Raw genomic sequence first — 144179 nt, 5'->3', positions numbered from 1 at the left:
ATCCTCATTCATGGGGAAAATGACCAAGCAATATAATGCAAGTGCAAAGTGATCTCTTCTTCTTTTTGATGGAGTATGCTCATAAATCAAACTCTTCAGTTGAGGCCAAGAGATTCCCTCATCACGAATATACTCTTCGACCTATTCCTTGGTCTTCCCGGTCAGCGTGATCATCTTGGTAGTAAATCCCTTAGGTCAGATCGCATTGGTATAAATAGAATGTCTTCTGATATTCGAGATATTCAGTAAAGCCGTATACTCCTCCAAGGTAGGGTCATATCTACTTTACCGAACGTGAAACACCTGTAAGCTAGATTCTAACACTCGGCCAGGGCTCGAACAACCACTGCGTCTATTGGAACTCTGAGCAGCTCTACTAGGTCGTCGTATATTTCTCTGAATAATGTCTTCTCATTATCATCCCAATTGGCCCAAATTCTTGATAACTCAGCCCAATGCGTCTGTCTGACTTGGATAATTACCTTCTCCAGCAAAACTGATTCTTCATTAGTAACAAGGCTATCCCCGAATCGCGTTTTTCCATATTCGGACCAGGTTTGAACATTTATTGTATTCTCAGTCCCATCGAAAAACATTGCTGGCTTAAGCTCTTTTTATAATAACTAGATAATCTAGGAATCAATATCGTTTATGAAATGATGAGATATGATAATGATACATGCAATCAAGAAACAAAGCACCAAGTTAGTACATTAGAATAATCGAAAAATAAAGGAATAATTAGCGAAAATTTAAATTATAAAAAGCGAAATAATCAAAGAAAACTGAAAATCCTAACATCATGCGATTTAGTTCTCTTAAGTTAAACCACATGGCTTTAAAGGGGTTGGTTTACTAAATTCTCTATATGTGGGAGGGTTCTAGCAAGGGTTCCCGAGTAATTTCACAACTTGCTAAGGTTGACCCTGATTCTGGCCCATTACAGACTTGCGAATCGGGTTTCACTCAGGGGATCACACCACTAAAAGCATACCTCGGAACTGATATCTGGATAGGTAACTTAGGGTGCTTTCCAGAGATATTTTGTCAGACCCACACAAGGAAGCCCGATGCTCCTCATGAGGTGTGACATTTCTCCCTACTTAGAAAAATCGGGATTGAGCTCGGGTTTAGAGCTATGCTATGCAACAATCCTAAATATTTCATATAAGTGTAAGCATTAACCAGAGAGAAATATGTTTTTTTAATAACATAATGAACAGTAAATTAAATAAGATCGAACTCGTAATTTCCAAAATAGTAAATATAGGGTAAACAAATTGTGGCTCGACTATCAATTTGTTTTAAAAAAACAAATTTTCCCAGCGGATTCGCCAAGCTGTCGACACCGTTTTTCGCCCGGGCGGGGAAAGACCGATACCGACAAGCGCCCAAAAATTGGTACCTAGTTGATTATCCTATATTTAAAATTGAAACTTTTGAGTTCGATCTTTATTTAATTTGAAAATCATTACAGATGCAAAGTTTGGAAAGGATATTCGTTTATTGAGACCGATAGCTAGGGGTGTTCATTCGGTTAATTCGGTGGCCGAACCGACCGAACTACCATTTTCGAATTAACCAAACTTTTTTTTCTTTAACCGTTAACCAAACCGAACTTTTTTTTCGAAAATATTAACCGAACTGAATAAATTTCGGTTAATTCGGTTAATTTTTGAATTAATCAAAATTTTTAGAAATTTAGAATTTAATATTTTTTAATTAAAAAAATAATTTACAATTAATTTAAATAATATCTAATTATAAATAATATCTAATTAATTTGATTCAAACATTTTGCATTTAGTTTTGATAGTATTTTAATTAATTAATATTGATTTGGGTTTAAATGGATTTTAAATGGATTGGGCCTCTTAATATAATTATATTTAAAGGTTAATTCGGTAAATTAACTGATTTCGAACCGAATTAACCGTTAACCAAATTCCAAAAAAATCCTTAACTGTTCCCCGACCGAATTAATTCGGTGGCTGACCGAATTAACCGAACTAATTCGGTTTGGTCGGTTAATTCGGTTAAAATCAAATTTTGAACACCCCTACCGATAATATTCGCCCCCGAGTGTAAATACGGGAGATCAACTATTGCGTCTAATAACCGAACATTGCCTCTTTTTTAGAAAAATATGATGTGGTTTTGAAAAGGATGTCAACTTAATTAGGGAATTACCAGTAGTCACCCCCTGAGCACGATCGCGGGGGATATACTATTAACTCCTTAATAAGTGAACAGTGCCTTAAGTTTTAAAAACAATGCAATCAAATAAAATTTTATTTAATCCTAATTATACTAAAAATAAATTAGGGTTTTTTCTAGCCTACGGTGTCAAATTATGAAAATTAAAGAACCTAGGTGCTCAAACCTAAAAATAAAGGCTCTAATATTAATCCTATTTGATTTTAATTAATTATTGAATCGAATAACCGAGATGGTCCCTCGAGCGCTTACGTGAGGGCCAACTCGAATTATCCCCTAGATTTAAAGACTAATTTGAAATCTAAGCTAAAATGGAGGCTCTATTTAACCTATTTGATTATATTAATATAAAATTAAGATCAAAGTTTGGGGACGAAAATGTCAAGATCTCAAAGTTTGGATTTCTAAAAGATCTAAAAGGCTAAGGTCCTAAATTAATAATTTCTAAAGTTAGGGGGCTAATTAAAATATAATTATTACCTAAATTGTTATATAAAAATTTTTAGAACCTTTTAATTATTAATTAATTTTTAATTAAAAAATCGATTCGAGCAATCGGCCGTATAATGCTAAAACTCAATTCGAATTGCTCCCTAATTAAACTAGAGTGTCATCCTAATTTCTAATTTTGATTTGAATATTAATCCAAATTAAGAAATAAAATTACAAAAATAAATAAATAAATACTAAAATTGAATAAAAATAAAATTACAAATAATAAAAGAAATTAACATATTCAAGTATCTAAATATAACAAACTTTAAATGTAAGGACTAAATCACAAAAGAATCAAAAGAAAGTAATTAAATAAACCCAAGAAACATAGGCGTTAAGATCATAATAAACCCAAGAAACCTATATTAGACTAAAAGGAAAGCCATCAAAATGTTATGCTAAATATGTAAAGTAACGAAAACATAAAATAACATAGTCTAGGATTAAAATGTAACACGCTCAAAATTTAATGGCAAAAACTGAAACTTTTAAAAAAAATCATGAAACATGGGCTAAAATGCATTAACAGAAAAAATAAAAGGATTTACTTCGTAGATAACCCTCTCAGGCGCTGAAACGAGCATTCCCCTCCTGATGAAACGACGCCGTTTTAAAAATCTTATATGTTTAATTTTAGGCTAAAAATTTTATCCCTTAGTCATTTGTAACATCCCTTGCTGCGTTTCTCCCTGTTTTATTCAACCCTCATCTCCCTGTTTTATTCAACCCTCATCTCCCTGCTGCCTCTCCCCTCTATACTCACAGCCGAAACCCTTACCAGAACCCAAAAAGGACGAAGCTCGAAGGCTCTCCACTCCGATGGCTTCAACTCCGACGGTCGACTTCTCGGCTAGGAAATTTCTAGACTCTTTTCTATTTATTTCTTCGTTATTTGCTGGTTAGTTGGACTGAGTAGATTCGAAATAGATACTTATTTATTTTCATTCATTGTTTCGAATGCATATTAGCGTTACCATACTTGAAAAAAGAAGAAGACAAAAACAAGTTATTTTTACCCTATTCAACCATGCAAAGCTTCATTTTTTTAGAGATTATTCCAGTATTTCTTTGGAAGAAACAGCAATGTATAATATGCCTTATATTCGAACAACAAAATATAATTTGCATCCGGGTTAGAAATGAACAAATCAAAGAAAAAGCATTCGAATAAATGATAAAATAAAAAAGTAAGTGATTGATACCGTTTGAAGTATGTTATTGCTTGTAAATAGAATCTGCAGTATATTTTTTTCTGCAAGGATTTGCAGCCCCCTTCATTGTACACTGATTTGGGTTTTATAACCCCTTACATATGTAAAAATTAATTAAAAATGCTATTGGTGCTGTGCTGGAGCAGGGTATGGGCGAATGTTATGGGGTTGCTCAGTGGTCTGCGCAAGTATGGGCACCAGATAGATTAAACATGGCAGCATGTATGGTGCTTTAATTAAAATATGGAAGTACATGGCAGCCTCACGCAATTTGGTCATCTTTGAAGACTAGGAGCTGGATATAATACTAATAAACAAGTCATCATGAATTAGATTTCCAATGCTGCAATCCAGCTCATGGCCCTGTTATAATATTGTTCCCATAATGTTGTTGCCACTAATGATGGCACCACTTGGTGCTCCTTTGTCTAGTCAAGTAAATGGCCTTCCACAGCTTCTTACACTGGCCCTCACCGACCATAAATCCTGGAACTGCACCAGATAATAGAGATGGGTTTTAATTTAAAATATGGTGCTCACAGCTGCCCCTCTTTACTTATTGCTTGTGAAACGAGAATGAAGCAAAAAACATAGCGCCATTTTTGAGTCAATCTCTTCTCTTCAAGTTGCGGGTTCTTCTGGAAATATAGATCTAAGGTTGAACAAGTTCTTATCATTATGAACTTCTTCTCCCTCGTTGAACGAGTTCTTCTCATTATGAACCCTCTGATCTAAGGTTGAACAAATTCTTCTCATTATGAACTTTTTCTCCCCTGTTGGATGAGTTCTTCTCATTATTACCTCTCCGCTGGAAATGCTGAGTCAAGGTTGAACAAGCTCTTCTCATTATGAACTTCTTCTCCCCTGTTGGATGAGTCCTTCTCATTATGAACTCTCCGCTGAAAATGCTGAGCCGAGGTTGAACAAGTTCTTCTCATTATGTACTTCTTCTCCCTCGTTGGATGAGTTCTTCTCATTATGAACTCTCCGCTGGAAATCTTGAGCTAAGGTTGAACAAGTTCTTCTCATTATGAACTTCTTCTCCCTTGTTGGATGAGTTCTTCTTATTATGAACTCTTCACTGGAAATGTTGATCAGCTTATCTTCTCTTTGAAGATTTAATCCTACAAAAATTTATCATGTGTCAGTGAATTGGTGTTTGAAGCACCTGAAAGCAATGACCTCCCAGTCTTTGAAATTGCTTCAATCCATGTAAGATATTGACTGATCCTTTGCGAAAGTTGCGAAATGAATCTTTCATAGACTATTTAAGTCCCTGTCATGTTTTCAAAACTTGATGTAAATGCATGCGTATGCTCTTATTTGATGAATGCATGAGTGTGTATGGTGAGTTTTTGGGGTTTTAGGGTTTTACAAACCCTTTTTCTCTTTATCCTCGTCGAGTCTTCATTTTTGCTGACTTCGTGTCTGATTCGTAATCTTTCTGTAATTTCTTATCTCGCCCTCTCATCAATCACTCGCTTCAACTAGTGCAAATATCGACCGGATGGACGACCTTGGATTTCCAATATCTTCATAGGTTAATCGCAAAGTAATACCAAAAAACCATTTGTTTAGAATTCATATACTTTTTATGGCGCACGAAAATGAATGTTTTGAAAATCAAAATGATAATCAGGAAATTTATTGACAAATGTAAGTTTTACATAAAGTCATGGTAATAAAAAGAATTGAACAAGGATTCTGTAAGCAAAAGAATATGTCATAACAAATTCTAGCACAAGTGTTCCTGAATCAGTTAATTTAACGTCTCGAGTCAATCCTTTGTCTGGGAGATCTCAAGGTGGCAAAGCTGTTTACAAAAGTGAAGTCATTCACGACCAACTAGTCTTTAGAGGATGTTACTTGTCGGATACCTCCATATCAAAAATGCACTTGAGCCGCCCTTTCGGGTTTTCAACTCAAATCCTTCATTGGTTTCAAGACGCCCTTTACGGGTTTTCACCTTGAACCTCTCCTTTTTTTAGGCATAATATTTCTTGACAGATTCTGAATTTTTTGGATTTTTAGTACTTTTCCGTCCATCTCTGCCAAAATGAAAGCCTCCCCGGAGAAGGCCTTTTTAACAGAGTAGGGCCCCTCCCAATTGGGCATCCATTTTCCTCGAAAGTCCTTATGGATTGGCAAAATCTTTTTAAGAACTATATCCCCTACTCGGAACTCTCTTGGGCGTACTTTCCTATCATGGGCTCTCATCATCCTTTTTTGGTACATCTGCCCACGACATATAGCATTCAACCTTTTCTATTCAATAAGATTCAGTTGATCGAGGCGAGACTGAATCTATTCTGCTTCATCCAATTCTACTTCCTTCAAGACTCGAAGTGATGGAATTTCAACCTCAATAGGTACGACTTCCTCTGTTCCTTATACCAGAGAGAAATGCGTTACCCCTGTCGATGTTCGTACAGTCGTTCTATAACCATAAAGAGCGAAAGGTAATTTCTCATGCTAATCCCTGTAAGTTTCTGTAGCCTTCGTAATGATCCTATTGATGTTCTTGCTTGCCGCCTCTACTGCCCCATTCATTTTAGGGCGATAGGTAACAGAGTTGGCATGCTTTATCTTAAACAACACACAAAGTTCTTCCATCATCTTGTTGTTTAGATTAGTAGCATTGTCGGTGATGATTCTTTCTGGCAACCCATATCGACATATTATTTCCATCTTTATGTACTTGCAAACTTGGATCTCGTGATACTAGAATAGGAAGTAGCCTCTACCCATTTTGTGAAGTAATCGATTGCTACTAAGATGAATCGGTGCCCATTTGAAGCTTTCGGTGTGATTGCCCAAATGACGTCCATGCCCCACATAGAGAATGGCCAGGGTGAGCTAATGGCATGCAAAAGAGAAGGTGGTGCTTGAATTTTATCCGTATATCTGGCATTTATGACATCTTCTCACGTAATTGATGCAATCTGTATGCATCGTGGCCCAATAGTATCCATATCTCATAATTTTTTGGCCATGGACAAACCATTTGTATGTGTTCCGCACGTTCCGCCATTCACTTCTTCCATACCATTTTTTGCTTCTTTGGAAGTTACACATCTCAGTAAAACTTGGTCATTACCCCTTTGTATAGGATTTCCCCATCAAGGAAGTATATGACTATATTCTTCTGATGGTTCTCTTGTCAACTTCAGATGCGCTGGGAGGATACGTCTGGTATCTTATGTACTGTAAGATATCATAGTACCATGGATGGCCATCTATTTCTTCTTCTATGTGATAGCAGTGGGCTGGGGTCTCGTATACTTGCATCGTTATGGGCATCATGTGTGTTCTCTTATTAGCTTTAAACATCGCTGCTAGGGTAGCTAAAGCATCTGCCATCTGATTGTCCTCTCGAGGGAGTTACTTGAACGTGAAATCCTCAAATTCTTTCAGTAGTTCAAGGACCAAATTTCTATATTCCACTAGCTTTGAATCTTTCGTCTCCCATTCTCCCTTTAGTTGGTACACTACTAATGAGGAATCTCCGTATACTTTGAGTGCCTTGACCTTTCTTTCAATGGCTGCTTTTAACCCCATAATACAAGCTTCGTATTCGCCATGTTGTTGGTACAAAAGAATTCTAATCTGCTTGTGACAGGATAGTACATTTCCTCAGGGGAAATCAACACTGCCCCAATTCCATTTCCTAAAACGTTAGAGGCTCCATCAAAGTACAAGGTCCAAGATTTTTTTACCCCCAGAGCTCTCTTCATCGGTAGAGATTCACATCAAATCCTCATCTGGGAAATTAAAGTTCAAACCTTCGTAGTCTTCTGAGGCACGACTTGCAAGAAAGTCGGCTACGGCGTTTCCTTTTATTGCCTTTTGGCTCACATAGACAATATCAAACTCAGGTAACAATATCTGCCATCTAGCTAGTCTGCCAGTCAGAGCAGGGGACTCCATCAAAAATTTCAGTGGATCCAATCTTGATATCAACCATGTGGTATGGTATAACATGTACTGCCTGAGTCTTCGGGTAGCCCAAACTAAGGCACAACACAACTTTTGAATTGATGAGTATCGAGTCTCACAGTCAGTAAACTTCTTACTCAAGTAATAGATGGCTCTTTCTTTTCTTCCTGATTCGTCAAGTTGCCCTAGTACACAAACCATTGAATTTTTGAAAACTTTTAGGTAGAGAATTAGTGGTCTGCCTGGTACTGGTGCTACCAATATGGGGGCATTTGACAGATATTTCTTGATTTCTAGAGTATACTGGCATTCCTTATTCCATACCTCCGGATTATTCTTTTTGAGCAATTTGAACACTGGATCGCACTTATCGGTCAGTTGAGAAATGAGTCGCGATATATAATTTAGTCTTTCCAAGAACCCACGAACCTCTTTCTGCGTGTGAGGTACAGAAAGGTCTTGAATTGCCTTGACCTTATCTGGATCGATCTCGATTCCTTCCTGGCTTACCACAAAGCCCAATAGTTTCCATGATTTTACTCCGAACGTGCATTTGGTTAGATTGAGCTTTAGTTGGTACTTCCTTAATCTTTGAAACAATTTTCTCAAATTTTGCACATGCTCCTTTTCCATTCGGGACTTGGCAATCATGTCATCTACGTACACTTCTATTTCCTTATGCATCATGTCATAGAAGAGAGTCACCATGGTTGTCTGATAGGTTGCCCCAATATTTTTCAACCTGAATGGCATCATTTTGTAACAGAAAGTTCCCCACGCGGTTATAAAGGTTATTTTCTCCATATCCTTAGGGTTCATTTTGATCTAGTTATACCCTGAGAAGCTATCCATAAAGGAAAACCAAGAATGCCCCGCAGTATTGTCTACCAAAGTATCTATATGAGGTAAGGGAAAATTTTCTTTCTAGCTAGCCCTGTTAAGGTCTCTATAATCCACACACATGCGGACCTTCCCATCCTTCTTAGGTACTGAAACTATATTGGCTACCTATTCGGGGTATTTCGCCTCATGAAGGAAACCTGCATCGATCTGTTTGGTGACCTCATCTTTAATCTTTAATAACATCTACAATTTCATTCTTCTGAGTTTTTGTTGAACTGGATTGCATTCTGGTCTAATGGGCAACGTGTGGACAACTATATCAGTGCTCAGCCCCGGCATATCTTGATATGACCAAGCGAAAATGTCTTTAAACTCTTGGAGCAAGCTTATCAAATCTAGCCTTATTTCTGCGGATAGAGTAGTGCCAATTTTTATTTCCCTTGCATTTCCATTGTCCCCAAATTCATGAGTTCTATTTCTTCTTTGTGGGGTAGAATCTGTTTTTCATCTCTTTCCACTAATCTCAATAGCTCATTAGGGACTTCACAGATTTCTTTATCTTCGCACTCATTAACTTCTTCCCGACACAATGGTTATTCGAGATCTATCTTATAACTGGCCTCAGGAATAATTATGCTAGCATCATTCTGACATCTGCATGAAATTTGGTTCGAATATATTGGAATGTAAAGAAAAAAGAATATGATGTAATGCAAAAATATGAAGAATGAAAGTGATTATCATTTGAGGGAAAAATATCTTTCATTAATTGACTGAATAATCGTTGAGTTTAACAAAAGGTTGAATATATACTTTGAAGATGCTAATAAAAATTATTTCCGAGCATTACTTTGGATTGACCCTAAAACTAGGGAAAGATCTTCGGTTGTCGAGCTTTTCACGGGGAAACAAGGACGGATTCCAGATAGAAACTTTCCGGTTGGTTGCCTCCAGTAACCATATTGATAGACAGTCTCTTCAGGGTCTGCCATCCACTCTTGTTCTTTTGCTAGCCTTTCGATCTCGACAGCGCTGGCCAATTCTTGCTCTACGTCATACACTCCTCCAAATTTGAAAGAGCTCTTCAAATGAGGGAAGAACATACGTTCTCCGGGGACATCCGTCCTCTCAATCTGGCTTTCCTTGCCTCGACCCTCTTTTTCAGTTCTTGGCCACGCTATTGGAATATGGGCTTAAACCCGAGCCCAAAACGGTCTCTCTTCTATTCAAGAGTTATGGGTCGTACCAGCCCCTGCAGATTTTTCCCAGTCCTTTGTCGGTTCACGGTCCTCTTCTCAGGGTTTGCCTTACTGTCATCTTAGTGCAATCTGAGAGTGTGGGACAAGGAATCCTACTTCCTTCAGCCATATAGGTTGCGTTGATAAATTCTATCACCCTGAAGGAATATTCTAAGGCGTCTTCATTGGCTTCGATGTATGGGGTATCTATCGTCACAGAAGCTATGATTTCTTGTTCAGCTCCGATACTGACCAACCTTCCATCAATTACGAATTTCAACTTCTGATGTAAGGACGAAGGAACTGCCCCTGCAGCGTGGATCCAAGGTCTCCCCAGTAAGCAATTGTATGTAGGGTGGATGTCCATTATTACAAAGTCAATGTTGTAAATAGCAGGTCCGATAATCAAGGGTATTTCCATCTTTCCCATCACGTCCTTCTGGGTTCCGTCAAATGCTCTGGCGAAGTTATTATAAGCTCTCATGTGTTAGCTATCAATGGGCATTCTTTGTAGCTTAGCCAAAGGCATTACATTTAGTGCAGACCCGTTATCTATCAGAACTCCCGGTAAGACATGGTCGTGGCAGTGTACCGTGATATTTAAAGCCTTGATGGACCCCATCCCTCCTTCCAAGATCTCATCATCAGTGAAGGTGATGTAGTTGTCAACAGCTATGTGTCCTACGATTCGATCCAATTTATGCGTTGAGATATCATCAGGGACAAAAGTTTGTGAAGATGCTCCACTACGCTATATTCACTATGCTTTAGGAATCTTAGGAATTCACGACCCTGAGCTTCGGTCACGGGCTCGTTAATAACTGGTGGAGGTTCTTCATTGAAATTTTTGGCATTACCACTATCTTGGCTTTGGCCTTTGCTTTATCTGCTTCGGTGGATGTCTCAGTGAGTAGCATCTTCTGCTTCTCGTGAAGTGGCCTACCTCACCTATTTCTTCTGGGATTAACTTGCTTTCTTCTTTCATCCTTTCAGCAGTTTTTGGTCCCTCTGGTATGGACACACTAGCTGCGTAATTCCAAGGAACCTGTCGGGTGTCCTTAAACGGGAAGGGGAACGGAGTTGTGATCACCATTTCGGAGTCATTGACGATGAGCTCTCATGTCTTGGTCTAACGGTGATGACCACCGGTTTTCTCGCTCCAGCATCCTGTCAGAGCCATCCGTCATGCAGAGGACCATTTCTCGGGGTCTTTCTTCAAAAAATTCCACTTCCCCGCTGTCCATCATTCTCTGATGTAATCCTCGAAAATCGTGGCAACTCTGTATGTTGTGGTCCTCCTCTTGGTGATATTCGCAATACGTTTTACGTCCCCAAGGCATTGGCGTGAGACTATATTTAATCATCCCCGACATGCACAACTGTCCAAACACCTTGCTGAGAAGAGATCAGATTTCTGATACATTTCTCTTCGTCGTTCGTATCTCTCTTTCATCTATCATATTGATTCTTTGCCCTCCGTGATTAGGAAGGGGTTAGCATTTGCAGCTGGTATTTTGAATTCCAGATCTCCAGCATTGATGAAGCTTTGTACAACTGTCTTGAAAGCTGAGCAGTTCTCGATATCATACCCAACGATCCCTGCGTGATAATCACAGTGAGCGTTGGCATTATACCAATACGGTAAAGTGGCTGCAGCGGCGTTAACTTGTAAGGACGCACTAGATCTGCCTTCAAAAGCGAGGCATAAATTTCTGAGTACGGTACTGGTACTGGTACTGGTGAGAAAGTTTGCCTCGTATTCTCTCTCCTTGGCCCCCTATTCTCATAAGTGTTTGCCTTCTCTACCTAGGCTGGGTGATTGTAACACTGGCAGCGCAATTCTTATGTGAGTGTTCGTATGGTTCACCTTGCTTTCTCTTTTCTTAAAATAGGGCTTCTTTGACCCTTCACCTCCTTCAAACTTTCCATTTCTAATGGCATTCTCGATTATCTCACCAGAAATGACCAAGTCAGCAAAATTCTTGGTAGCATTTCCTAAGAGATGCCCTAAATACGGAGCTTTTAGAGTATTCACAAAAATGACTGTAGCCTCTTTTTCCAACAATGGGGGTTACACTTGGGATGCCACATCACGCCACCTTTGGGCGTATTGCCTAAAGGTTTCACTTTGTCGTTTCTCCATATTTTGCAGCATCCACCGGTCAGGTACCAGGTCAGTGACGTGACAATACGCTCTAAAAATGCTCGGGCCAAATCCCTCCATGATTTAATATGAGACTTGGTCAATTGGTTGTACCATTTGTTCGCTGATCCAGTCAAACCTGGAATCAATGTATCAGAAGCTTCTCGTTCTCAGTATATCCAGCCATCCTCCTACAGAACATGGTAAGATGGACAGATGGGCAAATGGTCCCGTCGTACTTTTCGAAATCTGGCGTTTTGAACTTCGGGGGCAATATGAGATCAGGAACAAGCTTAGCTCCCTCGCGTCCATTCCTTAGAATGGCTCCACCTCTATCGACCTTACCCTTTCCTCCAGATTTTTCAGTTGTTGGGTTATTCCGCTGTCAACCTTTCCTTTTGCTGATATTTCCTGAAATCATGAGGTAACTCTTCCATGCCTGACTCAACAGATCTTACCCTGGCAGCCGATGGGTAATTAGCTTGATATACGGGCTCAGTATGATTATGGGCTGGCGATTTAACAGAAATGTGTATTGGGGTAAAACCGGGAGGATGTGAAGGTCTTGGTGTAAACCCCGGTGGATGTTGGGGATCAGATGTAAACACAGCAGGATATGATGCTTCTGGTTCAAACCTTGGAGGATGCAGGGGATCTTCTTCGGATAACGCTCGCTGGTCAACCTTCGTCTTTCCATTCGTAGCATGTTTCTTAAACATTTCTTCGATCTTTTGCAAGATACGACTGTGAGTTCTCTATCTCTGCTTCTATTTTATTTAGTCTCTCTCTCATTTCTTCTTGAGCTTGTTTTTGGTCTTGTTCGAGTTGCTGCATTCTTGCCTCCATTTTCTTGGCATTCTACGAGTACCGTAAGGGTGTGAGGCGAGTGCCAGGATAACTACAATTGGTTGGAAATTATATTTTATTATTTGGTGAATTTTAATAAATGAATGAATTGTTATAATATAATCATTTAGTCTTTTAAATATGATAAAAGCATGTGAAAATCCAAATACAAATGCAACCCGATATTGATTCTGAAATAACTTAGTTTATATAAAAAAGGTACTCAACAACACACAATGTCTAAGCACTTAGGCAAAGAGAGTACATCAGTCATGGAAACTAAACATAAAATCTTGCCGTATCCCCTAATCTTTCGAGCTCTATCATCAATCCGATGATGCGTCATTCTTCTATTGACTCGGGACCACAAAAACTTTCAGGTCATCACTTCTTCAGATAATTCGAATAGTTGGCGAGCAACACTACGGGCCTAACTCATGGCTCTCCCCATTGCTTCATGTTGACTCTGAATGGTATCCTGCCGTAGCACGGTTCCAAGCTCTGAATTAGTCAATGGTCAACTTTCTTCTAATTGTTGGATTCGCTGATGACCTTTTTGTACTGCAACTTCTAGCTCAGTAATCTTGACTTTTAAGGCCTCATTCTCCTGCCTGGTTATATCATGTGCGGATGAGTGTATCAACCTTGCTTCTTCTAACTCTGCTACCCTTTTCTTTAACCTCTCATTTTCTTTTTGAAGACGGGACCCATTGTTACTATACGAGTTCTGAAAAATCTCATCCATACTAAGCAGCTGTGCTTCGAGCCGTTCAATCTGTTCCCGCCTCTGTGTCAATTATTGTTAACCTCATCTCTTTGCTCTCTTAGTCTTTGTGCATGCTGCAGGGCTTGTTTCTTTTCTTCTTGATATCTTCTTGCACTTCTTTCTACCCTATCGAGTTTTATGTTTAGGGTCTTGGCTGTATGATGTAGACCTTGGGCTCTCATGTTCTTCTCTAAGGCCCGAAAATCTTGATTTAGCGCATCAAAACTTCCTTGAACCTTCTCTTTATCTTTGGACAATTATTTTGTCACTCCATGCTTCTTAATCAGCTCGATCTCCCACATTGTCTTCTCATATGAGAACTTTCTATTTTCTTTTTCTCTCTCCAGATTTATCAGTCGCATTTCCTCTCTTAACAATTCAACCTCTGTCGGGAGCCTCTTCAATCGCTCCTCCATAGTCAACTCATCGTCTAAATTTGGCTTCGCGTGTTTTATTAATCCTTTGCAACCTCCAACCCTCATAGGTCGGTGTGAATACAGGCTCAATCATCTTGAATCTCATGTAGTGAGGTTTCTGCCAAGCTGTATAAATCTTTGAAATCCACTCTCGGTAACCTGGAGTGGAGAAAGAAAACTCTGCCTCCTTCAAGCTGTGGGTAGCGGGTACGAACTGTCGGGTACTGAACTGTCTGAGTGCAATTAGCGGAGTATACCCGATCGCTCCCCAGAACCCATGTAGCATTACAAAACTATCATTGCCGCATCTAAAAGTATGTCTGCTTTGGGTAACCAGTAAGCCTTCCATACTATCTCGTATCTTTTATGTTATGGAGAGCTTCAACCCATTCCTTCCTATTGCGATGCTCTGGTATTTGACACTTACTGAGGAAATCCACTAGAGGCGAAAAATTCGATTGATGTCTCCGAGCCCAACCTTTCTCGATTATCCAGGAGTGGCTCCACCACCAAACTAGTAACAATGAGGCACATCCGGTGAACTGATCTCCCCCCAATCGTCTACACTGGTTCAATGACAAGAATGTTTCCGCAAGGATAGCTGGTGCGGGATTCTTTCTAGCAATAGATTCGACAAAATCAATTAAAGCGATGTCGAAGTGATCCTTATTCCTGGGGAAAATGACCAAGCCATATAATGCAAGTGCAAAGTGATATCTTCTTCTTTTTGATGGAGTCTGCTCATAAATCAAACTCTTCAGTTGAGGCAAGAGATTCCCTTATCACGAATATACTCTTCGACCCATTCCATGGTCTTCCCGGTCAGCGTGATCATCTTGGTAATGAATCCCTTAGGTCAGATCGCCTTGGTGTAAATAGAATGTCTTCTTATATTCGGGATATTTAGTAAAGCCATATACTCCTCCAAGGTAGGGGTCATATCTACTTTACCGAACGTGAAACACCTGTAAGCTGGATTCCAACACTCGGCCAGCGCTCGAACAACCACTGTGTCTATTGGAACTCTGAGCATCTCTACTAGGTCGCCGTATATTTCTCTGAACAATGTCTTCTCATTATCATCCCAAGTGGCCCAAATTCTTGATAACTCAGTCCAATGAGTCTGTCTGACTTGGATAATTACCTTCTCCGGTAAAACTGATTCTTCATTAGTAACAAGGCTATCCCCGAATCGCTTTTATCCGTATTCAGACCAGGTTTGAACATTTATTGTATTCTCAGTCCCATCGGAAAACATTGTTGCCTTAAGCTCTTTTTATAATAACTAGATAATCTGGGAATCAATATCGTTTATGAAATGATGCGATATGATAATGATACATGCAATCAAGAAATAAAGCAACAAGTTAGTACATCATAATAATCGAAAAATAAAGGAATAATTGGTGAAAATTTAAATTATCGAAAGTGAAATAATCAAAGAAAATTGAAAATCCTAACATCATGCGATTTAGTTCTCTTAAGTTAAACCAAATGGCTTTAAAGGGGTTGGTTTACTAAATTCTCTATATGTGGGAGGGTTCTAGCAAGGGTTCCCGAGTAATTTCACAACCTGCTAAGGTTGACCCTGATTCTGGCCCATTACAAACTTGCGAATCGGGTTTCACTCAGGGGATCACACCACTAAAAGCGTACCTCGGAACTGATATCCGGATAAGCAATTTAGGGTGCTTTCCAGAGATACTTTGTCAGACCCACACAAGGAAGCCCGATGCTCCTCATGAGGTGTGATGTTTCTTCCTACTTTGATAAATCAGGATTGAGCTCGGGTTTAGAGCTATGCTATGCAACAATCCTAAATATTTCATAGAAGTGTAAGCATTAACCAGAGAGAAATCTATTTTTTTAAATAACATAATGAACAGTCAATTAAATAAGATCGAACTCGTAATTTCCAAAATAGTAAATATAGGGTAACCAAATTGTGGCTCGACTCTCAATTTGTTTTAAAAAACAAAATTCCCCAGCGGAGTCGCCAAGCTGTCGACACCGTTTTTCGCCCGGGCGGGGAAAGACCGATACCGATTCGGGGATTTTCACTTTTAGAATCGTTTCGAAATGTGAGGAGTCGCCACTAATATTTAAGGTGAGATTGGAACACTGTAAAAATCTGGTGATTTTAATAAAACAATTTATTTTAATAAAACACCGAGTTTTAGGGTCTACAAAAATCCAGAAATCAGGTTCGGGAGTTAGTTACGCGTGAGGAATGATTAGTACCCCCACAAGCACCCAAAAATTGGTACCTAGTTGATTACCCTATATTTAAAATTGAAAATTTTGAGTTCGATCTGCCCCTCGTTGGATGAGTTCTTCTCATTATGAACTCTCCGCTGGAAATCTTGAGCTAAGGTTGAACAAGTTCTTCTCATTATGAACTTCTTCTCCCTTGTTGGATGAGTTCTTCTCATTATGAACTCTCCACTGGAAATGTTGATCAGCTTATCTTCTCTTTAAAGATTTAATCCTGCAAATATTTATCATGTGTCAGTGAATTGGTGTTTGAAGCACCTGAAAGCAATGACCTCCCAGTCTTTGAAATTGCTTCAATCCATGTAAGATATTGACTGATCCTTTGCGGAAACTGCGAAATGAATCTTTCATAGACTCTTTGAGTTCCTGTAATATTTTCAAAACTTTATGTAAATGCATGTGTATGCTCTTATTTGATGAATGCATGAGTGTGTATGGTGAGTTTTTGAGTTTTTAGGGTTTTACAGACCCATTTTATCTTTATCCTCGTCGAGTCTTCATTTTTGCTGACTTCGTGTCTGATTCGTAATCTTTCTGTAATTTCTTGTCTCGCCCTCTCATCAATCACTCGCTTCAACTAGTGCAAATATCGATCGGATGGACGACCTTGGATTTCCAATATCTTCATGGGTTAATCGCAAAGTAATACCAAAAAACCATTTGTTTAGAATTCAGATACTTTTTATGGCTCACGAAAATGATTGTTTTGAAAATCAAAATGATAATCAGGAAATTTATTGACAAATGTAAGTTTTACACAAAGTCATGGTAATCAAAAGAATTGAACAAGGATTCTGGAATCAAAAGAATATGTCATAACGAATTCTAGCACAAGTGTTCCTAAATCAGTTAATTTAACGTCACGAGCCAATCCTTTGTCTGGGAGATCTCAAGGTGGCAAAGTTGTTTGCAAAAGTGAAGTCATTCACGACCAACTAGTCTTTAGAGGATGTTACTTGTCGGATGCCTCCATATAAAAAATGCACTTGAGCCGCCCTTTCGGGTTTTCAACTCAAATCCTTCATTTGTTTCAAGATGCCGTTTACGGGTTTTCACCTTGAACCTCTCCTTTTTTTTAGGCATAATATTTCTTGATAGATTCTGAATTTGTTGGATTTTTGAGTACTTTTCCGTCCATCTCTGCCAAAATCAAAGCCCCTCGGAGAAGGCCTTTTTAACAATGTAGGGGCCCTCCCAATTGGGCATCCATTTTCCACAGAAGTCCTTCGGGATTGGCAAAATCGTTTTAAGAATTATATCCCCTTCTCGGAACTCTCTTGGGCGTACTTTCCTATCATGGGCTCTCATCATCCTTTTTTGGTACATCTGCCCACGACATATAGCATTCAACCTTTTCTCTTCAATAAGATGCAGTTGATCAAAGCGAGACTGAATCCATTCTGCTTCATCCAATTCTACTTCCTTCAAGACTCAAATTGATGGAATTTCAACCTCAATAGGTACAACTTCCTCTGTTCCATATACCAGAGATAAATGCGTTGCCCCTGTCGATGTTCGTACAGTCGTTCTATAACCATAAAGAGCGAAAGGTAATTTCTCATGCCAATCCCTGTAAGTTTCTGTAGCCTTTGTAATGATCCTTTTGATGTTCTTGTTTGCTGTCTCTACTGCCCCATTCATTTTAAGGTGATAGGTAACATAGTTGGCATGCTTTATATTGAACTGCACACAAAGTTCTTCCATCATCTTGTTGTTTAGATTAGTAGCATTGTCCGTGATGATTCTTTCTGGTAACCCATATCGACATATTATTTCCATCTTTATGAACCTGCAAACTGTGGATCTCGTGATACTGGAATAGGAAGCATCCTCTACCCATTTTGTGAAGTAATCGATTGCTACTAAGATGAATCGGTGCCCATTTAAAGCTTCCGGTGTGATTGCCCCAATGATGTCTATGCCCCACATAGAGAATGGCTAGGGTGAGCTCATGACATGCAAAGGAGAAGGTGGTGCTTGAATTTTATCCGTATATATCTGGCATTTATGACATCTTCTCATGTAATTGACACAATATGTATGCATCGTGGCCCAATAGTATCCATATCTCATCATTTTTCTGGCCATGGACAAACCATTTGCATGTGTTCCAGACGTTCCGCCATGCACTTCTTCCATACCATTTTTTGCTTCTTTGGCAGTTACACATCTCAGTAAAACTTGGTCACTACCCCTTCTGTATAGGATTTCCCCGTCAATGAAGTATCTGACTGCCATTCTTCTGATGGTTCTCTTGTCAACTTCAAATGCGTTAGGAGGATACGTCTGGTATCTCATGTACTGTAAGATATCACAGTACCATGGATGGCCATCTATTTCTTCTTCTATGTGATAGCAGTGGGCTGGGGTCTCGTATACTTGCATCATTATGGGCATCATATCAATTCTCTTATTAGCTTTAAACATCGCTACTAGGGTAGCTAAAGCATCTGCCATCTGATTGTCCTCTCGAGGGAGGTACTTGAACTTGACATCCTCAAATTCATTCAGTAGTTCAAGGACCAAATTTCGATATTCCACTAGCTTTGAATCTTTCGTCTCCCATTCTCCCTTTAGTTGGTACACTACTAATGAGGAATCTCTGTACACTTTCAGTGCCTTGACCTTTCTTTCAATGGCTGCTTTTAACCCCATAATACAAGCTTCGTATTCGGCCATGTTGTTGGTACAAAAGAATTCTAATCTACTTGTGAAAGGATAGTACATTTCCTCAGGGGAAATCAACACTGCCCCAATTCCATTTCCTAAAGCGTTAGAGGCTCCATCAAAGTACAAGGTCCAAGATTTTTTACCCCTAGAGCTCTCTTCATCGGTAGAGATGCACATCAAATCCTCATCTGGGAAATTAAAGTTCAAACCTTCGTAGTCTTCTGAGGCACGACTTGCAAGAAAGTCGGCTACGACGCTTCCTTTTATTACCTTTTGGCTCACATAGACAATATCAAACTCAGGTAACAACATCTGCTATCTAGCCAGTCTGCCAGTCAGAGCAGGGGACTCCATCAAAAATTTCAGTGGATCCAATCTTGATATCAACCATGTGGTATGGTATAACATGTATTGCCTGAGTCTTCGGGTAGCCCAAACTAAGGCACAACACAGCTTTTGAATTGGTGAGTATCGAGTCTCACAGTCGGTAAACTTCTTACTCAAGTAATAGATGGCTATTTTCTTTCTTCCTTATTCATCATGTTTCCCTAGTACACAACCCATTGAATTCTCGAAAATTGTTAGGTAGAGAATTAGTGGTCTGCCTGGTACTGGTGTTACCAATATGGGGGCATTTGACAGATATTTCTTGATTTCTAGAGTCTACTGGCATTCGTTATTCCATACCTCTGGATTATTCTTTTTGAGCAATTTGAACACTGGATCGCACTTATCGGTCAAATGAGAAATAAATCACGATATATAATTTAGTCTTCCCAAGAACCCTTGAACCTCTTTCTGTGTGTGAGGTACAGAAAGGTCTTGAATTGCCTTGACCTTATCTGGATCGATCTCGATTCCTTCCTAGCTTACCACAAAGCCCAATAGTTTCCATGATTTTACTCCGAACGTGCATTTGGTTAGATTGAGCTTTAGTTGGTACTTCCTTAATCTTTGGAACAATTTTCTCAAATTTTGCACATGCTCCTCTTCCATTCGAGACTTGGCAGTCATGTCATCTACGTACACTTCTATTTCCTTATGCATCATGTTATTGAAGAGAGTCACATGGTTCTCTGATAGGTTGCCCCGTCATTTTTCAACCCGAATGGCATCACTTTGTAATAGAAAGTTCCCCACGCGGTTATAAACGTTATTTTCTCCATATCCTTAGGGTTCATTTTGATCTAGTTATACCCTGAGAAGCTATCCATGAAGGAAAACCAAGAATGCCCTGCAGTATTGTCTACCAGAGTGTCTATATGAGGTAAGGGAAAATTGTCTTTCGGGATAGCCCTGTTAAGGTCTCGATAATCCATACACATGCGGTCTTTCCCCACCTGGGCGAAAAACGGTGTCGACAGCTTGGCAACTCCGCTGGGGATTTTTGTTTTTAAAAAAAAAACAAATTGAGAGTCGAGCCACGAGTTTGTTACCCTTTATTTACTATTTTGGAAATTACGAGTTTGATTTTATTTAAAATACGGTTCATTATATTATTTCAAAAAAAAGAAAAAAATAGATTTCTTTTTGGTTAATGCTTACACTTTTGTGGAATTATTTAATATAGTTGCATATCACAGCTCTGAACCTGAGCTCCAACCCGATTTACCTAAGTAGAGAGAAACGTCACACCTCACGAGGAGCATTGGGCTTCCTTATGTGGGTCTTATAAAGTATGTCTGGAAAGCATCCTAAGTTGCCTATCTGGATATCGGATCCGAGGTACGCTTTTAGTGGTGTGATCTCCTGAGCCGAACTCAATTCGTAAGTCTGTAATGGACCAGAATCGGGGGCAACCTTAGTAGGTTGTAAAAATGGTTTGGGAACCTTTTGCTAAAACCCAACCTTATATAGAGAATTTAGTAAGCCTACCCCACTAGAGCCATGTGGATAGCCTAGGAGAACTAGAACGCATGCGGTTAGGAATATTACTTTTCTTTGTATGCCTTTTTTCAATCTCAACTTTGAGTCATATTTATTTATTTTTGCTAAGACTATATTTTTGGACTAATCTTTTCAACTAACTTGATTCTTGTGGTCTTGTTTCTACTAACATTGGTTTCCTTTTGTCTGCTCTTATTGTATTTTTGCATGAACATAACATATCATTCAAAGGTATTGATCCCTAAATGATTGTTCATGTAGAAGGTTCTTGAAAAACAATACCACATCAATGTCTTTCTCTGGGATCGATAGGATTTCGAAGATGCTCCACGTAGATCGAGAAGCGTCAAGAGGGAGTCTACCTACCAAGGAGATGAGCCAGACACATGCCTGCTAAGATAGCAAGATTGGACTTGAGACGATTCGATGCTGAAGCTAACAGTTGAAGATCACTAACCAACTCGGAAAATTTCTGGAAATAAGAAATGAAGTAGGAGCTAGATGGAGTCCACCTACCAATGAGACAAGCCATACATTTGCCTGCTGAGGTAACAAGTTGGAATCGATAAAATTCAATGCTGAAGCCAACATTTGAAGATTGCAAACCAGTTCGAAAGATTTCTGAAGGTAGAAGATGCAGTGAAGAAGAAGATTTGAAGATGCTTTGTACCCATGATGCTCCCAGATGCTCACAGAGCTAGGAAACTTACAGATGGACCAGATTTTCATCCCAGTGTACCGAGACATTGTCAGTTTTTCGAGAATTATTCTAGGAACAGTTATTTTGGGATCAATTTCTTTTGTATACATTCATTTTGCATAACGCTTGCATCCATTAATACATTTTCTAATCATGCATTGAAACATTCATTCATTAAAACAATGATAATAAGTTAAGGTTTCTGATCACATTGATTCGGGTTCACATTGGTAGCAAGAGTGCTTATCCTTATTGATGAAAGAAAATGCCTACAGAAATAGAGGATAAGTTAGACAAAATTGAGAGAGAACATAAAGATATGCAAGAAGAAATTAAGAACAAGTTAGTACAACTTGAGGCTAAAATCGCAAACTCTCAGCTAGATCTGTTGAATAAGGTGGAAGAAATGTTTAGGAGACATTTGACCACTGGAAAGACCACTATGGGAGACCCCCACACATCCTTCGGGTTTCACATCTGTTCACATTCCTAAGCACGTCTCTGCGCATCAAGGAATCCAATCACCAGTCTGCTTCACTATCCCGAACCAACAATATAATGCTGGAGCTTCATTCCCCATTGATTGTCCTGCTGCTTCTAGGCTGAAGCCAGGTGAATGTTGTGCTAATATTGAGGTCCCTGACCTAAATGAATTAGATAAAAATGAAAGCTAAAAATGAAGAGATTATTCAAAGAATGAAGGATTTAGAGGATGTGGTAAAATCTAAGGAGACGTTCGAGTCATTCTACGGGTGCGACGCCAAAGAGTTAAGTTTGGTTCCCGATCTGGTCCTCCCACCAAAGTTCAAAACTCTAGATTTTGAAAAACACAATGGGACCACTTACTCATCGGCCCACATCACCATGTTCTACAGGAGAATGACAGGTTATACTGAAAATGAGAAGCTTCTAATACATTGCTTCCAGGATAGTCTGACTAGATCGGTGGTCAAATGGTACAATCAGTTGACCAGATCCCAGATCAAATCATGGAGGGACTAGGCACGAGCATTTTTAGAACAGTATCATCACATCACTGACCTGGTACCTGACAGGTGGACGTTGCAAAACATGGAAAAGTGATACAGTGAAACCTTCAGGCAGTACACCCAAAGATGGCGCGATGTGGCATCACAAGTACAACCCCCATAGCTGGAGAATGAGGCTACAATTATCTTTTGTGAATACCTTGAAGGCTCCATATCTGGAGCATCTGGTAGGAAATGCTACCAAGAACTTTGCTGACCTAGTTATTTCTGGGGAATTAATCAAGAACGCCATTAGGAATAGTAAGATAGGAGGTTCTGATAATACCAACGTTAAGAAATGAGTCGATGTCAATACAGTGAGTTCTTATTCAGCTAATCGTGGGGCGAAACCTTATAAAATGACCCGAGAGAAGACCTCTATTAGTGAAATTCCAGTGACATATGAAGAGCTGCTCCCAGTACTAGTTGAAAAGAATCTCGTGACTCCAGTTAGGTCTAAACCGAAAGAGCCTCCATTTCCTGAGGGGCATGATGCTAATGCAGTATGTAGCTACCACATGGGAAGCTCGGGGCATACTACTGAGAATTGTGGGGCATTAAAGCGCAAGGTTTAACACTTAATCGATTCAGGGGTATGGACGTTTGAAGGATGATAGGGCATTCTGATGCAAACTGAGAAAAAATCATTGCAGCCATTACGAACTTTTGATGCACTTGCATGTTGTCTTGTTTGAATTTTTTTCTTTATCTTTTCATTAAAAAGTTGGTAAGTCACTTAACAATCGAACATTTTAAGTAAAATGCTACATTCTGAGGTTATGAGCAAAGAATAATTTTCAAACTTGAAATTATTTAAATATCCACTGGATTAAAAGCTCTTCTAAGAATCAGAGTTATAGATCTTTGATAAAATGACAATTTTGAAAACTGATAAAACAAAGACCCTTGACCTTACCACAGATGATACACTCGAACTCCATACCCTTCTCTTGCAGGGATCACTATAGCCTTCTCCTTTCATGAGGAAACAACTAAAGGCTTGACATTCAGGTATGAATAGGAGCAGACAACATGGGGCATCTCTTGTGTATGACATTGCAAAACTGCCTAGACTACACTTCTGTTGAAGACGTTCAGTGATGATCATAATCTTCACAAATGGAATGGTGGAGTGGATGAATTTAGTTTAGGTCAATTGTTTGGGAACTGAGCTCTAAATATGGAATTTCCTGACTATCAAAGACACCTAAACTATAACAAGTTCTGCTCGATGAGCTTAAGAAATTCTAAATCTAAATGCTCGAAAGGCTAATAAATTATTACTATAGAGCTGAGCTATTCCACTAAAGTAATTGGTTATAGAGGCAACTCAAAAGCCATGGCTTTATGAATAGATTACATTCAAACCATGACATTGATCGGATACTTGGCAGTTCGGTGTTTGCTCTACTGTGATTGTCAGGTCAAAGAATTTATGACGACATGAATCCTTCAGCTAGCCCAATGAGGGCGATTATAAGGTATATACAATAAAGCTGAATTTAGCTAGCCGATAATGGCAAATTAAATCAAATTGATCTAATAATGAGTTTCGATGAAAATGGACTAAGTGAATCGAGGAACACTTGTTATAGTTAACCTCATACAAGCACGCATGAATTTCATGTTTAGACTGATGTCCCTGCACTACCTTTGTTAAAGAAAGTCTATGAAGCTTGAACAAATGAAAGATTTCAGAGAACTAAAACAGAAGTATTCTAGAAAGTCTAGTGATTGATTATGCTAGTTGCATCATTTTGTCCACATCCGATTAAAATGCCAAGCCAAAGAAGAAGGGCATGTCGCAAGGTTCACAAGGACCGAAGAAGAGATAACATTTCGATGTCTAAAACCTTAGAAACTTAAGGGAGCTAACTTGAAACCAACCTATAAATTTTGACACTTGTCAAAGAGGCATAACTTTGAAAGATTAAAAGAGATGTTGATCCTCTTGATATTTACTGAACTCATGTTCTGAGATTTGCTTCAATTGTGAGCCTAAAAGAATGACATTTTCTTAAACGAAATTTCCATATTTTGAAAATAAAAAGAACGAAAACATTTTCAAACAGGACAATCTCTCTAGAGAGTATAGCCTGGAAATTAACAGAGGTCCCTCAGACCTAGAAGCTCAGAATCAGAAATCGGGGAAAAGAATTTGAATGTTATGGAGCAATGAAAGCAGATGATTGCAAAGAAATACGATGGTACACCTTGGTGTAGAAGAAGAATAAAGACAAACAGATCAAGAAGAGAACCAAGATTGCTTGAGCACCTTTTCACTGAAGAACATGCATTATACATACATGAATTTGCATATTTGCATCAAACATCCATCATCAGGATAGTTACATCCAGATACATTTTACAGATCTTTCAGGAGAATAGGAGATTAAAAGATAACAAGACGTCCTCAACAAGAGGGAACAATCATCTTCAGATTCAACATTTCCAATATAAATTTTATCTCGCTTGTGATAACCTCATTTAATACAGAGGATTTATCTTTCTTCACTTGAGATAGTTTTTACTCGAAACAAGAAGATTTATTTCACTCAAATTGTTTTCTTAAACAGATTTCTCGCTTGAGACAATTTTACCGAAAGAAGACATTTCATTTTACTCAAGATTGTTTTACAGAAGATTTGTGTCTCGCTTGAGATAGTTTCCCTTGAAACAGAAGATTTATCTCGCTTGAGGTAGTTTCCCTTGAAACAAAAGATTTTATCTCGCTTGAGGTAGTTTCCCTTTAAACATAAGATTTTATCTCGCTTGAGGTAGTTTTCCTCGAAACAAAAGATTTTACCTCGCTTGAGATAGTTTTCCTCGAAACAAGATTTTATCTCGCTTGAGATAGTTTCCCTTGAAATAAATTTTCTCTCTTGAGACATTTCCCTTGAAACAAATTTTGCCTCTCTTGAGACAGTTTCCCTTGAAACAAATTTTATCTCCCTTGGATAGTTTCTTGAAACACAAAACTTTGAGAACGTTCCCCTTGAAATGAATTTTGTTTCCCTTGAGACAGATTCTCTTGAAACAGTTTCTGAGACAATTTCCCTGAAACAAAATTTTGTCTCCCTTGAGACAGTTTCTCTTGAAACATAAACTTTGAAAATGTTTTTCCCTTGAGACACAAAATCTTTGAGATTGTTTCCCTTGAAACATGTTTTCTCTCTTGAAACAGTTATCTTGAAACACTAACCTTTGAGACAGTTTCTCTTGAAACACTAACCTTTGAGATTGTTTCCCTTGAAACAAGAAATTTATCTCACTCGAGAGAATTTTTCTTAAAACATATTCTTATTCATTTCATCTAGATGTTGATATTTGACAGGGATTCCAAAGTTAGCATAGGTTTCATTGCACAATTGAGAGTTCAATGAGAAGAAACATCCAAAAGGGAGAAGAAGTTCATAATGAGAAGAACTTGTTCAACCTTAGCTCAGCATTTCCAACAGAGAGTTCATAATGAGAAGAACTTGTTCAACCTTGGTTCAAGATTTCCCAGTGGCGCGTTCATAATGAGAAGAACTCATCCAACGAGGGAGAATAAGTCATAATGAGAAGAACTTCTTCAACCTTAGATCATCATTTCCAGTGGAAAGACCAGGATAAAAAGAACCCGTGACTTGAAGAAAACGAAGATGAAAACTCAACGAGAGAACGAAGAAAGATGACTCATTTGTAGCAAAGACTCGACGATTTCACAGAAGGAGGAGTATTGATATTCCCAGTGAAGAGTTCGCAACGTAACAAGAAGAGACCAAGATAAAAAAATGGCGCTCTTTTATCTTTGCTTCATTCCCGTTTCACAATAATGAGAAAAGAGGAGCAACTGTGAGCACCATATTTTAAGCCCCATACCCACACCATGTTGCCCACGTGAAGACCCCATGCCATGCTTCCCACGTGAAGCGCCCCAACTGAGTAGCAGCTCCTGCACAACACAACGCCTGAGCACCAGCTCGTACTTGTCGGCCACCCACGAGAAGACCCATGCGGCTGCCCATGCTAGTGCCTGTTTAACTCATCCACTAACAACATTGTATTTATTTTTTATGGTTATATAAGAACCCAAAATGAGTGTAATAAAGGGGGTTGTCGATGAAAAAAGAGGGGGATTGGAGAGAAAATTTGTAAAGGGCACGACCCCTTTCAGAAAGCAATAGAAATCAAAAGCATTTGAAGGTATTCTGATCTTATTTTTATTTCAAGCAACTAATTTCTAATTTTCAAAGCATACAAAAAATAGAGAAAGAGAGTGAGAATTTACTAACGTTACCATCGTTCCGGTCTTGTAAATCGCCGTTGAGAATGTAACTTCTCGCTTTGGGCTTGCATGTAGCTTGTTTTTCTTAAATATTCGTTTACGGTTAAAAAGAGAGAGAGAATGATATGGGTTTGGTTTGGGAAGAAGATGAATGGGTTTAACTTTCTTATGGTTTTAATAAAAAATCAAATATTGAGGAGGGTAGTGATGAAATATAAATGGATTCATTTTTTGGGTTTAATATGGAAATAGATTTTGCTTTAAAGATTGAAATGTAAGAGAAGAAAATGGAAAGAAATGGAGAGAAGAAAGGAGGAGCACGATTGAAAAATAACACATAAGGGGAGAATGAGATTTCGTGTGAACAATAATATTTGTGCTTTGGATTTTTTTTGGTCAAATCAGCATATGAATCCTTGAAGTTTAATGTATGTCTTCTATGATTCCTTGTTTTGCTTTCTTCCAATTGGTCATCCGATTGTCTTTCTTTTAGCTTAATTCGAAATACATGTCTTTGTGTTGTTATTTTACATTTTTATTTTCATTAAGTAGTTAGGAATAATTTTTATGAGTTTTTAGTTTAAGCCCTCTATATTTGCCGTGTTTTTCTGTTTTGGTCATTGGACCTTTGTTTTTGTTTTTATTTTAATATGTTTTTTATGTTACTCCATTTTAATCACTATTATTTTTGTTTTTTAACTGAATATGTTTTTTTTATATTTCATAAATAGAGATTGTTTGTTATTTTATACTTTTTTAATTTCTTGTAATTTATAATTTAGTGCTTTATTCTTTAATTTAGTCCCTATTAAATATATTTAGATTTAGGTTTAATCTTTAAACTTAGTTTTTTTTAGAGTTAGTCCTAGATTTAGTTCTATTATTTTAGTCCCGAATTTCTTTAATTTCAATTAGAGTTTTAATATGACATAATTAAATAGGTTAAATAGAGCCTCCATTTTAGCTGGATTTCAAACTAGTCTTTTAATCTAGGGATATTCGAGTTGACCTCGGTAGTAAGCGCGCGAGGGACCAACTCGTTATTCGATTCAATAAATTAAATTAAATTAAATTAAATATGATTAATATTAGAATCTACGTTCTTAGGTTTGAGCCCATAGGTTCTTTAATTTCATAATTTGACACCGTAGTTATAAAAAGCCTTAATTATTTTTAGTATAATTAGGATTAAATAAAATTTTGTTTGATTGCATTGTTTTTTTAAAAATTAAGGCACTGTTCACTTATTTAGGAGTTAATAGTATATCCTCCGATTGCGCGCAGGGGGTGACTGTTGGTAATTCCCTAAATAAGTCGACTCCTTTCAAAACCACATCATATTTTCTAAAAACGAGGCAAGTTCGGTTATTAGACACAATAGTTGATCTCCCGTATTTACGCTCGGGGGCGAATGCTATCGGTCTCAATAAACGAAAACCCTTTTAAACTTTGCATCCTTAATGATTTTTAAATTAAATAAAGATCGAACTCAAAATTTCTGATTTTAAATATAGGGTAATCAACTAGGTACCAATTTTTGGGCGCTTGTGGGGGTGCTAATCCTTCCCCACGCGTAACTGACTCCGACCTGATTTCTGGATTTTCGTAGACCTACAACTCAGTATTTATTAAAATAAATATTTTATTAAAATCACCCAGTTTTTACGGTGTTCCAATCTCACCTTAAATGATTGGTGGCGACTCCTCACATTTCAAAACGATTTTCAATAGAAAACCTCCGAGCGGTATCGGTCTTTCCCCGCCTGGGCGAAAAACGGTTGTCGACAATATTTTTCAAACTCTTTAATTGATATTTTCATACTTTTGAAAATAAAAGAAGAAAAACATTTTTCAAACAAGACAATCTCTCTGGAGTGGATCTTGATAGTTGACATGTGGCTCTCAGACACAAAGCTCATGCTTAGAATCAGTGCTGAAGCAAGAAACATTGAATGTTAGGGCATATTTAGAGATTCAACATCGAATATTGGAGGCATAACTTGGAATTCAATGAAGATTTTTCTGAAGTTCAAGATCGAACTAGGGCAAGAGAAGCCAAATTTTGGGGTAGATTTTGATGGGGCAAAGAAATAATATGTCTCAGGTTGAGGTTTACAAGAGTACATCATAGTAGAAATGCAGACAAACTGAATCATGATAGAGTAAAGACTGCTCTCGCAACCATCTTCTTTCAGATCGAGAATACATACATACATATAATACATGTATATTACATATATAAATATATATATATATACATACATACATACATACATACATACATACATACATACATACATACATACATACATACATACATACATACAGACATACATACATACATACATCATACATGCATACATACATACATAATACACATACATACATGCATACATACTACATACATACATACATACATATATACATACATACAGAATATACATACATACATACATACATACATACATACATACATACATACATACATACATACATACATACATACATACATACATACATACATACATACATACATACATACATACATACATACTACATACATACATACATACACACATACATACATACACATATATATACATACATATACATACTACTATATACATACATACATACATACCTACAATATACATACATACATACATACATACATACATACATACACATACATATATACATATATACATACATAATACATACATATATATACATACATACATACATACTACATACATACATACATATATACATACATATATACATACATATATACATACATACATATGTACATACATACATACATACATACATACATACATACATACATACATACATACATACATACATACATACATACATACATACATACATACATACATACATACATATATACATACATACATACATACATATATTTTTATTAGAGACCAACCCCATTACAACAAGTCCCAGCAGCCCAGATATAGGGCCCAATCCCGAAGCCTAGATCACTCAAACCCAATCTCGGTTACAACCCAAGCCCAAATTGATGGGAACCCAACTATCATCTGACCCGGATATGGACTGATCCGACCCGATTAACCTAGGGTTTCATCAAACCCTATATGATTCTACTACGTTGCCTACTGTTACGGTTCCTGACGCCACCGTCGTCCTCCCTACACCAACAGTGACGTAAAAATACATCAACAGTGACAGAGAGACAGAAATCAATCACAAAATCTATTCAAATTCAGAAAATCCCAATAAATATAAGAGAAAATCAAGTCCAAAATCCCGAGGGACTTATCAAATCCATCAGCATGCATAAAAGAAAAGCAATGAGGAGATATCAGGGGACATTCGGTGGAGGGCAAAAGAAAAAAACAGAGAAAATACAGGGAACCATTCGGGAAAAAGCTTCAAACAGAGAAAAAAACAACAAAAATACACACAAGAGAGAGAAATAGTGGGGAGAAGACTTTACCTTCGTTGGAAGCGTCGGTAAACCCACGAGTCGTCGGAGCTTGGTTTTTTTCGAAAGGTAATAGCTTAGATCTACAGTCCTAGAGGTGTTTTTTGGCTAATCTAGGTTGGGAAATAGATTAAGGGTAAAAGGAGGAACGTTTTGAGGGAGGTTGGTACCTCCGGCCACGTGCGCGCTGTGCCGGCCGCGTGGAGCCTCCGACCACCGTGTCAAACTCTCTTCAGAGGAGAGAGTTGAGAGAATTCTGATTCTCTCTCTCTCCTCTTTCGTTTTGAAGAGAACAAATGAAAGATGATGGCCATTTTGGCCTTTACATTATAGATATATATATTAAGTGCAGAACGATGTCGTTCTAGGAATACCTTATGCATGTTTTCAGAGTGTAAGTTAACTACTCAATAGGTCCCTTAATACTTTGTAATCGCATATTTCAGTCATATAATGAAGTTTTGATTACTTGATTTCGAGCATTAAGTTTTCAGAAATTATAATTTAGTACTGTTATTGTTTTATGTTATTTCTGTTAATATTGACATTGGCACTATATTTGTAAATATATTTTACTCATTGTCTTGTGTATGGTTTAATTACTACATAGTCAAGTATGTTTAAGGTGTAATTTATTTAATCCCGTGTATACTAGTGTATAAAGTTATGAATTTTATGCTTTGGTCCTTATGTTTAGTATCAGTACTTATGTTAGTCACTCTTTGATTTGAAATTTAATATTTATGGTTTATTCCCCATTAAATTCTTGTTGCTTCGTCCTTTTAGTTTTTTTTGGCCCTGAATGTATTGATATGATTTCTTGATGTTTTATTTTCATTAGTATAATAAATATATGTTATGTATTGTTATTTATTTATTAAATTCTCCTTTAATTCTAAGTCAAGATGTTTGCTATGTAAAAAGTTTTCCACACGTTTTGAACAAATAAATATATGTTAGGTATTGTTTCGTTCAAGAAATTTGACAAAAGTAGAATCCAATGCCATAGGATTCCAACAAATAAATATATGTTAGGTATTGTTTCGTTCAAGATATTTATTTCATATATTTTATTTATATTTATTTATATTGTATTTCTATTATTCGATATTTTCAAGACAAACGATTTGTAGAATGGGCGTGGAAAACATTGCTTGATCGAAGTGGTGTAATCCGATACGACATTTGAACATATGTGAACTTGAAATAAAATTGATTTCATTGTGCTAATTAATTCTTTTATTTTAAATTAAAAAATGATGCATGTTACCAAAGGTAATTTATTATGCAAATGTTAATCTTCTATTTATTTCGATTTGTGTTTTATTAAAGAGGGAATATTTTTTAAGGATAATAAATAGTCGAAATAGCTTTCCCGACGAAGGAATGCAAAACTTGAGATTTCTTTTCGAGTTAAAGAATTTTCTCTAATTAATTAATTTGAAGAAAATTAATTACACTTTAATAAATGGATCATAATTCAACTTTATATTCGATTCATGATTTCCACCCTTATGACAACGTGTAAGCGATCGAGTACCAATTTTGGGCGCTGTGGGGGTGCTTACCCTTCCCCACACGTAACCGACTCCCGAACCCGTTTTAATCAAATCTTTGTAAACGTGAACCAATTTTTTTAAAAAAAATATTTTTTCTTAAAATTATTTTTAAAAAGACGTTTTTAGGTATTCGACCTACCTAACCCAAAGGTCGATGGCGACTCTATCCAATTTATTCTAAATCAATCCAAAATCGACCAATTTTCCAAAATAAAAGTCATAATCGTTTTTTAAAATAATACTTTATTGTTTTATAAAAAAATGGTTATGACAGCTTGGCGACTCTGTTGGGGACTTTTTTTAGAGAGTCAAGTTGTAGGTCGCTTACACATTGTCGTTTTGGTGGAAATTATGAGTTCGAGTCTTTAGTTAACTTATGATTTGTTTATTGAAGTTTAAACATTTGAATTTTTGTTTTCAGATCGGTCTAAGTTTTTGTCGAGTTATATATCTTTTTCGTTTTGAGTCAAAGGTAGGTATGCTCCTCCTCACACACATCACATACATTTGCATAACATAAGCTCTAGACACGAGCTTCGATCCAAATTAATTAAGGTGATTGCTTTACTCTCGTAAGAATTTATTCTTCGTATGAGTTTTAGCAATTAACCCATGGGATATATACCTTATACCTTCATAGGGATTTATTCCTCGTATGGGTATAAGGTAGTGAATCCCCTCGAATTGAACTCGTTCCGTTCGAAACCTTTAATGGGTGAGGATCGAGGGTCTGGTAGCCAAAGGGGGCACCGACATTAAGGACAATTTGAGTCCCATTTTCCTGTTAGAGCCTAAACCATGCATATAGTGAACCGTAGAACGGTTACCCTAGGTATAAATATACCAAACCTCTGTCCGTCAGTAGGTACCCAAATTAGGTATACACAAAGGAGGATTGTTTCTGAACCTTTCCTTTTTGCTTTAAATTTTGTTAAATAATTGCATGCGAACTAGATACCATGCAGTTAGTATTAATTTCTCGAAAAAATCATTTTGGGTAGATAGCATGTTCGGGCAAAAATGTTATTTAATTAAAGCATGTTCCGGGTATATACCATGACGTGGTAGGTGTTATATTTATCTGTAGATATCATCTTTTAACTCTATCGATTATCATTTGTACTAACTCGTTTTTCTCTGGTGTTTGTGTTACTAACTCATTTTTTCTCATTTGTTTATGACATTTGTCATCATTTTTTGCATTGCATTGACATGACATAATGCAAAAATGTTGATCCGCAAGGGGATAGTCAAGAGAAAATTTTCACAAGAAGATGTGAAAGTTTTCAATTAAGCAGACTCGTATACAGACATGCACTAAGGGTTAAAAGAAGTTCAGAACACAAAAATGAGATTTGCTCGAAGATCATCCATAATTCGAGACTGAAATGACGATCCATTGATACCAGGAGTAATCTAGCAGTAGATTCTTATCTACAATCATGTCATCGCTACACATCAAAGAGAAACGCACTGGCTTCAATACTGCCGAGGCATTAACGGAGTTAGTTTATAGAGCATTGAGGGGCATCAGTTTCAAATACGAAGATCCAAGACGAAGTAGTGATCTCGAAGATCGTGCAATATTCGATACTGAAATGATGATCCATTGATTTGAGGAAGAATCCTGTAGTAAATTCTCTTTTACGATCATTCCAACACTAATCATCGAAGAATGGCGTACTGACTTCAGTACCACCGGGCATTAACAGAGTTAGGTTACGAAACTCTTAAGGGGCATCCTTTTCAATGACAAAGATCCAAGACGAAGAAACGACCCATTTCAGATTCAACATCTAAGCGAAGTCAAGTCTGTAAAGTGGACTGTCTTATAATGTGAAAACTTGTAACTCTGGTGAAAATTATTCTAAAATATTCATCGTTGGGATCAATATTTCTGCATATGCATTTTCATCATTGGATTTTGCACAACATTCATTTAAGCATTTTTACATGCATTAATCATACCTGGGGAAACTTTGATGAAACACTTCTAACTGTGATACTGCATTCACATAGTACTGAGAATGGATGCAAAATTTGAGCAACTGAAGAAAGAATTTGAAGAGAGTTTGCAAAAGATGCAAGCAGAATGGGAAGCCAAAATGGAACAAGAGCAAAAAGCCACCATGGATCATATCTTGCAAAACCAAAAAGATCTAGTTAACCAAATGATAGTAAAATTGATTGGGCTCAACCAAGAAAGATGCAAAGAGAAGATTTCCTCGACCAAAGAAGCCTCTGAATGTGTGATGGCACACGCTAATCCACAACTACTCATTTCGTCCCCCAAGCTTCCAAGTCAACAAATGAAAAGAGCCAACAATGAGATCCCTGAGAACTTAAAAAAGTGTGCAAAGAGACATTCAAGGGAACGAGATGAATAGCTCTCACAATGAAATGGATGCAACAGAACTAGTCTTAGTTCCTGACTTGTGTTCCTGTTTAAATTTAAGATGCCGATTTGGAGAAGTACAATGGAACCAGTTGCCCAATGCACATCTCACGATGTTATTCGAATGATGACTGGGATACACCATCATAATCAGATGTTGATCCACTGCTTCTAAGACAGTTGATTGGACCTGCTTCTAAGTGGTATAATCAACTGAGTCATACTTAAGTCCACTCCTGGAAGGATTTGGCTAGTGCTTTTTGGGCCAATATAAACATGAGTGATATGGCCCCGATCAAACAATGTTACAGAATATGGATGAAGAATAGCGAGAGCTTCCGAATATACGCACAACGATAGAGGGACGTTGCATCTCAATTGCATCCACCAATGACTGAAGAGATTTCATCACCCTATTCATCGACATATTAAAATCTCCATATATTAATTACATGGTTGGAGCTACCATGAAGAGTTTCTCTGACATTGTCTGTGTGGAGAAATGATCGAAAGAGCAGTCAAGAATGACCAGATATGAGGCACTAACCATATCGACAATGAGGAAAGAGCTGATATTAAGATTGAAGGATCTTATCTAGCTTAGTCTGGGGACCAAACCTCATAAGGTGTTCTGTGAAAAGACTCACATCAATACAATTCCAATGATATATGAGAAGTTGCTCCCAACGCTAGTTGAGATGAATCTGGTGACTCCAGTTCATTCCAAACCAAGAGGGCTCTATATCCTGAAGGCCATGATATTAACGCCATATGCGACTATCATATTAGGAGATTAGGGCACAACAGTGAGAACTGTGGGCATTGAAGCGCAAGGTCAAAAATTTGATCGATTCAGGGGCACTGACTTTCAATGAATGATGGGACATTCTGATCAGGAGTTGGCTGGGACATCAGTTAGAAGTTTTGTTGCATTCTCATGCATATCATTTTGTTTGAACTTGTTTTTCTATCCATGTTTAAATGTTTGTAAATCACTTGACTTTCGAACATTTTCAATAAAATGTTTCATTCTTAGGAAATGAACATTGAACAAATTTTAATCTTTAGTTCTTTGAATATCGAATGAATTACATATTCTCTTAATTTTTCAAGAATTATAGATTTTTGACATATGACAAGATTATACATTTCTTATCATTTCCAACCCTAAAATAAAATCTCTCAATTCTTTACCCAAAATAATTCATGGACACTGCCAAAGAACCAAATTTTGACATTCATTTTCTTTGAGACTTTTAAACATTGCCTTTATCTTTTTTTTCGACACATAAAAAGTCATACCCTTATATTTCATTGAGCCAATAAAGTCACACCATCGTCTTCTTAGACGTCAAACCAACATTTTTATACCAATAAAACCTAAAGACATTGAGTACAAGATGTTCACTTGAGCATGAACATTTCTATCAGAATACACAACTTGGGGCATCTCGCACCAACATTTCTATCAGAATACACAACTTGGGGCATCTCGCACCAATTTCCTGAAGTTGAGCTTGTACAATTGAGACATGTTGGGAGCAAAAAGTAGAAAAAAGGAGAATTAATTTAAAATAATTTTATCATGCATTGATTACATTTTTTTTCATTTGAATAAAAAAATTCCTGACTATTTATCCCCCTCAGGATACCTCTTCTGTAAAGATTTCTGTGTATGAAATGATGAATGACATTCTTTCTTTATCCCTTCACAACAGGAGAAAATATATATCCTTTGTGTCCCTACTTGAGCCTGAATGATATTTTCTTCTCATTCAACCCTAACCAAGAATCACCCTCCACACATGGGGGCTAGTTAGAGGAAATCTGCTTGCATGAGTGAAGACATTGATTCATATGAGATATCAAAAAGTGAACCAAATACATAGTGCAAAGATCATATCAAAGCGAAGAGAACACAAAATAAAAAAAAAGAGCAAAAAAAAAGACAAAAAGACAAAACAAGAAAGAGAAAGAACAAAAAGATGATAAAGAGCACAGACAATGAGTCCCTCAAGCTCAAATGACGCATCGACTTTAAACTGTGAGGTTGATCAAGCACAATCACTCCAGAATCACTTCACTCGAAGATCATGGAACATCAATAGAAAATAAAAAAACTCATACGCATATTCAAATTGAGCAAGACAAGATGAAGGCATCACAACGAATTGATCCTTGGTTTACTACCTTAAACACTTGTTTGAGCTATTTATCAATTTCTTTCATAACCATGAACCATGGCCTACATTACGTTCCTTAAAAGTCTATTCTAATCATACAAGGATTTCAACAAGAGACTATCTTCAGATTTCATATCGCCCATCAGGATATCTTTTTATTTAAAAAGAGGTTTTCTAAAAATCTTTAATGCATGATATAGAGAAAATAACAAAGGGGGTTCAAGACGTAAATTCTGAATAACATCTTGAAACCAAAAGAGGATTTGAGTTGAAAACCTGAAAAGGCGGCTCGAATACGAAGATGGTGCACTATTGCTTAGAAGGTGATCACATAAATCTCTTTATAAGTCATCACACAACCTGAATGAGAACATGAGAACTGGGAGTTGGAGAACCCTTCCAATAAATGAGTACATAAGTTACTCTATCAGATCAGTGAACAAAAATAATGAGAACACCATACCTTTGACTAAAATAATAACCTGAGACATTTTATCCTTTTCTTACTTAACCATACATTGAAGATATTAATCTTGACACTTGTCAATAGTTATAATTTATTGAAAGATTAACAGTGTAATTAATTCTTTGATACCTAGTGAACTCTTGTTTTATATTTGTCAAATGTGAAACCTCGAAAGGGGAAATATTTTGATTAAATATTTTTTCAAAACTCTTTTAATTGATATTTTCATACTTTTGAAAATACTTGTGAAATGGCCATCCATCTCAGTGGTAGAGCACAAGGTTCTTAACTTGAGGTCGTGGGATCGAGTCCACGGAGGGAATTTCATAATTCGGAGGTCTCTTACGGAAGCTGCTCTCAACCTGGTGTTGGGGGTAGCCTACTATTTACCTCCCTCTTACCCCATACATATGGGAAAAAGGGACAACCATTTTTGAAAATAAAGAAGAAAACATTTTTCAAACAAGACAATCTCTGGAGTGAATCTTGATAGTTGACATGTGGCTCTCAGACACGAAGCTCATGCTTAGAATCAGTGCTGAAGCAAGAACATTGAATGTTAGGGCATATTTGGAGATTTAACATCGAATATTAGAGGCATATCTTGGAATTCAATGAAGATTTCTTCGATTTCAAGATCGAAGCTGGGGCAAGATAAGCCTAATTTTTGGGGTAGAATTTGATGGGCAAGAAAACAAATTGTCTCAGGTTAAGGTTTACAATAGTACATCATAGTAGAAATGCAGACAAACTGAATCATGATAGAGTGAGACTGCTCTCGCAACCATTCTCCTTTCAGATCGAGAATACACACACACACACACACACCACACACACACACACACACACACACACACACACACATACATATGATATGCATACATGTATACATCCATGCATGCATACATGCATACATACGTACATGCATATATGCGTACATGCGTACATGCATACATGCATGCATGCGTACATGCATACATGCATTAACATTTATCATCATGGATATTAACATTTTTCTCCTCTCTTGAGGATGAATTCAATAACATCAAATAAATTTTATCTTGACATCCTCATAACATCCAAGATAGTCAGTAAAAAATACACCATTTTGGTCTCTCAGGAAATCAAAGCTCGGGAATGATCAGATATCTCTAACTTGAAGAAGCAATGATTTGACTTCCTGAAGTCAACATGAACATTTCCTCAACATGTAGGAACAAGCACACTTTCTATCGCCTTTGAGGATTTTTTTCTTTCTTGAAACAAAATTTTGTCTCGCTTGAGACATTTTTCCAAAATTTTGAGAATTTTAAAACAAATTTTGTCTCGCTTGAGACAATTTCTATCAAAGCAAATTCGTCTCTTGAGACATTTATTTCTCTAAGATACAAATTTAAATTTGTTGTACTTGAAACAAAATTCTTTCTCGCTTGAGATAGTTCCCATAAATTTTGAGAATTTTTTCGTCTTGCTGGAGACATTTTTTTCCTTTGATATACAAATTCGAATTTGATTTACTTGATAAAAAATTAATCTCACTTGAGATTGTTATTTCTTTCAAAATAAATTTCGTCTCGTTTGAAGAAATTTTTTCCTTTGAGAATACAACTTTCGATTTTTTTTCACATTAAACAAAGTTGATCTCACTTGAGATCTTTTTCTCAAAACCAAACTTTGTCTCGCTTGAGACAATTTCTCTAAAAACAATTTTTGTCTTGTTAGAGATAATTTCTCTAAAAACAAATGTGTGTCTCACTGAGATAATTTTCCAAATTATGAATTTGTTTCACTGGAAACAAACATCATCTTTGAGTCATTTCTTTTGAAACAAAGGATTTGAGTTTGTTTCACTTGAAACAAAATGAAAAAAAATCTTTGAGTATGTTTCTTTGATAACAAAATTTTATCTCTTTTGAGACAGTTTCTTTTAAGAAAAATCTTTTGAGTCTATTTCTTTGGAAAGAAATTTACCATCTTTGAGTTGTTTCCTTGAAACAAAACAAACAAATCTTTGAGTATGTTTTCTTGAAACAAAAACATCTTTGAGTTGTTTCTCTCGAAACACCGATCTTTGAGACGTTTCCCTTAAAAACAAATTTTGTCTCGCTTGAGACAGTTTCTTTTAAACGTCATCTTTGAGTCGTTTCTCTTTAAACTAATTTTGTCTCTTTCGAGACAGTTGATTTAAAACACATTATCATTGAGCCTATTTCTTTTAAACAATCTTTGAGTTGGTTTCTCTGAAACCATAATCTCTAAAAATGGCAGCCATCCTCATCACATAAGAACCGTGTCATCCACTGACCAGACCTCTTCATCACGTATGAGCCGTGTCCCCTAGATAACCAGCCATCCTCATCGCGTAGGAACCGTGTTATCACCCTTCCTAAAGATGACCAAGAACTCTTCATCATGTATGAGCAGTGTCATCCCCGACCATACCTCCTCATCATGTAGGAGCCGTGTCCCCCTAGATCCGTCCTCATCACGTAGGAACCGTGTTATCACCCTTCCTAAAGATGGCCAAAAACTCTTTATCACGTATGTGTAGTGTCATCCCCGATCAGATATCCTTATCATGTAAGATCCGTGTCACCCTTAGACGACCAGACCTCTTCATCACGTATGAGCAGTGTCATCATCCCCTCCAGCAGACATATCCAATTTATAGGTAAAAGAAAGAGAACCAGACAAAAACTTGTTATCTTATTGTTTTTGCTCTATTCTTGTTAACACAAGAATGTGCAAAGAGGGGTAGCTGTAGACACCCGTTTTTGTCCGAGTCTTTTTTATTATTATTTATTTTAATTATTATTATTATTATAATTATTACTACTATTATTTTTATTATTATTATTGATATACAAATTACATTTTTTTAGGCTTTACCCGAAGCCCATATTAGATACCAACCCTATTACAATAAGTCCCAACAGCCTAGATATAGGGCCCAATCCCGAAGCCCGGATCACTCAAACCCAATTCTGGTTACAACCCAAGCCCAAACTGATAGGAACCCAACTTATTCATCCGACCCGGATATAGACCGATCCGACCCGATTAACCTAGGGTTTCATCATAACCCTATGTGATTTTATGGATGCTGCCTACTGTTGTGGTTCCTAACATCATCGATGTCCTTCACTGCACCAACAGTGACCATAAATCTACAAAAACAGTGACAGAGAGACAGAAATCAATCACAAAATCTATTCAAAGTCAGAAAATCCCAATAAAATATAAGAGCAAATCAAGTCCAAAATCCCGAGGGACTTATCAAATCCATCAAGCATGCAATAAAAGAAAAGCAATGAGGAGATATCAGGGGACATTCGGTGGAGGGCAAAAGAAAAAATAGAGAAAATAAAGGGAACCATTCGGGAAAAAGCTTCAAACAGAGAAAAAAAAAAACAAAATACATAACAGAGAGAGAAGTAGTGGGAGAAGCCTTTATCTTCGTTGGAGGAGCGTCGGTAAGCCCACGAGTCGTCGAAGATCGGTTTTTTTTCGAAAGGTAACGACTTAGATTTACATTCCTAGAGGTGTTTTTAGGCTAAGCTAGGTTGGGAAATAGGTTGAGGGTAAAAGGAGGAATATTTTGAGGGAGGTTGGGTACCTCCAGCCACCGTGCGCCGCCGTGCGGCCGCCGTGGAGCCTCTGACCATCATGTCAAACTCTCTTCAGAGGAGAGAGTTGAGAGAATTCTGATTCTCTCTCTCTCCTCTCTCGTTTTAAAGAGAATAAATGAAAGAGGATGGCCATTTTGGCCTTTAAATTATAGATATATATATTAAGTGCAGAACGACGTCGATGTAGTGTGAGTTAACTACTAAATGGGTCCCTTATACTTTGTAATCACATATTTCAGTCGTATAATGAAGTTTTGATTACTTTGATTTCGAGCATTAAGTTTTCAGAAATTATAATTTAGTATTGTTATTGTTTGTTATGTTATTTCTGTTAATATTTGACATTGGCCACTATATTTGTAAATATATTATTTTACTCATTGTCTTGTGTATGGTTTAATTACTACTTACCAGTATGTTTTAAGGTGTAATTTATTTTAATCCCGTGTGTATACTAGTGCATAAAGTTATGAATTTTATGCTTTGGTCCTTATGTTTAGTATAGTACTTATGTTAGTCACTCTTTGATTTGAAATTTAATATTTATGGTTTATTCCCCATTTAATCCTTGTTGCTTCGTCCTTTCAGTTTTTTTTGTCCCTGAATGTATTGATATGATTTCTTGATGTTTTATTTTCATTAGTATAATAAATATATGTTATGTATTGTTATTTATTTATTAAATTCTCCTGTATGCATTTTTTACGTTTTGAGCAAACATTTGCAGTTAAGTTTGCATGTATGTACTTTATTATATGTATGCAAGTGCATTATTATTGTTAGGAATGTGATTTTAATTCTAAGTCAAGATGTTTTCTATGTAAAAAGTTTTCCACACGTTTTGAACAAATAAATTTATGTTAGGTATTGTTTCGTTCAAGAAATTTGACAAAAGTAGAATCCAATGCTATAGGATTCCAACAAATAAATATATGTTAGGTATTGTTTCGTTCAAGATATTTTATTTCATATATTTTATTTATATTGTATTTCTTTATTTATTCGAATATTTTCAAGAACAACGATTTATAGAATAGGCGTGGAAAACATTGTTTGATCGAAGTGGTGTAATCCGATACGACATTTGAACATATGTGAACTTGAAATAAAATTGATTTCATTGTGCCAATTAATTCTTTTTTATTTTAAATTAAACAATGCGATGCATGTTACCAAATGGCAATTTATATTATGCAAATGTCGATCTTCTATTTATTTTCGATTTGTGTTTTATCAAAAACGGAATATTTTTTTATGGATAAGAAATAGTCGAAATAGCTTTACCGACGAAGGATTGCAAAACTTGAGATTTCTTTTCGAGTTAAAGAATTTTCTCTAATTAATTAATTCGAAGCAAATTAATTAAACTTTAATAAATTGATCATAATTCAACTTTATATTCGATTCATGATTTCCACCCTTATGACAACGTGTAAGCGATCGAGTACCAATTTTGGGCGCTGTGGGGGTGCTTACCCTTCCCCAAGCGTAACCGACTCCCTAACCCGTTTTAATCGAATCTTTGTAAACGCATACCAATTTTTTTTTAAAAAAACAAATTTTCTTAAAATTGTTTTTAAAAAGACGTTTTTAGGTATTCGACCTACCTAACCCAAAGGTCGATGGCGACTCTATCCAATTTATTCCAAATCAATCCAAAATCGACCAATTTTCTAAAATAAAAGTCATAATCGTTTTTTAAAATAATATTTTATTGTTTATAAAAAATGGTTATGACAGGTATAATTTAGCTGAGAAAAACATGTTGAAGATAATGAAGGAGAAGGGAGCTGTGTTTTGGGAACCCAATACTCAGGCCAGCATTGAGAGCAGAAGCTAGGAAGTAGATTGGGGACACTGGCAGAGATGGATCGAGAGGGTGTTGGGGGAGGTCGTACCCTTGAAAATTTTAAATATCTTATAATATAAATATTTTCTTTTTATTTTCTATTGATAATCCAATCTCGTACATCTAGAATTTTATATTTCGCACCCTTAATATTTATAAACTTATATTTCGATCTAAATTAAAGATTTAGACTACATTGATAATGACTGAGAAGGGAGCAATGTTTTGGGAACCCAACACTCAGGCTAGTGTCACACTGGTTTGTTGGATCATCTGTTAAAGCACATGGCTTAAAAGGTGGCTCCTGGAGGTGAAGAAAGATGTTGAAATGTCAAAGCTTGGAAAATTGGTTCAAGTTAGGCACCTAATATTGCAATGTCAAAATTAGGTGCAACAATGTCAAAATTAAGTGCAATAATGTTTGAAAATTAAATGGGTAAATTATAAACTTTAGTCACTAAACTTTAGGGTATTTATAAGATTAGTCCTTAAGTTTCAACTATAAATACCCTAGCTCATTTAGCTTCAAAACCATCCCAAAGCATTCTAGCTTTCTTCCAATACTAGAGAGAATTTAGAGAGTTTCTTGAGAGTTGTTTTCTCCTTTTTATCTAGAGAGAATTATCATTGTTTTCTCATTGGTAGATCGAGAGAGGTTGTAATTTCTATTTTCTCATAGTGAAATTCTTCTACCGTTGCCCGTGGTTTTTACCCTATATTATTCAAGGGTTTTCCACGTAAATTTTATGTCTCTTTTATCTTCATTTTTATTTTCTCAAATTATTAGTTGCGATTTTTCTCTATCCAATAGCCGTCTTCCACAACAATTGGTATCAGAGCTAGATTAGAGTGTGTAATATCTGCTTATTGTCTTTGTGGTTGCCACCAAAAGGAGGATCCTCCAACATAAGAAAGTAAGAAGTTATTACCCATTCTTTGAAGGTTCCAGAGAACTATTCACGATAGTGAAATAGTGGGAGCTACCCGTAAACGAAGCAATGGCAACGAAATTTGATATTGAAAAGTTCAATGGGAGAAATTTCTTATTGTGTAAATTGAAGATGAAGGCCATCCTAAGGAAAGACGGTTGTCTAGCAGCTATCAGCGAAAGGCCAGTAGATTTCACAGACGACAACAAATGGATCGAAATGGACGGAAATGCTATGGCAAACTTTCATCTAGCATTAGCATATGAAGTATTGTCAAGTATCGAGGAGAAGAAGACAGCTAAGGAGATATGGGATCATCTCACCAAACTGTACGAGGCCACATCGTTGCACAATAAAATTTTCCTTAAGAGAAAATTGTACACTCTCCGTATGCCAGAATCTACTTCAGTGACGAAGCACTTAAATACACTGAACACTTTATTTTCTCAGCTTACATCCTTAAGCTGTAAAATAGGAGAACAAAAACGTGTTGAACTTCTACTTCAAAGTCTACCGGATTCATATGATCAACTCATCATCAACTTGACAAACAGTAATGTCACCAGTCTAGTCTTCGATGACGTTGCAGTTGCTGTTCTACAAGAAGAAAATCGGCGCAAGAACAAGGAAGACAGACAAGTAAATCTGCAACAAGCAGAAGCGTTGACAACGATGACAACGATGAGAGGGAGATCAACAGAACGTGGCCAAAGCAGCAGTCCAAACATGGTAGATCGAAGTCGAGAAGCAAGAAGAATTTAAAGTGTTACAACTGTGGAAAGAAGGGTCACTTGAAGAAGGATTGTTGGAGTCTAAATAAAAACTCCAATCCACAAGGCAATACCGCAAACACTTCAGATGATGGAGATGCTCTATGTTGTGAAGCGTCAACCACCTTGGAAGGAAGAAAACGATTTGCATATATATGGCTCATTGATTCGGGAGCAACATATCACATGACCTCAAGAAGAGAATGGTTCCATCATTATGAACCTGTCTCAGGAGGATCTGTGTATAATTGCAATGATCATGCCTTAGAGATCGTTGGCGTGGGAACCATCAAATTAAAGATGTATGATGGAACAATTAAAGTGATTCGAGATGTGCGGCACGTGAAAGGTCTGAAGAAAAATTTATTATCCTACGGATTGTTGGATAATAATGCTAGCAAGATTGAAACACGGAAAGGAATCATGAAGGTGTTCCGTGGAGCGCTTGTGGTGCTAAAAGGCGAAAAGATAGCAGCAAACTTGTACATGCTGAAGGGAGAGACTTTGCTAGAAGCATAAGCCTCTCTTGCCTCATGTAGTTCAGATTCGGCAATGCTATGGCATCAGAAACTTGGACACATGTCAGAACAAGGAATGAAAGTCCTTGTGGAGCAAAAGCTACTTCCAGGCTTAACAAAGGTATCACTTTCTTTGTGTGAGCATTGCATAACAAGTAAGCAGCACCGGTTGAAATTCAACACATCAAATTCTAGAGGCAAAAGTGTTCTAGAATTGGTTCACTCTGAGGTATGGCAAGCACCAGTAACGTCCCTAGGTGGAGCAAAATACTTTGTCTCATTTATTGATGACTACTCCAGGAGATGTTGGGTGCACCCTATTAAGAAGAAGTCAGATGTGTTTTCAACTTTCAAAAACTTCAAAGCGCGGGTGGAACTTGATTCTGGAAATAAGATCTAGTGTTTCAGAACAGATAATGAAGGAGAATACACAAGCGAAGAATTTGATGACTTTTGCAGGAAAGAAGGCATCAAAAGATAGTTCACAGTAGTGAACACTCCTCAACAAAATGAGTGGCAGAGCGGATGAACAGAACCTTGTTAGAAAGAACAAGAGCAATGTTGAGGGACGCAGGCCTAGAAAAATCATTCTGTGCAGAAGCAGTCAATACCGCCTGTTATTTGGTGAATCGAGCTCCATCAACTGCAATAGAGCTGAAGACACCAATGGAGATGTGGACTGGTAAACCAGTTGATTATTCAAACCTCCATGTATTTGGAAGTATTGTGTACATGATGTACAACGCCCAAGAAATTTCAAAGCTGGATCCAAAATCCAGAAAATGCAAATTCTTGGGGTATGCTGATGGAGTAAAGGGGTATCGCTTGTGGGATCACACTGCCCGCAAAGTGATCATTAGCAGGGATGTTATCTTTGTAGAAGATAAGCTACAAAGAAAAGAAGACAATGACAGCGCTGAAAAAGTTAGAGACTACACAGATACATGTAGAAAATGAGTTTGAACAAGGAGATTCTTCTGAAGCAGAACCAGCACATGATAAACAAGAACCAGAGAATTCTGAAGCTCCAACAACTCGTCAATCAGATCGTGTGAGAAGACGTCCCAATTGGCACTCAGATTATGTTATAGAAGGTAATATTGCATACTGCCTTTTAACAGAGGACGATGAGCCATCAACATACCAAGAGGCAATAAACAGCTCAGATGCTTCACTGTGGATTATGGCGATGCAAGAAGAAATTGAAGCCCTTCATAAAAATAATACATGGGACCTTGTGCCACTACCACAAGGAAAGAAGCCAATTGGTAACAAATGGGTTTTCAAAATCAAGCGAAATGGTGACGATCAAGTTGAGAGGTATCGTGTAAGACTGGTGGTCAAAGGATATGCTCAAAAAGAAGGTATTGATTTCAATGAAATATTTTCTCTGTGGTTCGACTGACAACAGTTCGTGTAGTTTTGGCAATGTGTGCTACATTGAACTTACATCTAGAGCAGCTAGATGTTAAAACAGCTTTTCTTCATGGAAATCTTGAAGAAGAAATGTATATGCTCCAGCCTAAGGTTTTGAAGAAAAAGAAAGAAGAACTTGGTTTGCATGTTGAACAAATCTCTGTACGGTCTAAAGCAGGCGCTGAGGTGTTGGTAAGAGATTTGATTCTTTCATTATGTGCCTTGGATACAACAGACTTAATGCAGACCCTTGTGCTTATTTCAAAAGGTCTAGTGATAACGATTTTGTTATTTTGCTGTTGTATGTGGATGACATGTTGGTTGCAGGACCCAACAAAGATCATATTGAAGAATTGAAGGCACAACTGGCTAGGGAATTTGAAATGAAGGACTTGGGATCAGCAAACAAGATTCTAGGGATGCAAATTCACCGAGACAGAAGTAATAGGAAGATTTGGCTTTCACAAAAGAATTACTTGAAGCAGATCTTGTCACGATTCAACATGCAAGATTGTAAGCCAATTTCTACCCCTCTTCTTATTAACTTCAAATTATCCTCCAGTATGAGTCCTAGCAGTGAAAAAGAGAGGATGGAGATGTCTCGAGTACCGTATGCATCAGCAGTGGGAAGTTTGATGTTCGCTATGATATGCACAAGACCAGACATTGCACAAGCAGTGGCAATGGTTAGTCGGTACAAGGCGAATCCAGGCAAAGAGCATTGGAATACAGTAAAGAGGATCCTAAGATACATCAAAGGGACCTCAAATATTGCATTATGTTACGGAGGATCAAACTTACTAATTAATGGGTATGTAGATTCTGACTATGCAGGGGATTTGGATAAAAGCAAATCTACTACAGGATATGTGTTCAAAGTTGCTGGTGGAGCTGTAAGCTGGGTTTCAAATTTGTAGTCAGTTGTGGCTACGTCCACAACAGAGGCAGAATATGTAGCAGCTACACAAGCCAGTAAAGAAGCAATTTGGTTGAAGATGCTATTGGAGGAGCTTGGGCACAATCAAGAGTATGTCTCTCTGTTTTGTGACAGTCAAAGCGCCTTGCATCTGGCAAGGAATCCAGCATTTCATTCAAGGACTAAGCACATACGAGTTCAGTACCATTTCATTCGTGCAAAGGTGGAATAAGGAACGGTAGATATACAGAAGATCCATACCAAAGACAACATAGCAGATTTCATGACGAAGGCGATCAACGCTGATAAATTTTCCTGGTGTCTATCCTCTTGTGGCCTGTCAGAGATGTAAGCAACATGATGGTACAAGATAGAAAGAATGGTGTGAAGATATGATTGTTCCAATCAAATCTTCAAGTGGGAGATTGTTGAAATGTCAAAGCTTGGAAAATTGGTTCAAGTTAGGCACCTAATATTGCAATGTCAAAATTAGGTGCAACAATGTCAAAATTAGGTGCAATAATATTTGAAAATTAATGGGTAAATTAAACTTTAGTCACTAACTTTAGGGTATTTAAAGATTAGTCCTTAAGTTTCAACTATAAATACCCTAGCTCATTTAGCTTCAAAACCATCCCAAAGCATTCTAGCTTTCTTCCAATACTAGAGAGAATTTAGAGAGTTTCTTGAGAGTTGTTTTCTCCTTTTTATCTAGAGAGAATTATCATTGTTTTCTCCTTGGTAGATCGAGAGAGGTTGTAATTCCTATTTTCTCATAGTGAAATTCTTCTACCGTTGCCCGTGGTTTTTACCCTATATTATTCAGGGGTTTTCACGTAAATTTTGTGTCTCTTTTATCTTCATTTTTATTTTCTCAAATTATCAGTTGCGATTTTGCTCTATCCGATAGTCGTCTTCCGCAACAAAAGATTCATTAGGCGCCATAATGTTGAAGGGGCAATAGAGTATTGGTTGGAGAGTGCTGATTTGATGGACATTAGGAAGGAAGCTCGGGTGCAAGACCCTTATTGGACCCCACCTCCTGGTTGGAAGCTTGATGATAACCACACCCAGGATCCAGTTAGTGCTAGTCTGCTAGAGGCTCAAAGAGCTTAGGGAAGAGACAGCCAAGCTGAAAAGTATGGACCCTTTTTTTCTTTTAACTATTTTGTCATTCACCTCAGTTGCACACATGTACTTTCCCCCCTTACAAGCAGTCTTTAATTGCTTATACTGACCTTTATATGTGCTATTAAAAGGGGCATGATGGAGAACAAAAAAAATTAAGAAAATTTAGCTCTTTTCATCACCCCAAATTCTTGTCCTGTAATCCAAAACGTGATTCATATAGCTACCATGTTACTTCCATTGAAGATAGATTGTACTTATCTTGATTACCTTTCATTTGCTCTTTTCATAGTAATTTCTTTTAACATTGTTGCTCAGGAAAAGCACATGGGTTTGATGAAATTGAAGGATAAACTTGAGGGACAGCTGGGTGAAATTGCAAAATCTTTGTATGGAGTGGAAGTATTCAATACTCGGTCCCCCTGATAGAAGTTTATGTATCTGATGAAGAATTGTAAAAACTTGAACTGTTCATATATGCAGGAAGAAATGGGGAAGCTGAAGTTTAAAGTGGAAGCTGTAAATGCACTACTCATAATGGGATCAACAACTAGACCGACACATGATTTTAAGTTAGGGAATAAACTTAAACTTATAAAATATAAAAGCGAAAACAAAATTTCAATATGATATAAATAGAAAAAATATAAAATATATAATAATTTTAGATTTTTATAGAGGGAGACCGTCCCCACCCGCTCTCCTAAGTTCATCTCTGTCAACAACACCGCCATTAAACACTGAAAATGACAAAACTGTACTGATAATATCGGATGGAGAAAAGACCCCAGTAGTTGCTTGAAAAAGAAGCCTGGTTGTAACAACAGAGGATAAAGCAACAAAAATTACAAGGCCGAAGAATGGGTTCAGGATATGCAAACCACAAAGGACCTTATGGCAAACATGGCCTTATCCTGCCATATTGTTGCCTCAAGTGATGAGCTAGTTTCCATCCCAACTCCCCCCCTCCGTCGACTCTTCCACCGTCAAACCGCTGGCCGAGATGTGAGGTACAAGTGTAGCTGTCAAATACTTACCCACCCTACCGGAGGCCACAGCCACCACCACTACCAAAAGTACTCTCGTCAACCTCAATGAGGTCCCTGGCAACCTGCAAGACCATGGATATTGTTACAGCTCACCTTGTCCACTCACCTACCATATAAGACATCATTCGACACCCTCTACGTCCATGCCACGTGTATATTTATATGTTCCCGATATACCCTTTTCATCAAATTGTTCACTTGACAGTAACACATTGAAAACTGGCATGATTGTAATTTCATTCTGATTTTACGTTCACTTGACAGTAACACATTGAAAACTGGCATGATTGTAATTTCATTCTGATTTTACAGATGATACATGCTGAGAAAGAGAAGGAGATGAGCCAATGGAATCCGCAGCAGCAAAGGGAATACTCGTCACCAAGCTCCTCTCAGAGAACTTGGTTGGCTCTTTCTACTCATACATGTTCAATCAATCCTAGACGAGTCTAGAACAAACCTACTATTAATTATTATATCATTTAAATTATCAATTTATATTGGAATTTTTTCATAACACATACACATACACACACTTTCGTCATTGGAATTTAGGAAGGCTTAGAACTAGGGTAGCGAAGTAGTGTTGCCTTAGTTTAGGTTTTAACCCATTTGACTTTATACCTTCTCGTAGTTTGCTATCGTTGACTTCTGTATATCCTTCTCTTCAGGTTTCCTCTTTTTAAATTTATCCGAGTCTTATGTTTCTATCTATATGCATAGATTTTTACGCAATGATTTATTTATAGAGATTACTTCCCAGTACATACGCGCATATGAAGACTGCATATAAAGATTGTTCAACGATGTATTTATTTATTTATACATGCATTACATTTTATCTTTATTTTTAATTTCCTGACTGCCGGAGGTCTCCCGCGAAAGCTACTCTCAACCTCACGTTGGGACAGCCTACTACACTACCTCTCTTTACCCCATTACATATGTGAATAGGATCTTGTTGTTGTTATATACCTGCACTGGAATTTTGGGAACACTACTGTTATGCACATTATTACACTTTCTCGGGAAAATACCTATATTTAAATAACTTTACAGTCCTTCACAAATCACAATATTGTTGGCTTTTATTATGTTTTCACTCAATTTCCCCACTTATACAACAAGAAAATGAAGAGTCGGAACTGAAATTGAAATCCGTGTAACACTTGAATATGGGCTTTTCAATTATCATTCGTATATGAAAATGCCAGCTTAAACCGTTCAAAAAAATCGAGATATTTAATAAAAAATAAATGATAAATACGCCGACTCTGAAACTCGAATTTAGTTTGCCCAAATTTCGTATTCTTCTGTGTTCTCTCCCGCTCTTGGACGAACGAAACACAAACCCTGCTTGGCTACTTGGATTACAATGGATTCTATCCACGCTAACTTAGACGATCCCCAATCCTATTCTGCTCAAACCCTAAATTCGTGCGACCAACACCCTCATCCACCACCGCCTTCAGAAACCCTAGGATCTGCTCCTGACGATGATGGATTTGTCAAAAACAGTAGCCAGGTTAATTACGAAGACGGATCTGACGCTATCAACGACGCTTCTTTATCCAAACCTGGGATTCATAAGCCCTTGCTATCGGAAATTGGGTTAACTAACACGCAGAGTGGCACCACAGACAAGGATTGTTCAGGTGGAGAAGAGGAAACCACTGGCCAAAGGAGGAGGAGGAGGAGTCGTTGGGATCCTCCTTCGGATTCGAACGAAAAACAGAACGGGAATGGTGAGACGGGCAGTGGGAACAAGAAGAGGAAGTCCCGATGGGCAGATGATGAACCTAAGCCTGTGATTCAGCTCCCTGATTTCATGAAAGATTTCACTGGAGGTATCCAATTTGACCCTGAGATTCAGGCTTTGAATAGTAGGTTGCTAGAGATTAGTAGAATGTTGCAGTCTGGATTACCTTTGGATGATAGGCCTGAGGGTGCTAGGTCACCTTCTCCTGAACCTATATATGATAATATGGGAATTAGGATTAATACCAGAGAATATAGGGCTAGAGAGAGATTGAACAGAGAGAGACAGGAAATTATATCTCAGATTCTTAAGAAGAATCCAGCATTCAAGCCGCCGGCAGACTATAGGCCACCTAAGCTTCAGAAGAAGCTTTATATACCGATGAAAGAATACCCAGGTTACAATTTTATCGGGTTGATTATTGGTCCAAGAGGGAATACCCAAAAGCGGATGGAGAAGGAAACAGGTGCAAAGATTGTAATTCGGGGCAAAGGTTCAATGAAGGAAGGTAGGTTTCAGCAGAAGGGGAATATGAAACCTGATCCTTCTGAGAATGAGGACTTGCATGTTTTGGTTGAGGCTGAAACACAAGAATCACTTGATGCTGCTGCAGCAATGTTGGAAAAGCTCTTGCATCCTGTTGATGAAGTTTTGAACGAGCATAAGAGGCAACAGTTGAGGGAATTAGCTGCTTTGAATGGAACGATAAGAGATGAAGAGTATTGTAGATTGTGCGGTGAGGCGGGTCATCGTCAGTATGCATGTCCTTCACGCACTTCTACTTTTAAGAGTGATGTTTTATGTAAGATTTGTGGTGATGGCGGACATCCAACAATTGATTGTCCAATGAAAGGAACAACAGGGAAGAAAATGGATGATGAATACCAGAATTTCTTGGCTGAGTTAGGAGGTACGGTTCCTGATTCTGTGAGTAAGGAAAACTCATCTGTTACTTCTGGAAGCAATCCTCCTTGGGCTAGCAACTGTGGAAATGCACATCCTGGCTTAGGGTTCAACGCTGTTAAGCCCCCCCAAGGAATTTGATGATAGTAATTTGTACATTGGATACTTGCCTCCCTATCTCGATGACGATGGTTTGATCAGTTTGTTCTCACCTTATGGTGATATTGTGATGGCAAAGGTAATTAAGGACCGGGTTACTGGACTGAGTAAGGGCTATGGTTTTGTGAAGTATGCCAATGTTGACATGGCAAACAATGCTATTAAGGGAATGAATGGTTATAATCTAGAAGGAAGAACCATTGCTGTGAGAGTTGCTGGCAAGCCAGCTCAACCTACTGTGCCTCCTGGTCCTCCTCCACCATCAGTTGCCACTGGCCTTGTTTCTAGTCAGCCGGTTGGTGCTTATCCATCGCAGCAATTTTCAACTGGAGGTCCGCTTACTAATACTGCTCCTGCTAGTTATGCCAGGAATTCAGTTCCATGGGGACCACCAGTTCCTCCTCCCTATGCACCCTATGCTCCTCCTCCACCTCCCCCTGGATCAACCATGTATCCTCCTGTTGCAGGTCAGCCTATGCCACCTTATGGCTTGCAATATCCCTCACATATACAGACTGTGCCCCCAGGTTATGGCTTGCAATATCCTCCCGTGACTTGTACTGAAATCCCACAAACTTCCCCACCTGGAGTGCAATCTGAAAACAATGTCTCTGCCCCTGCTGTTGCTACAAATGTATATGGGAACTCAATTACTGCAATACCGACTAATTCACAAACAGCATACCCAACATCTTCGTCAGGTTACTCTTCTTATTACAATGCAGTTCCTCTTCCTCCCCTTCCTCCAGCACCTACATCTTTGTCAGACCATACAAAGAGCATTGGTAATGTGCCTTGGGCACCAATCCCTCCTTTGCCTCCAACAGTCTCATCTGCAGAGAAAGCAACCTATGGTGCAGATGCCGAGTATGAGAAGTTCATGGCGGAGAAGAAGTGACGCAGATACTCCATTTAAAATTCTACGTAAAGGTAATCAGTTAAACATGTTTGTTTCTTCTAGTTATATGCTGTTCTTCTAGTTTTTGGTTTCACTTTTGATAAACATCACTTAACCATCTGAAGATCCTTAGCGGTGCTGCATATTGGTTCTGGTAATGACCATATAATCCAACACTTTCTATAAATGAAGCTTTTTTTTCTTCATTGCCGCCTGTTAGATTTTGGTTACTAATAAAAAAGAAACAGACACAATGTCATTTCTACTCCTTAATGTGAAAGCATACAAATGCTCGTATATGGTATAGTGTCAAGACCTTGAAAAGGGTAGGAAATTCAAGTTATGATTGAGAGAACATTTTTTAATTATTAAGATTATAATTATGTAACATTATAGTGTGGTAATGGATTTGATGATGCTTGGATCTCATGGTATTTTTTTTCCTATGAGAAAATCCCCTTTCTGTTTTTGGGTTTCTCATATGATTTGTTGTTTTTGTTTTATGTTTACATTTCCTAACCGTTTTCCCTTGTTATCATTGTAAAATTTTACAGGACTGATGTTTCTTGGAGCTGTTGTGAACTTGATTTCTTACCTCTTGACATAACCTTGTTGGAAGTTTTGGAACTCACATCTTTAACCTTCCTGTACTGTTATGAACTTTGCAGACACTTGGCTAAAATTGATGAAGTCACATTCTGAAAAAGGCTGTTCAAATTTTTTTAGCATTAAATATTCTGTGCACTGTCAGAATAAATACTGTTGTCAATGAATGCTTATTGGTTTTGTTTATGTCTGATAACTAATGTTCTACTTGGTTCCTGACAATTTTTGCTATTTCATTTTATGTCTCAGTGGGTATTGGTTAACAGCGTTGTTAATGTTTCTGGATATAATGCCTGCTTTATTTGTAAGGATAGTAAGCCTTGCCACAAGCTTCCCTGTCATCCGTTTGTTGTTTCCATTGGTTGAAGGTAATTAATTCCTTTGATGTGGCGATGCCACGGGGGTATGCGGACTGCCTCTAAAGTATACATCCTTTTAGACGTTTCAAGTGATTTCCCTTGTCTTAATGTTATGCTAATACATTTTCCCAGTTCAGTTTGGCAGGTGAAACATGCATCCGCCAGGTTTTGTATGTTTATCTGATTCATGAATTTAGAAAACATCTCCCATGATTGCTCTGCAGTTATACCAGAACCGAATACGATGTGTGGTTGATTGATCAGTTAAGGTTGCTGCCAAGTTTGTTTGTTGTTTTTCATCAGTTTATGCAGTGCATCCATGGCAAATTAGCAACAAGCGTATAACGAAGTGCATGTGCATGGCAAATTGCCAAGTTTGTTGTTTTGATATTTTCTGTCCAATGACATTTATCTCTCTGCAATCTGTGCTTGCTGGCTTTTCCTATCAGATTGATTTGCAGGCTGTATGCCCCTTCCAATCAATGAATTTTGAGTAGATAATGCTACCCGAAATAACAACTGAAAATGATCTATACCCGAAAGAACTCTAAAAGTTAACAAACACTGATTTTTTAAATCGTCACTCACATCATTCTTTTTTGATCATCATCCTATTATATAATTGATGTTATAAATATATTCCTATAATATTTTATAATTTATATTATAATTAAGGGTAAGTTATATAAATAGTTTTTGAACTTTTAGGACGTTTGCATTTTGGTCATTCAACCTTTGAAACTTATAATACAATCATTGAACTTTTTGTTTGTTTTCATTTTGGTCTCTAACTTTACCTCTCATTAGTTTTTCTTGATGTGACATTTGACCCCGTTAACTTTATGACATAGTAGCTTCTTCTTCATTCTTTTTAAAATTTCTTTTTTCCAAACACTGTTTAAAAGAGATTTCACTCCTACACTCAAATCCATGAAAGAGTAAAGATTTATGCATTTACCTTAAAAATATAGTAACAAAAATGAATGTCCTTTTATCTTTGCAGCCAAAGAAACGCAAGAATAGCAATTAGCCTCAAAACCCATGGATTGCCTTGCTGCAAAAGTTCAAATCCAGTCGATTAAAATGTTCCAAAATAAGACAGTAAAATCCATTTAACCATGAACTATTTACAAGGATATCTTGTCTGGAAATGAACCGATCTATGTAAGTAACATCTAAGTAAGGAGTGCAAGGATCATGGTTGCAAGAATATAGAGTCTTATAACATCCCAAAAACCAGGTTAGTGACTAAAATAGAAGTTTTTGAAATTTGGTGATCAAATTATGAAAATTTGAAAGTTTAAGGACTTAGTTGAAAATTTTATTTAAGAGGATTGATTAGCATATATGAAAAGATTGAAGGGCAAAATGGTCATTTGATCACCAATATAAATTTTTTTAGATGGGATATAGATGTTACACGTGGGGTGAGGAAAAAGAGAAAAGAAGAGTTCCAGAATTCTCTTCATCTTCTTCTTTCTTCCAAGCGTGGAACCAAACTTGATAAGGTGAGTTCTTGTGTTAGTTAATTATGCATTGAATTTAAGTTGGGTTTTTGATTCTTAAGTGCTAATTAAGCCTAAAGAAGGCTTAAGTTAGCTTTAAAACAAAGAATGAAAGAGTTAGGAAAGATTAAAGTTAAAGAGTTTTTAAATGAAATCTTGAAAGAAGATAAGTTAAATTGAAGGCTAAATTTGACTTGTCAATGGTTAAATTAAGAGATATAAAGTGATAGAATTAAATTTAGAATAAGTAGAAAATTTTGATATGATTCTTGAATTTCATGTAGAGGATAGGATTTTGATGTTAGAGATGTGATAAAGGAGTATTAATGAGTTTAAGCATGTGTATGTAAGTTAAGTATATGAAAGGGGATGATATATGAAGCATTTGAGCTGAAATGAAGTGATTTTCGGGCTTAAAAAGTGATTTCTGGGCAAGGGGTATCGGTATCCATTCAACAGATACTGATACTTCAAGAGTAAAAATAGGGAAGATCTTCAAATGGTATCGATACTTGGTGTATGTGGCATCGGTACCCTAGTATAGGGGTATTAATACCAGTTTAAGGGTATCGATGCCATCAAATTTTAAACCTAATTTAGGTATCGATACCTAGGAAGGGTATCAGTACCCTATAGTAGAGGTATTGGTACTATGCTTGTAGTACTGATACCCCTGAAGTTGAAAAGGTTAATATTAGCTTTTTAGTTAGTTCAAGTTAGTATGAATCATTGCTGAGCATTTCAATTTCGATATTTATTAGATTATATTCTTGTAGATACTGAGCACAAACAAGTTCCGAAACGGTTACGGAGTCAGGATCGATCCAAAGAGAATGAGTTATAAATGCATTTGGGATTAAGCAAGATTAAGGTGAGTGCATATTAGTGATGTATGATGAATGGAAATAAGAATCGCGATGAGTCTATTTCATATAGTAATATATATGAATCATGAATATGAGCATGTGATTGATATGAGGATATGTGATTATATATTTTACATGATTGTGTGAAAATATGTTAATGTATGAAATCTATATGACATGATAAATGACAATAGGGACATAAGGAATTGTATAAATGGAATTATGATATAAAATATGTAGGGTTCTTATGTAATATAAAGTATAATACAAAGGATATAAGAAATCATATGAGATAGGAATTGAGCAATACAAAAGAAGTTATAAGAATAAGTGGAAAAGTAAGATAAGAAAAATGACATAGCCAAAAATTATATTATGAATCAGTGATATAATAATATGATATAAATTATGTCATAAGAACTTATGTGTTATATGATAGGAGATAATATATATATAGTTATATAAGACATGATATACGATATTATATGACTATGCGAATGTTAATGGGAATCATATGAAAATGCTCTATATGGAAATGAACCATATGTCTCTATGAGTATGTGGAAATAAGTGATATGATTATATGAGTACAAAATATAAAGCATGTTAAAAGAGACATGTGGTTACATAAAAGTATGATATGAGTTATGTGATGTGAATAGATGAATATGTGAATATGTGAAATGATAAAAGATAATGCCCATGATATGAGTCATGAGAGCTAGAGGTATAGTTGGCATGCCAAGAGTCGAGGGTTACCTATGTCCTTCGGGACATATAGACAGTATTACCTATGTCATTTGGGATATATGGACAGTTACCTATGTTCTTCGGAACATATGGATAGGTCCTTCGGGACATAGATTTCACATGCCACTTGTGAACTTTATACGAGCTGTGGTGACAACATATGTGTGCACAACCTCAAAGTACTCGTATACATTGAGTTCTTGGGAAATGTACATGGGCTTATAAAAATATAAAGAGTATGTGCATGATTATATGCTAACATGTTATTATTGTTTATATTGATTTATATTTGTATATAACATTGTGGATTTATGATAAGCATAATTGACATTAGATAGTTGATTCAGTACAACAAAATTGTTCTGTAGCGACGTTTTTAGCGGCGTTTGGAGAGTAAACACCACAAAATTTGGGGATATAGCGGCGTTTACAATCCGTCACCAAATGATACTTTAGCAGCATTTTTCCAAAAAACACCGTAATAAAGTGGTAATTTAGCAGCGTTTGTAGCACAAATGCCGGAATAAAGTTCTTTATAGTGGCATTTTTTCAACAAACATCGCAAAAGAGTAGTAATTTAGCGGCGTTTTTAATGCAAACGTCATAAAAGGGTTGTTTATTGTGGCGTTTGTCCAACAAACAACGCTATAGAGTAGTAATGTAGCGGCGTTTGTCCTACAAATGCCGCAATATGGTTGTTTATAGTGGTGTTTTTAGAAAAAATGCTATAACAGGGTTTATCAATAGTGGCGTTTTATTATAAAAACGTCGTAAAAACATGTACTATAATGGCAGTTTTTTAAAAAAATGCCAAAAAACGCCGTCAAATGGTAAATATATGCTCCAACCTTCACTTGCTGAAGATGGTATGTACTATCATTTTCCTCCATTTTTTGAAGCTCTAATTTGCATTGTTTATGGATTATGCTTTTTGGGTTTCTTGCTTTTGTTTGAGAATTACATGCTACTTTTGGGACTTTCTAATTTTTCTTTTATTTTGGTGCTCTCTGCATGTGTTTGCTAATGAGGATTGTTGAGGTGTTGTCGCGGAGAAGAAGGCAAAGGCTTAGTCTAGGTCAAGGAAAGGATTTGGGCTTGGGGTTTAATTTGGGTATTTAAATTTTTGGGTTGTTAAAGCAATGGACCGTTTATAATTTGGATTTGATGTTGTTTTTTGGTGTATGGATCTTGGATTTTAAATTAGATTAAGAATCCAATAAAAAAATGTGGTCAACTTGTTACCGTTTATAAGTTAGAAGCATATGTTGTTACCTTAAAATGTATGATGGAAAAATGGGTCATCAAGTATAATTATTATATTTTAGGATAAATTGTGCGAATTTTAAAAAAATTCACGACCGTGACACCCACAGTGACCGCGATTGCATCCGTTATGTCCGCAATCGCGATATAAACGCGACGCGACCGAAAACGTGACCGCAAACGCTATTTAAATCCCTGGAGCCTACCAAGGTTTGTGTCGACAACAAGTCAGCCATTGCCTTAGCAAAGAATCCAGTATTACATGATCGAAGTAAGCACTTCGATATTCGCAACCACTATATAAGGGAGTGCGTTGCAAGAAAGGATGTGGAAGTTGAATACGTAAAGTTACAAGATCAAGTTGCTGATATTTTTACCAAGCCACTGACAAGCGAAGACTTCATAAGATTAAGAAACTTACTAGGGGTCACAAGATCAAGTTTAAGGGGGTGTTGGATCATAAACTTGATCCATTATGGGAGCCTAAACCCAAACCTAAATTAAATTGATGTCACTGCTTACATCAATTTAGTTAGGTGAGAGTTAGGTATTTGTATATTTTAATGGTTTAAGTTATTTTATTTGTGTGGTGTAGGATTGTTCTTGAGTAGTATAAATACCCCTCCCCATTTTAGTTTAAGCATCAAGAAAAATTAAGAGCTTCTAGGTGAGTGAAGAAGCAAAGTCTTATAATAGTGAGTTGTAGTTCTTATTTTTGAGTGAGAGTGCTCTTGTAATATTTGTTTGAGTTTCAATAAAAGTTGTTTGTATGAGTGTTTTATTTCTAACAATAATGTTGTGAAGAAGCTTATGGGATTTCCATGAAGTTCTCGTTTTGGAGTTTTGGAAACGTTAGAAGAGAATGACCGGAGCATGGAGAATCTAAGTACAAGGGCTGGTGAGATGTCAGAACAGGTTGTTCTCCAGAAGCAGGTGAACGTGAATGCTGCAAACCAGAAGGGTAAAGGTGTGGAATTGGTTGAGAAAGCATCGGTAGGGACAGTTAAACAACGTGGTATTAAAAAAAGGTGCCGAATTGGTCATTAATGAACCATGCTTGGGAGTATCAAGAGAAGCCTTGAAGGAAGTTACAGTGAATACTCTTAACACCAAGCGCAATGAGGCAGCTGCCAATTCTTTCACTGTTGCTACCTCGAAGGAAAATCAGGATGTTCAAATTAAAGTTCATATTCCAACAATTCCTACAGGGAACCACACATCTGTCTCGATTGTTGAATCAAACAGGAGCAAATAATCCAATGATCGTGGTCAGAAAGAGATTGGTAAGGTCGGACAATGGAAGGGTGGTAAGGAAGATACCCTTAAAGGGTTACGAGTTAAAAAACAAGTAAACCATAAAACACCAAGTCGCCCTCTATTATCTGAATGGGTTCAATCTGCGGCTACAAGAATTGAATCTCCTTTACGTTGAAAGAGTGACATGCAAGACATAAGGGTGTTGAATATTAATAGTGACGTTCAGGATGGAGTTCGTATGGGGAACTGATTTTCGAGTTCTGGGAAAAAACGGGGCCGAAGATGGCCAATTCTCAAGCGACATTATTAATGGTTGATTATTTGTTTTGGAATAGTCAAGGCGTCGCTAGCTCATCGTATCTCCGTCATCTTAAAGAGGTAATTAGAAAGTTTAATCCGGGTTTTATTGCTTTGCATGAAACAAGAGTGAGTGGAACAAAAGCAGATGAGGTTATTCGTCGGTAGGGGTTCTTAGTTGAGGGTTTTATTGTTTTGGTAATTTAGTTTTTAACAATGCGTTGATAGCGATGCATTTTCAAGGACCAGAATTTACGTGGGCGTGTAGATCTCTGTATCAACGTCTTGACAGATTTCTAATGAACAAAGGTTGGTCGAATATGTTTCCTGACTTGATGGTCTTTCATCTCGACCGTTTGGGTTCAGACCACTGCCCAATTTTGCTTCGAACAGTGAAACCAATTACACCAAAGTTAGAGAGACCACTCCATATTGTTTTTTCCCTGGCAATCACATGCTGATTTTGCTAGTATTTTATAGGCCAATTGGGTGGATAATGAGGACATTGGGACCAATTTGAAAACTTTACAGGGTGCGTTAAAAGATTGGAATAACTCAACTTTTGGTTCAATTGAACAGCGCAAAAATAAGCTTTTAGCTCGTTTAAGAGGTATTGAGAAGGCGCTGTCAACTAGACATTCAAATTCTCTATCAGAGTTGTAATCTCGTTTAAAAGATGAATTGGAGATCGTTTTGAGCCAAGAGGAAAGTTTATGGATGCTAAAGTCTACGTGTAGTTTGTTTATTTCTGGGGACAAAAAATCGAAGTTTTTTCATGCTAGTGGCAGGCAGCGTCGTAGTCAGAATACGATTGATATGCTTCGATTGGAGGGATGGGCTTTGGCATATGGACCAAGATGCTCTTATGAGGGAAGAGCCTATAATCTCGCATTTATTTTTTACAGATGACTTGGTTTTGTTTGCGGAGGCCAATATGTCGCAACTTGAAGTTATTTAGAGGATTCTCTCGGATTTCTGTAAGAGTTCGGGGCAGAAGGTGAGTCTGATGAAGACCAATATTTTCTTTTCCAAGAATGTTGTTGAGAATGATAGGTGCGTATCAGTTTGGGTTTTCAATTTTCACCCGTTGATGATCTGGGCAAGTATCTCGGTGTCCCCCTTCTCCATAGTCAGGGTCTCCTATGGCACGTATAGTTATTTGGTACAGAAAGTTAGTGATCGGCTGACCTTTTGGCGTGCTAAATCCTTGTCCCTTGCAGGGAGAATTGTCATGGCCAACTCGGTGTTGGCTGCACTACCCACTAATGCGATACAAAGTTGCTATTTGCCGAAGAAGATTTACGAGTATATCGAACAGCTGATTCGTAATTTCATATGGGGACATACTGAAAATCGTCGGGGGATAAATTTAGTTAGATGGGAGGAAGTGTGCCAACCTATAGATGACGGTGGTCTTGGTATTCGAACGATGCATGATCAGAGTGCCGCCTTCCTTATGAAATTGGGTTTCAAGCTTATAGCCAACCACAACCATTTGTGGCGCAAGGTTTTAAGATCGAAATATAAAATGTTTGAACTAGTGCCAAGATTGATTAAGAAGCTTGGTCTCGGCTGTGGGGTGGATTATCTATGGTTTGGCCTGACGTGTGCAATGGTAAATCTATTGATTTTTGGCATAACTCTTGGCTTGGAAATCTTGGTCCCCTAAAAGATATTTGGAGCCTGTTAACATCTATCATCTATGGTATCACAACAAGGAGATTGGAAATGGGAGGAGCTTTACTCGTCATTACCAAGTACTGCAATCTTGCACCTGATGGCAGTCAAAGCTCCATTGGAGCATAGTGGGGACGACACACCTAGCTGGCTATGGGAACGTAACAGATTATTCTCGATAACTAGTGCTTATAATAGCAGGAGGCCAACTTTCAACTCTCCTGGCAGTTCGATTTGAAAATCGATTCAGAAGTTACAAAGAGTACCGAGAGTACAGCTCCTCAGTTGGTTGATTTGTAAAGGTCGACTTTTGACCAATGAAGAAAGATTGCAGAGACATATGACAGATGACGAGAGTTACTCCTTGTGCGGAGCGGCGAAAGAATCATTATCCCATGTTTTTCGAGTGTGTTCGGAAGCGAGGATGACGTGGAATCAGCTTATAAAACTGGAGCAGACTGTTAAGTTTTTCACCATGCCTATTGTCGATTATGTTCGCCTCAATATTCAGCAACCGGAATTCTTTCCTTTGTCCTCGGATGACTGGGGGAGTTTGTTTGGAGCTATTCTATGGAATCTATGGGCGAACAAGAATCATTCAATTTTTAATCCTGATGTTTTAGAGACTGAAAGTGTACTGCATCGAAGTCGGAGGATTCTTTTGGAGATGGCTCAAGCTCGAAACCTGCTGGTTACTCCGAGTATTATGCCAACTAGGAGAGGTTATGAAGGTGGTGCCCACCTCTCCAGGATGGTTGAAGGTTAATATGGATGGAGAGCGAAAGTCAGAATCGGGTCATACTACTTGCGGCAGTGTAATTCGCGATGCAGCTGATGTATGGATTGGTGGTTTCTCTAGAGCCATTGGTAGAGCCATTGGTACGTGTACAGTGGTAGATGCGGAGTTATGGAAAGTTATCGAAGGGTTAAATTTGGCCTGGGAATTGGATTTGAGGCAGGTTGTTTTGGAGACGGACAATGTCGAGGTGTTTCGGCTGTTGTAACAGAGCAGAAATGTGGGACTGAACTCTCATTTAATCCCGCATGTTCTTGATTTTTGGAATCGGGATTGGCAGTTGGAAGCTGGTAATATGGTTCGGGAAGGGAACAAGATTGCTGATGGAATGGCCAAACTAGCTTGGAATCTCCCTTTTGGATGCAGGACGTTCAGGCAACCTCCAGCGGAACTTCTTTGCTTATATCAGAATGAAGCAGGCACTACACCAGTTCTTTCTAGAGTAGTCCATTAGCTGTTGTTTACGATCCTTTATATTAAAAAAAATAGTTTTCTTTTGTTGTTTATTAAAAAAATTAAGAGATTAGCAATTTATATTTTTTTATCTATTAATAAATTAGTAATTTTTTTAATGAAATAATTTTTTAGGATAATTACTAAAACATTATATTAAAAAATTAACGAGTTGCTCGTGAACTTATCGAGTCTAACTAGACTTTTCTCGAATCAAATCGTTAAGGTCTTGATTCGAGTTCAGATCGAGATCGAGATCGAATCAAGTCAACTGAGTCGAATTTTTACCGAGTCGAACTCGAGCTTCTCAACTCATTAAGCACCCCTAAAAATCACTGGTTTTCAAACACAGTAAGTAGTTGAAACAAGGTATGTGATCAGATTCTAAAGAGAAAACAGCTTAGATTGTATCAGATTGGTAATGGTTTGTCAAGTTAGTGAAAGTGTCTTCAAGATCAAAGCACTCCATTATAAAAAAAAAAAAACTTTTGGTTTGTTTAAAGTTTGTGTTTTTTAAAATAAATGTCGAGGAAAAGAGTGAAATTGGTAATGATGGGAAAGAGAAACTTCGTTTTTTGTGCTGAAAAAGAAGAAAGAGTCTCCAACTTCAAGTGTGAATCTTTACTTCTGAGTATTTAGAAGCTGCAACCCCTGTTTAACTTATATGTGTGTTGGTTGGTCCTTGCCGTCATTGCCCATTGCCCTTGGGAAAGAAAATTAATAAATCAGCCAGTAAAATTGTGGGAATTTAGGAGGAAGAGGAAAAAGAAAGAATGATGATGATGAAGAAGAAGCTTTGTCAAAAAGTTAACGGAATTAAATGTCACGTCAGTAAAAAATTAATAAGAGATAACAACATAGATTAAAATGAAAATGAATTAAAAGTTAAATGTTGTATTATAAGTTTCAAAAGTTGGATGACAAAATGTAAGCATCCTAAAATTCAGGACTATTTATATACTTCACCTTATAATTAATATGTTTTTTTAAGGTTTTGTCGGTAATTCCATACAATTCAATGCAGTCGACTTCTCTTCCGAAAGGTGTTTGCGGGGAAATTAAAAAGATAATTAGAGGCTGCATTTGGGGAAAATCTGAGCCAGGTAATAGGATTAACCTGGTTAATTGGAATACCTTCTGTACTCCTATTTCCGAGGGTGGCCTGGTTTCAAACGAAGATTGCTTTTAATATTGTGACCAAGCCACACCAACTATGGGCGCAAGTTTTACGTTCAAAGTATAAGTGGGAAGGAGTTGTGCCCATTGATATTAATCGGAGGAATTGCTCTCATCTCTGGAAGGGAGTGAGTTTAGTATGGCAAGATGTTCGGTCGAGCCTTGTTTGGACTGTTGAAGACGGGTTGCGTATTTATTTTTGGAGGGACCCATGGCTAGGAGATGTTGGTTCGCTGCGTGACTATATTGCAGATCGGAATGTGGCAACGACTTTAACTGTAACACCTTTAATTCGTATACGTACTTAAATACAAGTTAAAGATGTCACAATGACTTTTTATAATTTTTTCATACTTGAAAACCCGTAAAATTTTGTTTCATTTTAAAATTTCAAATTATCGTTTAAAACTCATTTAATAATTAATGTAAAACCTAAAAAAATATTTTTACCGTCAAATTTTAATCCAATTTTAGGCAATAATTAGGCAGTTTGATGTTGTTTTCAACATATATGAAACTGCTATAATACTGCTTAATTAAAAAATTCAACCAATACTTTTAAAACAGTTATATCATAGCAACCAGAACATTTATAACATATAGGCTATAGGCTACTAATAAGTTAAATGTCTTACTGATACTGTAGGACAGTATGATTTCCCAAGAAAAGAAGCACTTAGTGTTCCTTACTTCATGTCCTTTCTTTATCTGAATCTACGTACGAAAATCATCAAGCGTAAATAATTCTTAATGAAACATTAAAAATATAATTCAAATAAAAACATTGAGATTTTTAAACTGATATTTTCAATCTATTTTTTTCTCTTCATAAACTTGAAAATCATCATCTCATGATTTTATCAAAATCATGATAATCAATAACAAACGTAATAATCATTTCATTTTCTTTCTCATTCAGAAACATCTTAGAACTTTCATATTTCATTTTCATTTTCTTTTCCTTTTATATACTTTCAAAACTTTAACATTCATTTTTCATATTTTACTTTCATAGCTCAATGTATACGTAAGAGAATACAAGGTATACGCGAGTCAGACATAATATGCGCACTAAACACTTCACAATGCTATCATCAGAATCAGAAATGCACTCCAAGTGCATTCGTAATATTTGCACCAACGGTACCTTTCATAATGTACACGAATGTACCATATCAGAATCAGATTTTACTTTACTTTATTCAACTTCCTGACATGTCAAGTGTACCTATGACTCTCAATGCAACATACAATAGGCTGCCAGATCATATTATATTCATTTAAATCAAACATTTTCAAAACAAATCATTTCCATTATTACCAAAATTCATTAGTTGGGCAGTTTATACCCAAATTCATCCATAACATAAGATACATATATCATATAAAATACTTTAGGCAATTCGTACCCAAAAATCACTTTAGAGATTTCATACGAATATTTTTCAAAAATATAATATACATAAATATTGGGTAATTCACACCCAAAAATCATTCATGAAACCTTATTGTTCCATAATTAGAATTAAATCATAATTTAAAATTCATATTTTAAAATAATATGAGATTGACTTATCGTAAGTCTCCCTCAGTTAGAATAATTAAATAAATAAATTGCACTCACCTTTGTCTCACTAATAAATATTAGCATTGATTTTACTTTTACTCCATGCCTTTACTTTTCTCTTTTTGATCGGGTTGACTTTAGTTGTGAACACTATCTAACTAACATATTAAATATGCATTCACCTAAATTCAAAACATAACATTTACACATTCAATACAGCTTCCATTAATTAAAAGTCCATTCTAATTCAATCTTGTAAATAACCTTTCTAGTCCTTGAAAATAATTTTTCTTGAATTTAAATCATTTCCACAATCTAACATGTAGTCCCCAATAAAGCTTTATTACTCTCAATCCTTACATTTCGAAAATTCTCACATTAATCTTCATGAGTACTTTCATTCCAATTTAATAATCATATTCACCATTCTTCATTAAATCTAATTTAGTATCCCAACCATGCAACTTTACAATTTCATCACTAATATTTTTCCCAAGCCTTTCAAATTGATCCTCAATATTTCATCACTTTCCAAATTAACCCAATTTAACATTCTAATAAAATTTCCAGCATAGCACTTTACTTTTCAAAAGCTTACATCTTAATCCTTTAACTTCCCAAACCTTGCAAAAGGGTCCCTAACAACTCAGCAAACTTCAATTAATCCAAATCATCATTTCAAGTATACAAGAACATTCTAATACTCAATCTAACCCATAGAACATTTTATAAAATTTTCCTAAAACCTTCACCATAATTGAATTTCTCAAAGTAGCCCCCTAAAAATTTCCATTTGTTTTCAAGCTTGAATCATCTTCTACATATCTTTTCCATTTTTTCCAAATCATTTCCATAACAAAACCAATAAATTTCAACATTTCTCCTATTTGTTCATGATGGACGAAAATTTCAAGTAAGTCCCTATAGTTGTTTTTAATCAATTTTCATGCTTATTTATGCTTCCATAACACTCCTAATATCCAATTTCAACCTTATTTCAACCAAATACAACTTCCCCTTCATCCACCAAAAATACCCATTTTCATATTTCAACATGAAACAATACAATACTTATACCAATTTGTAGAGAATTTAGTGTAGAACATTTTCTTATTTCACAACTTAATCCTAAATCTCACTAAAATAGACCAAAAATGAAAAATATAATTTTCTTTACCTTGACTATGGTGTTTCGTCCAACAGCTGAAGAAGGGGATTTCTTGAATTTTCTTTGAAAAATATCTCCTAATTTTAACTTAAAAGCCCATTTAAAACGAATTAAAATTTTATTTTGATCTGAAAGTCAAAATTATCATTAATGAATCCTTATATTTACCCCCATGCCATCATTTTATCTCCAATTTAATAATATTAAATAAATATAAAATCCTATTTATCAATTTTCCTCTTTGCTCTTCCAATTTTTTGAAAATTCAATTTAGTCACTAAATAACTATTCCACTTTATAGTGTAATTCCACCCAATTCCACTAATCCACATCAAATTCCACTTATTAAAATTATTAGTATACTTTTTCTAACCCAAAACTACCTTTCTTAAAATTTTTGTAAGCTTTTAATTCAATTCGATTATCCGATTCTATGCCTGACTTTAATGCAAACTCTGACTCAAAATTTTGATTCCCACAAAAATATTATTCCAAGACAAACTATTTATTTACAACCAAAAATATATAACTTTTTAAAATCATATTTTTGGTCCCTTAACTTTTACAAAGTTTATACTTTGGTCATTAAACTTTCAAAAATTATATTTTAATAACTAACAAAAATTTGGGTATTAAACTACCGGAAATCATGGTGGCGGACATGCTCGATGAACATGGGTAGTGGAAATGGCATATGTTTCATAATATCCTTCCTCAGGAAATTATTTGCCGATTGACGGCCACTATGACTCCGCCTAAAGCTCATGCGGTCGATAGTTTTGGGTGGAAGTGGCAATCGAATTGGTTATTCACAGTGAAGTCGGAGTATGAGCTACGTACAAAAACTGAGCCTGGATCGGTAGCTAATATCTGGAACATCATTGCTAAGTTTAAAGGTCTTCCAAGGGCGAAATCTTTCTTTGGTTGCTGATTTGTGATAAATTGCTCACAAATTCAGAGAGGGGTCGTCGGCTTATGAGCACCTCTTCAAGTTGTGGGGTCTGTGACGCTTCTGATGAAACCATTGACCATTTGTTTCGTACTTGTCCGACAGCGTTGGAGGTGTGGAAACGACTGATACATCCCGCGAAGCTTAATGATTTTCTGTCTATGAATTTTCGATCTTGGATGTTAACTAATCTGTCAAATCCGGATCACTTTGTAAGGGGCTTTAAAGAGTGGAATTTGCTGTTTGGGGCAATTCTATGGAACTTATGGAAGCATCGAAATCTGTGTTTTTGACAGGGAGAAGTTGGGTTGCACGTCATTCTTGGACCAAAGCTTTCGCCTATATGAGGAGAGCATGAGAGCTATGGAGTTTGCAAACAAACAACCTATCTCGTGTGTTGTCTGCTAGTCCTCTTAGGAGCAAGTGGGCTGCTCCTCCGGCGAATTGGATGAAACTAAACGTTGATGGGGCCAGAGACAAAGACGAGAATGATTCGTGTGGGGGTGTGATTCGAGATAGTAAGGGTGAGTGGAAAATTGGTTTCGCTCGAGCTGTTGGGATTAGTTCTAGCTTCGAAGCAGAACTCTGGGGAGTCTTTGAGGGCTTGAAGCATGCTTGGAGTGTTGGCGCTCGGTCAGTAATTGTTGAAACCGACAACGGGGAGGTTTTCAAGGCGAAAAGGAAAATCTCCGACAATTTTATTTCATATTTATGAAGTAGAATAGAAATTGGTCCATCTCATTTTCCCAGGTGAGCGGGAAGCGAACAAGCTTGCAGATTGCACGACGAAGTTGGTCCTGAAAGACGATTTTGCACGACTCCTAATGTACTCATGCCCATTTTGCTTGGTGACAGCCTAGACACTAGCAGATAGGCTCGTCCTCTTTGTTTACCAAAAAAAAAATCTAATAACAGTCTAATATATAATGCAACAAGGATTTAACCTGGTGCAGTCATTAAGCATTGGATTCCTGTAAAAGGGTCTCACGTTTGAACCCATAGCATTATATCGACATTTTCTTTTATATATTTTTGAACGATGAATAAGATGATGGCACATTTATTAAATAAAATATGAGGTGATTATATTGGCATGAAAAATCAAAATTTAGTAAAATGTTTATATTAATATTGTCATTAACTTTTTAATGACTGCTAATAAACAATATAAAGGTATTAAAGACCTTGTACTTAAAAAAATCAATGTGATCTTCGTATTATATATATTTTTAATATGGTCCTCATATTCTTTTTTTAATGTGGCCTTCTAACTTATAAATTAAATTTAATATGACTTTTTGACCAACGTTTTCCGTCATTGACCGTTACAGTACTGACTTGACATTTCATGATGTTAATGTGATAGATGATATGTTTTAAAATGCTAATCGAATAATAGTGGAATATACTTCATTTCTATGCAATATTAAGTTACAAAACCAATGTATTTATACAACAACTAATTATCTAACTAACTTGTAAACTAACCAAACAAACTAACTAATTCTCTAACTGTACAAACATAAATAACCTCCTACAACTATTATCTACACTCCCCCTCAAGTTGAGGGATTAAAACATTTTTCATCCCCAACTTGCCCACCAAATAGTTGTATTGTTGTATCCCAAGTGCTTTAGTTAAAATATCAGCAAGTTGTTCTGCAGATGATACATACTCAGTTTTTATTATTCCTTCTTGTATTTTTTCTCTAACAAAATGACAATCTGTATCAATGTGCTTAGTCCTTTCATGAAATACTTGGTTTGCTGAAATTTGCAACGCTGCCTTGCTATCGTTGTACAACTTTGCTGGTCTCGAAATTTCAGATTGTAGTTCCTTCAAAATGCAATTCAACCACACTATCTCAGCTGCAACAACTGCATACTTTGATATTCGGCTTCTGCTGATGATCTTGATACTGTATTTTGCTTCTTTGATTTCCAGGATATCAAAGAATCACCCAGCTTTATACAAAAACCAATAACCGATTTTCGTGACATAGGACATAAGCCCAGTCTGAATCACAATATGCTGACAGCTGATTTTTACATGTTTTCTTCAGCAATATCCCCTGTCCTTGTTCCTTCTTCAAATACTTGACAATCCTCAATGCTGCCTCTAAATGTGTTTTCTTCGGTTGTTGCATAAACTGGCTGAGATGATGAACTGCAAATGTAATATTTGGCTGAGTATGTGTTAGGTATATTAATCTTCTAATTAACCTTTGAAAGGATGACTTTTCTTCAACCAGTACTTCATCTTCCTTTTGTTGTAAATGTTCATCATATTCTGTGGAGGTAAGTTTCAAATTTTGCTCTAAAAGAGTCAAGGCTGGTTTAACTCCTTAAAGACCAGTCTCTTTTAACAGTTCTAAAGCATATTTCCTCTGATTCAACACAATTCCTTCTTCTGACCTCAAGACCTCAATTCCCAAGAAATATTTCAATTCTTCTAAATCTTTCATCTTAAAACTGCAATTTAGCATGTCTTTCAATTCATTAATCAAAGCTAAATCATTTCCAGTTAATAAAAGATAATCTACATAAATGAGCATTACCACCAATCATTCACCCTCCTTTTTTGTGAACATCGAGTAATCAAACTTACTTTGATGGTATCATGCTGCTATCAATGTTTCAGTAAGCTTTAAGTTCCAATGTCGTGAAGCTTGCTTCAAACCATAGAGAGATTTTTGCAGCCGACAGACCATATTCTCCCCTTAACTACTAAAACCTTCAGGCAACTTCAAGTATATTTCCTCAAAGAGATCACCTTGTAGAAAGGCATTATGCACATCCATTTGAAAAGGAGTCCAGTCATTCATAGCAGCAAGAGCAAGAACAATCCTAACAATGACTAATTTTTCTATAGGAGAGAATGTTTCGACAAAATCAACACCCTCCTTTTGATTGTAACCTTTAGCCACAAGACGTGCTTTAAAATGCTCAATTGTTCCATCAGCTCTATATTTGACACGAAAAAACCATTTACAACCAATGAGAGTCACTCCTTGAGGCAAAGGCACTACAGGCCAAGTACCATTGAGTTCTAAGGCTTGAATTTCCTCTTGCATGGCTTTAATCTAAACGGGGTTAGAAACAACTTCATAATAATATTGTGGTTCAATAATAGATGACGTGGTAGCAAGAAAATGTTGAGTATAAACGGGTAAACGATCATAAGAGACGTTATGAATAAGAGGGTACTTACAAGTGGAAAAAGAATAAGAAGACTGATTGGAACGCACATAATCTTGTAGCCATGTAGGAGGTCTAGATACTCGAGAAGACTTACGCAATGGAATAACAGAAGGTTTTGATGATTCAGGTAAACCCAATGATGGAGAATTACTAGGAGAAATAAGAGGTTGAGATAAAACCAAAAATTCAGAATCATCCTTATAAGTTTGAGTAGGAAAAAAAGAATCAGACTGTTGAGGAAAACTGAAAGGAAAAATAGATTCATGGAAAACAACATCACGATTGACAAAAAAACTTTTTTCAAGATCAAATAAAATGTAGCCTTTTTGAGTAGAGGAATAACCAAGAAATACAGAGGGAATGGCTCTTAAAGCAAACTTATCAGTTAAATGTGTCTAAGTTGCATAGACAAGACACCCAAACACACGAATGTGAGACAAAGAAGGGGGCTTTTTATATAACAATTCAAAGGAAGTAAGCCAGGACAAAACAGAGGAATGTAACCTATTTATTAGATAACAAGCAGCACGAACACATTCACCCCAAAATTTCAAATGAACTTTAGAATGAAAACGTAGAGTGCGAGCAACCTCAAGTAAATGCCTATGCTTACGCTCAGCTACCCCATTTTGTTGAGGAGTACGAACACAACTCGATTGATGAATTATGCCAAGAGATGAAAATAAAGAAGAACAAACCGAATTGAAGAACTCTGACCTATTATCATTACGAATTATCTTAACAGAAGTAAAGAACTGATTGTTAATCATTTGAAACAAGGCTTTTAAATGAATAACATCACTCTTAAGTCGCAACAAAAATATGTAAGTCATACGACTGAAATCATCAACAACAATAAGAAAATAACGATGCCCACTATGAGTAGAAACTCCATAGGGACCCCAAAGATCAATGTGAAGTAATTGAAAAGGATGTTCTATCCTAGAGGTGCTTAAAGAAAATGGTAAACATGTTTATCGAGCCATAGGACACACTGAACAATGTTGCACATCATGAGGATTAAACTTACATACTAAAGAACAGACAACTTGTGGATTTTATTAATGGCAGCATGCCCAAGTATAGCATGCCAAAGTTCAGTAACAGGAGGAGAAACAGACTTACAAACAATGAATTTGAAAAAGAAAAAACATGAATAGAAAATGAATTCAAACCCGAGGATGCAAAAGAAGACTCAAGCAAGTAAAGACCTCCACGTTCCTTACCAATCCCCTTGATCTTTCCACTAGAGATGTCCTGCAGAATATAAAATGCAGGATAAAGCAAAACAACACATCGAAGCTCATTGGTTAGTTTAGTGATAGCAAAAGGTTATTTTTAAAGTCAGGACAAATAAAACATTATGAATGATGTGGTCTTTGCTAAGGATGTAAGAACCAGTATGAGTAATAAGAGCATTTTTACCATTAGGAAGATGAATAAACCTAGTTTTTAAAGCACATGCAACAGGATTTATCAAACAAGAGAAATCAAAAGTGATATGATTAGTAGCACCAATGTCCAAGATCCAACTTATAGAAGAAACAATACTTGAGGACTGTCCCACAAGATTAACCGAGGACTCAGAAGCTGGAGCTTGATGCAACAAACTCAGTATCTGGTTGTACTGCTCTTGAGTAAAGACTGGAGCATTAGACACTTGAGGAATAGAAGCAAGAACGAGATTGTCAAGTTTACCAGTAAGAGCCGCTGAGCCATCTTTCTTCCGATCAAACTTGAAGTCAGCAGTAAAACCGATCAATCTGTAACATTGGTCCTTTTTGTGGCCTTTAATCTTACAATGGTCACAAGTTCCATTGAACCGGCGCCGACCCATACTGCCAGGAGATGCCGATGAATTAGAATAAAAAACAGTAATCATGGTTTAAGGGTATACCAGTAAAGGAGCAGGTTGAGACTCTTCTTGGACCAGTATCGAGTAGGCCTGATTAACACTCGGTAATGGCTGCATCAAAAGGATTTGACTACACACAACAAAATATGATTCATTCAAGCCCATCAAGAACTGGAATAGGCGCTGCTGAAGAGCGTTGGTACTGTTTTGCTGGGCATTAGCACAATCACAGGAAGGAAGGGGAACCAAAGCACCATACTCGTCCCAAAGGAGCTTCAATTTTGTGAAATACGAGGAAATTTTAGAATCCCCTTAAACAAGGATTATAATTTCTCGGTGTAGAAAGTAAACCCGAGAACCATCAACCTTGTCAAACATTTCTTTCAAATCAGACCATACGAGCACAGCACTAGAGGAAAAAAACAATACCGACTGAGATATCCTTGCTGACATAATTGATTACCTAGGAGAGTACAATTGCATTGCACCGATCTCATTTGGTTGAAGCTGCTCCACAAAATCAGATCGACGACAGACCCCATCAATGATCCCTAATTTGTTATTCGCAAGGAGGGAAATGCGCATTGACCGACTCCAGACGCTGTAGTCATGAACGCCAGTGAGCTGGTGAGAGACAAGAACAACACCTGGAGTATCAAACGAATGCAAATACAAATGATGTGTGAAATCGATCTCCGAAATATCTTGTGGAGGCATCACGTAAAGGAACCACAGAAAAAGGAGAAAAAACGCAGAGAGATAGCAGAACTGGAATTGGGAATTTTGCACGGGAACAAGAAACTTAAATGAACTAGTGTGAAAGAAGCCCAATAACCCAAGAGCCTAGAAACAAACCAACTGATACCATGTTAAATGCTAATCGATAATACTGGAATATACTTCATTTCTCTGCAATATTAAGTTACAAAACCAATGTATTTATACAACAACTAATTATCTAACTAACTTGTAAACTAACCAAACAAACAAACTAATTCTTTAACTGTACAAACAGAAATAACCTCCTACAGCTATTCTCTACAATATGACACTTTGGCATATGTATTAAATTGGTTTTTTAGTTTTTTTCGATTGTCAATTGTTTTTTTAAGTTTAAGGATTTGTTTATTTTTTAAAAAGATAAAAATTATTTTAAATTATAAGTATAAAATTATTTAAATATTTAAAATATAAATTAAATTATTAAAAAAATGAATATACATATTGAAAAACTAAAACTATTATAAAAATAATTTTTAATATATATTAGTTATAAATTATTTAAAAATATATTAGACATAATATATACATGTAATATATAAGTATATCATCAACACTTATACAAAGTATTTTTACTAGATTAATCGAGACTTGCCAAATTTAAATTAGTCGATACTTACAAATTTTGAATTAGTTGAAAATTATTGTGTTTTCTAATTATCTTTTATGATGAAACTTAATATATAATTATCTTTTAAATTAGTCGAGACTTACAAAAAGATAATTAGAAAACATAATAAGTTTCGACTAATCCTAAAAATTATAAGTCTTGACTAATTTAAATTTTGTAAGTCTTGATTAATTCAGTAAGAATACAAGTTTGATGATATAATTATATATTACATGTATATATTATATATAATATAATTTTTAAAAATATTTTTTTTATTTTTTAATAATTTATAAATTATCATTTTATAATCTATGATTTATATTAAATTTTTTTTTAAATTTTTTTATAATATTTTTAATATTTTCAATATGCATCTCCAATTTTTTTATTAATTTAATTTTTATTTATAGTATTTTTCATATTTGATTTTTTGAATACATGACTAATTTTATATTTAAAATTTAATATAAATTTTTATATTTTTTAAAAAATTAAATAAGCTTTTGAAATTAAATAATTTGACCCTTGAACAAAATTAAAAAATCAATTTAGTCCATTCGTCATGTCACCCGTCACGTAATCAGCCACCGTTGACTGTCACATTAGCATCATGGATCGTCACATCAACATCTTGAATTGCCACATTAGCACCATAATGGTCAACAATAAAAAAACGTTGGTTAAAGGACTACAATGGATCTGTTTTCCAAGTTGGAGGGCCACATTAAGAGAAAAAAAATATAATGGTCATATTGATTCTTTTTAAAAGTACAAAGGATTGATGCCTTTTTACTAAATATAAAATTAGGAATGATTTTTTATAGGGTTAATTATACTTTTAATAGCTAAACTATTAGTTTTGTCCATTTTAGTATCTAAACTTTTAATTTTTTTAAAATCATACCTAAAGTTTTGCTTTTGTTTCATTTTAGTACCATGTTCGAAATTTAATGTTACGTTTTGAAAAACCTGAAAGTTCAAGTAATCAAACGGACAAAAACTGATAGTTTATATACTAAAAGCGTTAAGTTTTTAATGAAATTATACTAAAATGAAATAAAAAAACTCTACGTTAGGTATGATTTTGAAAAAATTGAACGTTTAAGTACTAAAACGGATCAAAACTGATAGTTTAGGGATTAAATACGTCGTTCACCCTTTTTCTCATTATAAATAATGATAAATGCCGCCCCGAAACAGAAATTCAGTTTCCCCAAAATTCTTTTTCTTCTCTGAGTTCTCTCTGCTATTCGTCGAACAAAACTCAAACCCTACTTTGCTTGGTTTGCAATGGATTCTATCCACGCCAATCTAAACGATCCCCAATTCTATTCAGCTCAAACCCTCAATTTATGCGACCAGCACCCTCATCAGCCGCCGGCGCTTCCTTCGGATCCCTTATTTTTAGATCCTTCCAAAACCCTAGGATCTGCTTCTGACCATGAATATGGAAAAACAGGTAACCAGGTTAATTACGAAGCCGGATCCGGCACTATCAACAACGTTTCTTCATCGAAACATGAGATTCATAAGCCCCTGCTATCGGAAAATGGGTTAACTAACACGCAGAGCGGCACCACCGACAAGGATTGTTCAGGCGGAGAAGAGGAAACCACTAGCCGAAGGCGGAGGAGGAGCCGTTGGGACCCTCCTTCGGATTCGAACGAAAAAAAGAACGGAAATGGTGAGACGGGCAGTGGGAACAAGAAGAGGAAGTCCCGATGGGCAGATGATGAGCCTAAGCCGGTGATTCAGCTCCCCGATTTCATGAAAGATTTCACTGGAGGTATCCAATTTGACCCTGAGATTCAGGCTTTGAATAGTAGGTTGCTAGAGATTAGTAGAATGTTGCAGTCTGGATTACCTTTGGATGATAGGCCTGAGGGTGCTAGGTCACCTTCTCCTGAACCTATATATGATAATATGGGAATTAGGATTAATACCAGAGAATACAGGGCTAGAGAGAGATTGAACAGAGAGAGACAGGAAATTATATCTCAGATTCTTAAGAAGAATCCAGCATTCAAGCCTCCAGCAGACTATAGGCCACCTAAGCTTCAGAAGAAGCTTTATATACCGATGAAAGAATACCCAGGTTACAATTTTATCGGGTTGATTATTGGTCCAAGAGGGAATACCCAAAAGAGGATGGAGAAGGAAACAGGTGCGAAGATTGTAATTCGGGGTAAAGGTTCGGTGAAGGAAGGTAGGTTTCAGCAGAAGGGGAATATGAAACCTGATCCTTCTGAGAACGAAGACTTGCATGTTTTGGTTGAGGCTGAAACCCAAGAATCACTTGATGCTGCTGCAGCAATGTTGGAAAAGCTCTTGCATCCTGTTGATGAAGTTTTGAACGAGCATAAGAGGCAACAGTTGAGGGAATTAGCTGCTTTGAATGGAACGATAAGAGATGAAGAGTATTGTAGGTTGTGCGGTGAGGTGGGTCATCGTCAGTATGCATGTCCTTCACGCACTTCTACTTTTAAGAGTGATGTTTTATGCAAGATTTGTGGTGATGGCGGCCATCCAACAATTGATTGTCCAATGAAAGGAACAACAGGGAAGAAAATGGATGATGAATACCTGAATTTCTTGGCCGAGTTAGGAGGTACGGTTCCTGATTCTGCGAGCAATGAAAACTCTTCATCTGTTACTTCTGGAAGCAATCCTCCTTGGGCTAGCAATAGTGGAAATGCACACCCTGGATTAGGGTTCAATGCTGTTAAGCCCTCCAAGGAATTTGATGATACTAATTTGTACATTGGATACTTACCTCCCAATCTCGATGACGATGGTTTGATCAGTTTGTTCTCATCTTATGGTGATATTGTGATGGCTAAGGTAATTAAGGACCGGGTTACAGGACTGAGTAAGGGGTATGGTTTTGTGAAGTATGCCAATGTTGACATGGCAAACAATGCCATTAAGGGTATGAATGGTTATCGCCTAGAAGGAAGAACCATTGCTGTGAGAGTTGCTGGCAAGCCGCCTCAACCTGCCGTGCCTCCTGGTCCTCCTACACCATCAGTGTCCACTGGCTTTGTTTCTAGTCAGCCAGTTGGTGGCTATCCATCACAGCAATTTGCAACTGGAGGTCCGCTTACTAATACTGCACCTACTAGTTATGCCGGGAATTCAGTTCCATGGGGACCACCAGTTCCTCCTCCCTATGCTCCTTATGCTCCTCCTCCACCTCCGCCTGGAGCAACCATGTATCCTCCTGTTGCAGGTCACCCTATGCCACCTTATGGCTTGCAATATCCCCCACATGTACAGCCTGTTCCCCCAGGTGTCCCACCTCCACCTGTGACTTGTAGCGAAATGCCACAGAATTTCCCACCTGGAGTGCAATCTGAAAACAATACTTCTGCCCCTGCTGTTTCTACAAATATATATGGGAACTCAATGACTGCAATACCGCCTAATTCACAAACATCATACCCAACATCTTCGTTAGGTTACTCTTCTTATTACAGTACAGTTCCTCCTCCGCCCCTTCCTCCAGTACCTACATCTTTTGCAGATCATTCCCAGAGCATTGGTAATGTGCCTTGGGTGCCGAACCCTCCTTTGCCTCCTGCAGTCTCATCTGCTGGGAATGCAACCTATGGTGCAGATGCTGAGTATGAGAAGTTCATGGCTGAGATGAAGTGATGCAGATACTCCATTTAATATTTTATGCCAAGGTAATGAGTTAGACATGTTTGTTTATTCTATGACCATATGCTGTTTTCCTAGTTTTTGGTTTCATTTTTGATAAACCACCACTTTACAGTGTGAAGATCCTTTGCAGTGCGACATATGGTTCTGGTTATGATCATATAATTCAAATACTTATTTGAAAAGCAGCTTTTTTTGGTTGCTGCCTGTTAGATTTGGGATACTAATAAAAAAATTAAGCGACACAATGTCGTTTCTAATCTTCTCCTTTATGTGAAAGGAATGCAAATGTTTATATATAATATAGGGTCAAGGCCTTGAAAAGGATAGGAAGTTCAAGTTACTATTAAGAGTAACTTTTCTTTTAATTTTTGGTATTTCATATATCGAAGAAGAAACTGATCTAAAATCAGCACATGATCAGGGTTAATAAGAGTTTTTGACCGATTGTTTCTTAAGTCCATTTTTTGCACCATTAACTTTGCATTTTTTCCATCTGACTCTTTATCTTGGTAGTCTCAGTTGACTTTTATATATTTGAGAAGGAAAAAATTGTTCAACAAAGTCTTCTTATGTCTTAAAATTGAATGAAAGTTGTGTGAATTCTTGCAATACATCAGGGTTTCACTTGTTTATTTTCTATTGCTTCATTATGCCATTAAAAGAAGTCTGATAATCTTTTGTATTTGGGACATGATTAAGATCATAATTATGCAACATTATAGTGTGGTGATGGATTTGATGATGCTTGGATCCCGTGGTATATTTTCCCTATGAGAAAATTCCCTTTATGTTTTTGGGTTTCTCATATGAATCTACCAACTTTATCTGCCAAGTTTGTTGTTTTTATTTTACGTTTATGTTTCTTAACCCTTTCCCTGTTATCATTGTAAAATTTTACAGGACTGATGTTTCTTGGAGCTGAACTTGATTTCTTACCTCTTGTCATAACCTTGTTGGAAGTTTGGAACTCACATCTTTAACCTTCCTGTACTGTTATGAACTTTGCAGATACTTGGCTAAAGTTGATGAAGTCGCATACATTCTGGAAAATGCTGTTCAAATTTTTCTAGCATTAAATATTCAGTGGTGTGTTGGAATAAGTTTTTGCTTTCGGTGAATGCTTATTGGTTTCTGTTTATGTCTGATAACTAATGTCCTACAATGGGTTCATTTCTCATACATTTCCAGCAGCTGGTTCTTGACAATTTTTGTTTTTCTGTTTTATTTCTAAGGCGTATTGGTTAACAGCTTTGCTAATATTTCCTGGTTATAAGGCCTGCTTTATTTGTGAGGATAGTAAGACTTGCCTCAAGCTTCCCTGTGATCCCCGTGTTGTTTCCATCAGTTGAAGGCTTAAATTTGGACGCCACGGGGGGTATGCGGATCGTCTCTAAATTATACATCTTTTTAGACGTTTATGATAATAATATATTTTCCCAGTTCGGTTTGGCAGGTGGTTATGCTAATATATTTTTCCAGGAGTTTGGCAGGTGAAAGAAACCGTTGATGTCATCGGGTATTCTGTTTGTTTGTTTGTTTTTCTTTTGTGGGTCATGAATTTAGGAAATAGCTTCCATGATTGCTGCAGTTATTACCAGAAATGAATCAGTCAAGGTTGCTCCTGCCGAGTTTGGTTGTTGTTTTCATCAGTATAGGGAGTGCATGTGCATGTGCATGTCAAACGTATAAGAAAGTGCATTGTTTTGATGCGATTTGAAGGGGATTGATCTTGTGCTTACATTTAGATTGTTTTGATGATAGAAAATAACGTGATGCCTTGAATCATTAACAAAGCAACAATTAGATGGAGGATCTCTCTTTGGACACATGAATAATCCCATTTTGCTTTAAAAGTGTATAAACTGAACTCTTCTCTGTTGGAAACGAAAGATGGTTACATCTTCAGTTATGCTTTTCGTCTGTGATGTTGGTACTCAATCTTAACTCCTTTTAGTAACTTAACATTTGGATTGTTTATAGTTTGGTCCTTTTATTATTAAATAATTAATGATCTCATGATAAAAGACCTTTTTAGAAGAAGAAAAAATTAAAGGTCTGAATTCTTCAATTGTTGTGAATGGGGATGTCATTCGGGCGGCGTTTAATTCTTATTTTTCTCACAGCATTTACTTAATACTTGTTATATCATGACCTTTTAATATAGTTATAGATATCAGTTAAATGTGTGTGTGTATATATATATATATATATATATATTATTTTATAAAGAAGTAATTAAAGTCCTTTGAATTTCATTATATGTGATATTATTCTAATTTATGATTTTAAAAAAAATAAAGAATCGAAACATATGATCAATAATAAAAGCGAGATTAACATTTTCATAGAAGTTTTGGGTTTAAGCAATGTTGTTTTATAGTGTGAATGAGTTGTCAATAGGTTAAAAAATATTTATAATGATATTATCTTGTAATCACATTCTAATAATAATATAATAAGGCTAAATTATAAATTTGGTAATTGAACTTTAATCTCTGTCTTATTTTACTCATTGCACTTTAAATCTTTTTAATTTCCTCATTAAACTTAATATGTTGTGTTTTTGGTTATTTAATCGTTTTCTCACTAACGATGTTATAAATGAGTTTTTATATAGATGTAAAACGATGTCGTTTTGGTGAAAATTTTATTTTTTTTAAATGACATTATTTTAATGCCGTTAAATATTTAATGATGGAGTGACAAAAAAATCCAATGTATTAAGTTTAGTGAGAAAATTAAAAACTTTAAAAGTGCTCTGAGCAAAATAGGAGAGGATAAAATTTAATGACGGAATTTGTAAATTACTCTAATAATAATAATAAATCGTTGTAATCCTAATAAATTAAAATATAACTCTAGCACAAATTCAAAAATTTTAGAAAATAATTTTCTATCTAATATTCAAATACAACATTAGTATAAAAGTTTTAGAAATCAATCAATACAAGTGTTAAGCTTTATTAATATATTTTTTAGGTATGTTAGATGGATGAGGATGATGTGAGACAAGTACATGGTCATATTCATGTTTGTCATATCACCTGACAGATCTAATTTTTATCCCATCTTCGTTTCACCATCACGAAACTTGTAGCCATCCTTGTCCAATTAGGTGCGAGGAGGTGTGGGTCTATATAAAGCCCACCATTGACATCCTTGTAAATCCTCCAAAAATCATCTTAAAACTTAGGTTTTTAGATTTTCTTCAAATTTTTGACGGTGAGATATCTTTCTCTCAAATCTTACTGGTAAAAGGGAGTGGAAGGAGAAGAGTTATATATCTTGATTTTATGTTGATCATATGACAATGATTATAGATTAAAATTATTCATTTTCTTTAATTTTGAGTTGAACTTTATGAGTTTTAAAGAGATTAAAAAAAAACTAAATTGATAGCCATATGGGAAGAAAAGACAAGTTCATCAATATTCTGATTCATCGAAGAAGATATAAAAAAATGACAATAAAAACAAAAAAGAAAAAACACGTGGCTTTCAAGCCAATAAAATAATCCATATTAACATAAAATCGTTTATGTCATCTTGTTTTTTTATTTAATGTATTAAAAATTTTAAAATTGAGTGACCAAAACATAAATATGAAAAATTTTGAGTGATGAAATGTGGTTTACCCCATATTTTTGGGCTAGGAGGGTCAAGAAAAAGTGATTAATGGGGATGTAATGTAAATGACTCGAATTGAATTGCCCATGGTTAAGCATGAATTGCAGTAATAAGTAAATAAATGTGACAAACCGTATCGTAACACGTCTTGGACGTTTCAAGGTCCGTACGAAAATCTCCTCACTTGTGCATTCCAGAATCTTTTAGGGCTAGGAGGCGCTCTCTGCCTTCACTTTCGGAAAAAACAAAGGACTGACATATGTTCTTCAGCTGCTACTAACGCACCAGCCCGGAAAATCAGGGAAGGATACAGAGGACCATGGGTAAGATTTTGCTTTCTTCATGTGTGTGAATTGCGTTTGTCTCCGATAGACCGACACCGTTTGTTCGGTTGAATGGCATCGCAGGACTACCGTACTTACTATCCGATTACCCTTCCTATGAGGAGACCTTATTCAGGCGACCCTGGTAAGCTCTGGATTAGTATTGTCCATGGAAGTATTAGCATATGCTTCTGGTCGTTTGAACTGATTTGAACATTTTAACTTGTAGAACTTCTTGATAAGGCAGAATTTGGATAAGGAATAGGATGAGGGAACTATTAATCCTGCTAAAGATCTCGGCCTATTGGTTCGTGTCCATGCTAATACGTTCTCGGTCACGTAAAATTTGACATATGTAAGAAAAATTATCTAAAATAACCATCTTTGGTGACAGGATGAAGCTGAGAAAGAAAAGATGTTTTTCTTTTAGCTTCCTGTTAATCTCCCTTTACCTAAGCAATCGGCTAGCAGAAAGGGAAAAGAGAAAGTTGAGAAGTCGGTCTCATTGGAAAGGGCGGTTGGTTTAACGAAAGGCCAGCAGTTGGAGGAATTGCCGGCGGGACACGTGGGGAAAATGCTGGTTTACAAGGGCGGAGCAGTCAAGTTGAAGCTGGGAGAAACACTGTTCGATGTAAGTCATAATTGCCCCTTGCTTGTTACTTGCACAAACATACCTGTAACTGTTAGATATATTCGTTTGAGACATTGCAAACATCGGACATGAACCTAAAAAACTTTGATCCACCCAACTCAACGATCTGAACTCGTTCAAAATGAACAAGAAATGACTCAAACTCGAACCAATCTGAATTCAAAATGGTTAGGAAAGGTAACCTGAAATGATCCAAACCAGGATGACACAACATGAAACGACCCGAATCGAAGAACTTGAATAACCCAAGCCCAAAATAGGAAGACCCGGGTTTTCAAAAGGAAAATTCAAGTTGAACCGAGTCGACGAATCAAATTTTCCAATTTGCATGGTGTTGGAATTTCATAGGTTATGAATGCAGGGTACGAGTGGTGTGTTCGCCCAGGATGTTGCGTCATTGGCGAGCTTGCTCAGAAGGCTGTTGTCACTCCCGAGACTAGTATTTTCTAGGATGTAATATATGTAAAAAAAAATTAGATGTTCTGTACTATCTAATACTTTGTTTTTGGATTTATTGAACAATTATTGGAATGGAATATCTACTATTCCAAATAGTTCCTCTTGTATATGATTATATATTTGATTCCACAAATTAATAAATGCTAATCATCAAGGATATTTATCTTGAAGATTATCTCGTTAAAAGAAGACCCTAATGAAATGTTAAATTCTTGTTACAATTATATTTCATCAAATTTTGAAATTATCTCGTTAATTATCGCAACAAAATAACATTGTTTCTTTTTTTAAAATGAAAAATATTGCATTATTTTTGAAATATCTGAAACAAAAAAATGAGTTAGTAAGAATAATAACAATAAATAATAAGTAACAATAGTAAATAATTAAATAAACATGCCGAGGGCTAAATTGTAAAGACTGAAAATTAAAAGGGTTATATGACAAAAGAAACATACAAATTAAACTAAATTAAATTACAGTCAAAAGAGGAGGGACCAACAATCAATAGGAGAAACTGAAGCATTGGATCCGTTTGTAGAAGCCACAAGCAAATGGAAAGAATGCAACAAAATCGAGAAAACCGAAAAACCGACACGAACCGAGTAAAACGGTTCGGTTCGGTTTGGTTTTAAACGGTTCGGTTTTCGGTTCGGTTTAAAGGCTTCATTTTTTTGATTCGGTTCGGTTCGGGTTTTCCATATGGAACCCATTTGTTCCATATTGAACCGAATAGACAATTTTTGTAAAAAAAATTATTGTTTCAAGTGATTTTTTTATTGAAAAACCGATAAACCAAACCGAACCGAAAAACCCGAACCGTTAAAAAAACCGAACCGAACCGAAAAAACCGGTTTCGGTTTTTTCGGTTTTTTAACTATTCGGTTTCGGTTTCGGTTTAAATATTGAAAACCCGTTTATTTCGGTTCGATTCAATTTTTGGTAAAAAACCGAACCGAACCGAACCGAATACACCCCTAGGAAAGAAGGGTTGAGTCTCGACATGGACCAAGAGGAAATCGACGAGTGTTTTGGCTTATAACTCTTTAGCACATTATGAGTAGGGTTGTAAATGAGACGAGACAGATCGTGAGCTACTCGAGATCGACTCGATCAAGACTCGATAAATACTCGAATCGAAAGTTCTTAACGAGGCGAAACGAACTATTCGATATTCGACTCGAAAAGCTCGTGAGCAGCTCGAAAATATAATATATTAAGATTTTATTTTTTTAAAAAAAATTATTAATAATATTAATATTTATGAATTATTTTTTTAAAATACAGTAAGATTTTCATGTATTTAAGGTTCATGTTCGAGTTTGAGGTTTTAATCGAATTAAGTTTAAGAATTTTTTTTTTCATTTCGAGCCTTTTCGAACTGCTCACGAACTTCAGTTAAGGATTTCGAGTTCGAGTCCAGCTTAAAAATTTTAAGCTCGCGAGTTTTCGAGTCGAGTCGAGCTATATTTCAGAGTTTTCGAGTAGAGTCGAGCTCAGCAATACTCGAGCTCGACTCAGCTCGTTTACACCCCTAATATTTATGAGGAGAGTTTTAAATTCGATTTGGGTAAATTACAAATTTGGCAACTTAACTTTACTATTTCTTCTATTTCATTCACTGTACTTTAAATCTGTTCAATTTCCTCACTGAATTTAATACATTGAGTTTTTTTGTCACTCGGTCGTTTGGTTTTATAAATTATTGGATATTTTCATTTTTTTAGAAAATAGAAAACATCGAAGAAAACATGTTTGGTTGTAAAATTAGAAAATGATTTCTAGAAAATGAGAACAAAAATAAGTGGGAATATGAAAACATCAAAAAGATGTTCTCAATATTTTCATTAAAACTGTTTTGAAAATTTAAAAGATAAGGAAACATGAGATCTAGATTTTTAACTTAATTTACCCAAGTTTAAATCATTCTAACAATAATTTTGTATTTAATGATATTTGAATTCCTCAAACTTTTAAAAAAATCAATATGGTCCCTAAACCTTTTTTACACTCAATGTAGTCCTTAAATTAAATTTTTTTAATAATTTAATTTTGTAGTATTCTTATATTTAATGTATTGAATATCTTAATATATGTTTATATTTTATATTTTTAATATAAATAAATTTTTAATTTTTTAAATTAAATAAGTCCTCAAACTGTTTAATAATCAATTAAATCCATCTACGACATCATCGTCCATCGAGTACTACCACAACAGTATCATGAACTGTTACGTCAAAAACTGTAGATTGCCATGTAAGTTTATGAACTATCATGTAAGTGACGTGACTGTACACGTTTGATCCCTCTATTTAAAGGGTTTTTTTTCTAATTTTAAGGATCATATTTGGTGCAAAAAAAAAATGTTCAAGAACTACAATAATTATTTGTTCTAAAAAATTTGAGTGTGTCAATTATCACTAAACATATTTTAATGTTAATGACACTTTTTTGTGCTATTGCTTATAAGAAACTTTTGTGTTTTTTTAAAATTTAATTGATGTCCAATATGAATTAACATTATATTTTTATTATAAACTAAAATAAATTGTGTTACGAAATTTGTTATCAATTTTATTGTTTTATATTTATATAATTCATATGTTAAATTTATGTAATGAATTTTCTAATAATTATAGTTTAATTTAATTATTTAATAACTATTTGTTTATTTCTATTTTCTAATAATTATAGTTTTTCGTTTATATTAACGAAACATGTTTTCTAATTCTAAAAAAGTTAAAAATGAAAACTATTTTCTAAAAAAACAAAAAACAAAAATAAATAAAAATTCTAGAACCAAAGGATTAGGCCTGTAAACGAACTGAACGCACACGAACGGAGGCATGTTCATGTTCATTCATTTAATAAATAAACGAACACGAACACGAACATAAACAAACAAAATTGTTTTTGTTCATGTTCGTTCATTAAGGAATATAACTTGTTCATGTCCGTTCATTTAATAAATAAACAAACATAAACGCACACGAACATAAACGAATACGAACATAAATGAACACGAACATAAACGTTGGAGACCCTACATTCTATTGTTCTTTCATGAAAAATAGTCGACAATGCAATCTACAGTGATAAATAACGTAAGAGTTGATTAGCAGTGATGAAATGTTTGAAGATATCAAATATTTCAATCGATCTTTTAAAGATATTAAATGATTCACACGACTTTAATTTAACGCTATAACATTTATCTTAGTGATCCATGATTACATATGAACAATCATTTTCCACTACGTTATTCTAATAAATTCGCCGACTAAAAGTTTTGTGACATCAATGTCAGACTTTAGTGATGTTTGTTAATAATGGTTCTTTCCGTTGGCAGAGTAGAAAATTTAACAACATGAAGACTTCGAACGGTACAAATTGGACAAGGCAATAACATAGATCTGAAATCCCTCCGATGCTACATATCGTAACTGATATTATTGACGTACCTATAGTCTACTCCACAACTAAAGGTTACACAAGAACTATGAAAACAAAAGTTCATTGTCAAAATGTATTTTCTACTTATTAATGGGTTTTTCTTGGAAAACTCATTACTTCCGCTATTACACTCTTTTTCAGAAATTGCATAGAAACCTTTGTTTTGTTTTCTGGCAAATTCTATATATTTTTCTCTTTACTGATGCTCATATACGAACATCAATTAATATTTTTAAGATACTTACAAATTGGTCACCAAAATTGATTTAAGAAGATTGGGTTTAAATGAACGAACATAAACGAACATAACCGAACGAACATAAACAAACATAACCGAACGAATATAATCGAAAATTCACGAACGTAAATGAACGAACGAGACATATGTTCATGTTCGTTCATTTAATTAAACGAACATAAAATCTTGTTCATGTTCGTTCATTTAATAAATAAACGCACATAAATGAACTTCCCGCCGCACGGTTCATGAACGGTTCGCTGAACGTTCAGTTCATTTACAGGCCTACAAAGGATCCAATCTTGGTTTTAAATTTGATTTGGGTAAATTACAAATTTGGCGACTTAACTTTACTCTTTCTCCTATTCCACTCAATGTACTTTAAATCTTTTCAATTTTCTCACTGAACTTAATATATTGAGTTTTTTTTGTCACTAAATCGTTTCCTCACTAATGGAGTCATGACGTGACTTTTTTGTTGTTAACAGATGAGTGACCAGTAAGAGAATGGCAGAGACCATGTCGACGGTAGTGGTTGTAGTCGAAAAGGACGGTGGCAGCAAGTTAAGGTTAGAATTTAGGAATTTTATGGTTTTTTTATAATTTAAGAGAAATTAGGTTTTTTTTATAAATATAATAATATTTTTTAAAAAATAAATTTTAAAATTACCAGATCATGACACGTGTCACTTAACAAAAGAAATTAACATTGTTGACAATCCAAACACTTAAAATGATAACGTTTGTACATTAAACACCAAGATCATTTAAAAAATAATTTATACATTTATTCGTGAAATATATTATAGTTTAAACACTTATCTTATAATTAAGCCTTCATGTAATTAATGAGTATATGAAAGTCATTATGTTCTATATATATTTGTCCTATGTTGGTTAAAATGGAAGATATGTTTGTCCAATTATATTCATTGAAAACCCAATTTGCCAACTAAACCCAAATTAATAATTTTCAACAGAAAAATAAAATTTTACTCAAATTTTAGGTTAAATGAGAACATAACCTTTAAGAATCTCACAAAAATTAAATATTTTAAAAGATGAAATAGCTTAATATCTTCGAATATAATCAAATAAAGAAAATCTTTCAAAAAATCCAATAAAACAAATTTTCAAATGTTCGAGGAAAGGTTGAGGCATTATAGAACAAGAGAATATTTTCACATCAGCACCGAAATACGGCTACCCGTAAACAAATAATAAAAGGAGATCAATTTAAAAAGATCTAGCAGGCAAAAATAGATTATTAATAGTTTTTTTTTCAAGGGGACGATTATCCTCATCCATTCCCCTCAGTCTATCCTTGACTGTTTTGATTCAGCTACCGCAAATAAGGTATCTATTAAAACATGTAGAAGTGTTTGTCCTAAAACCAAACTGAAATTCCATGAAGATGTAATACCCAAATCAGGGCTGAAACCCTCGAAATGCAGTTATCTATGTAAAAGCAATCACATTTGCATTGGCCAAAAAGGATCATGATTTTCACATGGAGTAGAAAAGCATACCAAATGTGTCACCAAAGTTGGTCCATAATTCTGCTCGGATGGTATTTTTCACTCTCGTCGACTCCAATAACCTCAACAAAACTTGTAAGATGAACAGACAGAGACCCTTTTGCAACAAGTTGGTAACCATCGGTAGACTTTCCGAACACAGATGCGATATCAGACCGGGTGACCTGAGCATAGTTCGCACCTTACGTCCCACATGCATGCGTAGCAATCCTCCATTAACAAAAGCCGCAGGGCTTGAAATATCCAAATCTTGTATATCAAATTGGAAAACATCAAAAAAATAAATTAATTTTACCAATACGAAAAGTGATTTCCAATCACAATCGTACATTGAATTAGAAAAACGACAGCTTTTACCCAAACAAGAAGCTAAACACAGATTTGCAATGAAGTTTGACCAAATCGTTATCACTAATCAATTCAAAATTCAAACCTAAAAGGGAAAATCCAAGCATAATCAGCATTCTACCCTCCTATCACATTATAACCATTAGCAAATGTAAGACGAGCGACATGCAGAAAAAGAAAGTTTATTCAAATATACTCACAAAAGTACTCGTTAGTTTATAATGATAAGGGATTAAGGACTCGTTAGTCATTATAAATGAAACTTGTGAAGGAATTGTAAGTCCCAATTCACAAGGACTTGTTAGTCTCAATCAACGAGCTCACGTGTATATCGAATGACTCGTTAATCGCAACTTAAATGAGATATGAGATAAAAGGAGACCCGAATATCTGATGTTGTATATTAACACTTTGTTTTATTCGTAGCAAAGAGTCTATGTATCATTAATAAAAGTATATGATGGATTCTATATGAGTATACATGATGAACAATGATTTGAGTACGGGTATTTGTTATGATAACAAATTAATTTAAGATATGAGACGAGAATTATGTTTTTAAGCAGATATTTAAAGATGCATGATGCATACTCCCGATTTTACTTATACTATTGAGCATTCACTAAATTTTTGAACTCACACATATTTTTAAACCGAAATATAAACAAGTAAAACTTGGACTTGTTTTTGTTGTTGGACATTGGGCGCATTGATTTTGATAGATTTTATGTTTGTGGTGCTTGTTATGATTGATGCATCATAAATGATTTTTTGTCTCATGCATACAATTGGACTCTATTCATCAAATTTTGATGTACTATGTAGTGATGATTCAAAAATATTTTTCAGGGTGGCTACATATGCATTAATAATAATAAAATTTCGTATCGGGTAGACACAAATAAAATTTCAGAGTGAACACCTTCAGTAAAATAAACAACAAATATAAAGAAATTTTAATTCTAGGGCGGACACAATAAAATTTTAGTGTGGACACCTTCAATAAAATGGACAACTAATATAAAAAATTCAGATTCCAGGGTGGGTACTGTAACACCCCCGACTCGTACTCGACCTGGATACGACTCTGAGGTATCACATTGACTTTTAAAACACTTTGACTCATTTAAAATGCAACGAAAAAATTTCAAGGAAAACAAAACTTTATAAAACATAGTTACAAACATATCAAAGCATATATAACTTATACATTTTCATACATGCCAACAATCAAATCACATACTATTTAGTTTACTCTGATATGATATCCTTCAGAGCTATGTTGTCCTGCCCTTCTTACTATGTTGATGTCTCCAAACCTATGTGTGAAAATAACTACACGCTTGGTCTATGACTTAGTGAGACATTATGAGCAATATTAAACTATAAAGCATTTATTTAAACATTTCAGAGAAAATACTTAATATGAAAATCAATTTATGTTTCATATAAAATAGAATAGGCTTTTATTCACTGTTCAACTTATAATCAATTTACATTTCATATAACTACATATACTCTTATACACTTTTCATTCCATATCGATTTGTTTAATTTATATCCATTTATTTAATTAGCCCAACATATATCGCTTAGAAGATACAGACAACGAGGAACATATTTATCTCTCCAAGTCAAGGTTTATCTTGCAAGTCTGAAGCGGATATGACGAATTGCCTATGCACATGCCAGTTGTACGACTACCCTTACATGCAAGCAAGCCCTCAAGATTCTGACAATAACCAGCCACCTTTTCTTTTTTTAGCCTGGACAAGAAAACAACGGGTATTTAGGGAATCTTCACTTACACGAAACCCTAGGAGATTTCCCTTTATAAATACCCAGCCACATCCGCCAAAAAGAGAAGGCAAGGAAGTAAGAAGAGCTTTAACTGAAGCGTCAGTGAGCAACTGCAGTGCTTCCCCACTGTTTTCCAACCGACCATCCTTGGTGTCCTCCATAGCCAGGCTATAGCAGAGCGGCAGTCAGGCCTCGAGAAAGGTTGACCTCCAGGGCAAGCGCGGTGTTGATCAGAGATGTCACGACAGAGCCCCCGATTTCGGGAGTCGTTCTTATTTTGTTCTTAATTTCTTTACTTTGCTTGGGGTTGTATTAAAACGATGATACTTTGGTTGACTTTTTGACAACACCATGAACTACTTTAGTTGGTGTTAATATTTGTTTTGCCGAAACAATTATTTTCTGTTTTATGAATGATGAATTATGATTTTTCTCATGTCTGTGTTGTTCATTGTTTAAATATTTTGCCTTGACACTATTAGAGCTTCGAGAGATTGCCTGGGGTCTAGGTGAAACACGTCTTGACATTGTAAGAGCTTCGAGAGATTGTCGTTTGTCTAGTTATTGATTCTTAGATTTGAGAGAATTAAGATAGATCTACGTGAACAATGGAATGGATCCGGGATGGTGATGTTCTAACTTATCTACCTTAGAGATAAGGAGAGGGTTTCAATCGACTAAAAGGGATAGGTGCTATAGTAGGATAGACAACGATTATAGTTCACACTGAGAGGTATTGCTACAACAACAGTTTGACAAACCAAGGGTTGTAGTTAACGCTGAGTAGTATTGCCATAACAACCATCTAAGAATACTCAATAATATTGCCGGGCAGCATAAACATATCATAACAATTCATTCTAGACTTAGAATAATTGCTTGTCATAACAAAAGATTAGCATGAGTGTTCTGTAAAAAGTCTGAATATGTGAGGTTGTTTTGAATATATCAATGCTTGTCTTTGCCTTATTTATTTTAATAGTTTTGCATATTTATTTTGCCTCAACCAAACTCTTCTGCAACCATACTTTATAATATTTTCTTTCTTTATTTTATTACTCATAGTTTTCTAGTTTGACAATACTTCAGGAATTAGCTTGTGACAACTAGTTCTAGTTGTGGTGAAACTTAAAAAGAACCGACCAATCCCTGAGGAGACGATAACTCACTTACCCTATATTTCATGATTCGATTGTGTATACTTGCACAGAGTTGCTTATCTTAGCATATACATTTCCAAACAATTAGGGGGATTCGATTAGTTTTTTTAGGATCTCTGTTCTTCGAAGCTTACCCCTAAACCGGGGCTTTAGGTTATTCAATAAGCTTTCAGGGTGGTTCAGCAGCGGTGGTCGGGTCGAGTGGCCACCTGGACATTGTGGCCGACATTGAGTCTTGGAGTTTTGGGGAGTGCTTCTTGGCCAGGCAATAAAGCGAATGGGGGAAGTTTCGGCCTTTAAGCCTTCGGTTGGGCTTCTTTTGGTCATAGTAGGGGTCGTCGGTTCAAGTGCGATGACAACCGGCCTGGTGGCCAGCGTGTAAGGGCCGGTGAGCGGTGGCCGAGTGAGTTTGGAAGCTTAGCAAGCTTTTTCGATTGGTTTACGTGGAATGGGGAGGGGGAATGTTTTCTATTTTAAAAAAATGGGTAAATCGTGCTTAGGGCCCTCATTTTAATACCCTTTAGATTATGGCTTCCTGTTTCGGGTAAATCATAGTCTAGATCCTCCCAGTTTCAGCTTGTTTTACACTTTAGTCACTATCAGGGTAAAATCATCTTTAAGCTCCCCATATTTTAGCTTCTTTTGTATTCTGGTCATTTATCTATATTTCAGTTATTTTAATTTTGACTTGTTGTTTTTTTTGCTTATATATTGGTCATTTATTTATAGTTTATTTATTTTAAATTTGATGTATTAATTTTATTTTGTTTCTATTCTGGTCATATTTACATTTTATTTTATCTTAACATTGATAAGTTATTGTTATTTATTTATGTTTTGGTCATTTGTTATATTTTATTTTAATATGTTGTTTGGTTTGTTCACAATTTTGTCATTTATTTACGTTTTGTCTTATTTTAATTTTTGATATGATGTTTTTGTTTGATTATATTTCGGTCACTATTTAATTATAATTTGGTTACTATTTTTATTTTATTTTTATTTTTGTCCTTTATTTTTTTGATACTTTAAATTTAGTACTTTAATTATTGCTCTTTATTTTCTGTTCATTTCATTTTAGTCCTATAAATATGTATGAAAGCCTCATAAACATAACTCGACTAATTTCATAATTGGATTAAATGCATTATTTATTTATTTTAAAAATATTAAGAAATTACCGTCTTAAAGTAACTAGATGTCCTATTTTGATATTTAAAAAAAAATAAACACGCTACTAAAAGAACCTAAAAATCGAGTATGCTTAAAATAATCAAGATTAAAGGGAAATGAAATGTTCTTTTATTTAAACTTATCGAGACAATTCGCCTAATTTTATTAGGGATTATGTCTCGATATTTTTAAATAATTGAACATCTCTTATCTTCTCTAATCATATATAATTTGGATAAATTGACTTATTTTTTTCTTTGGTCGAATCAAATTATTTTAATCTCGAATTCTTGGAGAAATTATTATATTCTTTTTATTTCAGTTGGAAAGAGAAATATTCGTCCTAAAGTATTTTTGGGATTATTTTCTCTTCGATTGGAAATATTAGAATATTTTCTATTTTCTTCTTAGAATTTTTCGTTAAATACAAATTGTATGGTTGAATTTGGAATAATAGGATCGTAACTTAAATTTTTATTCGAATTCTTAGATTTCAACTATTAGAGACAATTTATAATCGATGGAGTTCCAATTTTGGGAGTTGTGGGGGTGTTTATCATTCCTTACACGTAATCGATCCCCGAACCCCTTTTTATTACAAAAAAAAAAGAATGAATTTATGATTACAAGTAGACTGGTGCATCTTTTAAGATGATGCTTTCTTAAAAAACTCTTTTAAAATGCGGTTTATAGGTATTCGACCTACCTAACTCAAAAGGTCGATGACTCACATTTCAAAACCATTTCAAAGAAAAATCCCCAAATCGTACTAAGTTTTCTCCGCCGGGGCAAAAAACGATGTCGACAACGAACATAAACGAATAAATTTCGAACGTTCACAAACGTAAATAAACGAACGAACCTTTTGCTTGTGTTGATTCATTTAAGTAAACGAACATAAAATCTTGTTCATGTCCGTTCAATAAATAAAAAAACATAAATGAACTTCCTACCAAAGGATTCACTAAACGCTTGGTTCGTTTACATGCCTACATTCATCCAAAATCCTCAAAAGCTGGCATGAAATTGCAGATGAACGCAAACCTCGAGAAAAACCACCGACAGAAAGACAGAAAATTGAGTTCATTATAAGTTCCTCACGCGATATTCATCACATATGTACAACAATTCTCTTTATATAGAAGTGACTGCTACAAATAAACAAGATCAAGGCACCAAGAACTAAACATGAAAACATTAAAACCAAACATTACATCCTTTAACAAAAATTATAGTAATAAAGCTTGTCTTATATTGTCTTAAGCAGAACCCAGTCTAAACCTTTTGAGGTGTGGTATTGTTACTGCTGTGTAGCCTGTAGGAGTCCATCACGAATCTGAGTAGCGACGTCGCGAACGGCTCCAGGTCCATGAGGGATAAACACCGCCGAGGATTTAGAAGCAGCACCGATTTCTTTCATGGTGTCAAAGTACTGAGTGACCAGGACCATGTCCATGACATCCTTTGCTGTAGTCCCCGGGACATTAACAGAGAATCCAAGCACGCTATCTCGCAGCCCATCAACGATTGCTTGTCGTTGGCGAGCAATACCCAGCCCTGACAAATATTTAGACTCGGCCTCACCTTCAGCTCGTTTGATTTGCAAAATCTTCTCGGCCTCCGCCTTCTCATTAGCTGCCACCCTCAGCCTTGCAGCTGCAATAAATGAGAAGCAAGATGTCATGTTAGAGGATTCAACTCGAACTCTGATTTCAGCCTAACGCACAACAACAGCAAGTTTCAAAGAGCAAGAACTGAATAAGAGGCACATAGCATTTTACCGGCATTGATTTCATTCATTGCACGCTTCACATGCTCGTCGGGTTCTATGTCCACAATAAGTGTTTGAACAATCTCATACCCATAAGCAGACATAGCCTGTAAGAACAGCATGACGACGACAGAGTTAGAAGAATATTTACATACCAGCTTCACAATGGCAACAACCTAACATGACAAAGCCTTAATCAAATTGATTACCTTCTCAAGTTCCTCTTCAACGGCTTTAGCAATTTCATTCTTTTGTTCGAAAACATCATCCAGATTCAGCTTCGGAACACTTGCTCGAATAACTAGAAAATCAGCTTCAATCCTTCACTTTCTTAACAAGTAAACAAACATAAAAAAAAAATGTGCATATGAGCACAAGGTGAATGCATACTCCACAGAACATTGTTCGTACCATCAAAAACATAAGCTTGAATTTGTGTCCTTGTATTTGTCAGTTTGTAAAAGGCATCGTTTGCCTTGTCTGCAAGTGCCCGGTATTGAATAGATGCAACAACATTGACAAAGACATTGTCCTGATAAGATGACCATAATGTTCACTTAGTTTCAAACTGCATAACAGAAGCATGTTCTGTCTAAAAACACTATTTCATAAATATAAGCGAATTTGAAAGCAAGACGACGAGAATATTTCGTTGAATTTATGCTGCTCATGATTACTCGACAATTATATTTCTTCGCAATAATGAATTAGTCCTTCCTCCACCATCAGAGACAGAAATTGACCAAAGAATAAACAAGATTGTATATGCTAAAGTTGGATAAGATAAGAAAGGTACACAAGAACTAAAAGGCAACTTATATTCATCAATCATCTAAAGATATCCAGAGTTATACAGAAAATAAGTCGATAGACGGACCTTAGTCTTGGTCTCGCACCGAACATCCAACTGCTGCAACCTTAGAGAAAGGTGACCAGCAAGTTGACTTCCAAGAAACCAAGGTAGGCAATGACATCCGGGTTCAAGAACATCCTCAAACTTACCGAATCTCTCCTTGATGGCTACCGTAGACTGGTCAACTTGTATACAACATAACAGATTACCCATTTTCTCTTTGCTCTGAGACTCCAACAGTCGATATATCAGACTCAAAAAAGACAAATAAGAATGCTAACATGGAACTAGCATATTCCACTAGCATGCAACATAAGTCATAATCAATGGTTTCAGCACTTGTAGGACATAAACATTAACCTCTTAACATGAATACCATAACAGAAAACTATATAAACACAAAATAACCTTCCCAACTTAAAACAGATCAACTTTGAGTGGAAATTAAAAAAAAAAAAAAAGTTCAGCAAATCACAACTTCGATTCATAAAAACCAGCCCAATTCCGATACTTAATAAACAAATGAAGACTTTACAAAGGATTTAGAAGACTTACAATTTAATAAACAAAGGAAGACAGAGCAGAAGGAAGAGATAGACATAAAACTCAAATGAAATTGTAGTGTATATAAATAGAGATAGCTGCAAGTTGGCTATGGATATTTTTCAATAAGTCAACAGAGTTTTATTCCACTACTTTCCTTCCTAGCAACTTATATGATAAAATAAACAAATAAATAAATATCAAGTTGTCTTCAACTGTAATGGTAGTGACCATTACTTTCGCTATTAATAAGTGATAATATATGTAAATAATTGTTACGTGATTAAGAAGATACTAACGAGCAAATCAAAAGGAGAAAGAGAAGAACACGTGGATTTAGGTGAAAAACTTTTAATGGAAAACTTATCACGGTTGAGGACAATATTACAAGAGAAATGCTAAAAGCACACACTAACCCTAAACAATAAACATGTACTCAGATCTCATTTTTTTTCTCAATTTTAATTCCTCATCAGTTGAGACACACCTTAAATTTTCCAGATCGGACCGAATAATAATTATTGTATTAAAAGGAACCAATACTGACCCTAGTTCTAATATAGCCAGTAAAATTCCCCAGACGTCTCAGCATGCGAAGCGAATCTTATTTCTTTAAAACCCACAAACATAACATGACATTAGCCCTATTGTTCGAATGGAAACTGCAATAAACCTTAAAAACATCGTCATGGGTGTATCTATCAAGACAAAATTCATAGGGGACATGAAAAACAAGGAAACAGGTATACTCCATAATCGTATTAAACTAAATTTACATATAAAAAAGGATTTCCATTAATGGACAGTGACAGCTAATCTCTTGTTGCCGGCTTAAACAGCGGAATCATGAACATGGGTTTCTTGTATTTGGTCATTTGTGATTGTTTTCATTGATGGAATCAGTTCAGAAACAAGTAGAATGTTGAAGTGGACTGCATTGTGAAGTGAGATTAAAAACAAGGTTCTTCATATGTAAAATTGAGATCGAAAAGATGGAGGGAGAAGATTATATTTACCTGATTTTACTGGAATTCTCTTCTGATTATTAATTGCTGCTTTTCGAATCGATAAAGAAGAAGCACATATATTCGAATTGAAACAGTGGGCTCAAAACCTTGATTCCCCCATCCCCGATTATTACAAGAAAAATACCACCTTTGCCTTACCCATTTCGTAATCGGTAAGTAATGATTTTTAGGTTAAATTATCTATTTGATCACCATTTTTTTATTACCTAATTATTTCTTTTCAAAAACATATTTAATAATATATTTTAGGATAAACTACATAAATTACCACATAACTATAAGTCATGTCATGAAATGACAACTATTTTTAAAATTGTGACAAATATACCATTGAATTATTTAAATGAGTTCAAAATGATCACACGACGTTAACATTTGAGGAGGGTCTTACCTTAAAAAAATTGGTATAATTAGGGTGCAGGTCCTTGTAAAGTTATGTATTTGCAGCTTTGGCACCCTACTTCGTTTTCTTCCATTTTGGTTATTACTTGTATATGATTTGTTTCCTTGCATTTTCTTTTAATCCAATTTGATCCTGATTTTGTTTTTAATTTGTCTAATGCCTTAATTTGAGCATTAACTTTAAAATCTTTTATTATAGTCATATGTTAAATTTGTAGATTAAATCCCCTAGATTTTAGAATTAATCAATTTGATAACCAAGATTAGCTTTAATTCTTAATTTTTAATTAGGTCTTAATTTCAATTTAATATAACAAAATGTTGTTTAACCGAGTACCCGCATACCCGGTACCCGGTTTATTATATATATATATTTACTTATTATTAAATTTTTATTTATAATTCTCAAATTATTTCACTCTAACATTCTAAATTCCTAATTTCTTAAAATTTACCACCAAAACATTCTAAATTCTTAATTTCTTAAATTATTTCACATTAACATTCTAAATTATTTTTAAAAATATTTATTTTAACTTTGAAACATTTGAAATTTTAATTATAATTTTTGTTTTAATTTAAAAAAAATCAATTATGTAATTTGATTTTTTAAACTTTATGTGTGAATTATATATTATAGACCTTTAAATTTTAAAATTTAAAATTTTTCTATATATTTTTTAAAAATAATACAATTCTAAAAAATAAAAGAGTAAAAATCGAGTACCGTGACCTGAAAATACTGGTACCCGAGTTTTATGGGTACCCAGATGTAATGGGTTGGGACACGGACCAAAATTTTGATACCTGAAAATTATGGGCACCCGATATTTCAGATACCCGAAAACACGGGTACTCAGTTTTGAACACCCATAATGGTAGGACTTTGAAGGAGTAAAGACATAGATGTGAGAAAATATGTCATTTGTCAAGCGAATAAAATATGAATTCAAACATACTTTCACAATCATCTTCTTCATCTCCTATACGTACTTTGATATACATCAGTACGTGGCTTATGTTGGGGACTGCTCGTGGTGAAGTCAGATAATTTTTATTAATTATAAAATTATTGGGATGCCATGGAGATATAATTGATATAATATAGTTAATAAATAATATGATATAATTAATGTTTCATATTATTAAGTTATTTGAGAATATGACAACACTTAAATCACTAAAATAAATCTAATAGTTTATTTATAATTTAATATTCAAATTAAAATATATACTATATTATAATTAATGATAATATATATATATATATATATATATATATAGTTAATATTCAAATTATAATCATAAGATTGTTACATGTGTCACAATTTGATTGGAGAAATAAATTTATTAAATTAAATTGAAATTAAGACGTAATAAAAATTTAAGAATTAAAGTTAATCTTGGTGATCAAATTGATTAATTTTAAAATATAGGGGATTTATTCTATAAATTTAATACATGACTAAAATAAAAGATTTTAAAGTTAATTCTCAAATTAAGAAATTAGACAAATTAAAAAAAATGATGAAATTGGATTAAATGGCCAAATAGGAAATTTACCCTTTTTAATTTAGTTTTAAATTTATTTTTAATTCTATAAAGTGACGCAATTAATCAAATAGGATACAATTAACAATAGAAAATTTATACTGACATTGTGTTCTCATTAAAATGTTATTTACATGATTTTTAAAATGATTTCTTAAGATAAATGAAAATCATGATCGAGGATGCTCACGTTTAGAAAATGTTGTTGCCTTAAGATAATTGAATTATTGTGCACATCATTAATTAAAAATACCACATGAATATGTATTGATTGTTTATCAATTAATAATTTTTATCCAATAGAAGTTATTTTGATAAAAAAATTAAAAAAATACTTTTAAAAAAATAAAAAACAAAATAACTTATTTATACAAATGTTGATGACAATTTTAACAATATGTCTATTTCATTAATATATCACGTAATTAATGTGACGGAAGTTCAAACGACTTCAATATGATGAATCAATAATTTAATTATACTATAACTTCCGATAATTGGATGATCAACATAATAATAAAAATGAAATAAAAGCGACCAAAAATATAATTTAGCTTAAGAAAGGCTTTTGTTCTTTAAAAAGAAAAAGGAGAAAGAAGCAATTGTTGGGGGCTTGAGTTTGGGTTTAGGAATTGAAAAAAAATCTAAAATATTCTCCTAATCAATTTCTTTAACCAAATATTTTTATCTAAATGTTTGGGTATTTCAAGTTGTCATTGGAATGGATCAGAATGTTGGGTAATCAAGAAGGATCACTTAAGGAGGATGGAGGCTGCAGAAATGAGAATGCTTCGATGGGCATGTGGTAGGACTCTATGGGACATGACACTAAACTCTGCTATTAGAATGTCCTTGGGGGTGGTGTCTGTATCTGAAAAATTGAGGGAGGGAAGACTACGATGGTTTGGGCATATCCTTAGGCGAAAACCGTCGGATGCAGCCAGGAGGGTAGAGTCGATTACTGTCGACGGTGTTAGAAGAAGAAGACGACCAAGACGGAAGTGGGAAGACTGCTTGAGATCTGATTTGAAGGATTTAACCCTTACCGATGACATGACCTCTGATAGGAAAGTATGGAGACTTAAGACCAGGGAGTCGAGTAGTGCAGGTCACATTCATAGGGTATATCATCTCTGTCTTCTTTTAATGCCTTTGTAGAAATTTTCATGACTTCTACTTTTTATACGTTTCTGTCATTGGAATTTATGAAGGCTTAGAACTAGGGTAGCGGAGTAGTGTTGCCTTAGTTTAGGTTTTAACCCATTTGACTTTATTCCTTCTCGTAGCTTGCTATCGTTGACTTCTGCGTATCCTGCTCTTTATGTTTCCTCTTTTTAAATTTAGTCGGGTCTTACGTTTCTGTCTATATGCATAGATTTTTACGCAGGGATTTATTTGCAGGGATTACTTCCCATTACAGACGCACATATGAAGATTGCATATGAAAACTGTTCAACTATTTATTTATTTATTTATTTATTTATTTATTTATTTATTAATACATGCATTGCATTTTATCTTTATTTTTAATTTTTTGACTGCCGGAGGTCTTCCACGGAAGCTGCTCTCAACCTGGCGTTGGGGGCAGCCTACTACCCTACCTCTCCCTTATCCAATTGCATATGGGAATATGGTTTTGTTGTTGTTGTTGCAAGCTATCCTTGGAACTCCAACAGATGGCCTTACATTTAGGCAAGCCTACTATTTATCCACAAAGATCAAACAAAAAAGAAAATATCTCCAAATTTATGATATAAAGTGGAAAATGGTTATGAAATAGTGTAGGACACAAGTCATGGGAGAAATTGTGTGTTTCCAAGTGTATCTAAAAGAGGTCAATCAATCTCTTATGGCTTAGATGCATTAAGAGATGTGTTGTATTGCATTTTTGCCGGCAACTTTCGAGTACCATGACTTGAGGGATTCCGTGTAATGAGAAAATATATTTCTTAAAGCTGCAAACAACCTAATTCAGATGAGTCTACCATGCTTAAGAGGCGAGTACAAATGGTACTCATGCCACAGTAAGAGGTAAACAGGTCAAAAGTATTGAGTTCAAATAGACATGGAAAACCAACTAGAACCCAATCGGTTTATTTGGTTCAAGATTTGATATAAATCCGAATAAGACGACTCAAACTTAATATGAAATTCAAAATAAATCGAATTAAATCAAAATTGACCTGAATTTTAGTAAGATTGATATAGACACATAACCAATTAGACCCAAATTAAAAATAATCCGAACATAAATTAAAATATGGTAATTTTTATTCTTCTTTTGTATTATATTAATAGTCCTTTTTATTAATCTGGAGTAATTACAAGTGGTAGTATATGTTCTAAAAACTTCCAACCATTTGACAATAGATGCTTAAATACCTTACAGTCGTCGGTGCTTAAACCTGGAACCTTTAGGTATAACAATCGTCTCTTTAGCCATTGAGATCGTTTGATTCATATTGTATTATAATAATTTAATTGTTCAGTATTAGTATACTATTAGTTAACTACCACCTTCTGTATTATCTATCTTTATAATACATTGAGACTAATACTCAATTCAAATTGAATTTACTAAAAGATCTAAAGGTTGACTCGAATAAAAAAATGACCAACCCCATATTGACTTGATCAAAAAATTAACCAATCTAATATTGATCATACTTGATATCTGTTACAGATTCTTAGGCTACTAATCATGTAGATTCTTAGGCTAATCACTTTTAATGGAATATATTATGTTACCTAATTTAGTATGATTAGAATTGTATATAAACCCCTCTCTACTAATCCATAAAATATGAGTGTAAATTATGTTTTCTGCTGATTTCTACATGGTATCAGATGTGTTAAAATATTCGATTGTTTGAATTTTTTGGGGGGTTGTTTGGGTATCGAAAGAAATGAGTGTTTTCTGGTCGTTTTTTACCGATAACTTTTGGAGGACATTCTCTCAACATCGTCAGCACCATGAGGACTACCGTACGCCGATCTATCGATCTGGAAAGTCTGGTCGCCAGAATCCCTGAACTTGAAGATCACGCGTTGCCACAAAGTTTCGTTATTTCTCCACGCGTTGACGCATGACCGACCTTTTCTGACGTTATTTTTCTTCTGTCCCCGTCTCTACTTGATTCCGATTACATCTTGCCTCCGCTTATTGTTTTTGGCTCATTTTTTGATCGGGCCTCCTTTTTATTTTTAGTGTTATTTGATTACCAATTTAATTTTCTTTGTGGGTTACGTGTTCTCTTGCACTTATGGCTGATAAACAACATATAGAATCTTATTCAACTGTTGTTATAATATATGCGGATGCGTGTACCAAGTTCCTTCATCTTTGAGAAACTATGAAACAATCGTCTAGTCTAGTCTCATTTCCACCCTTATTAAGTCAGCTAAACTCAATACATATCTTGTTTCCACTTTATCGAAATTGGTCATGTAACACCCCCAACCCGTACCCGACCCGAATATGATTCTGAGGTGTCACATTGACTTTTCAAACTTTGACTCTTGACAAAATTCAAAGAAAATTTAAAAATTTCATTAAAATAAAAGTGGTTTATTTACATAAATTGACCAAAATAACCAAAATCGATCAGAGCATATTCAACTCAATCAATTAGTACATGCCAACTATATTCAAAATAACCAAACACATTTAAATCGTCTATTTTCTGATCTGAAATTTTGTAAGGGAGATGCTGACCTATCTTGCTCTTCTTCACTTCTCTTCTCGCTTCTATAACCTACGTGTGAAACAATCACACGCTAAGTCTATGACTTAGTGAGGTATTAAACTTATAAAGGAAACTCTAAATACTTAAACATGTATGAATATATCATTTCATGATGTCACACAATCATTATATATAATATAATGTACACATATACACCTCACACATTATTTCCATCATTAATCTTATTCTATTATCCATATTATTATCATTTATATCCTTTAATCATACTTTTTTTTATCAACATATGACTCATTCAAACCATACACACATCATCATATCAATCATATAATACAGTTCATATCACGAAAACATATACTTCACAAGTACTATCTTCATTGTTATCTCTTTGTTTAGCCCATGTATACTTTTGAGAACTATAGATATGTGAGTCTATTGAGGCTGTGCACTATGCTGTCACAACGGCTCGTTAAAAAGGTAGAATAATTTCACTCGATCTAACAAGGAGAAAATAATAATAATTCTCTCTTGTTAAAAAGGAGAAAACAACTCTCAAGAAAACTCTCTAAATTCTTTAGTATTGGGAGAAAGCTAGAATGATTTGGGATGGTTTTAAAGCTAAATAAGCTAGGGTATTTATAGTTGAAGCTTAAGGACTAATCTTATAAATACCTTAAAGTCTAGGGACTAAAGTTTATAATTTTCCCTTTCATTTTTTCAACAAATTACAGCAACTTTTGACCATTGCACCAAATGGATTTGGTGTATTTAATTTTTGCACTTTCGGTGCATTTGTTTTTTAAACTTTTCGGTGGATTTGTCAACTTTCAACAGAATCTGGGGATGAGCAAGACTGGATAATCTTCGATTCAACTTCGGTAAAAGTAAGGTTGTTCATAAGGTGAAGAACTTCGTCAGTATGGATGTCAAATGAGGATAGAGAATGAAGAAATTTTTTTAGAAAGAGGTAGTTGTGACCCAAGACTGAAAATTTGTCTCTTTAACATAAGATGATTCGTTGGTAACATATATGACCAAAACCATTTTCTTAGCCATTATGTGTTGAGTTTTTCTCCTTCAAATCTGCAGTTTTTCAAGTAGGGTTTAGAAATTATCCATTAGGTAATAGCCTGTATTTTTGTTATTTTCTACCATGGTGTAATATTCCCGCCACATTTCTTGGAGAAATGTGGTGATTTGTTGTTTCCCCATATGATAGTAGCATCCAAGGTTGACTTTAGGATGTCATAATTGTTGAAAAATAATCCAAAGTTAGAACAACTGAATATATCATTTACAACTATTAATTAGTTGCTGAAATTTATCGTAGTTAGTTGCTTGATTTCCTAGTATCAGTTAGTAGAATAAGTGGTTTGCTGCTCCATACAAGCCTAAGTAAAACGGTGTTGTCGAACGGAAGAAATGCATTATTGTTGAGATGGCAAAAAGTTTACTGAAAGGAAAAGAATTGCCGAATGTTTTTTGGGCAGGAGTTGCTACTGTTGTTCACTTATTGAATCTGTCACCAACGAAGGCTGTACGAAATCAGACTCCATACGAGGCTTGGAATAAGAGGAAACCTTGGGTAAGCCATTTGAAAGTCTTTGGTTGTATTGCCTTTGCTTTGGTTAGCTCACAGAATCATAGCAAACTTGAAGAGAAATCAACAAAATGTATTTTTTCTTGGTTATTGTTCACAACCTAAAGCATATAGGTTGTATAACTTGGTTAGTGGCAAAGTGATTATAAGGAGGTATGTAGTTTTCAATGAAGAGGGAAGCTGGAATTGGAAAGAAAGTTCAAAACATAGTCAACTGGAAATTCAATATAAAAATGAAGCTCTACAAAGTGAGGTGCAACCGCCTGTTTTTTCAGGTTCATCAAGCTTATCTCCTTCAGCTGTACCAAGCTCGAGTTTAAGCAACAAAAGTTTAACTTCTGATGAAACTCCTCCAAGAAAAATTAGATCGTTGAGGGAAATTTACGAGACAACACAAGCATTGTTCGTTGCTGATCCAATGACCTTCAATGAATCAGTAGAAAGAAAGAAATGGTGTGATGCTATGAAGGAAGAAATTACAGCAATACAGAAAAATGATACATGGGCACTGACTGACTTGACTGATGGTAAGAATGCAATTGGCTTAAAATGGGTATTTAAAACAAAGTATAATTCAAATGGAAGTATTGAGAGGTACAAATCTCGGTTGGTGGCAAAAGGATACGCACATCAGCAAGGAATTGATTTCGAAGAGACATTTTCTCTAGTTGTTCGTTTAGAGACAGTTAGAGCTATTTTAGCTTTAGTTGCACAAATGAAACTATCTATGTAATAGTTTGATGTTAAATCAACATTTTTAAATGGAGATTTACAAGAGGAGATGTATGTTCTTCAGCCCGAAGGATTCACAATCAAAGGCAACGAAGAAAAAGTATACAAGTTGTAAAAAGCTCTTTACGGGTTGAAACAGGCTCGTGAGCATGGTACAATAAGATAGATTCTTACTTTATTGAAAATGGTTTTGAGAGAAACAATAATGAACCCAATTTTTACGTGAAAAGGAAAGGTAATAATGATTTTCTTGTTATTTACCTTTACGAGGATGATATGATATATATGGGTTCATTTATGATCTTATTGACGAGTTTCAGTTTGCATGAAAAAGAAGTTCATTATGTCTGATCTGGGTCTGTTGTATTATTTTTTGGGTAAGTGATTCAAGCTGTGGATGGTATTTTTGTCTCACAAAGAAAATATGCCCTTGATTTGCTTAAGAAGTTCAATATGATAAATTGTAAAGTTGATGTTGCACCTATGAACTTAAATGGAAAGTTGCAGGTTGATGATGGTACTGAGCTTGCTGATGCAACACAATTTAGAAGTCTCATAGGTGGTCTGATTTACTTGTCACATACCCGACCTGATATTATTTTTTCGTTGGGGTTATTTTCAGGTCTATGCACAATCCAACAAAACATCATTATGGAGCAGCAAAACGAGTACTTCGATACATAGCTAGAACAACTGATTTTGGGTTATGGTATGAACCAGTCTCAAAGTTTGAATTGGTTGGATACGCTGACAACGACTGGACTGGTTGTTTGGAGGATAGAGAAGCACCTCGGGTCATATTTTTTAATTTTGGATCAGGTGCTATTTACTAGAGTTCGAAGAAGCAAGAAAAACAACATTATCCTCCTCTGAAACTGAATATCTTGATACAACTTCAGCATCATGTCAAGCAGTGGTTGAGATGTTTACTTGCAGATTTCGGGCGAGAACAAAAAGGTGCAACAACGATATAGTGTGATAACAAAGCTGCAATTACAATGAGTGAGAATCCAACACTTCATGGGCGAACAAAGCATATCAATATTCGAGTTCATTTCATTCGTGAGTTGGTAGCTGAAAGTCAAGTTCAATTGAAGTATTGTAACACTAATGAACAAGTGGCTGACATCTTTACAAGCCGCTTCCTCATGAAAAACATGTTTATTTCAGAAATCAACTTGGAGTGTGCAACTTTGAATCAAGGGAGAGTGTTGAAGAATAATTCAAAGTTAGAACAGTTAAATATGTCATTTACAGATGTTAATTAGTTGCTAAAATTTCTTGTAGATAGTTGCTTGATTTCTTAGTAGAATAAGTGGTTATTATAGTGGCCAAAATATATGAGGTTAGTTCAGATTTTCAGGAGTTCATTAGCTGTGTAAATATTTATTTAAAGGCATGCTATTTTCCTTTTTTTATTCAATTGAAGTCAACTATTTCAACAGTAAATAACTTCTGAGTTTTTTCTATTCAATTCATATTTTTCCAACAAAAATTTGTGTACACCTTCTTTGTCAGCTTTACTTGTGTAACATGAACATATTTTCCTGTCAAAACATATCCCGAAGGATCTGGGTATGTGAATAGAGATTCGATCTATTTTCTGTATTAGAGGAAGTTGCGTATAACATATGGAGCTTGCGTCTTGTAGAAGTCAGTTAGTGCTGAACTGGTTAATGTTAGTTGATGAGATGTTATTAAACGGTTATGATTTGTTAGGCTTAACAACATATGTTAGAGCTAATTTCTTGAATTCTTTTGTTTTATATAAGCATGGTGTACTTGTTTGATGAGCAATCAATAAAATCTCTATATTCATAATTTTGTATAATTCAATATGGTATCAATCGCTGGTGGTCTTGGTCTTCATTGCTTAGCTTCAGCTGTGTGATAATTACAGAGATGGAGTTTCCTGCTCAAAGCTCAAAGACCTTCTCCCATAAGAAGGTCAATGTCATGCTCGATGAAATGAACTTCCTTCTTTGGAAGCAGCAAGTGCTATTAACTGTGCGCAATCATAGGCTAGAACGATTGCTCACTGGTGCGGTTTCCACACCACCAGAAACAATTGTAGATGATAATGACATTGCTCAAATTAATGAAGAATATGAGGAATTTGTTGCACAAGACAGTGCACTCGCCTTATGGCTTCTTTCCAACGTCAGTGCCCCTCTTCTTCCTCAATTTATTGGTGTTGAATCTGCCTCAGCTGTTTGGAACACCGTTTTGCAATTCTTTTATGCATGCTCAACGACTGTTGTGATGAGCCTCCATTACAAGTTGCAGTCCTTGAAGAAAGGTGGTGACACTATGAGAGTCTATCTTATACGTGTTAAAAAAGTATGCGATGCCTTGGAATCGTGTGACAGCATGGTTTCTTCTGTCGAACGTATCGCCAGTATTCTAAAAGGACTCTCAAGCGAGTATCAGTCCTTTGTAGCTGTTATAACTACCATGAAATAAACCTTAAACCTTGATAGTATTTATACTATGCTTCTTGATGCTGAAATACAACTTGCTGGGTTTGATGAGCAAATCAAAGTCCTCCCTATGAGTGCTCTTATTGCTCAAGGTGAAGGGCATGGTGTTTCCTTCTCTAATAATCATGCAGATTCACGATCTAACTACTCCACAAGTTCTCATGGTACTGGCAGAGGTCGAGGAAGGTCACGTGTTCAGTGTCAATTATGTAGTAAGGTAGAACATCTTGTTGATCGCTGTTGGCACATATTTGATAGACTTATTGTGTTACATCCAATAATAGAACGACTTACAAAGGTGATCGTATCCATCGTCTACCAATATATGTAACTGCTGTGGCAAAGGACGCCCTCATTCTTCTGGGATGTCTCAAGCTAACACGGTTAATACTGCTCATGGCTCGGATAGGTGGGTGGTCGATTCTGGGGCAACACATCATGTTACCTCAAAAGCTTTAAATGTCCTGGAACATTCTAATTTTAATGGTCCAGGTAAATTGTTTGTGGGTAATGGTAAACCCTTTAATGTTAATATAGTTGGTAGATCTTCAATTTCATCCTCGTCTAGAGTCCTTTTGCTCAATGATTTATTGCATGTACCTCAAATCACTAAAAATCTTCATTCGATTTCGAAGCTTGCTAAGGACAATAATGTGATCCTTGAGTTTTATGCCAATCGGTGATGTGTCTGTGATGAGAAGACTGGTTGTTTGTTGCTTCAAGGTGAAGAGAGTGGTGGCCTTTACTCTTTTGCAATTAATAACGATGCTCCTGCTACTCATGTGGTTGAGGTGTATGCTGCATCCATGAAAGATTCCATCGATGAGCTGTGGCACAGTTGACTTGGACATCCAGTAGCTCCTGTCTTAGCTAGTTTGTCTAATAACCTTGGTTTCAAATTAAAATTTGATGTAAACAAAGCATGTACTGTATGTTATAAGGGTAAGAGCCACAAATTACCATTTGGTGAATCAAATACTGTCTATTCTTCCCCATTCGAACTTGTATTCACTGATTTATGGGGACCTCCTCATATATCTTCTAATGGTTTTCGATATTATGTCTCTTTTGTTGATGCGTTCACTAGACATACCTGGCTCTATCTCTTGAAAAGTAAAGATGAGGTTGTTGTAGTCTTTGATTTGCTTCAAAGGCTTGTTCATAGGCATTTTGGTTTCTCGATAATGGTTGTTCTAAGCGACTGGGGAGGTGAGTTTCGCAGCCTATCCCCTCTCTTAGCCAAGCAAGGTATTGCTATCGATTTAGCTGTCCACACACCTCTAAGCAAAATGGTATAGTTGAACGAAAGCACACCACATTGTGGAGCTTGCACTCGTCTTACTTGCTCATGCTGCCATGCCAATCAAGTATTGGTTTTATGCGGTTTTATTTGCAGTATTTTTTATCAATAGATTACCTACTAAGGTTCTTCAAGGGTTGTAACCTTTTGAAAAACTCATGCATAGGAAGCCAGATTATAAAATATTGAGAGTTTTTGACTGTCAATGTTTCCCTTACTTGAGACCTTTTCAGAATTATAAGCTTGTGTTTCGATCAAGAGCATGTGTATATCTTGGTGTCAGCCCACAACACAAAGGTTATCAATGCTTGGCCCTAGATGATCGAGTATACACTTCTCCTCATGTGGTCTTTAATGAATTTGTGTTTCTTTTTTCAGGTGCTGTCAATGATAATGCGCATACTTCGAGTGAATCTTCCACCTTGTCACCGTCCCTAAGTATAGTGGTTGATCTTAGGCAGCCTTGTCCAGTCCACGCGTGAACAAATTCCTCAATCGGTATCCAATGGTGCACAGAATGACGTTGAAGTATCGGTGCCCTTGGAAACATCCAACAGTGCAGTATCTCATGTCTTGCATCAATATGAGTATTCTACTTCAACTCAATCTGCTAATGATGATTCTGGTCCTATCTCTAACCAGGACAATGTGATCAATACTGAGCTACACGCAATACCTGAAGTAACTATGCCTGCGTCTGATAATATACAATGTGCACCTCAGCGAATTCATTACATGATGACTCGCAATCGATGTGGTGTATTCAAACCAAAAGCATATGTTGCTACATATGATGATCATGTTCCCAGCTCTAATCATGAAGCATTCCAGATAGAACATTGGAAACAAGCAGCCTGTGACGAGTATAATGCCCTATTGAGAAATAATACTTGGACTCTAGCTACCTTGTCAGATGATCGAACTGTTGTTGGGTGCAAATGGCTTTTCAAGGTTAAGCGCAATCCAGACGATTCAGTACAACGTTATAAGGCACGTTTAGTAGCCAAAGGATTCTCACAAATACCTGATTATGATTTCACATAAACTTTTAGCCCTGTTATTCAGTTCTCGACCTTTAATACAATTCTTGCCATTGCAATCAACAATGGCTGGACTCTAAGACATGTAGACATCAATAATGCCTTTCTCAATGGAGATTTTCTCGAAGATGTTTACATGCAGCAACCTCCAGGGTTTGAGGAAGTGAATGAGCATGGTAAACCATTTGTGTGCAAACTTCAAAAGGCGTTATATGGGCTTCGACAGGCTCCCAGGAATTGGCATATGAAATTAAAACAAAATCTGGTACAAATGGATTTTATGGTATCTCGTGCTGACCCCTATTTATTTCACAAACGTTCATCTCAAGGTTTCATATACGTACTCGTGTACATAGATGATATTGTTATTACAGGTAGTGCGTTACCTGATGTGGAAGAAGTTGTAGCTATGCTCAAGGACATGTTCTCGCTGAAAGATCTAGGGGATTTAAGATACTTCTTGGGAATTGAAGTAAACGGTCTGGTCAAGATGTTGTCTTGAGTCAGAGGAAATTCATTAAGGAGTTTTTAGAGAAAACTGGCATAGAAAATGCTGTTGGCTGTAGTACACCTATGGTTATATCCTCTAAGCACTCACGTGAGGAGGGGGAGCTGATTAGCAATGCAACTGAATATCACAGTGTCGTTGGATCCCTACTATTTGCATTTTACAGCAGTTAAACGTATACTTAGATACCTTGCTGCTACCTTGGATTTTGGTTTGGTTTTTTCTCCTTCCTATGTTGTAAGTTTAGATGTGGTTGCATTTTCTTATGCAAATTGGGGCTCCAATATTGATGATCGCCGTCTATTTTGGGCTATGGAGTGTTTTTAGGGTCGTGTTTAATTACATGGTCGTCGAAGAAACAAAAAACAGTCTCTCGATCCACTATGGAAGCTGAATACAAGAGTGTTGCAGATGCCACTGCAGATGTCACATGGCTCATTGCTCTGATGGATGATCTTGGTGTTAAGCAAAATTGTACGGCCATTGTCTGGTGTGATAACACAAGCACAAAGGCCATGAGTGCTAATCCGGTTACCATGCTCAATCGAAGCATGTGGAGCTCGACATACATTTTGTACGAGAGAAGGTGGCAGCTGGCCAACTCTGTGTCAACTACGTGCCTGTCATGTATCAGGCAGCTGATGGGTTCACAAAGCCTTTGTCTAAGGCTACATTTGAAGAGTTCAGAGCTAAAATGTGTGTGAAGCAATGTTAAACTATAGAAGGGAGGAAATAGGGAGAATATTAGAGGAAGTAGCGTATAGCATGTGGAGCTTGCGTCTTGTAGAAGTCAGTTAGTGTTGAGCTGGTTAATGTTAGTTGATGAGCTGTTATGAAACGGTTATGATTTGTTAGGCTTAACAACATCTATTAGAGCTAATTTCTTGAATGCTTTTGCTGTATATAAGCATGATGTACTTGTCTGATGAGCAATCAATAAAATCTCTATGTTCATAATTTTGCATAATTCAATGTTCTGCATGGAGGATGAATTCCCGTTGTAACCTCGTCGAGGCCCCCATTTTCCTTGAAAAAAGCGCCCGGTGTCGACAGGTGTTGAAACCTTCACGGGAGAGGAGGTTTGTATCTCCAGATAACTTGCGGTCATTGAGGATGAATTCCTAATGGTTGGATGTAGTTGTGAAGTTTGCCCAGGCACCAATCAGTTTCTCACGTGATTCTCCTTTCTTTTGTAAGCCTTATTCCCCAATCAGAACAACGAAGTTCCCCCATTTCAGAAGTCCTCTGATCCGGGATCGGTGTCTATGTGTACCCCTACCACTCTTTTTCCATCTTCCTACTATGAACCTTGATATGCTATCCTGCCACATAAGACAAACACACGCATTAACAAGAAAAGAACTAAAGTTGCTTTGCTTAGTGTACCAAACCTGACAGTCGAGTTGAAGATAAGGGGTTGAAGTTATGTTCTTTAAAGGAACTTGCGGTGGAATGTTTTATTGTTGTCTGGACTATGGGCTGGTATTGTGTTTATGTGGATTAAATTTGGCATATATTTGGTACACCGAAATTCTCTTCATTGGAGGTGAGGGTTGACCTGAGATGACTCCGACTAAAACCTTAACCTTGACCGAGTAAAGAGGACCATTGTGAAACCTAAAGAGGCAACCATAACCTTGACCAAAACCTAGAGAGGGGAGAGGATTTTCTCTCACTACCCATTGAATACTTCCCTGTTTTACAATGTTTTTAGAAGAGAAGGAAGACAATTACACCTCCATAGCTTTCCTTCTTCCTCAGCTGCCCTCATTTCTTCAAATTAATAGCATTTAACAGAGAACACAAGTGCTTTAAAAATGGCTTCCAAAGCCCAATTCCTCATCTCTCCCCCTCTTGAGTCCTCTTATTCATCATCCCCTTCAAACCTAGGTAAACTAAGTTTTGACTTTTTGTCTAACCACAATTTTCCATCAACTGAACTGAACTCTTTTTTTTTTTTTTTGCAGGTCTTTTAGCATCAGCTGCTGCCTCTCCATAAAACAAGCAAGAAATGATCAAACCACTAGCAGCAACAAGGCCTCGACCGGCCTCCGTGTGGCATTCGCCGCTGGTGGCACCGGCGGACACATCTACCCGGCTGTAGCAATAGCAGATGAGCTCAAACTCGTCAACCCAACCTCCGAGTTCCTCTTCTTAGGCTGCCCCGACAGCACGGAAAGCGCTGCGATTCCCTCAGCTCATTTTGAGTTCAATTCGATTCCAGCTGTCCAGTTAGCCAGCCTTTCTTCTCCCTCCGTAATCTCCTCCTCCCGTACCTTCTGATCAAATCCATCGTCAAATGCTATATCCTTTTGTCTGAATTTGAACCCCATGTAGTCATTGGAACCGGTGGGAATGTTTCTTTTCCCGCATGTTTAGCTGCTGTACTGAAAGGGATCAAGGTTGTGATCCAAGAGCAGAACTCTGTTCCCGGTATTGCTAATTGGGTTCTCTCTTTGTTTGCTGATTTGGTGTTTGTTGCATTCAATTCAACGGTTGAGAGTTTCCCAAGTGAAGAAAAGTGTGTTATTTGTGGGAATCCCGTGAGATTGTCTTTGAAAGGTTCGGTTTCAAAGGCCGTGTCCAGGTCGCATTTCTTTCCGTGGCTAGAGAAAATGGGGAGTTCTTCTGAGGAGATGAAAGTTATTTTGGTTCTTGGAGGGTCTTTAGGTGCTAATGCTGTTAACATTGCTTTGTTGCACGTGTACTCTCATCTTCTGTTAGAACGTAAGAATTGGTTCATTATATGGCAAACAGGGGTAGAGTCGTTTGATGAAATGGAGAGCCTGGTTAGGAGCCACCCTCGGTTGCTTTTGACTCCGTAAGTTGCGCCATATTTGTGATGTAGGATTTACCATACTCGTTTCTCGCTTTGTGACGTCGAATGACTAATGTTATTTGTTTGATTAAATTAAGACTTGGTACTAGGTTCCCTACATATATTGTATCTTTCTTTCAACTGTTTAGTGCAGAAGTGTGATTTGCTTTGTTCTAGTTTGACTCTTCTGCTGGTTAGTTATGCTTTGAGAACTCAGGTACACTGAATGAACTAATGATGTCATTATGTTTAACACTTCTGAAGAAATAAAGCCTTTTCAGCACACTGAAGCTCTGAAATCTGTCAGGACTACATTTATTTTTAACTTATCATTGCTAATATTCTGAAAACTGACTATAAAGACGGAGTTGAGAAGATAATGAGCGGAAAATACATGGTACTTCTTGAATTTATGTGTAGTTAGATTGGAGAGAACTTTACATAACCAGATATTACTGGAGAAAATTAAAGAATGGATTGTTCCCCATTAGTCACAAAGGCGCATTAGTTTTGTCGGAACATGCACAAGGACGTGATCTGATGTTCTCTTATGTTCTTAGTTTGATAGAAACTCTTATTCACATATGTAACCACCCTGGGCTCTTTCGAATATCCAGGTCACGGTGCATCTTTTTGTTTGCCTTGTAAGGTTAGATGCTTCTTATTTGATCATAAGGTCACTCAACTGCTGGAACCTACTTTTTGATCTTCTATCCTTCTATCTCACGTACTGATAAGTGTGTATAGTTTTGAGAGCAACTTGCACATAGTTGTTCTGATGTAGATAAGACCAATAGGTTCCCCGTCTTGTTACTGGAATTCACAAGTAGTAGACTCCTGTTTACATTATCATGTCTTATGGCCTCATTGGAAGGTAGATTTCTCATGTAACGTGGCTGGCATCATCCAATTGATTTAAGTTCTTCAAAAATCGGTTGTTCTTTCACATATTTACATATTGGTCTTCTTTTCATCAACGTTTGTTTGATCTAGATAACATTTCTTTAAATTACTGGCATTCATCGTATTAATTTGCAGTTGTACTGCAGAAGCCAGACCCTTGCTTCTAGTTCCTGTCATTTTCTAGTAGTATGCTCACAATGTGATTAGCTTATTTTTCAAATCTTGTCTATTTTGTGGTTATTAGGTGAAGCTTAGATTTTTGAAATAATTATGTTTTGAGTTCCCTAATATCTGATGTAGCCCTGAAATTATGAAGGTTTTTGCATTCAATGGATATGGCATATGCAGCAGCTGACCTCATTGTTTCACGAGCTGGTGCAATGACTTGCTCTGAGATCTTGGCTACTGGGAAACCTGCTATATTGGCAGACTGAAGATAATTTCCTCTTTACTCTTTCTTTCTGCTTCTTTTTATGGTCTCTTTAGGCGTCAGTAAACATTAACTATTGAAACTGCGAAGGAGCTAACTAGATTATTCTGCTAATCAAATATGCTAGCTAAGATGGTACTACCATTTGACGTAACTATCTGTTTAGAATTATTCAAAGCCATTCTTCTTATGAGAGCCAAGATTCCTACCCGAATTACAACTTTTTTGCCTCATTTTTATATTTAACCTGTTGTATACTTATTTTGTCTCTTGGATGTTGTAGGTACCATCACCAAATGTTTCAGAAGGACATCAACACAGAAATGCTTCTCTAATGGCGGATGTAGCTGGTTCAAGGGTTATAACTGAGGATGAACTTGATTCAACCACCCTGGGGACAGCTGTATATGAGATATTAGGTATTTTGCTACTGTTGCTTGCATTTATGATTAGTGTCATGATTGGAGATCGGATATCTGATGATCCCTTGTGATTATTGATGGGAATTCGAATTACTAAATTTGCTTAATTGACCTATGTCTTGGGACATATTTATTTCATGTCATGCTAGTGTTATGCTTGAAACATATCTCACCCTTATTTTACAAGTAGAAGTTGATAGTCAACTCAGGACATTATATGAATTCTAGAAATAGTCATGAATATGTGCAAAGACTCTTAACATGTAAACATATATAATTTTGGCGAAAGTTCTTTTTCTGGGTAATAATTTTTGGTATCTAAACGTCACGAGGCTTAAATCATGAAGAACGTGGATTAATATCTCCCAAGGAGAAGTTAAAAAGAGTCAGTACCGCAAGGGAGGATTTTGGCTATGTTTTGCAGGTTATTGACTCGACATTTCTACCATATTAGATATCGACTCAAATTCTAATAATTAGAAGTTGGATTTGGTTGTAATTCTACTAGTTGAAGATTATTTGGTGATTAAGTTTATTCAGTTAAGAATTCTTATGGAATAAATATTCTTGGTGACCAAGTATTTGGTTCTATAAATCAATGTTTTCAAAACCGGACCGGACATTGAACCGGTGAAGGTACTGGTTCACTGGTTCAACCGGGTTCAACCGCGGTTGAACCGGATTTTATATAAAATAATATATTTTTTTAATTTTACATAATATTCAAAACAATATTAATATATATGTAACACTTTTTTTAAGTTTACAATATTAAAAGGTATAAAAATATCACAAGTCATAACATGTATAAATGAAAAACCATAAAATCAAGTGAAACAAAATGATTCAAATCAACTACAACATAATATTTAAGGTAAAACATATTAAATAATAACTATAATCAAAAAAATAAAATTGGGGTTTAAAAAAATCATAACAAATGATGTCATTTGGTTTAATTGTTTTAAAAAAAACAATCCCACATGGCTTTACCTTGGGGTTTTACCTTAAATATTGGAAAGATCTCAAGGAGCAGATTATGGAGTTTTTTTCAGATTTCTATTATGGGAAGGATTGGTTCGTCTTCTAATAGCTCAAAAGCTCCTGGTCCAGATGGTTTCACCTTGGGGTTTTACAAGAAATATTGGAAAGATCTCAAGGAGCAGATTATGGAGTTTTTTTCAGATTTCTATTATGGGAAGGATTGGTCTCATGGAGTAAATCATGCATTTATTACCTTGATCCCTAAGAAATGTAATCCGAAGTGTATTGAAGACTATAGACCAATTAGTCTTGTGGGAAGCCTATATAAAATTCTCTCTAAAGTCCTTTCAAAGAGACTGATATCTTGTGTCAAGGATATTATCAGTCCTACACAGTTTGCTTTTATTCCGGGTAGGCAATTGATGGACTGTGTTTGTTTAGCTAATGAAGGTATCGATTTTTGGAGGAAACAAGGGCTTCAAGGGGTTGTTTTTAAAGTGGATTTCAGCAGAGCATATGATACAGTTGAATGGAAAATTCTTCTAAGGTTAATGAAAGATATGGCTTTTGGTGAGAGGTGGTGTTCTTGGATTAACCAGTGTATTTCGACTGCTTCAATATCGGTTTTAGTGAACGGGTCTCCTACAGAAGAGTTTCCCATTGCAAAAGGTTTAAGGCAAGGGTGTAGCCTTTCTCCTTTGCTGTTTAATGTGGTTGGGGAACTTCTTCATCTGATGTTGTCTAAAGCAGTGGATTCGGGTCTCTTTCAAGGGTTTTCTTTTGGCAAGAATCATTCCTCATTTTTGTTGTCCCATCTTCAGTTTGCAGATGATTTAATTATTTTCTGCCAAGCTTCTATTACCCAGATTAAGAATGTTAGTAGAGTTTTGAGGATTTTCAGCTTGATTTCGGGACTGCATATTAATTTAGCTAAGAGCAAACTTTTTGGTATTAATGTGGAGAATGATATCCTTGAAGATTGGGCTAGGGAGATTGGATGTTCTATAGGTACATTTCCATCGGTTTATCTTGGACTTCCGTTGGGGGCGTCAAAGAATTCAGAGAAGTTGTGGGATCCGGTGATTGACAGTTTTTCGAAGAAGTTGGCAGGTTGGAAAGCTGTTTCGTTATCTATGGTTGGCCGATTGGTGCTAATCAAGTCTGTTTTATCATCTCTCCCTATTTTTTTCCTATCCATTTTTAAGTTGCCCTCTACTGTCTGTCATCGGTTAAATTCCATGATGTCGAATTTTTTATGGGGAGGAGGGGTCGAAAAGAAGAGAATGCATTGGGTGAGGTGGAATACTATCTGCAGGCCGTTGAGTGGAGGAGGCATGGGTGTTGCTGATTTGAATCTAACAAACCGAGCACTGCTGGGAAAGTGGGTATGGAAATTTTCTAATGATAAAAATTCGTTGTGGAAGAATTTCTTATGTAGCAAACACGATGTGAGCTGTCATTCCATGGATATTTCTAAGGTCCTTTCTCCAAAAGACTCTTGGATATGGAGGGGAATTGTGAATAATTTTATTAAGGATGATGCTATTGGTGGTTGTCTCCGATCTCATGCTAAGCTTCAAATCGGTAATGGCAAATCAATTTCTTTTTGGAGCGATTTATGGATTGGGGAGTTCCCTTTGAAATTGCTTTTCCCGAGGATATTTGCTCTTTCTACAAATAAATTGGGTACTGTAGTGGATTTTGGTAGTTTTGATTCCAATGGATGGGGATGGAATATTCAGACGAGAAGGAGTCTTTGTGATTGGGAGATTGAGCAGTTGGCAGAGTTACTGGATATGCTTAAAAACATTAATCTTTTGGAGGATTGTTTGTTGTGGGATGGTTCGGGTGAGGGTCTGTTCTCAGTTAAAGCTTGTAGGAGGATTCTTTCTTCTTCTCTTGATGATTCTTTTCAATGGAATAAGTGTGTTTGGCAGGGTTTAGTTCCCCCTAGAGTGGAGACTTTCCTTTGGCAACTATCCCACCAAAAAGTTGCAGTGAGAGTGGAACTGTTGAAAAGAGGGGTTCATTTAGGGGATAACACTCTCTGCCCTTTTTGTAATCAAAGGGATAAATCAGTTCAGCATTTATTTATTTCTTGTGTTGTTTCTTGGGATTTGTGGACTAAGCTTTTAGGGTACTGGGGTATTCAGTTAACTATTCCACAAGACCCTCCTAGTCTGCTCTGTTCGGGGCTGCTTTGATGCCTAATTCTGCTATTTGGAAGTTTATTCCAGGGGCTGTTTTTTGGTCAATTTGGAAAATGAGAAATGAGTTAATTTTTGAAGAAAGAAAACTAGAAAGAATTTTACTGTTTTTTACTGTTCGTTTAAGGTTAGCCAAATGGTTTTTAGCAAAGTATCCCCTATTCTCTATTCAGGTAGACTCTCTAATTGGTGATCCCTCTTTGGCTGACCAGTTTTCTGCTCCTAAGGTTCTGAACAGCATTGTGTACTGATGGAATCCTCCTCCGGTGGACTATTTTAAGATGAATGTGGATGGGGCTGTTTGCTGTGTTGGGATAATGGCTGGTATAGGAGGAATTCTCAGGGATTGGAATCGGGTTACTCTTCTTTCATTCTCTGAAAGTGTCGGGCCTACCACACCTATTCTAGCAGAACTTAAAGCTATCAAAAAAGGCATTGACATCTTTGTTTCTTCAGATTGGGTGTTGAAGGGCAGGCTTATTATCGAATGTGACTCAAAGACAGCAGTGAATTGGATCATTAATCAAGTTTATGCCCCGGTTTTTCTGTCTAATTTTGTTAAGGAAATTGTGGCTTCTGTTTCTTTAATTCATGCTATTGTCAGGTGGATTCCTAGGAGTTGTAATTGTAAAGTTGACAAGTTAGCGAAGGAGGGAATTGGGTGATTGTAGTCATGGATTTAGTTGGTTTGTATGCTGTAGAGGAATAGCGTGTCGGAGTGTTTTATGTTGGTAGTATTTGGCTGGAGAGTTCTTAAGTTTTATGTAAAAGTTTTATATTTAATAAAATTATGTACTTTTTTCCTCCTTCAACTAGTTGGTTCTTGCCTATGGGCAAGAGTCTACTAAGAGGGAGGTTTTTAAAGAGGCATTCTATTCCTATAAAAAAAAAAAAGAAACATAGAAGAGTATCCCAAAAGTTTAAAGAGTAAAAGTATGAGAACAAAACAATCCCACATGGCTAAGAAACATAGAAGAGCATCAACTTACTTCTATAAATAATAGAGGTAATTTGACATTCAAAATCATGGAGCCTTTTGGTGAGCACAAAACGAACTATTCTTTCGCTTCAATTGAGCTCAAATTTTAGGCTTCAATTGAGCTCAAATTTTAGGCTTCAATCGAACTTCTAATTTTTTTTTTGAGTTCGAGCCTTTTCGATTTCAAGTTTTAATATTATATTTCGAGTTGATAATTTTTAGCTCGTGAGTTTTTGAGTCGAGTTGAGCTTACTTTTAAAGTTTTCGAATTCGAGTTGAGTTCAGCAATACTCGAATTTGACTCGGCTCGTTGAACAAACGACGTTGTTTGGTTTAATTTTTTTTTTAAAGAAAAAAAGTGAACCGGCGGTTCAAACCGGTTTTGCCGGTTTTCAGCCGGTTCACCCCGGTTTTTCCGATTTTCAGCCGGTTCTTCCGGTTCTTTACGGTTCTATGCTAGTCCGGTTTTGGGAGTTAACCGGACCGGACAGGCCACCGGTTCACGGTTCAACCGGTCGAACCGGCCGGTCCGGTCCGGTTTTAATAACATTGCTATAAATAGATAGTATGTCCTAGCCTTTGGAATTATGGGAGAGCAAGTTATTATGGATATGTGATTTTTTTTGTGGTCTCTGCAACTTTTTGGATTTAGGTTGCAGAGATAGTTTTGTTCGTGTGTAATCTTTTCTATGTTGATTTCGTTTTATTATTTTTCCGCTCCTAAATTCCCTATACACCTTCTAGGTCGAATAAACAAATTCTCACCCAGTTTGATGTCCTTTACTTTTCCTAAAATTATATAGTAAATTTCTTCTATTTGATTATCTGAGTTGGTCCTTCTAGTCATTCTAAGGCAAGTCATATTGGGTTTGAAATGGCATCACTCCCTGTCCTTGACGAAAAATACATTTGCTGCATGGATTTTATACAACCTTACTGATTTCTTCCCACTGTGACAGGGAATGAGAGATTGCTGGCAGAGATGTCTGAGAGAGCTCTGAAAGCTGCAAAGCCTGATGCTTCTTCGGAGATTGCAAAATGCGTCCTTTCCCTAGTTAATTTATAACAGGTAAGGAAGTTGATGGATAATAAATTTTCCTTCTCAGTAACGTTGGATGTTTTGTTGGGATAACTTTGACAAATAGCTATGTTGTAATGTATAATGAACCTAGTCCAGAAAATTCAAGTCCAACTCCACTCATCGTTGGTTTTAATAGCTTGATCACATCTGTTGCTAATGGAGTAAGTTTCTGCCTGCTATCTCTTTCCATGTAAATGCCTGCCTTTAGCTGTTGATGATATGCATAAAGAAGGGCTTCCCTGAGGACAAAAAGATTGCCCAAAGATGGATCAGTGTTTTGAATGAATTTGCTCTATTGGCCAGCAACCCTTCCTCCTTTATCTTCCACTAAAAAAGCAATCCCAGAAACTTCAGTGTTCTTGGACCAAGCAATGTAGATGGTGATGTCTTTCAAAATCTGTTTTCCTTGATTTGTTGTACATGCAGGGCTTACAGAAGGCTTTAATAGAAATATTTATGATTCTATGTAGTGATTGAGCAAGGGTTACTTGCATTTTTAAAGCCCTACATTCAACTAGCAGAAATATTACTGGTTGGAAGGGTTACCAAGAATCCTATGAATTTACCTGTCCTATGATTCCCACATTCACTCCTAGAATTGTCGAATCCATAAAGTGACTTTAATGGTTAAAAGAAGAGATATTCTCCCTAAAGCATTACTTGGGGTTCAAAAAGCTGTGTGTGGATGTGTTTGCGTTATCAACGGGTAAGAAAGATTCTGAATAGATATTATATTGCAATTAGAGGTGCACAAAAAATCCGAATATCCGATTTTGTGCAAAAATATCAGAAATTGGATTTGGGAAAAACGGTTTTTTTTTTAAACCGGATCGAATTTTTTAAAATCGGATAATATAACCGGTTTGGGAAAAAATTGGACGACCGGTTTTTTATCCGAAAAAAAATCGGTATGGGTTTAAAAAACTAGCCTTTAATATAGTCGTTGGGGGGGTTTTGTGACCGTTTTTTTCTTTAAAAAATTATCATTTTGCCACCCTAAACATGTATAAATAGGTTGAGGATGTATTTGGTTGATTACAACTTTCTCAAATCTTATTACACAACACCTAAACATCTCTCAAATCTTATTTTTGTAATTTTTTGTTCATCATGGCTACAAGTAACACGGCTCAATCTTATGTCGGGGGAAACCTTGAAGTCGTGAGAGTGATCGAACACACTCGAAACAAAGATATTTGGGATCACTACGATTTATGTGAGAAGTCAAATGGCTCGAGGAGGGCGCGTTGTAAACTTTGTCTAAAGTTGCTTGCACCGGAAGGAAACACAACGTTGAAGAACCTTTTGACAAAATCATGCAAGGCACTTCGCTCAAGATCGGATCCAAGTCAATCAAATCTTACACCGCAAAGTGGTGTTTTTGTTTACGACAACGAAAAATTACGAGAATCATTTACAAAGTTCGTGATTACAAAAGCATTGTCGTTCGACCACTTTGATGATGAAGATTTCACGGCAACAATTCAACAACTAATGCAACCACATTATACTCAAGTAGGTTGTACTACCCTTAGAAGAGATGCTATAAAAATGTGGCGTACGACGAGGGAAAAAATGATTTTAGGATTCCAAGAACACCGTTATGATGTGTCGCTTACATGTGATGTTTGGAGTTCCCCTCATAATACCGGAAATTCTTTTTTAGCCGTTATGGCACATTGGTTAGATCAAGATAATTGGCAAATGATGAAAAGAACAATCACGTTTGAATTATTCGGTGAGCCGCGTACCGATGTTAATTTATTTACACTTTTAAAATGGGTAATTTGTCTTTATAAATTAGAAAATAATGTTTTTTCTATATCCTTTGATAATGCATCGAATAATACAAATGCGGTTCAAAGATTGAAAATATTACTTTCATCGATTTTAGACGGTGTGTTTTTTCATATATCCGTGCAAGCCGGTTTGGAGGTTATTGAGCCAATTAGATTAGAATTTAAAGCGATGATAAAATCGTTTGTAACAACAACAAAAGACTAAATTATTATAAACGATTTTGTAAGTCGAATAATAAAAAAGTTTTGGGTCCTAATTTAGATTGTCCAACTCGTTGGAACTCAACTTGGATGATGATGCATACTGCCTTAAGGCAAAGGGAAACATTGCAAACATTTCACGATCGGCTTTTCGAGAGGGGCCATGTCCCAAACATTTATCCGGATTCGAGTTGGGAAACTATAGCCAAAATAACCGATTTGCTTGGGGTTTTTAAAAATAAAAGAACTTTTTTATCAGGTGTTTATTACCCTATTAGCCCGTTGATTCTTAATTAAATATTTTTGTTGGCTACCCGACTAAATGACTTTGAATTTGAAATCGAAGTTTTTCAAGAAATTGGCTTTGCAATGAAGGAAATTTTTTAAAATATTTTAAGGTGATTCCCCCCATTTTTACTTGTGTCGCCGCTTTAAACCCAAAGTTAAATGTTGGCGAGGTTGAAACACTAATTGAACAAATTGTGTTTGATTTTAATCTAACCGATGATGAACCCTACTTTGTCCAAAACCAAATAAATTATTTTAACAAATGTTTTCGAGACGTATTTGTAATTTATTTAACTAAATACGGATCAAGTAGTGTAATACATGATCAAATGAGAACGAATGTGGAATCATCTAGTAGACGTCCAAGTAACATAAATTTGTCACTTTTTAACACTCTTGTAAATTCTAAATCCAAACGATCACGTACTACAACCCCAAGTAGCGAGTTAGAAAATTACATGTCATGCGATTTTCTATCAAAAATGACATTTGAAGAGTTTGAAAGTTTGGATATTTTGGCTTGGTGGAAAGAAAAGAAGCACAATTTTCGATTCTAGCCGCCATAGCCTGTGATTTACTAATCGTCCAAGCTTCTACGGTAGCTTCAGAATCCGCTTTTTCTGTTAGTGGCAGGGTTATATCGCAACGGAGATCAAGACTAAGTCCGAGTCGGTGGAAGTATGCATTTGTTTGAAGGTTTATTTGGATGGAGCGGCTCGAAAGCAACATATCACACCCTAAAAGATACAATTGATGCCGATTTGGAAGCAAACTTACACATTGAAGAAGTCGAACTTGGAATATCCCCTCCCAACGAAGAAGGCAAAGATGAAGAAGAAGAGATGGCGATGTAGTTTATTTTTAAACTTTATTTCAATTATCTTAAACTTTGTTTCAATTATCGAACTTGGACGTTTTTAAGTATTTGAATTTATCGAACTTAGAAGTATTTAAGTATTTCAATTATCGTAAACTTCGTTGCAATTGATGACGATGTAATTTTAATAATATTAAAATCAGTTTTTTATATCCGATTTTTTTTTTCAAACCGAAACCGTACACCGGTTACACCATCCGACCCTCCAAACCGGTTAAGATCCGAACCGGTTTTTTTATAAACCGATTTTTTGATTATGTGAAAAAATCGGATCGATTTTTATCTGATCCGGATCAAATTTAAATCTGACTTTGTGCATGTCTAATTGCAATCATTCTAAGACTATAAAAAAAATTGTCTTGAACATCTTCATAAACTTAGCTGGATAATTCCTGCTTACCGTCAACTCTGATTTATCCAAATTTACCATATGTTCCGGGATTTGACATGTTTTGTCAAAAAAAGTAAGTTTCCTAAATATGTTTTGAAACTTAATCTTATAATTAGTTTTTAAATGGATATTTTTCTCATAAATTGGCCCCAAAACTCATTAAACTTAATCATTTTGAAAACACGTGTTGAGTACGTTAACGTTTGAAAATATATTTGAACACTTCTACCCAAAAAAGCAAATGCACTTTCAATATTTTTGTTATATCAAAACTAAAAAACGGAGCTCACAACATCAAACTTCCAACAGTCAATTCGTAGAAGCATTCAAGTTTCTTAGTTTCAATATCAATTTATTTTCATAGGATTTCAAAATGTGGGGGGGGGGATCCAATGGAAGGGCAGGAATTCTTTCCTATCCTTCCTGCAAACCATGCTAAACAGTTGAAATTTAAGGAGGCAAAGTGTTCAAATCATCGAGCGACAATGTCTTGTGCATGCCTCTAGTTATTTATCTAGTATCATGATTCATCAATTTGTTGCAATAATTCCAATATATATACAGTTACACATCGTGTTTATATAAAAACCAGAATGATAGAAGCATGAAGCAGAAAAAGTAAAACAATCTTATCCTTTCAACTAACAGATGCAAAATAACATTACTCGAAATGCAAGATTACTCCTTGCTCAACAAAAATAACAGAATTTTGACAACAAATGCATCATTCCTGAGAAAAAGAAAATCCTACCAATATGTTCTCAAAATATCATCTTAAAATGCAAAGATCAGAGCGAATGCAAATTAGATGCAGCATGTTCAAGCTCCCAGGTTGCCTTTGCATGAAACTGACTCCTAGTTCAAAAAATCCGATGAGGTGAACTTCAATAGGCCTGATTACATTTGTAATCTACTAAGTTATACAGGCTTCTAACTAGGAACTACATGTTTGACGTTTCAAGTTGTTATGTCACAACACAAATAAAAAAGTATAAGCTGATTCTTTTCCGAGTAATACAAACATGTAATCAGGCCCTTTCGACTGATACAGACCAAGAATGAACCAACAAGAATTGAAAAATCACCAAGGTTTCATTGGACTCTGGTTTCCCAAATCCAAAGGGAGAGGGAGGTATGAATGAGAAAAATCATGGATGAAAATGCTCGACATCCATGGAAGGAAAACCGGATTGTGCTATTCTCATTCCTCGAAGTAAACTCTTTGCTGTTTCTCTCTCCTATAATCAAAATAGCGAAAAATAAAAAACTAAAGTTGGTTAAAAGATCTTGATAATTTTCTATGATGAGCTGACAGAATAAGGATGAAACTCACCGGGCCAGTATAATCCAGAAGTCGGGTACAATACACTTCCGCTTCTTCAAATCTCTTCTGTGTTTTGTAGTGTGTGGCAAGAAACGTCAGTGCTTCAACTGTGTTCGGTCCTTCTCTCTCTTCAGCCTCCATTCTTTCTAAATCCTTCTTGTAATAGAATGCTGCCTCCTCAGGGTGACCAAGTTTTCTATGTAACTCTGCTAATCGATGCAGGGCAATTGCTTCTGTGTCATTACAGTTAGCAGCCCTTTTGTAACATTTGATGGCCTCCTCAAGCATGTGCAGCTGTTCAGATTCATAGCATTGAGCCATGGCAATCCATAACCGAGAATCAATTGGCTGAAAGAAAACAGATTTCTGGAAATAATGTAAAGCGTAATGTGGCATGCCCATCATCTCATATGCTTGTCCCAACCCATACCAGGCTCGATAATCCCGAGGATTTATGTCCACAGCTCGTCTATAGGCATCAACTGCAGCAGGAGTGTTTTTCATCTCGACATACTCATGGCCCATTAGAGTCCAAGCAGATAAATATTTTTTGTTCAATTTGAGCGCCCTCCTAAAATACATGACTGACTTCTCGTGCTGCCCTTTTAAACTGTAGTAATTTCCAATAATGCAGCAAGACTCAGGACGATATTTATCGGTCATAATGACCCTGTGTGCAAGGTAGCTCAAGGCAGAGAAATACTCCTTTGTGTAGAGCACATTAGAATATGTATCCATGTCCTCTACTCGATATGGGTCATTCCTTAAGAGGTCTTCAAATATCACTTCAACTTGATCAAATTCCCTTATACTATACTGGGCTTTTGCAATTTGAGCCTGTATGTAATTACTAAATGTAAACGTACCCTGTAAATTTTCATATTTTGATAACGACTCATTATGCATCCTGAGCTCTTGGTAAACACTAGCAAGAAAAAACTCCTTCATCCAGTGATTACTGAGATTGAGGCCGTTTAAGATGTCGAGTGTAGTGCATAAGGATTGCAACTCTGACCAGGCACTCCAATTCCAAGGGTAACTGTTTACAGATTCCACAAGAATTTTGCAAGCAAGATTTTCGTTGCCTTTTTCTTTAAGTACAAGACCATACAAATACAACCCAAAAGGATCTATCATGTTATTCTTGCAAAGAGTTGATAGCTCCCTCTCTAGAGAAACCAATTCGCGATTAATAGCATCACTCTTACCTAATGGACCATCAAGTTCTATCATTTCTTCTTCTTTCCGCTTTTCTCCGGCCTTCATTGTTCATCCATGCATGTATTTAACATTTCGATAAATGAATGGAAGTGAAATGATAACAAAAAATAAGAACACAAAATGGAAAGCATAAATATATATATATATATATGAAATGGTATTACGGAAGAAGTTCAATTTATTTGGGTGGGAAAAGATATACTTCCACATGATGAATGTTATTTCCTACCTCAACCTAGTCACAATATCTTCAAATTAAACACAATAAAAAGGGGAAAAGTGTAGCATAAATGTCCAAATAAACTATTTGCATCTCCTCAATTTCATAATTTGAAGCAAAGCTAACCTTCTTCATTGAAGAAGAAAAATTAAACACCACAGAATATTCTCCTTCACAAGCTTCCACATTATTTATGATGTTCTTATAATAGGCGATAGAAGTACAAATGAAGCTCTCATTCAAAAAAGCCAGTGTTTTTAAAAAAAAATTCTCAAGAAATTGGTAGTCAACTAAAGCTTATGGACAAAAAAATCATATATGAACTAGCTGTGATGTCAAAGACAAATTTTACACAATCAAGACCACAGAGCTTGAAAATAACAAGGCATTTAAAATACTATAAGATAATGAAATGAGAAGGGAACAAACCAGATAAAGAGCATAACACCTTAAGAACACAGACTTCTTTCCAGTTTGATTGCGAAGCACATGAGCAGCTCTCCTGTATTCTCGGCAATCAAAGTACGACTTTGCTAGAAGGTAGAAGTCACCATGTATTGCATCATCTTCCTCCATCACTGGAGTGGACACATAGGCAACATCAGTCGGAGGAGTCGAAGTGATCTCATTGGTGCAGAACCTTCTGCGTATACTTGAGCTTCCTCGCTGAAATCTTGTGTTTGAAGGTGTGAACTTTGCTTGGTCTTGCTCGATTCCGATGAGCTGTTCTGCTGCCCTGTACATCAAAACCAACCCAAGATGATTTTGCTAAAGGACATCAACAAGAGATTCCATACATAACTGACACACACAAACACACACACACATATAAGGAATCAAACATCATAAAATTCCAGTTGAGAGATTGCATCTCAGTGAGAAAATGGAGCATAAAAAAGCATAACGCCATCATAGAAAAGGCACATTAATTTGCAACCCAGATTAAGTCAATCCACTCCCAACGGAAAAGCTCAGTTCTACTTCAAGAAGCCAAGTAAAATGCTTCCCGAGTGTTCTATAGATATGCTAACAACTTGTAAAGACTATATTTAGAAATGCATTCGGAGAAATGGGTTCGTTCAAAGGGAGTCAAATACTCAATATTTCTTCCTCAAAAGAGAATCTGGAAAAAGAAAAGAGAGATTAGGGTTTAGGGTTTTTGTGAAGGGTTACCATTTGGAAGCAGAGTAAAGGCAACGGTCGCTGAGTTGGCGAATGGCAGTGCGGAGCTCGGTTCTGCAACTCTCTTTGGAACTCATTTTTGTATTGAATTGAAGTGCTAATGACAACAGTAAAGATGGCGCCCTTCTTTGAACATCCCTCTTTCACTCGACAAGAAATTCATAATTATAAACCCATCTTTTTTTATTTTTTGGTTTTTTTTTTGTCAAAATGCCAAATGATTTGATCGATCCATCATTTTTGAAAAGATAAATCAGAACATTATTTCGTCTAATTGGGCTATAATACAAAGCCCTAAAGACTGACTTTTTAGGTAAAATTGGCAATTAGGCCGGGCGCGATAATAAATTGGCCCATTAGGCGAACCTGAAATTTATTGAGGTTTATGACAAATATTATAATGTAGGGTAAACTCGTTCTGATGGCGTGATGAGTTTGTATAAATAATATTTTTAAATAGACCCGGTGAATGGGCCCCATTGGATCTAATATTTTAATTGACTATCTGGCCTAAAATAATATTTTTTTAAAATTAAATAATTAATTTATAATTTATAATAATTAAAAATTAAAAAATAAAGAAACTCGTCATGTTGACATAATGAGTTCCAATAGAATTTAAAATTAACTAGTTGTTGGGCAATGAGCATAAACAACAGTCAGAAATAACGATCACTTTGGAATTAGACATGTCAAGGTGACGAGTTTAGTGGGATTTAAAAAAAAATATGGTCGTTTATAGTGGTTGGGTTAAGGGTTATATATAGGATTTAGGGTTTAAGGTTTTATTGTGAATTGTTAAGAAATAAAATAAATTGAGAAAAAAATAGTTTTTAAGAATTTATGTTAAAATGTCTACCCAAGATGAAATGTTACATCTTGAATTTGTCCATATTTCCACGCTTGAACTCACTTCGGTAAAAAAATTTCTTATATGTTTAATTGTTCAAATTATTAATTTTATTGTTTTAAAATTTTGATTGATTGGTTGAAATTGATATTGTAGGATGATGAACGGGTATTCGTCAGCGAGGAATGACACTTAAAGATCCACATCAGTGGATTATTATATATCTAAAATAATTAGGGTTGTATCTAACCATATTTCTTTGTGGTTTTAAAGTGAACTATGCATTAATTTCGGTGTTGATTGGACGTTGGAGGTTCAAAACACATACTTTTCATTTTCGAGTGGTGAAGCGACGATTACATTAGAAGACGTCGCTTACCAACTCGATGTTTAGATAAATGGTGCGACATTGGTGAGGGACAACACTTACAATCAATTCGATATTGTTGAGGAAGTTTTGGGAAAGAGGTCACCACCAGAAGTCGTAGACGGGATGCAGATGCAGATGACTTGGTTGGAGTCCGAATTTCAAGTGGATGAAGACTCTATCAAGGATAAGGTCAAATTTGCAGTCTAATTGTATCTTCACCAATTGATTGGAGGGATATTGTTACCAGATAAATTTGGAAATTTGGGGCACACTTAGTATCTTTCGATATTGAATAATTTCACTGAGTGTTGTAACATTAGTTGGGGTTCAATCATTTTGATATTTTTATACCATGAACTTTGCAAGGCTACAATTGTTGAAAGGGATCAAAAGCTGATGTAGATGGTTGTTTAGTTTTGTTACAGTCTTGGACGTGGTATCGGTTTCCATTTTTTTATGTCAATTACATCAGCCTCCGTTGAGTTTCCTCTAGCTGGAATGTAATTTTTTTAACTTTAATTTTTACTAAAATTTTAAATTTATTTCTATTCTTATTTTTAATTTTTATTTATTATATTGTTTAGACGACGACATAAAATTATCGAGACAAATTTTTCAGGTGCAATAAAAACTGATCTACGAACGAGGATCGATATCGTCGATCGACATGATGTAAATATTTATTTTAGTATTTTTTAAAAGTTTATTTATTTATAATTTTACTAATTTTTATAATATAATAATGTTTATAGTTTTGTTGGATTTCGTATTGTGAGCCGAAGATAGACGGGTTACTACTAGAATCATTTTTTGAAGGTTCAGAGGTGTGGTGTGTCATAACGTTTTTGTTTCATTTAGCGATTATTGATATGCATGTCGCAGATAGAGTGTTGCTTCAGTTTGCGTCCATTCAGCCGATTCCTATGTAAATATTTGAGATGGATGAGCTCAATAGAATTGATACACGTGGGAAACATAGAGAAAATTGACCGAGGAAACATGTTGTATATATTTAACAATGGAATGAGTGGCATCTATTTGTGCCTATGCGTTTCGAGATTACAACGGTTGATCTTGATTTCGAAATATCTCCCTACCTTTGAAATTATGAAGCAAATGGAAAATCATATTTAACAACACTGGGAGATCATAGGGCTAAATGGAAAGAAATGAAGGTAAAATACGCAAAGATCAAGAAAACGTCATCATCAACATCTTTTTCATATGGTTCTGCTTCTGCGGAATATTTTACATCTCAAACTAGTTATGATTTTTATCCTCCATATCATGCTTCAATGGAGAGTCCAATGAATTGGGTTGAAAGTACATGGGATGCAGTGCAACGCACTCAACCATCTTCGACATAACCTATAGATGAATGAGATCATATTTTGTATGGTCAACGAAGTATTGACTTTGGTGGCCGATTTGAGTCGATGATGACATCAAATACCTTAAATACTCTATCATTGTCACTCGAAGCTGGAAATTAAAATATATTGATGTCCAATACACCTCTTATTGAAGAAGGAGAAGAAAACGAAGATGAAGTCGATCAAGACGGACACCATGAAGAAATCGACAAGCTCTACGCTATCATTATTCAACCATTTCTCAACATCGTCAAGAATTAAGGAAATATAAGCATTTTTTTAGTGGTTGTATTTGTTTAAAAAATTATTATTAATTTGCAATAAATTAATTTGTAATAAATTATTTTGAAAATATTTAAAAAAAATCAATGAACTCATCATATCGACTTGACGAGTTTCAACGTCTATATTTTTTAAAAATTTGAAAACATGATCGTTGCCCAATAGCTCTAAACGGTTAATTAATTTTAAATATTTTATAAGAACTCGTCACGTCGACATGATGAGTTCTTAAAAAAATATTAAAATATTAGAACTTATAAGACCCACTTATATGGATTCATTTAAAAATATTAATTGAACAAACTCGTCACGCTGATAGAATGAATTTTTCATGCACTGTAGAATTTTTCGTGGATCACGAAATAAATTTCGGGTTCGCTTAATGGGATAATTTATTATTCCGCCTAACCTAATGGACCAAATTTGCCTACTTTTTAGCCTTTGAAGCTCGCTGTTATGGTTGGGCCGAAAGATATGAAGATCGTTGTTTTGTTTCGATTTGTTTTGCAACTCCCGTGGAAATAAGGGTAATACAATTTTGTCCTCGTCTCTGTAATTTTATTTTTTAATTTAATAATTAAAATTTATATATTATTTTCTAAATTATTATACAATTTTTTTCAACACTGTCTGATAACATAATATATTTTATTATTATTTTGCACCATGTAGGAACCTTACAATTTAAACTTCAACATAAATTAAAATTTGTGGTTATTCATTTAGGATTTAAGAATCCTCTGCAGGGATTTTAAATCCCTAATCCCGACATCTTTTGTAACTTGCAAAAAAGGAAAACTGAAGAGAATGTGACAAATTAAGGTCAAGGGAGCACGGAAGATGGAGAGTTAAAATTAATGTGCAATTCAAACGATATTTTGATCTATATATATATTAATAATCAGTGATGTTTAAAGATAACATGATCAGACGATAATCTAGAAGATAATTTTTTAGTTATAATAATTATATTAATAGGTTTAGGGGTTCATGTGAACTTTTATGGTATGAAGCAGCAATGAATCATCATACAAAATTTTTTTTGCTGGACTCTTAAGAAAAATTAGGGCAAACGATAGATAAAGAATCCTTCAATGAGGTGACAGTTGTTTTCAGTGGCATGTGTCACCACTTGATTAGAAGATTAAATTTTTTTATATAGAATTAAAATTAAGATCAAGTTAATAGAATATTTGATAAGATTCAAAGGACTAAATAAATGTTGTTAGTTCTCAATTATGATGGCTGATTTTGTTTCATATATGTTGACAGTTTTCTTGTAAATCAAGGCAGACTGTAAATCCCAAAATGCTCTCGTTTCTAGTTTCTCGATTTCGATTCGGTCTGTATCTCATCACGTCTCAAGATCGATTTCTTTGGAGCTAGATACTATCACCATGCTCGTCATACTTCTCCGGAGAGGCTTGCTGAGGCAAGGTATGTCCATACACTTATGGGATGCTATACGATTTTCGTGTAAATATGATTTCTATGTATAATTTTGATTTTCAAGTAAATATCATTTCTGTGTTTTATTTTGAAGTCAAGTTCATTTGTTGGTGGTTGCTGAGTAGATTCTGAGAAAACTAAGGTGACGTTTGATTCGCTGGAATGTTTATGAGGGAATTGGAATCCAATTCCATATTCTGTTTGGTTGGCAAGAAATGGAATTGGAATCCAATTTCATATTCTGTTTGGTTCTCAGACATGTCAGATGAATTTGATTTCAGTAATGTAAAATGACAGAATTGCCCTTCTTGTTTTTTTACTTTATTTTAGTTTATTTTACAACTTACATGTAGTAATATATTATAAAAAATTAAAAAATATTAAAATTTCATTTTATTGATTGATTATTCATTTCAATAAATTATAAAAATCATGCTAATAAACATTATAAGTTAAAATCATCGCAATCAAAATATGTTAATAAGTTACCAAAAGATAGAGCATTATTTTGATATATTTCAATCGGAGTATGTTAATTAGTTACAAAAAAATATACCAAAAACTATTTTTATTCAATATATGAATTAGAAACTCGACCCCACACGACTATATAAGGTAAAATTATATATTTTTTTCGGGTCGGTCCGGTTTTTTTCACCCTAAACCCGACCCGAATACCACACTTAAAAAAACACGATCGACCCGACCCGAATATCACACTTAAAAAACCCGACCCGAACAAAATAAAATTTCATCTGACCCGACCCAAATATATGAATTAGAAATCCGACCCGACCCGAAATAATAATAAAAAAATTATTTAATAAAAACAGTGACTTAATCCGACCGACCTGAATTATATATATTTTCGGGTCGGTCTGATTTTTTCACCCTAAACCCGAACCCAACCCGAATATCACACTTAAAAAAACCCGATCCGACCCGACCAAAATAAAGTTTCACCTGACCCGACCCGAATATATTAATTAGAAACTCGACCCGAAATAATAAAAAAATATTTTTATTCAATAAGGGTTTGATTACGGAAAACAAGTGAAGCATTCGCCAGCTGAGTTTGTGAATTGTTCATGTTCCAATTCCATTATCTTTTCTCTTTGTTTAACGCGTCAAATGTTTGATATACGAGGAATATGAAGCAGATGGGGAAGCTAAGTTGTGGACACAGCTTTCGCATCCAATGCATAAAGTAGTGGCTGCTGCATAAAAATACTTGCCCTGTTTGTAAGACCGAGGCAGGCAACGCTCGACGCTAGCAGCGGCGAACTTGAACAATGACGTAGAACTATGGTTATGGCTTTATGGGGACGAGAAATGTTGCAACTTTGCCCAACCCTCTTGAAATCAGCTACTATGGTTTTGTGATCGAGTTGCTACTTCCGTAACCAGATTTGTTGCCAATGGAGTAGAGTGGGTGAGGATTGACATAAATTTTAAGAGCATTTTCACACTTTTCAAACTAAGCTTTTCTCAAGCCACAACAACAATGCTACACTATGGCTGGTATGTAAGGGTTTTACTGGTAAAACAGAAATTTAGTTTACTCAACCCATCTTGTTATAATGTTTAAAACACATTTTGCATATCACAAAAACTGTTTTTCCCCCTTTCAGAATTCAATTTGTGTGTTTGAATGAACGTGTTTAATATCATTTACTCCTTGATTGCCTGCAGTTATGTCGACATCGGATGTTAACCATTTGCCACTCGTTGCCCATGTCCAGAATTGTTGAGTCAAGCTCGCTCGTCTTTTGCCGCTTCCCTCTATGCTTTACGAACCCGATCTCGCCATGAACCTGGTTGCTTTGATAGCACCTACAACCACGGGGAATAACCGATATATTGCTCTCATGCATATACATATGCTCACACATGCAATTTGCAAAATAAATACTTGAACAACAAAACATGAATCCACTCACCTTCTCACTTAAGAGGCCAGTAGCAGCACCATTATCATTGTTATCCTTTTCAAGATTCTCCTCTTCTGGTTCACTATCTAATTTAGCAGAAAGAGAAGCTGTTGTGCCAAAAATGGCCTCATCATGAGCTGCTTTCAGTTGCTCCTCCCTCTTTGCCTACATATAAACACAACACCAGTTATGCTAGAGCAACCAAACTAATTATCTCACAAAACTCAAATAACATACATACAACATTAACTGTATGCATGAACATCGATTGGAATTTGAAACAAGGCCAGATGAAAAGGAATGATGTATCACCTCTATGGCAGAAAACCGAAAGCTCTGACCAATATGCTTCATTAATGATGCATCATCTTCAGCAACTGCCAACAATGAGGCATATCAAGTAAGTTCTAGTTGCTTTGTTCATTCCAGGATTACAAATATTTCAAGCTAAAGGTTGCAAAGTGAACTCGAATATATAAATTTATACGTGAAGTACAAATTCAATGATAATCATTTTAACCTACAATCATGTGATTTGTCGAAAAATCTACTTATAAACCAATAGTTTCCCCTAAATAAGTGAGCATTGACAGTTTTCAGATTATTATACAAAATCAAGACATTACCAGAGAAACGAGGATACTTTAGTTTGTTCCTAAAATAATCATTCAATTCAATGCAAGTAAAAGATCAATAGTTTGATTTACATGTTTCTTAAGTTCCCCTTGAAACTTAACAAGAGCAAGGGAATTACAAGAATACAGAACGGTAGAGGGAAGAGAACTGAGTGCAGAGAGGCCTTACATGCTTATAGGATTAATGGTTTGGGAGGGCTTGAAACTATAGACAGTTGACCAGCAAGATAGTCGCTTATATAACTATGTTAGGATGACCTCAATTTAATATTGTAGTCTAACAGAGGTGAAAACAGCTTTAGCCTCTATAAAACTAGAGGGGAAGCCTGTAAATTTCATTTTATGTCCAGCCTTTATTAACTCTTGACACCAAGTATATATGAATTATGATTTACTATGATCAAATGCCTTATAATAATACTCATCATTACTTATGAGGCTTAACACCTGATACCTGTTATATTTTATATTAAATAGCCAAATGGGGAAATACAGAAATCCACCTACAGAACAACTTGCAAGTTGCAAGGAACTATGTTTCCACAGACTAAAGTAGCATGTGACACTGACAGATTCTAATTGCTTTTCAGATACAGTTAGGAGAGGATATGGATAGATGTCTAACCTTCAATTTCCTCATCATCAAGTGGGGCATCTTTGTCGAACTCAAACCGTTCCCAGCCAGGGCCTTTTGTTGGATCCTTTTCAGCTGCACGTAAAATTTAATTTTCACACACAGACCATAAGGAAACCATCTAGTTTAGCAAGACAATTGAGGACTTATAGCCACTACCTTTCATAATTAACAGTACTGTCAGATGACATTACTGCAGCAATATATATATATATAGCATTTGAAGCAAATGAAATTCCCATTTCATAAACCCAACAATGGGATGACAAAGATTATACAATAAAGAAGAGTTGATCAGGTAAACCATCAAAGCCGAAGTCTAAAAAACCAGATCCCAAACAGTAAGCACAGTGACACTAAAAACATGGTGCCATCACCCTGGCAAACAGCAAGGAAGAAACAAGACCAAGTACAGGTGCATAAAGATCACTTCAGAGAATAATATTTAGTGATAAGGCTGGATGACTTGCACAAATCCATAATTTTAAAAGTCACATAGGTTATATGTTCCTTAAATTAACAAAAAATGAAAGAACAATCCCCTAACGGTCCAGCTTTTTAATAGCAAAATATTATTGTTGACAAAAAATGCAAGCTTTCAGTTAATAATCCATGAGAATTCTCTAGGAAACTATAATTTGAAAAGTACATGGATCTCATCGGGGATAGAATGCATGGAGATAAATAGAACTTCCTACTTTAGGGGTTACTAAACTTGATTTCTTAAGATCACACTGATTCCTCACAAAGATAAATCAAGATGCACCACCTCAAAGACAAAATAAAGCTTAAGTTGGTACTATCAAAACAACAAAAGATCAAGAAACACTGCAGATAGCAGTCTCAGAAGCTCTTTACACTAGAAGTCCAGAACAACAATAAATAGGACCGTCTACCTGTTTCAGCAAGCTGAAGTTTCATCTTGGCTTTAACTCTTTCGGCGGCCGACTGCTCAGAAAAGAAAATTGGCTTTGTCATCACTCCTTAAAGCAAAGACCATATGCAGAAAGATTGAAGCATGCCAAATGTACTAGACAAAGTCACTCACGAATAAAGGTATAGAATTCAGTCTGCTTGCCGTAAAGGAGTTAGAATCATAGAATACAATTTCAGAAAAATAATTTCCCAATAACGGGCAAACAGAACAAATAGTAGGTTCATATAATTCAAATAGAATAGAATCAAATCAAGTTCTACTCTTAACTAGGGTATCCTCAAGTTTTTATCTTTTTCCTTTTCCTTTTCCATACATGCTAAGAACTTCCAAAATATAATCCCAAATCTTTTCTGGTTATGCTTATCATGCACTAAATTATAAACATCTAGCTAAATTATAATACCAGCGGCAATAGTAAATGTAATGAACTAGAAGAAGTAAATAAGACATTAACAGAAAAGAGACAGTAAAGACTTCATACCATACTATCGTAACCTTGGATCAACCGCGAATAATCAGCAGCGCCATTTTTCCCCTTCTTTGATTTACCCTCTCTCGCCCCATGCCTCTCAGACCTCCGTGACTCTCGCGGCGACGAACTCCCGCTCCTCCTCCTCCGCTCCGACTTCCCTTCTCGACGAGGCGACCTACTCCGATCTCTACGCGGCGACATACTCCTGCTTCTGCTTCTCCGTGTCCTTCTCTCTATACTCCTGCTTCTTCGCCTCCTCCTGTCTCTACTCCTGCTTCTGCTTCGGCTCCTCGAATGCTTATCTCGGTCTCTCTCTACGTTTTCTCTCTCGGAAACCCTGACTTCTCTTTCCGGTTTCTTCTTTAGCTTATTTTGGATGGACTGAAGCTGAGACTCTTTCTCGAGCTTGGAGACGGTGGTAGGACTGGAGGCTCTGACGAAGCTGCTGAGAAAGGAGGAAGACGAAGAGACAAAAGCTGAGCCTCTTTGAGGAACGGCGTCGTGTTGATCATCGCCGGAGGAGAAACCGAGGCCTCTCTTGAATCTGGCGGCTCCCTCGCCTTTCCTGGTAAGCTCGTCGTAGTAAGCTGCCGCTTTTTCTTCTTCCATTTCAATTTTGTCTTTGTTAACTGATTTGTGGGGATCGCAAAAAGAATTCAGCCCAACAAGAAGATGAATTTTCAAATTTCCTTGCGATTGCGATTTCCGATCGTAATAACCTCCCCCACTGAACAGTAATTGAAATTGCTTTTATCAAAAAGAAAATTGTTACGATGTCGTTTCGTTTCAGGCCCGTATTCATCTATACAGTACCCTTTAATGATAAGAAAGCCCAAACCCGATCTGAACCTGGATCTTACACAATTTTCACGTAATGTTTATTTTCGTTTTATTTTTTATTAATTTTAAAAAATAATGTTTTAATATTTATATTATCGAGTATAACTTTTTTTTATCATTAAAATATTTCTTTTCAATAATTTAAAGTGATTATGAAATAATATTTATTTAAAATTAAAATATTTAAAAAGAACAATACTCTCCTCTAATAATAAGGTGACTCAACGAGTTCAAAATTAATCATATGCCATGTCTCCCAATTATAGTATATATTCTATATTAGTTCTAAAATTTATGAATATTCTAATTTCATCCTAAAATATGAATTTCATTTTAAATTAGTTCTCAAACTTTTAAATATTTTAATTTTAGTCTCAAATTATAACCCTCGTTTTTAAATTATTTCTTAAACTTTTGAATCATCTAATTTTATGTCCAAATTCTTTCAATTATATAAGTAGTTTCAACCATATAATAATATAGCTTGGTTTAATGATTTTATCAACAGGAGATGTCATTAGCACATACCTATAATTCAGGATGAAATTAAAATATTCAAAAATTTAAGGTTCAATAGAAAATGAAGGTCATAGTTTGAGATTTTTTTTTTTTGAAATTTAAGGTCTAGATTAAAATGAAAGTCATAAACTGAAAATAAAGTTGAAATATTCAAAGGCTTGAAAATATTTAGAATGAGAGTCATGGTTTGAGGATTTGTGATACAAATGATAGTGTTTTTCACATAAATCTTAGATTTTTTTTAAAAGAGGGTCTCATTAAAAACCCTTTTTAGAACCTAAAAGGGGAAAATAGTGCCCACATAGATATATTACTCAGAAACAATATCACGTGATACAGCAGAAGTAATAATTTGGAAACAACCCGAATCAAAGAACAAAGAACGTCCAGATGTAAGGGCCCAAGACGTTAACCTATGAGTGACCGTATTACAATGACGAGGAACAAATAAAACATGAAGAATGCATTAGACTACAAAAATATTACGGGCTTCAGAAAGATGAAAACAAGGGTAGAAAAATCCAACAATCCTTTATTTAGCTTATTAGCAACCATTGCGAAATAAGTTTCGAAAACGACTCGATCCCATTCGTTTACTTGAGCAAATTTCAACTATGCGATCATGTTAGAGTATGCCAAAGACCAATCATGAGATATTGTAATGATACACTTTATTTATCGGTTTTATAAAATAACGACATTGCCATTATTATTTTTATTTATACTTCTGCGATTCAAATAAACTTAAAAATAATAAAGTCCATATAATAATAGGTTTATTATTAAAGATTTTTAGTCGAGCATTATTATGGGTATGGACAATAATAATACATTCAAGGCTAACAAGGATTTGATTGATAACAACGAGTAGTCGTTGACATAAAAATGTCAAAATCGATACATGAGTATGTTTTGATATGGTTAAAATGCTCCACTGGTTTCACTATAAAGACTGATGCTAAACATATCACGATATATGTAGTAGGGTGTGGATGATCAAGATAAGATTTGATTAATGTGCCACTTGATTGAGTGAGACTAGAAATGCATGTCCATGCTCGAATAAGTTTCTATAAGATATCAAAAGTTGTTCGTTTATTATAGTCTACTCTAGATATCAAAAAACAATAAATGACATATACAAGTGTGACTATTCCAAGACTTGTGACTATTCTATGTATAAAGGACAAAAGTATATAATACATAAAAGAGCTAGTCATGAAGATGTTATGATTAATCATGACTTCTTATAACTTAGATGACAATGATATATTGCTAAGTGTCACTTATTTTTTGTAATGTTAGAATGGTTCTAACAATTACTATTAATGTTTTATGAACCTACATGGTTATACCCATGATTGAAATGAGTACATATTAAACGAGTCATAATTGTACATTGAAATGAGTACATATTAAACGAGTCATAATTGTACACTTATATTGTAGATATATATATATATATATATATATATATATATATATATATATATATATATATATATTAATTAAGTTAATATATATTGAAATTTGACTATCCCGAATATAATAAATATTAAAAGAATTTAATTATGATTATATTCTTTTAATAAATAAGAAATTCGGAGCAAACCCAAAGGGTTAGGTAACTGCGTATATAAAAAGAAAATGATGCCTAGCAACCGTTCTAATCTTTTGGTGAAATTTCTCAAAAACATATTTGAGAAAAAAATAAAAATTTGCTCTCAACCGGGTGAATTGTGTAGAGGCCAAAACGATTTCGTGGAGGATAGGATTAGAATTGTTCGTGATTGTTGTCGATTTGTTGTTATTTGAGGAACCCAAGGTATATATCGTGATTCTTCCTTCTGAATTCGATTTTTCGTATATGGATCACTGGTGAGATTGTCGGATATTTTTTTCGTAGCGCCATGAGGTGTAACGGCAATCCCAACAAACCATGGCATGACTTTTCGAAAGTCTCACCTTAGTATATGTAGGTATCGACAATGCCATGCCTCAGAGTGGTAAACCCATAGAATCACGAGCAATAACACCATTGGGAGTTAATCGACGGTGTGGATTAAAACATCCATCAATATTGACCTTAAAATAACCAGGTTCCGGTGGCTGCCATATATCATCTGTGATGCTAACTGATCGCATAGGGTGATGGGGAGCGTGAAGCGATTGTCCTTGCGCTTGGTTCTTGGCCGCGAGGTATTCTTGTTGAATCGACTTGGCATTAAAGACAAAAGCCAATAGGGTTGTACACTATCATCATGGACCTTCACATTATGTCCATTCCAAATATTCCATAGCAACACTATGAATCCTGCAAGACTTTCTCTATCAAGTGCAGAGATAGCATTCTCTAACCAATAAAGTGGACTGTCAAAACGGCTAGAAAGGAAAGTACCCTGAATACCTACCAAAACAAAGGCTTCTTGAGTAAAATAACAGTCTCGTAATGCGTGGATAACTGTCTTCTCCTCCGACTGGCACATGAGACAAATACCGTCACCTATGCTAACTATCCTAAGGCGACGTCTAACAGGTAAACATCTATGTGCCAACCTCCATGCAAAGACACAACTCTAATTTGTGGGATGTCAATTGCATGATTATGGAAAAATTATGGCTGAGATTTGAAGATCTAATTTGTGTATTAGCTGTATATTATTACCTAAAGTTGATTAGCAACAATTAGTGTAATTATTTACTTGTCTAAAATAGGTTGTAAAACAACTCCTATTTAAAGAAAAGTTCATCAATGAAATAGGCATTCAACCATTTTCTTAAACTTTTGAAATTCATAGTTGAATCTTCGATTTTTTTTTTACTTCTGTCTTCCTACAGTTTCTGATTTTATTTCACTTTTTTGGGTTGATTATTTTTTATCAACAAATTTGGCTTTGCGATTTAATTTTCTTTGTCTAATAAGAATTTTCTTTCAAGAATGTCTACAGAAACTTTTGCTATCAAATTTACAGGAAAGAATTATGCAACATGGTTTAGAAGGTATATAACTGAGTCAATGGGAGACAAAGGATGCTCGAATCATCTCTTAGATTTTAGGTTCTATTGAAGCTCATATGGTGAACAATTTACGTTTCTTTAGTACAACTAAGAAGATGTGGGATTATCTGCAACGCATATACAATCAAGATAACACTACAAGACGATTTCAACTAAAACTTGAGATTAGTAACTCCAGTCAAGGTAATCTCTCTATTGATCAGTATTATCTGGATTTATTAACCTTTGGAGCGAATATTTTGGTCTTATCTATTCAAAGGTACCTAAGGAGGCCTTAGCCAGCCTTCAAGCGGTTCATGAAGATAGTAGGCGTAGTTTTTGATGAAACTGAGTTCAGAATTTGAAGTTGCACATGCTGGATTACTTAATATAAATCATGTCCCTTCCTTGGATATATGTCTTAGTGAATTATTGCGTGAAGAACAAAAAATGGCTACACAAGCTGTTTTAGGTTCGTCAAGGAGATATATGAGGTTGTTAATATTGCTTATGCTGCTGAACCGTGGAAAAGAACAAATGCAATGCTATAGTTGCAAGGAGTTCGGGCATATTACACGAAATTGTGGTAAGAAATTTTGCAATTATTGTAAACAAAATGGTTACATTATCAAGCAATGCCCTATATGTCCTAAAAACGAAGAGGCCAAGCTTTTCAAGCTTCTATTTCATACTCTCCTAGTAACAATTCTACCATAATTGCTGGCACAAATCAATCTTTCGCTACTTTAGAAATGGTCCAATAGAAGATCATCACAACATTCTCTACTCTTGGACTTCATGGTCAGGGTAAGATTATTGTTTCTCCTTGGTTTGTTGGTTCTGGTGCATCAAATCATATGATTGGATCATGTGATTGGTTGCATAATCTTCGAAAGTGTACTGGTAAATGTTGTGGAATTCGGGTTAATTTCCACTAATAATAACAAATTCACCTTGAAAACTATTATCTAGGTGACTAGTGTGAAAACGATTGTACTAAAATTCACACCAAGGTAGATTCTCAGGAAAGAGGAGGGGTCACAATGGTCCCTCTTAAAACCCACTTTCCTTAGACAGAACTACCAAGACAAGTAATTTTAATAGGACAATAATTAACAACTATACCCGACAATAGCTATTAAATAGACATTAAGAGAAAACACCAAAATTTAACGAGGTTAGGCCAAAATTTTACCTACCTCCTCGAACACTACTAAAATAATATTTCACTAATAGAGGAAATATTACAAAGAGAGAAAGAGTACAAATAGCCTTTAATAGTGAAGAAGGCTTATATTTGTGGGATGCTAAACTAAGGAGGAGGAGGGCTCTATTTATAACAAAAGAATTTCCCCTCCTCCTTATACAAAACCAATGTGGGATATTTTACAAAAACCAACAAATCTCCACCTTGGTAAATTCCACACACGTCTCTAAAAAAAATCTTCAGTAGTGTCTGCAAATTCATCTTTCAATTTATAACAATATTGACCAAGTCTAAACAATGTTTAAACTTGACCGCAGTTACCACTTTTGTCAACATATCAGCAGGATTCTCAGTGGTCCGAATCTTCTGGATTATGACTCCACCTTCTTCTAGAATCTCTCGTACAAAGTGATATCGAACATCGATGTGCTTCGTCCTTGCATGGTAAACTTGGTTCTTTGTTAAATGAATAGCAGTCTGACTGTCACAGTGCACTTTGATGTGCTTTTGTTCCATTCCCAATTCACCAAACAACCCTTGAAGCCAAATTGCCTCCTTCACAGCCTCTGTAACTGCCATATACTTTGTCTCTGTAGTAGACAAAGCCACTGTTGACTGTAAGGTGGACTTCCAACTGACTGGTGCTTTTGCAAATGTAAACACATAACCAGTAGTTGATCGACGCTTGTCCAAATCACCTCCATAGTCTGAATCACAATACCCAACTACACACTGACCATCTTGTTTGTCATGCTGAAAGACCAAACCAACATCTACGGTGTTCAGAATATACCGTAGAATCCATTTCACAGCTTCCCAATGCTCTTTTTCAGGATCATGCATATACCTGCTCACAACCCCAACTGCCTGTGAAATATCAGGTCTCATACACACCATTGCATACATTAAGCTACCAACAGCACTTGCATACGGAACCTTTGACATGTATTCCCGTTCTACATCATCCTTAGGTGACATGGATGCACCGAGCTTGAAATGAGGAGCAAGAGGTGTACTAACTGGTTTTGACTTCTCATTTATGCCAAAACGTTTTAGTACCTTCCTCAGATATTCTTTCTGAGACAAACAAAGCCTCCCCAATTTCTTATCCCTTGATATCTCCATGCCTAGAATCTTCTTTGCTTCACCAAGATCCTTCATCTCAAACTCCCTGTTCAATTGAGTCTTTAGTTTCGCAATTTCTGTCTGACTCCTGGAAGCTATCAGCATATCATCAACATAAAGAAGACGATATATATAGGATTCGTCTTGTAGCTTGCGTAAATACACATAATGATCATATTTGCTTCTTGTGTACTTCTGCCCTATCATAAACTTGTCAAATCGCTTGTACCACTGCCTTGGAGATTGCTTCAATCCGTATAGCGATTTTTCTAATTTGCACACCATCTCTTTTTTTCAACAACTTTGAATCCATCTGGCTGAGTCATGTAGATTTCCTCATCCAAGTCTCATGTAAAAATGCAGTTTTTACATCCATATGAACTAGTTCCAAATCCAACTGTGCTACTAAAGCCAACAAAATTCTGATGGATGAATGTTTTACAATTGGAGAAAATACTTCATTATAATCAACTCTCTCCGTTTGAGCGTAGCCTTTAGCCACCAATCTTGCTTTGCAGCGGATGTTATTCTTGTCAGGAAATCAATCTTTCTTTGCACCCAATTGTCTTCTTTCCCTTCAGAAGACTAGCTAGTTTCCACGTCTGATTCTTTTGAAGGGATTGCATTTCTTCATTCATGGCGATCCTCCACTTTTTATGTTTTGAACTTTGGACTGCTTCATTAAAAGTGGCAGGAACGTCATCAATTGCAATTGGTGATGCAAAAGAGACCATATCAGCATAACGAGCAGGTTGTCTAATGGTTCTCTTTCCCTTTCTGAGTGCAATTGATTCATGTTGCTGTGGAGGTTCTTGGGTCTGAACCTCTTCTTCATTTGAATCTTCTTCTACCATAGGAGAGTCAATATCAGTTTATTTACTGACTGGGTCAATTCTGCTTCCTTCAAACTCTACATGTTTGGGAGTTCCATCTGTCTGCTCCAATTTTTTTGAAGTCACATTTCTCAACATGGTAGATTCATCAAAGGTAACATCCCTGCTGAAGATTATTTTATTTGTTTCTGGACACCAAAGACGATAGCCTTTCACACCAGAGGTGATCCCCATAAAGATCACCTTCTTTGCTATTGGATCCAGCTTTTACTCCTTAACATGGTAGTATATAGTGAAACCAAACACATGTAAGTAATCATAATCTGTAGCAGGTTCTCCAAACCATTTCTCTAATGGTGTTTTACCACCAA

General features: G+C 35.8%; 5 protein-coding genes, 2 long non-coding RNA genes and 2 pseudogenes across 9 annotated transcripts; 5 read left to right on the top strand and 4 right to left on the bottom strand.

Annotated features, from left to right (window-relative positions):
* Positions 1 to 14461: 14461 nt before the first annotated feature.
* LOC120167086 lies at positions 14462 to 19367 on the bottom strand. Its single transcript, XM_039176207.1, has 6 exons — positions 18482 to 19367; positions 17871 to 18301; positions 17673 to 17807; positions 16644 to 16751; positions 15077 to 15306; positions 14462 to 14783 (listed from the first exon to the last, which is right to left on the bottom strand). The coding sequence occupies exons 1-6, from the start codon at positions 19365 to 19367 to the stop codon at positions 14462 to 14464; spliced, it is 2112 nt and encodes a 703-aa protein (XP_039032138.1).
* A 31147-nt stretch (positions 19368 to 50514) lies between these two features.
* Positions 50515 to 53991, top strand: LOC120167123 (annotated as a pseudogene).
* Positions 53992 to 63108: 9117 nt separating this feature from the next.
* On the top strand, positions 63109 to 81175 carry LOC120167079. Its single transcript, XR_005520001.1, has 3 exons — positions 63109 to 63188; positions 63762 to 63770; positions 81164 to 81175. It is a non-coding gene; the product is annotated as an uncharacterized LOC120167079 (long non-coding RNA).
* On the top strand, positions 75284 to 78947 carry LOC120167077 (splicing factor-like protein 1). Of its 3 annotated transcripts, none has more exons than XM_039176201.1 (2): positions 75284 to 77765; positions 78751 to 78947. In XM_039176201.1, exon 1 carries the CDS (start codon positions 75370 to 75372, stop codon positions 77731 to 77733), a length of 2364 nt encoding a protein of 787 aa, XP_039032132.1. In that variant the 5' UTR covers positions 75284 to 75369; the 3' UTR covers positions 77734 to 77765; positions 78751 to 78947. The 3 variants fall into 3 exon arrangements, with proteins under 3 accessions (XP_039032132.1, XP_039032131.1, XP_039032134.1); XM_039176200.1 differs by having other exon boundaries at positions 78643 to 78947; XM_039176203.1 differs by lacking the exon at positions 78751 to 78947 and adding an exon at positions 78641 to 78669 and having other exon boundaries at positions 75284 to 77739.
* A 375-nt stretch (positions 81176 to 81550) lies between the features above and the next one.
* On the top strand, positions 81551 to 82544 carry LOC120167080. Its single transcript, XR_005520002.1, has 3 exons — positions 81551 to 81836; positions 81921 to 81998; positions 82086 to 82544. It is a non-coding gene; the product is annotated as an uncharacterized LOC120167080 (long non-coding RNA).
* An 11089-nt stretch (positions 82545 to 93633) lies between these two features.
* LOC120167078 (hypersensitive-induced reaction 1 protein) lies at positions 93634 to 95756 on the bottom strand. Its single transcript, XM_039176204.1, has 6 exons — positions 95695 to 95756; positions 95164 to 95364; positions 94698 to 94818; positions 94496 to 94587; positions 94297 to 94393; positions 93634 to 94171 (listed from the first exon to the last, which is right to left on the bottom strand). Exons 2-6 carry the CDS (start codon positions 95350 to 95352, stop codon positions 93816 to 93818), a joined length of 855 nt encoding a protein of 284 aa, XP_039032135.1. The 5' UTR covers positions 95353 to 95364; positions 95695 to 95756; the 3' UTR covers positions 93634 to 93815.
* A 14654-nt stretch (positions 95757 to 110410) lies between these two features.
* Positions 110411 to 120314, top strand: LOC120167085 (annotated as a pseudogene).
* Positions 120315 to 124105: 3791 nt separating this feature from the next.
* LOC120167129 (anaphase-promoting complex subunit 8-like) lies at positions 124106 to 127511 on the bottom strand. Its single transcript, XM_039176228.1, has 4 exons — positions 127346 to 127511; positions 126602 to 126908; positions 124741 to 125991; positions 124106 to 124645 (listed from the first exon to the last, which is right to left on the bottom strand). The coding sequence occupies exons 1-4, from the start codon at positions 127429 to 127431 to the stop codon at positions 124556 to 124558; spliced, it is 1734 nt and encodes a 577-aa protein (XP_039032159.1). The 5' UTR covers positions 127432 to 127511; the 3' UTR covers positions 124106 to 124555.
* A 5896-nt stretch (positions 127512 to 133407) lies between these two features.
* LOC120167071 (probable ATP-dependent RNA helicase DDX46) lies at positions 133408 to 136985 on the bottom strand. Its single transcript, XM_039176196.1, has 6 exons — positions 136297 to 136985; positions 135775 to 135826; positions 134870 to 134953; positions 133922 to 133986; positions 133619 to 133774; positions 133408 to 133511 (listed from the first exon to the last, which is right to left on the bottom strand). The coding sequence occupies exons 1-6, from the start codon at positions 136894 to 136896 to the stop codon at positions 133461 to 133463; spliced, it is 1008 nt and encodes a 335-aa protein (XP_039032127.1). The 5' UTR covers positions 136897 to 136985; the 3' UTR covers positions 133408 to 133460.
* Between the last annotated feature and the right edge of the window lie 7194 nt (positions 136986 to 144179).

This window comes from Hibiscus syriacus, unplaced genomic scaffold (assembly GCF_006381635.1).
Source record: "Hibiscus syriacus cultivar Baekdansim isolate YM2019G1 unplaced genomic scaffold, ASM638163v2 tig00111662_pilon, whole genome shotgun sequence".
Classification (NCBI taxonomy): Eukaryota; Viridiplantae; Streptophyta; class Magnoliopsida; order Malvales; family Malvaceae; genus Hibiscus; species Hibiscus syriacus.
This window is presented reverse-complemented; position numbering and strand designations above follow the sequence as displayed.

Coding starts and splice junctions, on each gene's coding strand:
- LOC120167078 (XM_039176204.1), bottom strand. CDS start 95,352: ATGGGTAATCTGTTATGTTGTATACAAGTTGACCAGTCTACGGTAGCC. Junction 94,588..94,697: donor TCAAGCTTATGTTTTTGATG/GTACGAACAATG, acceptor CTGATTTTCTAG/TTATTCGAGCAAGTGTTCCG. Junction 94,172..94,296: donor AATGAATGAAATCAATGCCG/GTAAAATGCTAT, acceptor CATTTATTGCAG/CTGCAAGGCTGAGGGTGGCA.
- LOC120167086 (XM_039176207.1), bottom strand. CDS start 19,367: ATGTTGTTACCTGAGTTTGATATTGTCTATGTGAGCCAAAAGGTAATA. Junction 17,808..17,870: donor GGGCAACGCATTTATCTCTG/GTATATGGAACA, acceptor TGAGTCTTGAAG/GAAGTAGAATTGGATGAAGC. Junction 15,307..16,643: donor TGGGAGGTCATTGCTTTCAG/GTGCTTCAAACA, acceptor TACGGATAAAAG/CGATTCGGGGATAGCCTTGT.
- LOC120167129 (XM_039176228.1), bottom strand. CDS start 127,431: ATGAGTTCCAAAGAGAGTTGCAGAACCGAGCTCCGCACTGCCATTCGC. Junction 125,992..126,601: donor GGTGTTATGCTCTTTATCTG/GTTTGTTCCCTT, acceptor TGAACAATGAAG/GCCGGAGAAAAGCGGAAAGA. Junction 124,646..124,740: donor TTCTGGATTATACTGGCCCG/GTGAGTTTCATC, acceptor TTTTGATTATAG/GAGAGAGAAACAGCAAAGAG.
- LOC120167077 (XM_039176201.1), top strand. CDS start 75,370: ATGGATTCTATCCACGCCAATCTAAACGATCCCCAATTCTATTCAGCT.
- LOC120167071 (XM_039176196.1), bottom strand. CDS start 136,896: ATGGAAGAAGAAAAAGCGGCAGCTTACTACGACGAGCTTACCAGGAAA. Junction 135,827..136,296: donor TCCAAGGTTACGATAGTATG/GTATGAAGTCTT, acceptor TTTTCTGAGCAG/TCGGCCGCCGAAAGAGTTAA. Junction 134,954..135,774: donor ACTTCAGCTTGCTGAAACAG/GTAGACGGTCCT, acceptor TTTTACGTGCAG/CTGAAAAGGATCCAACAAAA.